General features: G+C 46.8%; 1 protein-coding gene across 10 annotated transcripts; it reads left to right on the forward strand.

Moving 5' to 3' along the window:
- The first annotated feature begins 3,250 nt into the window (after positions 1 to 3,250).
- Znf532 (zinc finger protein 532) lies at positions 3,251 to 112,077 on the forward strand. Of its 10 annotated transcripts, none has more exons than XM_029471793.2 (11): positions 3,716 to 3,993; positions 5,747 to 5,856; positions 9,276 to 9,439; positions 46,504 to 48,854; positions 61,756 to 61,937; positions 67,073 to 67,249; positions 74,315 to 74,477; positions 79,116 to 79,397; positions 106,282 to 106,394; positions 108,729 to 108,897; positions 110,106 to 112,077. In XM_029471793.2, the coding sequence occupies exons 4-11, from the start codon at positions 46,518 to 46,520 to the stop codon at positions 110,598 to 110,600; spliced, it is 3,918 nt and encodes a 1,305-aa protein (XP_029327653.1). In that variant the 5' UTR covers positions 3,716 to 3,993; positions 5,747 to 5,856; positions 9,276 to 9,439; positions 46,504 to 46,517; the 3' UTR covers positions 110,601 to 112,077. The 10 variants fall into 10 exon arrangements, with proteins under 10 accessions (XP_029327651.1, XP_085689736.1, XP_029327653.1 ...); XM_085833609.1 differs by lacking the exon at positions 3,716 to 3,993 and adding an exon at positions 5,137 to 5,172 and having other exon boundaries at positions 5,789 to 5,856; XM_029471791.2 differs by lacking the exons at positions 3,716 to 3,993; positions 9,276 to 9,439 and adding an exon at positions 3,251 to 3,352.
- Positions 112,078 to 120,608: the final 8,531 nt, after the last annotated feature.

Here is a 120,608-nt window from a genome sequence, read left to right on the forward strand (position 1 = left end):
ATGGGTTCTTGTTAAGAGAGTCAGATGCAAAGGGCCGGAGAAACGTTTATAGTTCTCAACAGAGTTCTTTCTGTCACTGTTTCTGAACAGAATTCTTAACTGTTTCCCTAACTCCGTATGTCTGGCTCTCTGATTCTTCAAGGTTCAGCTCGTAGACATCACCCACTCTCTCTTGTCCCCTTCCCCTTCTTCCTCCTTGAATGAGGGCAGCTTTCTATTATTTATTTACCAGACAGGCAGAGTTAAGAACTAATGTATGGAGTCACTCTTCCATTCCTCGGGGCTAGGAAGCTATTCAAACCCTCAGGAGCTCCCTAAGTGCTGCCCATTGGGAAGGAGTCACCCCTACCCCTCTTTCAGGCCCTCTAGTAAAAAAAGGCCTTTGCAGGGTCTGAACTGAAGCTCCGGAAAGGGAAGGAGGTGTTCCCACGGAAAGCCTGAAATCACTAACAAAGAGTAAGCCTGAGGTCTGTTTCTCAGTCCAGTTATGGCCGATAACAATGAAAAACTGGTAATGACTTCATTTCGGGGTATGCTTTTCAAAATATATATGAAAGAGAAAAGTCCCCATTCCATCAAGTTTGCTGCTCTTTCGACGTGACCATCTCTGCAACTGCACATCTGCTATGAATCTTTAGATTCTAGGGTCAAATATTGTAACGATTCCTATAAAAACAGGCTAATAAATGTTACATGTTAAAGCCTCTACAAGCTACCCAAACCTAGGCCTATCTTGCTTTTGAGCTTTAAAAAAAAAAAGTGCAGCTCAAAACCTTCAGCAGCAATTGAGGAGTTTGTCTGCGAGGCCTTTGATGGTGAGATAAAGAAGGGGCTTTTCTCTAGCCCTCCTCCCTGCAGGAACACACCTTTTGTGTGTGCTCTGCTTAACAAAGGAATTTCCCAATTTCCAAGTGGAAGGAGGGAAAGTAGAGAGACTACAGGCTTTTACAGATCTGGCTTCCAACCACAAAAGATTAAAGAAAGCAAAAAAAAAAAAAAAAAAAAAAAATGAAGCCGGGACTCTCAGATACGCTGGAGGAGACACCAAGACATTCAGTGTTGAGCAATGAAAACATCAATAACGAAATCCCAAAGGGATTGGCATTCCTTTAGTTTCTATTTGGCTTGAGAAGGCTATGTTTTCTTTGTCTTGCCCTTATCTACTGGACTCAGATAATAGGTTTACTCCATTCTTGCAGTCACATGACTGTTTATTGTTGTTCAAAGCGGAATGGTATACAGGTAGTCTTACACCCAGAGCATGTTAGAATCCACTTTTTTTTTTAGTGCTTGTTTTGGTAGTGGGGTTGTGCTCCCAACCCCCAACTCAGAGCAGTGGAATTCAATGATTTTGCAAAATGGGTTCAAATGGGTGCTTTGTTTTTTAACTATCGGTTTATCTGGCTGAGAGCTTTCTCTGAAGCCCTCATTGTAAAAAAAGAGAAAGGAGAGAATTTGCTAGAAATGGTTATCTTTTACTTTTTTTGGTTGTTTGTGGCTTAAAAGCAGATGCAGTGTTAGCTCCTGTCTTTTGTGCAAACCATGAGCCTGGGCTATGAAACCAAATCCCCCAGCCAAGGCTTGACCACAACACCAGGCTTTGATGGAGCCCTGCTCACAAAGCCTTTGGCATTACAAATTCATGGGGCAGTTGCACAGCTGGATTCCTAGGATAAGCAAGTTAGACTTTGGTTTAAGGGGCACAGCTCTTGTAACCATTTAAAGGCCACTTCCCGAAGCTTTCAGTGGTGTGGTAGGGAGTGGGGGAGGGGCAAGAGAGCCGTTTCCTAAAGATTTCAAACCAGCTCACGATCTTCCTAGGGCATCTGCATGATCCAATTCCATATACTGTAACAGGGCATTAGCCTATCAGGACCTCAGATTAGCAGGTCCTGCCTGTCTTCCCTCCAATGCACATAATATTTTTGACATGCATATTAACAATGGCCTACCTTCAGACGAAGGAAAAGGCTTCCTTTCAAATGAAATCAAGCCCAAGTAAGGTTGAAACTCAACACACAGTGTGTTGGGTGGCATTGTTCTCTGGCTCCAAGCAGATGAGAGTTTCAATTTCATCATTTTGTAACACTGACAAACTGTGATGCTGGGGTTGGCACAGTCAGCAGACAGAATAGGTCTTCCTAACCCTGTGTGTCGAGGCACTGGGACTTTTGTGCACTGTGGCACAAGCGCAGGTTGAAACTAAAGAACTCTCTCCTGTGAGGCAGTCTAAGGCGTTTGCATGAAAAAAAAAAAGTCTTTAAAGAGCAAAAGATCTTTTTCCATTGCACATCCCACCTCTGCCCCATGGCAGAGGACAATGGCTTCCTTCACGGAAGTTAATGCAAGAGAATTCTGAGACTTAACAGAAAAACTTCTCTGTACACTCTGCAGACCTTCACCAGTCTGGTCTAAAATGAAAGCCACAGGAACACTTCTGCCCGGATTCTTCAGTGCTACTCCAGGAATTGTATTGTCTTCAGAGTGCAAGCAAAGAGGAGGGAGGGAGGGCGCTTTTTAGGAGGTAATGGTGGAAGGTGTCCCCCCCACCCCCAGGTCCCTCCATTTTGTCCTACTTCCAGTCAGCACCATTAGCTCGACATGGAGGTTTCTCTTGTTCTTAAAACAATAACAGCAGTAGCAGCAGCAGCAAAAAACCCAACCCCTTTCAGTGGCTTGCTTGTCTGTGCACAAGATGGGCACCAGGACACAGGGCTGGAAAACAGCATATTTCATCTGGCATGGAAACGCAGTGTCTCCCTCTCAGATAGGTTCCGATTATCTCCCTTCTTGGCCTTTGGCTGGGTTTCTGTCCGTATCTCTTTTGCCCGTGTTCTCTAAGCCATGACCACCTGCTGTATGTACAACGTGTGCCTGTTCCATTTGTTCACTATCTTCCCGTATAGAAGGTAAAGACCCAGCTATTACATCGTGTTTACTCAATATCATTCCCCCCCAGTTTTTTTTTTAAAAAAACAACAACCACCCTACATGAACCAAACATGCCATGCTTCAATCTGGCCCCAGTGGCTTTTTCTCTGAAAGCAAAACGTGTGTCTTTTACACCAGGGCTTTCTCCCCACCCCAGGGGTGTCTTCCATTCTTTTGTGGCTCAGTTTAAGGCGAAAAGGGCTCCAAACCACTAACTAACAGAAGGGAGCCCTTTCTTCCACCTCCTGGGAGAATCTCAGATTGAATTTATCTGAAGATAGCGTGCTCTCTTCTTACTTATTGCCACCATTACGAGGAGGACAGCACAACCACCACCTTGGCTTCAAGATCCTGGGTAGAGAGGCTCACGGGCATTTTTTTTTCAACCATCTTTGGCGAGGCCTTGCATCCTTCCACTCCAGTAAGTCGCGGCTTGGGGCCATGGAAAAGGACTGGGTGAGAGTCTCAAGTGTCGTTTGAAAAGACAGCAAAGCAGCCCCCCGCTCGGCCCCGTCCCCAGCACCGCCACCAGCACCTCCGGGCCGGGTCGGGCCGTGCGCCCGCAGCCTTCCAACCCGGGCCGGCGAGGCGCCACGGGCCGGCAGGGGCGTCGCGGCCGCGGGCTTCGCGCTCCGCAGCCCGGCTTGGGCTCCCTTCCCCCACGGCGCCCCCTCCCCCTCGCCGCGCTCCCTTTTGTTCGCTCGCCGCCCGGGCGGCCCGAGCGCTAGGCCCCGGCGTGGCCCGGGCCGAGCCACCGCCACCGCCGCCGCCGCCGCCGCGCGGCCTAGAGCCCGCGCCCGGGGGAGCGGGGCCGGCGGTCTGGGCGCACCGCGAGGCCGCGGCGGCGAGGAGCCCTAGGGCGGCGAGGCCCCGCTCCGCTCTTGCACACAGACCCCAGCGGCGGGGAGGCGCGACACGCCCGTAGCATGGAAGCCGCCGCCGCCGCTCGCACTGCAGCGGGCGCAGCAGCAGCAGCCGCCGGCGGCGCGCGGAGCAGAGGTCGCCCGAGCCACGGCCGGGACACCCAGGCTTGAGCGCTGCGGAGGCCCGCCCGGCCAGGGGGTGGGTGTGCGCCTGGGACAGGGGGCCGCGAGGGTGCGGGCGGACGCGGGCGGGAGGGGGCATTTGGGCCCCTCGTGCCACCCCGCGGGTCACGGCGAGCGCGCGAGGCTCAGGCCCCTTGGCCTGAGTGCGGCGGCCTGTCCCACCCTGGCTTTGGGGACAGGCGGCCTTCGCGCCCCAGCCAGCGCCTTGAGGGGGGGCCGAGGCAGGGCCGCTGTGGCTAGGCCCCACCAGCTCCAGTGGGGGCCACGTGAGCGCGGGCTCGCCTCCCCCTCCAGAGCTGGTTGTGCACAGATGATTTTCCCAAGGCCTGGGTGCCCCCTCTTCCCTTACTGTCCCTTGACTTGTCCCCTAACGCCCCACAACCTCACCAGTGTGCTACCCAAAGGTGAAGGGATTTTGGACTTCTCCCCCCCCCCCCCCAGGTGCTTGAAAGAAGAGAAGGTTGGAGGAGGAGGAGACTGGGGGGGCTGCTGCTGGTGGTGGTGGTGACAGGGCTGGGAGAGAGAGGAGAAGGACGGAAGGGAGGAGGGGGCTGGGTGGGGTGGGGGGTGACAGGCAGAGAGGAGCCTGGTCAACAAGCCAGCACCACTCTGCTAGGAGGCCAGGCCGGCTCCTGCAGCCGACGCATCCTGGGTGAGGAGACACACATAAGATTGCTTTCTTGGGGGCTCTTTTGTCAGCCACCAACACAGGGAACACACACTGACACACACGTACACAAAGATCTGAGCCAGGTTGTGGGAGGTAAGTGGGGACAAGAGAAGGAGGGGGAAATCAGAGTCTGCGGTGGGCTTCGGGGTGGAGGGGAAGAGGGATATGAGCCCTGAGGGGCTGTGGGGGGGCTCGTGTGGTGAGCATTTCCAGGGTCCTGTGCTTGTGTGGAGGGGGCACACACACACACCACAATGACCTTTCCCTCTTCAGGAAGCCCTAAAAGGGAGAGGCAACCCCCAGCAAGCTCCCACCCTGTGCTGATTCTCAGGGACTTGTTGGCAACTCAGCGAGGGTTGCCATAGCTTTTTTATGTAGGGTGACCAGAACCGGCTGAAACTGGTTTGAGGCAGATCAGCTCCTGAACACAATGCAGTCACTGAGCTACCACAGTGGGATAGCAGCTTCCTCCCTTCATGGCAGCCAAAAGCAGAGACGCTTGCAGGAAGCTACCATCCCAACACAGTATGTAAATGCACACGTAGACACCACACAGCATTGGTACGTGACTAATGGAGCCCTAAAAGAGCCTGTGTAGAGATGATTGTGGGGGGGAAGGTGCACGTTTGCAGGCTCTGAGATTTCTTGGGCTTTTCCTGCCTTTTTTTTTTTTTTTTTCCTTTTGCTTAAGGGATGGACAAGGAGCTGAGATTTATAGCCCTTATTAAAGAAAAAAAAAGTATGTGCCTTATTAGGGTGGGGACACTTGGTTTGTACAATCTCTCTTTCTCTTTCTCTCTCTCCTTTTCTCTGTGTTTTTATGGAAACAAAACCAGAATGAACTGATGGGTTTGTAAGGGTAGTTTGTTGCTGGAGAATGCTACTGTGCAGGCTTTTTTTTTTTTTTTTTTTTCCTCTCTCTCTCTTGCAGGCTGTGTTCTGTTTTGGGCTTTTCCTTTTAGAAGCTACTAAGAGGGTGTTGGGGATACTTGGGACTGTTATGAAGGCCAAAAGGTAACAATCTTGTTTGAGGAAGTGAGCATACATGCGTTCCAGGGATGCTGTCAGCCATCCATGCTGTCTCTCTTTTTCCTTGTAGGCCTGGTGACTGGGGCTGCTTTTAACCCTTTCCTATTTGCAGAGAATGCAACTGTGTGACAGTAACTGAACACTGGGCCAAAGTCTTTTCAAAAGGTCAAGGTTCACAAGGTGAGATAATGCTATTTTTAGCATGAATTTAAATATTAATTTGCACATCTCTTCCGACACAGGCTGACAGTGGATTGGTACCCTGGAGATGAGTGGGCTTCAGAGTGGAGACCAAATACCTTTCCTCTTATCCATGTTTGATGGGGTTCCAGTGCCTTTTTTTGTTTTTTTTTTTTTTTTGATGGCGTTGCTATCCAGTCGAGATCTGAATACCTTCATTAAATCGCATGTGCCTGGGTGATTTGGAGGAGCCAGGCCTGGAAAGGCATGTTTAGAGGGTGGGAGGCGGCTGGGCCTTGTGGAGAAGGCACTGTTTTTGCATAGAAGCTGTCCACATTTCGTGTTTTCACCACAGTTGTGAGAAAAGGAAGGGCTTCACCAAATCGAAGCAGGCCAGCCAGCTTTTTAGGGTGTGAGGAGCCTGGAGGTAGAGTCGGCTTTTGTTCATCGGTCACCTCTCCCTTCCCCTTGCTCCCGTGTTGACCTGAAAGGTTTCTCAGGCAAGTGGTGGAATGTCTTTTTATTGATTTCGGGGGCTGTCGACGGAGTGTTCACCATTGGATTCTTTGTGGCATACATTTTAATGTGGGGATACTAGAAGGACTAAGAGAAGCCCAGGTCTCTCTGGTTTCATCTGTGCAAGAATGACTGTCAGCTTCTAGTTGTACTGTAGTGGGTGGTGGGAAATGTCTAATGCTTTGCTGAGAAATTGGGTTGGTTAAAAAAGAAAGAAAGAAAGAAAAAAAAAGAGTAAACGAGAGCTGGGGAAGAGAGGAGAGGAGAATGCAGAGGAGGGCAGCAAATTAGTGAAGAACAAAGGCGGTGGCAGCTTCCAGGAGAACACTAAAACGTTGCCTTGGGGTTCCTTGTGCAAAGAACTCCAACTTCCCCAAACAGGAAACCAGCCGCACCAGAGTCTGGTCCAGTCTGGTCTCAGCAACAGACCTGGTTCTGCCTTTCTGCTGGTTTTGGTAAAAAAGCACAGTCAAGAGGAGCCCATGGGAGACCTGATTGCAAATACATTTTCTCCCTTTGAAGTGCGTATCGGGTTCCTCTCCGGGCTCAGCTGAATAGACTTATTCAGAAACGCGGGAGGATCTTAGCCTTGGTGGAGTTATGTGCTGGCAGTCAGTCGGTGGGCAGTCTGTCTGCAGTAAAGGGTGTTAAGTATGCAGGGGTTTTATTGTTGGGATGGTTTCTCTCCCCCCCCCCCCCAACTGGGCTGCAGAGAGTTGCCTGTGTGCTAGCATTGGCAAAAAAAGGGGGGAGACTAGAGTGCATGGTTAGCTTGGAATATTTTATAAAGTATTTAATAGAGATAAATGCGATCTCAGACGGATATGCCAGCACAGAGCTTCCAGAACGGAACAGGTTCTTTGCAAATCAGACTGCTAAAATTGGTTTTCAGTTCTACCTCATGTTCGACTGCCAGGGGTTTGTTGCAGATGACTGTGGGAGAAATATTGCTTGCGGACCATACTCGAATCTGCACTCCACGGGGTGCCAACTAAAACTCAGAAGGCTAATGTGATAAACCATCATTAGCTTAAGACAATACACTGGGCTGTCATTTAGTCCTTCATTCCGGTCTTTCCAGGGGCAGGGGGTTTGATTTAACTTTCACAGCTAGCCTCTTGCAGTGACCATTTCTCGAGAATGTGTTTCGAAAGCCCCTTTTAGGTACTGTGTGTCGTGGAATGTTCTGGTCTGATGTACTCTCTTGTTGGTTTTAGCTTTGTTCTTTCCCCTCCTCCAACCCCCCCCCCCCAGAAGGTTCTCCCGAAAATAGCATTTGTTTTACATTTAGGCCAGTCTTTCCAGCTGCAAATGCCGCTGGAGGCCGGGGAGCTGGTTCTCCCAGGCAGCAATCATGAGCTCATCTTGGATTGGACTTGGCCTCAGGTGTTGATCTCATGCTGGGCTGTAACTAGGTAGCAGGCCTGCCTCTCCAGGGAGAGGGACCCAGAGACACAGAGCTGTCTGGAGAAGAAGCAAGGGCATGCTCCTTCCTGGGAGAGCCAGGAAGGAACACCATGGCTTCCATGCTAGAGCCACAGCTGGCGCCTGCTCGCTCTTTCCTGAGGCGGTCTCTGAGGAGGACCTTCGGGCCTTCCCTGTCTGCAGCAGGAATGTGCGGGTTTGGCCAGAGTACACTGGAAAGAAAGTGTAACTGGGTGGTGAACACTTGCTTGTTTTCATCCTTTGCCTGAAATTGAGTCATACTTTCCATGCTAAGGAACACTCAATCCAAGGTTTCTTTCTTTTACAGCTCGGTCTAACCTGGTTCAGGGCTTCATTCTGTGTTCATAGTCTCTCTCACTTTCCTTCCCTCCCACCCTCTCCTCTTTTCTCTCAAACACCTCTACCCACCTTGGAGTCAGGCCGTCCTCAAACGTCATCCTTCTACCTGGCTCTGAGTGCCACCATGCCAGCCCAGCTCATTTTTAAGGACAGGCATGGAAGGAGGTAGATCACATTTAAGTGGATTTTTTTTTTTTTTCCTCTTAACACTTGCTAGGTTGAGTTACCATGTTAAGACTTGGTCCCTGCTGCCTTTTCTTTGAAATCCTTTTGTCAGCCTCTGTGTTGCATGGATTTTGAGTAACCTCGCCCATGTCATTGGCTAGAGCTGAGCCTTAAGTACTGCTGCAGAAGTTACCCTGATGTGGAATTTCTAAAAGGTACAAGGTGCTGAACAGAGAGCTGAAGGACAGTTGGGGAAACTCCTTCCTCAGCTGCCTCTTCCCACCCCGCCCCGATCTCCCCCTCACTTCTCAGACTGTCAGAATTAAGACAGCAGTCCTCACAGGCACAGCAGCCCTGAAGTCCATATGTTGGTGTTAAGTATGTTTTAGAGATCACGAGTCTCAAGGTATGGATAAAGGGGTTCAAATGTTTAATTTACACCCAGGGACATATGGTGGACAGTTGCTTAGGTTTTGACATGTGTCTAGAGCCACGTATAAGTTGATAGAATCCGTGCAAAATCATACTGAGACTTCTTGCTGCCTCTTTGAGGCAAACTCTCCCCTCACCTAAGTCCCTGGCAGCTGCAGTCCTATGGTTGGCTATTCTATTCTTCTCTGGCTAAATTTTTTTGGGCATTCCCAAACAATGGCTTCTTCCACTTGGCAAGATGTGCCTGAAGCATCTTTATTGCTTTGCATACTGTTGACTCTTGGTCCTTTTTAGTGGTGAGTACTATTCCACCGTCTGGATATACCATAGTTTGTTCACCCCTACTCTGGTTGAAGAACAGGCCAGTTTCAGGTGACTGTGGACAAAACCTACCTCAGACCTGTACAGATTTTTGTATCAGCATCTTTTTATTTGATTGTTTGTAAATACTAGGCATTGTTTGCTCATACGTATGAGCTTGAAGTTTAAATGAAGTAAATTCAGCTCACTGTATCATACAGAAGGAGAATCGACCTTGGCAGCTGCAGCCAGACCTTCCCAGAAGAACTGGGGCCCACGAGGACATGGAGAGATGATCGTGATAAAGGAACTCTAATGGGATGACATGCTTTATCACCCTGAACTAATCGGAATTAGCCAAAATGGAAACAAAAAGCTGCAAGTGGTAAAACAGCCTTTTATTTCTTCCGGCAATTATTTTTAATCTCAAGCCTAGTCTGGCAGAGCCATTTGTTTGCAGTTCAGTGAAACACTACACAATAATAGAATTTAAATGTTGGAAAGTGATACATGGAAGATCTCTGGTGAAATCTCTGTGTCTATAGATAGCTTCTTCAAAAATTTGTATCTGTATAATATATATATATATATATAATACACACACACACACACACACACACACACACACACACACACCTTTGAGGTCATCAGATACCTGGAAAGGCGGTGACCGTGTTTTGACACAGTCATGGCAGTGGAGGAGTGGAGAGATTTGAAAGCAAGTCCTTTTTTTTCTTTTGCAATAGAGTCTCCCTTCTGTAGCCCACACTGTCCTGGAACTCATTATGTAACTGAGGCTGGCTGTAACCCACTGTTACATTTGCTCCCCTCTCCATTTTGGTTAAAATGAGTTCAGGAAGGAGGAAGGGGCAGCTAAGGATGAAGTCAGTCCATCCATCCCTCTGTAGGTCGGGAAGGATGGGGAGGGGTACTGGAGGGGAGCCCAGGAATCTACAAGCAATGCAAATGTGAGATTCCGCCTGCAGCTACCTGAGGCTTCATTGTTTTTTGAGCTGTAGGCATCTTTCAAAGTTCTGGGAATGCTGAGGGAAGAGGAAACCAGGGAGCCAAGAGTAGGAAGTAGCCCACAGAGCTCTCATAGAAATGGGACTGGCCACCTACTGTTACTGTCTGGGAGGAGCCCGGAAGTAGAGGCTTTGCAGTTGACCCTGGAGAGTCCTTGAGTGTGTGAGGCTTCCTATCACTGCCCCAAGGCACACAGGTTCTTCTTGAACCTTGGCTCCCTGGCGGGACTGATGAGAATCTTTCTGGACAGTTCTGGTGACTCTGGATGCGTGTATTAGCAGAAAGGTTTAGTCTTCCCAAAAGTCTTGTGGGAATACCTTGGAAATAGAATGGAAGCTATGGAGACTGGAGGCAGGGAGATCCAGTGGGGACTTCTCCCCCCCCCCCCCCAATACAGCAGTGGAGGGGAGAGAAGGAGAGAATCTAAGGCTTTACAGTGAAACTGTTACATTCCCTCCCACTGTTGTAGGAATGGAGTGGAGGGTGGTTCCGCAGGCCAGGCCACGCCACGCCACATGTGGGGAGTGATGGAGCTGGAAGGCTCAAGGAGGGTCTTGGAGGGGACGCATAGGCTACTTGGCAGCTTGTTCTTTCTATTTGAAGATGGCCAGGTCAGAAGGCAGAAGAGATGGGGAAAGAGTGCTTTTGAAGAGCTGTAATCTGCTGAATTCAGATTTGGACACAGTTGCCTGGGACCAGGCCTTCTGCCTCTTTAGCTCTTTGGGTGTGGCTGACTGGGCTAGAGGTCAGATTGGCCGCATGGCAGCATCAGTTCTCATTAGAGAAACCAGCTAATAGATAATGGGGTGTTCCATCAGCTTCAGCCTTTTTTGAGATGCAGATTCATTTTGGAGGCTGATTCTTAGGGCCAGTAACGGACATTGGTTTTTATCTGTGTGATTTTTGGTAGAAAGATCTGAACGCTATGATAAGAGTGTTAAAAAGCTTCATAGATTGGATCATTCATAATCCACTGCTTTTAAAAGGACTCATGGCTGGATACAGTTGAGATATGATTTGTAATTTTTGCCATATTTTTTTTCTTTCTTCCAGCTAATCCAAATAGAACATCAGGTAGTTCATAGCAGATGAGGATCCAGAGCCCAGCATCTGGTGGTCATCTAAGAGTCTTCCACCATGGCTTTCTAGATGGATTCTAGACTTTCATGTTTTGGTGGTATATAATTCTGCTCACATTTGGAATTTGTATCAGATGAATCTGAAAACACGAGTTAAATTGAGTTTCCCATGGGGACGCAGATGAGCTGGACGCTAACAGTCCTGACTGTTTTATGCAGTAGGTCCAGGAGGGTAGGTGGGAATGGCGAGGGTCAATGTGTGCTTAGCTCTGGGTGGTGAGGCTGCAGGACTGGTTAGATGACCTTGTCAAATTCTGAAGTGTCCTATTTGCGTGATCCTCTGTGGTATACTAGCCGTAGGACCTGGAACTAGTTCCTAACCCCATACCGGTCTTTTCTAGGACTTGTCCTGAGCATGGTCCTGTCCATTACAACAGAGTGCATGCAATAAGCCCTTTCCCAAATTGTGCTTTTATTTAGTGTTCCCTGGTGTTTGAGGAAAATGGCATTGCTTTGAACTAGGTATCGAAGAGTCGTGTTTCTGTGCTCTTCCCTCATTTGCAAGTAGTCAGTTAATTTTGACCATAAAAATACAAAGAATATGTATAGTCTGTTTGTGTCTGGGACTTCAACTACAGCTGCCTAATATCTGGTTAAAAATGGTTGAACATAGGAATAGGGACCTCTCCATTTGGTTGGAGTTAAGCCTTGTGTCTCACCTCCCTTCATCCGTGGGACAGCTCAGCTACCTCATTGACTCTGGTCAAGATGAACTTAAACAACAAAGCTCGTATACAAAGCTGTGCAGCCTTGCTGGGTCTGGTGTCTCATGCCTTGAGTCCAAGCACTTGGGAGGGAGAGGCAGACTAATCACTGAGTTCTAGACCAGCCAAGGCTATGCCCTTGAGGCCCTGTCTCTAACAAAAATGGCAGCTTAACAATGACGGTTTTTGTTGGCTCTTCACATCTAGCATCTCTTCACATGTTTGTATGATAGCATCCACATGTTCATGCCTGCACAGGAACCATCAATAGAAGATGTACCTGGAAATTGGGCCTCGCATGCCTGCCTGTCACTCTCAGCACTCAGGGTCATCCTCTGGTTCATACAGAGTTCAAGGGTAGCCTAGACTACTTAGAGGAGATGTGAAATAATTTCTCATTAATCTTTTTCATTGGTTACATAGTGAGTGAGTACCACTGTGGTTAAATGCCCTCAGACAGTAGGCACACAATTGCCACATCACATGATCTGGTGTTCAGGTTCAGTTTACCCTGACCTTTTCCTCTCATGAATACGGCTCACAGGGAATTTAAAACTGCATGTGGCTTTCGTATGTTTCTATTGGGCAGGGTGCTCTGGAATGTTGGGCAGACATCTACCAAAAGTCACTTAGTGGTGTCACTCCCGGTGCCCTCTGTCCTTTGTGTTTATTTAGTGTCCCTTTGGTTGGAAAACAGTGAGTACAATGACTGTATTGGTGTCCCCTTGTTAGAGAACCTGCCCTTTTCTCTCCCAGGTGTTCCTAATTTATCTCTTGGCTACAGGTTTTGCACAGCTACGCCTCAGTGTGAGCTCCAGGAAAGAAAGCACTGCTTGTTGTAGCTTACTGGGTGTGTGCTTCATGCCCTAGGAAGGTGAACATGCCTGTGAAGACTCAGGGACCATTCCTGCCTGGTGTGATGGCACATGCCTTCCTAGGACTTGGGTGGCAGATGGATTTCTGTGAATTTGAGGCCAGCCTGGTCTACTCAGTAAGTTCCAGGACAGCCAGAACACAGCGAGAACCTGTGTCAGAAAAATCAACCAACCAACCAACAACAACAACAACAACAACAAAATAACAACAACACAAAACAAAACAAGAAAGGTTTCATGTACCATTCCTGAGTGATGGATAGTAGATTTGAACCAGGGTCAAGTTGTCATAAACTGAACATCCCCACCTCCTCCCCAGCATGCACTGCTTCCTCCCGTGTTTGTATGTAGCATCTCTTCTTGCTTGTGCTGTTCTGTGCCTGTCATCCAGGGTTGGGTGCCTGTCTAGACGTCTGCAGTCTCTTCTCTCTTTAACTGATGGACAGATCATGAGGATCTTGTTACAGTGTTTGAACTGCTTGACTGAGCCCAGGCCCTGTGCTCTCCTGGCGTTCACTATGGGGACTGAGCTACACCCTCAGCCTCTTCTGCTCTTGTGTCCTTGTGACTGAACTGTAGTGCATCCTGTCTCATCCTCCTGCTTGTTAAAATTATAGCTGTGAGCCACCACTCCCAGCTTCCCCTTAACCCTTTAGCACCTGTAGTCTCATAAGGCAGATAATGGTCAGAAGGGATGTCAGGCCTTAGGTCACAGTGCATGGGCAATGCCTCACAGTTTAGTAGGCTCAGTGATTTGGGATCTAGTGAGAGATAGGAATTCAGATTCTATAATCTGTCACCATTTCTATCTCTCTACGTGACAAGGAGCTGGAGTGACTGATGGCTTGTAAGAGTGAGTTATAAGGCAGCCACCTCACTGCAGCTTTGGAAGATGGCTGACACTCCTTATCTAGCACATGGTAAAAGTCTACCAGCAGGGCATCATGGGAATCAGCTCTTCTGGGAAGATCACAGTGGAGTCCCAGCCAGCCAGGAAATTGAACTGTGTACAGGACGGAGCTGATATACTGAGTGAGTGTAAGAGGCTGGATCGGTAGATTTCTTACACTGGTACACGGATGAACTCTGAGATAGCAATACAGTTGAGTCTGATGAGGTAGTTTACGCCATCTCTACAAAAGCCTGCCTTAACACATAAATCGTAGTTTATATCACGTTGGATACTTGGCCACCATTTATGAAATATGAACCTGGAACATTGACAGTGAGTTATTAGTTTGTTGACTGAACCTGTCATCTGGCAGTTTAGCTCATAATCTTGCTTCTTGCATGGTAGGAATAGGACTGCTGTGGGGTCGCAGATTGCTGCAATGGGGCTGGACTGTGGTTTGGTGGAATGGGCCCAGGCTGGGCGGCCCTGGAGAAAGGAGAGGAATTGTGAGTGTCAGGAGCTGCCGAGTTCAGAATGTAGCTGGAGCAAATTAAGCCTGGCTTGGAGTTTGCCAAGAATCAGGGTGAGCTAGGAGCCAAAGACCAGAAGTCAGCCCACAGAGGGCATCAGAGGGCCCAGCAGAGAGAAGGACACAGGGCAGGGAACCGAGCAAGAACGTGGGGAAAGCAGAACGATGGTTACAGCATAGTGCAAAATGGTAGGGACTGGTTGAATGACACATGCTAATAGAGGCTCTGGGGCCAGGAACTGAGCAAGCATGCGAGTGAGGCTCTTAGGAAGGACCTGCAACCTCCATGTAGATAGTGACAGAGGACACTGGTGTGGCAGAAGTTGTGGTCAAAAACGTGGGATCCCACATCCGGCCCAGAGCTCTGGCCACTGGGTGTGGACAGGGAGTGGTAATAGTTTCTTGTAGGGGGTTTCAGGGAAAACACTGAAATACCTGATTAATTTGCTGTTTGTGTGCTCTAGGGGTCACATGACAAAGACAGAGCCTCAAGCTAGCTACAGGTTCATAGTGAGACTGTCTGAAAACAAACAAAACCCCACGGTGGTAAAATTGAATTTCTTTTTAATTGGTAAAACTTCTGAATTGCTCTTTTGGGTTCTAAAGTGAAGGATGCCAAGGAAGAAAGGGTTCTAGAACAGATAAGCTTGGGTGGAGTTGTGAGGAAGATCAGGGATGCAGTTTGACAACAAGGAAGGGTGATCCAGAGAGAAGTGATGGAGGTGCAGCATGGCTTCCAGAAGACACCATGTACAGCAGTCACCGAGCATGGCGTCTGCCCAGAGGACGGGTTTGCTAAGCAGTGCTGAAACACTGGCTGAGCTGACTTCATCATGCTGGGAAGGTGCAGCTAAGAAAACCAGTTGGGGACACATGGTTTCCGAGTTGTTAGGCAACAGTGCTCAGCTGCTCTCAAGTGTGGGTGTCTTCCTGTTGCATTCTTAAGGAATTGAGGCTCAACAGCCTCATGAGTGAGAATGCGTTGGCACCAGACTGGCTGTTCTGACCGGAGCTCAACTTCTGACCTTCGTTTTTTTTTTTTTTCATTTGGAACTCGAGTCTATATTAAGCTGGGTGTGATGGCTCAATGCCTGTAACCACAGCAGTCCAAAGGGTGAGGGAGAATGTCAGGAGTTCGAGGCCGGCGTGGACTATGGAGAGCTCCAGGCCATCCATGCTGTCCGGGGTTAGAGTGTGAAACTCCATCCCAAAACAAAACCAAAAACCACAACTACCTATAGAACCTATAGAACTACCTATAGAACTACCTATAGAACTACCTATAGAACTCAGAAGAGTCTGTCATCTCTTCCTCAAGTTCAGGAGGGCAGCTGAGATGGCCCAGAGGGTAAAGGCACTTGTCACCAGACTATTAGAGTTCATCCAGTCCCTGGGACACAAGTGATGGGCGGGACTGACACCCACAGCTCTTCTGCCTTCACATGTGCCCCACATATACAGTAAATACATAATAGTAACATCAGTGATGATAGCAGTACTGGGTAAGAAGTGTTTGTGACATTTGCTCCACAAATGCAAAATGCATGGCTCATTTGTGTGACTCACTGGAGGACATCATTAAATCTATGTTTAGGGTCTTGCACAGGCATGCCGGTATACATTTTAAGGGCCTCTCGCCCTTTTTTGGGACAGGGTTCCTTCTGGCTGGACTTGAACTCAGAGACCCGTCTGCCTCTCGTGTGCTGAGATCACCCACCACATGCTTCAGGCCTTCTCATATAGTCATTTTGTATGTGTATGCTTGGCGTGTAGGCGCTGACAGTATCTGGTAAGGTCACGTCTGATGGGAGCTCGGCACTTGGCATGATAGTGGTGGGACTGTGCTGGTTTTACTGAGACAGGTCAGAGTTAAGCATGCTCCTCTAATCCTAAGTGTTAGGATATCCTTGGCCCCAGCTGAGTTTCAAATGGAACTGTAGGGTCTTTGGTTACACTGGGCTCCAGTTTCAGGTCATTGAGGGTAGGAAAATTCTTCCTCTGTTTTACTTCTTAGAAGACTGGGCCAAAGTGAATATTTGTTAAGGGGGCTTAAGGACAATCTTTGTCACCCTGTGGATTGCTGGGAATTCTGGTGGTATCTGCCTTGGTATTGTCTGTTGGGAGTGTCACCATTGTGGCTTAGTTTGTTCTAGGACTGACTCTCTCCGAGCCCCCCCCCCCCCCCCCCCCCCCCCGTTAGAACCCCAACACTGACCTCTTGTTTTTATTTCTTTGTTTTCCAGTGAGGATATTACTACATAGCTCTGGCTAGCCTTGAACTCCTCCTGATGCTTCTGCCTAATTTCAGGTCCCCTAGCCTGGCCACTGTGAGTTGCTTTGATATTGCAGTAACATTGCACATTTAGGGAAGGGCTGTGTTCTAGGTACTGTAGTGAGTGCTTACTTGGTTTCTTTGGTTGTTGTTGTTTAGATTTAGACTTATTTTACGAGTGTGGCTGTTTGCCTGCATGTAAGTGCGTTGTGGGTCTGCAGACAGAGGCCGAGGAGAGTGTCAGGATTCCTTGGGACTAGAGTTCTCCGTGGTGGTGAGCTGCTATGTCACTGCTGGGAACTGAACCCGAGGCTTCTGCAAGAGCAGCCAGTGCTCCCACCTGCTGAGTCATCTCTCCAAACCCACTCACGTCCTTTAGTTAACCCTCAAATAACTCTTAAAATTGAGAATAAATTTTACTAATTTTTGAGAACTTCCTATAATATACTTTGATCATATTTAATCCCACTCCTCCTAGATTCAACACCTATTCCTCCAAACATACATAATGACTCGTAAGAGCTGATATCTCTGTTTTACATTTGTAGACTTTTTTCCCCCCTGAGTCTTAAGTGTAGCTTAGGCCAGCCTTGAACTTACAATGATCCTCCTGCCTTAGCATCTCAAGTGCTTTGATCATGAGCATACTACATCTGGCTTCAGAAGTGAGATGGTGTAGCTCAGTGGGAGGGGACCTGCAAATCCCTTGCCTGGCCCTGGGTTTGCCCTCGGCACTGCGATCCTATACTATGCCCCGTTGTTAGCGTCTCTCACTTGTCCTCCTTTACCATGCACACCTGAGGCTTACAGCACAGATGTCCTGCTTTTGGCAGTACTTAAGAGAGCCAGCCAAGTGACAGGTTTATTTGTATTTTATTGATTTATCTTTTTCTTTATTTTAAAAAAAAAAGACTTATGACTACACTAGCTGTCTTCAGACACACTGGAAGAGGGAATCAGATCCCATTACAGATGGTTGTGAGCTACCGTGTGGTTGCTGGGAATTGAACTTAGGACCTCTGGAAGAGCAGTTAGTGCTTTTAAGCACTGAGCCATCTCTCCAGCCCTAAATGTATCTTTTTAAGATTTGCTTTTATTGTTGTTGTTGTTGGTTTTTTTTTTTAAAGATTTATTTATTTATTTTATGTATGTGCGTACAAGATCACTCTCTTCAGACGCGCCAGAAGAGGGCGTCAGGTCTCATTACAGATGGTTGTGAGCTACCGTGTGGTTGCTGGGAATTGAACTCAGGACCTCTGGGAAAAGCAGTCAGTGCTGTTAACCGCTGAGCCATCTCTCTCCAGCCCCCGTTTTTATTGTTTTAAATTATGTGCGTTTGTCTGTGCACCTGAGTGCAGGTGCCCTTAAAGGCCAGAGGCATTGAATCCCTGGAGCTGGAGTTTTAGGTGGTTGTGAGCCATCCGACATGGTACAGGAATTGAACTTGGGTCCTCTGCATTCTTAACCACTGAATGGTCTCTCCAGCCCCATTATGCGTTCCTATTTGAAGCTGTGGTTACTTGTTTGTTCCTGAGGTCCCCGCGTGCCTGGAGGGAAAAGCGTGACATGGTTAGAAAAATGGGAAGGCGCCACTTCCATCTCAGTCTGAATCTAGAACTTCCTCTAGTTCCCTGTAAGCAACTCCCAGAGAGAAGCAGAGTTTAAGCCTTACTTCTGGTATCTGCAAAGTTGCTTAAGCCCAGGAACCCCTGCGGGCTTGCTTCCTGCCCTGGGTACTATGGTGGGAAAATCATAGGATCAGAGGACTCACTCAGAGAGAGGTGGAGAGGTGGAGATGGGGATAGGGATGGAGGCAGACTCTGTGTGTAACCAAACATTCTCCTACATACTTTAAAAAGCATTTATTTTTATGTGCATGGGTGTTTGGCCTGCATAAATGCATGTACATCACATGCTTGTAGTGCCTAGAGAGGCCAGAAATAGATAGGCATCAGAACTGGAGCTGCCATGTGGTTGCTGGGAATTGAACCCCGATCCTCTAAGAGCAGTCGGTGCTCTTAACCACTGAGCCATCTTTAGCCCCTCTGCTAATTCCCTGATGCTAGATCTTGCTCTTCCTCTGTTGAGTGGAGCGTTTGAGTAACCAGTGGCCTCTGGCAGCGTGAACATTGTCCTAAGCTGGTGGCTGCCTGTGGTGAAGTTTAGGGAGAGATGACCTGCTTCTGATTAATACTGGGTTTTATCTGTCTCCCCGTCAGTGTATCAGCCGCTGTTGAGGTGCTGTAAATAATCCTCCTCCTCTGCCCATCTCCGTGTCTGTTTTCCGGTTACTTCAGGAAGTGGGCGGCACATGTTGGAATTGGGATGCTCTCAGTAATACTTACAGATGAAAGCATTGTATTTTGTAATTTAAAAAAAAAATGGTTTTAGTGCTTTGGCATCCAGTGAGAATTGCCCCATAGTTAAACATTAGGGCTGGTTTTTGATGATGAGAACCATTTTGTAACTTTTTGGATCGTCATCTGTCCACTCCTCCTCTTGGGAGGAGGGAGGAACATGGCAGAGAGGGACAGTGGCTTGCTGTTTGTCTCTGCTAACACAGTCTGTCTGTGCTGTGGATGACTCGGGGAAGCAGGTTTATCAAGAGCTTAGGTTTTGGTGTTGGTGGGAGACGTCCCGTGATACCTGCGAAGTGTTGCTGTTTGTGCGCAGTGAGATTTCTTAGCCTCAGCATTGCTGGCAATACTGACTTCCCTTGTTGTGAGCTGCTGCTCCGCACATGTCCATGGTAGGATGTTTAGCAGCATACTTGTTTAGCCAAGTGCTGGTGGTTAATTTCCACGCTTTTCTCTCCTTTGTTAAGACATCCAGAATGTCGATGCACGAATGATCTCAGTAGAAAATCACTGACTTTAAATCTTGCAGTGAGAACAGTAGTTCAAACATTTTTAAAAGAATTGTTATTTGTGTGTGTGTGCGCGTGTGCATGTGTGTGTACGTACATGTATGTTTGCATGCATGGATTGTGTGTGGGTGCACGCGTGCTTGTATGTGTATGTGTATGCTATGATGTATGTGTCAAGGCCCGCAGACAACTCTGGGAAGTCAGTTTTCTCCTGCCGCCTTTGTGTGGTAGTGGGGATTGACCTCAGGTCTTCTAGGGTTGCATAGCAAGCACTTTACCCACTGAGCCATCTCAGAATCCCTGTTAAAAGCTTGAGTGGTAAAAATTTCATCAATTCCATTCTCTGTTGAGAGAAGCCAGTAGGTCTGACCTTTTGTGAATTATCAACTTGCCAGAGAAGTCTACAGTTTCTGTGCGCCCCCTTCCTCCTCATCCTCCCATCCCTTCTCTCCCCAGCTTTCCCCTCTCCTTTTCCTTCTCTTCCCCCTTCTGGTCTCTTTTCTTTGAGACTATTGCCCCAGAGTGGCCTTGAACCTGAGGCAGTCCTGCTGACCCCCACCTTCTAACTGGCACAGTGACAGGTTTGCACCCACACAAGTGTGTACAAGCACTTCTCCCCCAACACACACAGGCAGGGCTTTGCTTGTAACTTAGACTGGCCTGGGGTTCAGATCCTCTTGCTTCATCCTCTCATGCTAGGATTACAGGTGTGTGCCATTGCTACACCAAGCTTTTTGTGGTGTGTGTATATGTTTGTATATGTAATGTCTGCGTGTATGTATATGTACACCACTCTGTAGGTGTTGGGAACCAAACCCTGGTCCTCTGCAGGAGCAGCACATGTTCTTTTTTTTTTTTTTTTTGGTTTTTCAAGACAGGGTCTCTCTGTTCTCTCTGTGTAGCACTGGCTGTCCTGGAACTCACTTTGTAGACCAGGCTGGCCTCGAACTCAGAAATCCACCTGCCTCTGCCTCCCGAGTGCTGGGATTAAAGGCATGCGCCCACCACGCCAGGTGCAGCACATGTTCTTAACCACTGAGTTATCTCTTCAGCCTCAGAATTCTTCCATAGTTAACAATAACAACAGAAATTTAAATAACATCTTCATGTCTTTATTTTATGTGCATGTGCTACCGTGTGAATGTTGCGACCAAAGGACAGTTTGTGGGGACTAGGCCTTCCTGTGTGGTTCCTGAGCCCAGGTTGGTGATGGCAGATGCCTGGGTTGTTACCAGCTGATCTGTCTCACTGGCCCTGTTGTTCATATTTTTTAATGTTGGAAATCTCAAAAATGTGTGTGAATATTTTAAATTTGAGAATTAAAAATTAAGTTGGAAAAGCAGATGAGGAGAAACAGCAGTGAGCAGTCTGGGAGCATCCGAGGACCAGAGGCTTCCTGGCAGGCCCGGGACTTAGATGCAGACATGTGGAAGGAAGGTCCGGTCTGCTTAGGTGACCAGGGAAAGAGATACTTTGAAGCTCTCATTTTTGTACTCAAAATATCACTTCTAATTTAGGAAATCTATATTTTACCTCAGAGTAGAACTGTGGAGAAGCCACTAAAAAGCATGGCATTTATAGACCTAGAGGAAGACATCTGGAGTCTGGTGTGCCTCCTCCTGACCAGGGAAGGTGTGCTGACTCCTGACCAGGGTGCGCTGTTGGTACTTTTTACTTAGTTATGAAATGCTGGAACTCACTAAATTGGCTTTATTTGAAGCTAGTCATGGCGGCACCTTTAATCCCTGCACTCGGGAGGCAGAGGCAGGCTGATCTCTTGAGTTCAAGGCCAGCCTGGTCTACAACTCGTACAGGACAATCAGGACTATTACATAGAGAAACCCTGTCTCAGAAAACCATAAAAGAAGAAAAAAAAGGTTTTATTAACTCAAGGCAGTTCATATCTGGTATGAAGACACGTAGGAAAGTTTTATTACTTGAGTGTGGAGCCACTTGACTAACCCCCTTGTGGAGAGTCTGAACGGACCTGGTGACCAGCACTTGGGAAGCTGAGGCAGAAAGATGGCGGGCGGGAAGTTCAAGGTTAAGAGATGGCTCAGCTGATGAGCTTAAGGCCCTGAGTGTGGATCCCTGTCATCCACATTAGAGACTGAAATTACCAGGCGGCCCTGTCGTGCAAGCCCCAGTGCTGGGAGGCAGCCAGGAAGGGTCCCTGGGCCTCAGCAGCCCGCCTGCCGCCTAGTTGCATTAGTGAGCTCCAGGTTCAGTGAGTCTGTCTCAAAAAACCAGGTGGAGAGTGTGATTGATTGATTGAAGAAGATACTTGACACGGACCTCTCACACACTCGTGCCCATGCGCACGCACCCCCCACCCCCAAGCAGTACACCCAAGCACCCATGTACACGCAGTCCTAACGAATTTTCCTGGTTTGCTCATGGAAACAGGTCTAGCCTAGATCCTTTCAGTGTTCTCAGACTTGTGGAGGAACACGCAGGGTGTGCTGTCCGTGGACACAGAGCCTGTGCAAGGTACATCCAGCAGAAGCCGTGCCTGCAGGAGAGGGGAAGTCCCATCTGGTTCCTTTATGGAGTGAGAGATTTGGAGATGTTCAGTTCCTTTTATATGAATGAGCTCTCTGTTTTGTTTTGAATCTGGGTCTTGAACTCATGACAGTTCTCCTGCCTTACACCTGAAAGCCACCGCAGCTAGCCCATTTCTTTTTTTTTTTAATAAGGAATGTGAAGGAATTTAGCACTTAGACCCAAATGCTTAAAATGGCTCTGGTGGGGCTGGGTGTGGCGCTGCATGCCTTTAATGCTAGCAGAGACAGGCCAGTCTTTGAGTTTGAGGTCATCCTGGTTTACATAGAGAGAGAGTACCAGGCTAGTCAGAACTACTTAGTTAGATCATGTCTCAAAAAACTGAACAAAAGCTGGTTAAGATGAAGCTCAGCGGTAGAGCATGTGATTAGTTTAACTCTCAACACCACTGAAGTAAAGTGGCTAAGATACTAAAGGTTGCTGGGCACTGTGGCTCCCCCCCCCTTTAATGCCAGCACTTGGGAGGCAGAGGCAGGCCCGCCCACCTGGTCTACCTAGTGAATTCCGGGACATCCAAAGCTGCATAATGGGACCGTTTCTCAAAAAGAATCAAAGCAAGGGAAGAGTTAAGGAAAAAAAAAAAAAGTCAATGTTATTTGTAGTTTACTTATGTAGCTTCTTATGTTTTTATTTTTCTTCTTGTTTTACTGATGGAATTTACATTTTTTAAGTGTTTTTCAATGTTACAAGTAACTCTGTTCCACAAATATTTCTCTAGAGATGTTCTCCATTTAAACACTGCCCTGTACCACACGGTCCGATCAGTGGCTTGTCATCCTGATGTGTCGGGGAGGGTCCTTGCTGCCCATTTTCCTTTGGACATAACTAAGAAAAGAATATTTTTTTTTCCCCCTTCGTTCCTGGATTTTAAGACTTTATTGGTTCTAGAAGCTGCCAGGGGAGAAACTGCCTTGTTGTAATCTCCTTACCTGAGGGTTTTCTTTAATTAGCTAATGAACTCTGAGCCTGGGCAAGCCCTGCCCTGTGCGCTTCTTACTGTCTTATGCCAGCTAAGTGCAGATGTGGTCTTTCAGGTAAGGTAGGTAGTTCATGGAGGCAGGACAAATGGCCTTGGGAGAACACAGTTCTTGGTACCCATAGCTGGGCTATGTATCATATACCACAGTGTGCTAGTGAGGAGCCCGGGAATTCTACTCTGCTTCCATGTTGTAGTTTAATATTAATACGTTATTGTCCCGAGTGGTACCCCCACCTACTGGGGATCAAACCTAGGATCATGTGTGTAGTAGGATCACAAAAGAAAGGCTCTGCCACTTATCTGTATCTCCACAGCATATCCTCTCTCCCTCTCTCTCCTCTTCTCCCTCTCTCTCTTTCCCTTTCTCTCTCTCTAATTTTTAAGACAGGAGTTTCATTAAGTTGTATAGGTTGGCCTTGAACTCACTCACTAGCCCAGGCTGGCCTCACACTTGTGATTATGTACCTGCTGGGTGGCTGGACTTCAGGCCCAGCTGTAAATGCCACCACCTCTCCCTTCTTCAGGAGGATCAGTAGAACAGTCAACTGCAGAGCTGTCCCCAGCGCCTACCCCTCACCCCTCACCCTCACGCTGGAAACCCTGCGTGCTGCATTTGAGTTTTCTTGCTGACTCTTCCCTGTAAAGTGTTAACCTGAGGGTAATCGTGCCCTTTAAATTCACTGTTTCCTACAGGAAAACACTGGCTAGGTATTTTTGGACACTGCTTCTTCAGTGAGTAGATATTGCCTGTTCAAGAACCTTTGTCTCACAGCAAGTCAGCACAGTTCTATTTCGGAATGGAGCAGTCAAAGAAAAGATGTCAGCAAGATGCTGACTGACCCTGCCGCTCTTGTGCTCCGAAGGGAAGGGAAACTGCAGTGTGTCAGACCTGCCATCTTCTACGTGGGCTATGCCAACCTCCTGCAGCCATCAGCTTGGGCTGGCCTGGTCAAGATTGGTCAGGATTGCAGCTCTGGTTACCAGGCCTCTCTGGTGTTAGAGAGCTGTCTGGGGGACCTCTGTGGTTGTACCACTTCCTGAGGAAGTGACTGAGGCTCCAAGTCTCTGTGAAGCTTGATCCTTGGGTTCCCCTGGTGTCTAAGTAGAAGTAATATGCAAATAGCTTTCTTTGAAGCTGGTTTGGAAGGCCTTCTTCAAAGCCTCTGGTTGGGTCAGTGCTTGGCTTTTAATTGCCTCTGACTGCTCTGCCCTTCTGCTTTCAGACAATGGGAAGAATGGGACTTTGTGTCTTTCTGTAAAGGAGTTGTCAGGATTATGCTCTGATATAAATGTTGAAAATGTAATATTTCAAAAGAAATCAACTAAATTGACTAATAGCACACAGCCTGACTAATAGCACACAGCTGCCAGAGAATATTCTCTGTAGGCAGAGTCAGGGTGAAGCCACAGGTCGGCTCATTAGGGGAAGCCTGTCTGTGCCTTTGAGGGGCTACAAATTCAAGGCAAAAATTAAATCAGTATACTCAGGTGGGTGAGTCTTTAGTGATCACTACTACATAATTTCTGATTCTTAAAATTATGTGAAAGTAACCATTTTGACTGAGAGTCTCCTTCTCTTACTCAGTGTATGGAGGATCCTATCCTGCCTGCCTCATTTTTCCTGTCTTTCTCAAGCATGTTGGACAGACATGTTTCGTGGGTTACATGTCTGACTTGAAAGTTGTGAGGGTCGCTGGGTAGAGGTAGGTACATTCAACCTTGGCTGCCACAGGGAGAGTGGACCGCAACCCGGCCAGTTCATGGAGATATAGCCTCAGCGTTTATGTTGACCTGTGCATTTTCCTTAAGGCAGATTGTTCTAGACGTGAGGCAGGAGTATAAGGAAGGCAGGCTGCTACCTAAATGCAGTATCTGTGCCTGCCTAACTTCAGCGCGCATGCCGATCCAAGCATTTGCCATTCTTCTGCCTAAGGGCAGCTTCTCTGTTTATGAACCCAGTTTATTCCTGGCTCTTTAGAAGTCTGTTGTAAACTTCTACTATTGACTATTTGTATATACGTGTGTAGGTCCACACATGCCAAACTGCATGTGTATGGAGACCAAAGGACAATTGGACAGTTTTCTCTCTTGTCACACCATATGGGTCTTAGGGATTGAGCTGAGGTCATTATGCTTGGTGGCAAGGACTTTCACCCGTTGAGCTTCCATGAAGCCCTGTTCCCGGCTCTTTTTGCAGAGAGGGTGGTTATTCACCCCTTGTGCCTTCCAGTTGCTTGGTTTTGACTTTCATATCAGCAGGTCTCTAGGTCTCCAGTTCTGATTTTGAGAAATTTAATATACAAGCAAGGTGGGGGGGGGGGGGTGTGCTGCTGGAAAGATGGCTCGGTGATTAAGAGCACTGACTGCTCTTCCAAAGGTCCGGAGTTCAAATCCCAAATCCCAGCAACCACATGGTGGCTCACAACCATCCGTAATGAGATCTGACGCCCTCTTCTCGTGTGTCTGAAGACAACTACAGTGTACTTACATATAATAAATAAATAAATCTTAAAAAAAAAAAAAAGACTACTGTGTTGGGCTCTGTTTGGACACGGGTATCTTAGAAAACTAGCTGCCGTTCCCCCTCCACTTTTCTGCTGCCACTGAAGCCCAGTTTTCCTGTCAAGCTTGTCTTGACTTGGAAGTAGTTCATTATTTACTTTAGGACATTTCCCTCTGGCTAAGATCCTTGAGGAGAGAGAAAGTGCAGAAATGTCAGGCTCTCCTTCCCACAGGCCACCCTCTTCACTGAATTACAGATTATCCGGCCCATTGGGATGGCTTTCCTCATGGTGTGCCTGAGACATGGTAGGCAGACGTGCTGTGATTTGTTTGTTTGTTCATTTGGTGTTGGGCTGTAAACTCAGCCTCATGCATGCTAGGCACATGCCCTGCCATCAGGCTACTTTCTTAGTCTTGAATTAAGGGTGAGCAAATTATTTTAATGTATTCATTTTTCTAATCTTTCATTTTATCATGTGAGTTAGAAATATGAACCTGAGCCGGGTGTGGTGGCGCACGCATTTAATCCCAGGGAGGTGGAGGCAGGCTTATTTCTGAGTTTGAGGAAAGCCTGGTCTACAAAGTGAGTTCCAGGACAGCCAGGGCTATACAGAGAAACTCTGTCTTGAAAAAAACCAAAAAAAAAAAAAAAAAGAACCTGGATTTAATTTATTTTATTTTATGTATATGAGTACTCTGTAGCTGTACAGATGATTGTGAGCCTTCATGTGGTTGTTGGGAATTGAATTTTTAGGACCTCTGCTTGCTCTAGTCAACCCTGCTGGCTCCGGTCAACTCTGCTTACTCTGGCCCAATGATTTATTTATTATTATACATAAATACACTGTAGCTGTCTAAAGACTCAACAGAAAAGGGTGTCAGATCTCATTACAGGTGGTTATGAGCCACCAAGTGGTTGCTGGGATTTGAACTCAGGACCTTTGGAAGAGCAGTCAGTGCTCTTACCTCTTGACCTCTGGACATCTGGACAGCCCTGAACCTGGATTTTAAAGCCAGTGTGTGAAACTCAGCATTGCTTGCCAAAGGGTTTTGTTTTTTTGTTTTTTGTTTTTGTTTTTGTTTTTTTGCAATGTTCTTATTTGTGAAAGAGTTCTCAGGAGAGGTTTCTTGGGTTCCTTGTATTATCATTAATGTCCCTTTTAAAAGTCTCAGCATCACTTTGATAAGTGCTTTTGGATAACTGCAGCCTTTGTATGGACATGGAAGAGCGTGCATGGTGTGGCAGAAGCATGCTGGTACAGTCTGTGCCTGTGACACCTTGCTGAGATGTAAGGTAGTGTGAAAGTAACTGTAATTCAGCCCTCGAGGCTGAGCTGGGAGGCTGGGACACAGGAGAGTGGCCACAGGACAGCCGTGCTCATGGGTGAGGTGGTGGGAACGGCGCAGGATTGCCTGAGCTGCAGTAGAATGAAGACGAGGGATTTGGGTCCAGCCACAAGCAGATGAGATGATGTGTGGCTTGTGGTTTCTGTTGTGCCCCTGCATGCACGTCCTCGGAAGGAGTGTGCGCGTCAAAATCTGCAAGTCATGCAGCTTGCCAGCCCAGCACTGATTTGTGCTTCCCAGGGGGGAAGAAGATTCTAGGAGCTGCTTCAGACACCAGTAACTGTTTCTCTGTTACTAAGTTCATGATTAGGTTTGGAAATAAGGAAATTGGGACCCTGCATCCAGCTTTGGGCTCCAGTGCTCATTACTTAACAAAATGACCTTGCGGGCCGGGCGTGGTGGCGCACGCCTTTAATCCCAGCACTTGGGAGGCAGAGGCAGGCGGATTTCTGAGTTCGAGGCCAGCCTGGTCTACAAAGTGAGTTCTAGGACAGCCAGGGCTATACAGAGAAACCCTGTCTCGAAAAACCAAAAAAAAAAAAAAAAAAAAACCAAAAAAAACCCCCAAAAAAACCAAAATGACCTTGCTTGAAGACCCAACCTGCTACCTGTGAGGTGGTGGCCTTGATATTTTGTGTTATCTTCTAAAGTTTGCCTTGGGCTGTTGGTGGCATAAACCGGAGATAGCTGGGATTCCATGGAAGAGTGGCGCCTGCTTTTACCTAACCATAGATCTCTTGGGTGATTCCTCCAGGAACACCAAGGAAATGTTGGTTGGGTTGATTGTGTTGGGAGTGGGATACAGGGACCCTTTAAGACTCCAATCGTGGAGGAAGAGAGCGCCGTGAAGTGTCTGTCCCCAGCGTCTGCCTTGTGCACTGCTGTCTGTTCTGGCCTCCTTGCCTCGTGCTCCCACTGTTATTCATTTTATTTTTTCTTAGAGACATGCTTACTGTGTAGGCCTGGCTGGCCTTTGCCCTGTGGCTTCGTGAGGGCTACAGGTGTTCACCACCATTCCTGTCTGACCCTCATGCACAGAAGTAGACAGACGTGATTTTCATCTTGCCATCGGAATCGAAAACAGTTCCTCTGTCCAGGAGTTTAACTAGTGAGCGATGTGCACGTTCTTGCTGCTCCAGCCAGCTTTCCCTTGCTGGGTCTTGGTGTCAGGGTATAGCTTGCCTGGTGTGTGTGTGTGCCGTCCTTCTCATGCAGATGCCCAGCGTCCACTCCCGATGCAGTATTAATCTTCCCTTACTTTCTTACTGGAAGCCAACTCCTTGTGTGTTTTCAGACATTTTTTTATGGACAGAACAGGCCTACTGGCTGTTGTTTTGTTTTGTTTTCCCAATTTAACTGTGTTGAATCTCACTTGGGGCATTTTAGGAACAGACATATACACCAAGGTTTTGGTAACCCCTCGAATCCAGGAGCTTGTGGTGTTTTCCATGTTATAAAACTCAGGGTCAGAGAAAGACATGAGCGTGAAAGGTCAAGGACATTACTCCAGCCTTCCTTCTCTGTCTGCATGGTATGAGGCCACTGGTTTATCTACCCATGCCAGTCACAGAAGGTATTGGGGTCCCACCTCTGAGCAGTAGCCAGGTCTTCTCGTAGAGACCCAGCTGCCTCTGCCACACTGCACTTGACTTCAAACTAACATGCCTATTTCTGGAAGGTGGTATTCCCCATTTCTTGTCAAGTCTTTGTTGCTGTGATGAATCACCATGGCCAGAAGCAAGCTGGGGAGGAAAGGGTTTATTTGGCTTATGCTTCCACATAGCTGCTCATCACTGAAAGAAGACAGGATAGAACTCAGGCAGGGCAGGGACCTGGAGGCAGGAGCTGATGCAGAGGCCATGAAGGGGTGCTGCTTACTGGCTTGCTCCTCGTGGCTTGCTCAGCCTGCTTTCTTATGGAGCCATCTGTGCCTGCTTATTCGTAGTCAGAACGTCCATGCTGCTGGTATTTTAGCCTGGGGTAAAATTTATTTAGAAATACATTAGCATGTATTTCTAAAGTCTTTTTTGATTCCCCAGCACCACAAAGGAAAGCAGGCTGCATGCTTCCCAGGTCAGCGCTCTGTGGTGAGTCCATGTCCCCAGCCCTTAGAGCCTGCAGTTTTAATTCTGTGTAGCGTGGCCTCCTCCTCCCTCTCCTGTTTCCTGTGTCAGTGCTGGGCTTTTCGTGGGTTTTTTGGCATAGGATTTCACCATGGAGTATAACTGGGTTTGTGCTTTCAGTCTTCCTGCCTCAGCCTTCCCTGTGTATCACCATGGTAGCAAAGCAAGGCCTCTCTAGGCAGATGCCCTTTTCTTTATTCTTTTGTGCTGTGGTAGATGGAGCCCAGTTTCTTCCTCTTGTTAGGCAAATGAGATGCCACTAAGCTGTGTCTCTAGCTTGGTGTGTTTACTTTTTCTTTTCCTTTTATTTTACTGTGTAGCTCTGCCTGCTTGGAATTTACTATGTAGACCAGGCTGGCCTCAGACTTAGAGCACTCACCTCTCTCTCTGCCTCCTGAGTACTGAGGAGTGTGCCAGTTTGCATGGCATACGCCTTTTTTTGTTTTTTTACTTTTAAATTTCTGCTATGCTGAGGATGGAACCCAGAGCCGTTAGGAAGTTGACAAGTGCTGTATTGCTGAGATAAATCCCCAGACCGATTAAAAAAAAATGTGGTCAGATATACTTAATATTCATTATATTTAACTGTTTGTAAGAATATAGTTCCGTGTCATGATACAAGTTACTCACAGTAACCCTTTTGGTCACATTGACAAACTGAAGCAAACAGACCACGACTCCCCCCTCTTCTTTCCCCAGCCTCCTTGGGTGTCCCTGTCACCCCAAAAGCACAGGACTACCACCTGTATCTGGAATCAGAAAGTAGGGAAGGAAATAGGGTTGTGGTATAAACTGTATCCACTCACCTACCCGTCCACCCACCCGCGCCATTTGATCCAATATGGGAATATAGCTTTACACACTGCTTCCCAGGCCTGCCTTCTGTTTCTCACTGATTTCACTGTAAACCACCTAGAGTTCTTTTAAAGGTATTTAATGACCAACAGCAATGCATGCTTTATAGCAGTATTAGTCAGTTGACAGGACCTGGGCCAAGTCACCTTCAGTCAGGCAGAAGGTGGTGTGTCACAGGCTCTGGACAGGTGGGCAGGCTGACACGCTGATCAGATGATGGTGATGAAAGGCAGAAGTCGGGGGAAGAGACCCCGGTGCTCCGGCTGCCTGGCCAGGTGCAGGCCTGAAAGGATGCCGACTGGCCTTTGTTCTGGGATCAAGGCTTAGGTTGTAAGCCCTTTTCTCTTTCCTTTCTGTTTTTCCCCCCAGGGCTTGAGCAGATTCACAAAAATTTCTCCAGGGTGGATTTTCCCTTTGATTTGGGCTTGGTCTAAAAGGAGAACCTTATTAACATTTCATTATGCGGGCTTTAGATTTGGTAAGTTACGGCAGAGTGTTCCTGTCCTGAGCTTGAATTAAATCATTTTTAAGCTAGCAGTTTTTTCTAGGTTGGAAATAATCTAAAAACACTTAGATCTTTGTAGCTTTCTCCCTTCTCATCACCTCCCCTTTATTAACAAAACTCACTGTTACCCAGTTTAATGGGTTTAAGTGCTTTGAGGTTGAGAGGGTAAATATGTCTAATAATCTTTCCCACATATTGATGAAATTTAATATTGCAGCCTAAAATCTCTATTTCTGAGGTGTCGGGTACTTAACAGTGTCTGACAGCAGACTCTGTTTTACTTCCTTGTGAGAGCTCTAAGTCATCATCGCTGACTCAGGTGCTCAGAGGATTATGGGACGGAATTACTCACAGGCTAGATTTACATTAATGCCTGGGAAAAACAAGAGTTTTGGATGAACGGCTGAACAGCAGTGGTTTTTACATATGAATTTAAGCCTGTTAGGTATTGTTTTCAATACTTTTTTGGGGGGATTAGGAATAATGTTCTTGTGGATATTAAAAAATGAATGACGCTCCATTCATCATGGTAGTTAATTTGAAATCTTTTTGTCTGATCTTTTGTTATTGACGTGTATACTTCTGTTTAAACTTGATTTTTATGTCCATGTGATAAGTCTGGACTGAAGAGGAGAAGACCCGGGTCCTCACACATCTGCTGTCTCTCAGTGGCCGTGCGTGTCCTAATAAGAGACCTTCTTTCTCTTCCCGCCCTGGTGCACTAAGTGAGAATCATAGGAACAGCGGTGGATAACAGAAGTCTCCCTGCCGGCCTGGTCTTCTTACCATCTGGGGCAAGAGCACAAAGGGGGACCAGATGGCTAAATATTTAAACGCTGTAATTAAATATTTAAAACAGACACTTAAATATTTAAAAGGTATATACCATATGTCTAAATATTTAAAAGGTTTAAATCAGGCTCTGTTTGGCTGGGCCTGGTGTCCACCAAGGGACTGGGGTCTCCTTCCCAGGCAGCTCCGTCCATGCTGGTGTCTGATCACTGCTGGCCTTAGGCTTAGACAGCTTGCCTGGATTCCTAGGAGCTGGACTGACAGAGGGATCAGCAGGACTGTGACAGGACCCGGAGACCAGTGGGCTCTGAGCAGAACCAGCCTTCCAGGGAGCCTGGAGCTAGAGTCTCATCAAGGGCAGCTTTTGTGTGTTTTCCACACCTTGCACTCCACTGCCAGCTGTCATCTTCACAGAAGCAAGTTTAGAAGCTCAGTTAGCTGGGCTTCCTGACCTGCAGAGCAGGCCTGCATGCCTGTCTTCTTCCCTTTTTCTCTCTTGAAAAAAAAAATTCCTTCCATGCCATCTTTCTTTCCTGACAGATTTTACTCTGTAGTCCTCCCTGCCTGGTCTGGATTTTACTCTGTAGTCCTCCCTGCCTGGTCTGGATTTTACTCTGTAGTCCTCCCTGCCTGGTCTGGAACTTGCTGTGTAAACTGGGCCCCCCTGGACCGGACTGCATTTCTGCCTCCCAGGTGCCAAGACCACAGTAGGCATGTGCCACCACTTGTGGTCCTTGATGCCCATTTTTTCCTCTGGTAGTTGAGGACAGAGGCTATGGTCTGTGTACACGGGCCTCCCTTCACCTGGCATTTACTGAACTAATTTCTAAAACTAAACAAAGCTGGGTGTCGTGGCACATGCCTTTAATTGTAGCACTTGGGAGGCAGAGACATAGATCTCTGTAAGTCTGGGCAAGCCTGGTCTACATACTGAGTTCTAGGTCAGCTACATAATGAGACTCAAAACAAAACAAGATACCCCTCCCCCCCCCCAAATCCACAAAGAAACCAAAATTGAACAAATGAAAGGTAAAATTTGCCATGTGTTTTCTGGGCTATCAGATTGGGCAGATAAAGAGTGCAAGACACCCACATGACTGAGAGGACACACTTACTATGAAGACTGTGTCTGACATGGTCATGTTGCTGGGCCTCTAACCTTTTCTCTGGTGGCCCCATGGTGACCTTTTCAGGTGGCTCCTTGGGCTGTACTTTGTACTCTCTGGGATTCCCTAAGTGAGGTTAGCTGAATTAAACTCTTGATTTTTATGTCTGTTTTTGTCAGTGTTATTTACTTTGCCATTGCTGTGGTAAAACATCCTGACCAAGGCAGCTTATAAAAGGAAGGGTTTATTTTGGGCTTATAGCTCCAGAAGATAAGAGTCTATCACCTTCACAGTGGGGAAGCATTTTAGCAGGCAGGCTGGGCCTGGAAGCTGAGAGCTAAGGATTCAAACAGGAAGCAGAGAGAAAGAACTCAAAGCCTTGAGTCCTTTAAGCTCTCAGAGCTTCCATTTCTTCCAACCAGGCCACACGCCCTAAACCTTCCCAAATAATGCCACCAGCTAGGGACTCAAGGATTCACATGCCAGTGCTTATGGAGGCCATTTCATTCAAACCACTGAGTCTGTTTTACTCTGAGAGAGATCCTTGCTTCTCTGAAGGACCTCCCCCCCCCCATTTTTTCTTTTATTCGGTTATGAGTTATTGTTTCCTTCATGGCTTCCTTTCCCCCAGGGGTACTGCTGTGTGCGGTATTAATCCATGTTGTGGAGAATCTGTCCTCTTGTTCTTCCTACCTTTTGCTTTTCATGTATTTCCTTCTAAGTCTCCCTAGAGGCTCCCTCCCTCCTGTTGATGAGCCTCAGGGATCTGGAAACCTACCTGGAGCTACACCTACAGGGAGGGGCTGCCTTGGGGAATGGGGTGGGGGCTGCTCTGTGGTTCCCCAGGAGCTGGGCCCTCTTACCCAGAGAACCTACTGCCTCACCAGAGCTGTTTTCTAGGATCTGCCATAGCTTTGGCTTTCCTAGAGGAAATGAATGGTTATTATCTAGTAGAACCTCCTGGCATTGGTGACCTAAGGATGTCTTCTTGTCTTCTCTCTGCTTGGGTGCAGGAATGGGCTGCTCAGTGCCATCTAGCCCAGCTCTGAGCCCTGTCACTTCTCCCATGGTTTCATTTCTTCTGTTGGCTCTGAGGCCTTGGGGTTTCTATCTGGGAGACGAAGGACTCGGCATCCTTCACCTCTGCAGCCTTCCTGAGCTCTGGCCGACCGTCCGTCCGCCCGCCTGCCCATCCGTCCATCCGTCATGAACCTTGTCCTCAGTCCTGTGAGAGCAGCTGCCGATCCCTGACCTTTCCCCAGATCTCATCTGTGACTCACCTGCTCAGGACTCCATTTTTATTGCCGTGTTCTTCAGCACCTAGAATATACTTCAGTAACACCTGCTGAGACTTGGCTCACACACTAGTCAACACCTTTAAATGTGGGTGTTGGGAATGAAATCCTAGGCGCCCTGGGAGAGAGAGCAACCAGACTTCATAACCACAGCCGTCTCTCCAGTCTGGGGCCTTTCGCTTTTTATTTTTTATTTTTATTTTTTTAAAGTCAGGGACTCTGTGTAGCTCCATTTGTCCTGGGACTTGGCTATAGAGACCTGCATAGCCTCAGATTCACAGAGATCAATCACCCTGCCCCTTTCTTCTGAAGTGCTGGGATTAAAGCCCTCTACCACCATACCTGGCTTCCTTAAATCTTTTGAGGCAAGGTCCTCATGTTGTATCAGCTGACCTTGAACTCACTGTGTTTTTAGTCGAGGCTGCTATGAAATCTCAATCCACATGTCTCTCCCCATTGCAGTACAGACACACATAGCACAGCGATGCCAGCGTTCGATGTGACTGCTTATTTCCAAGGCCTTTGCCTACCTTTCTTGGGATGGAATGTCATGATTTAACTTTCCTCTACCTAGCGTTCTGGGGTCCTAAGTCTTTTTAGCATCCATATTGCTCAAGAGGTAACCGAAGCGCATGCTTTCTCTGGATTCCTTTGTTTTAACCTCACGTCCTTTGCGTTCCCAGAGCCATCCAATCTCAAGTCTCCGGGCTTTGACTTCTTCCAGCTTGGCCAATTTTGATGACCTTGACAGTTTTGAGGACTGGTCAGGGATTTTGTGAATGTTCCTTGTTGGCATTTCTGATGCTTAAGCTAGACTGTGCTTCTGGGAGGTGATGTGCTCACTGTGGACACACTTGTGACCGTGACTTGTCCTATTTAATGTTGTCCTATTTAATGTACACCTTGCAAGGTAGTGTTGACAGATGTTTCCACTGTAAATTCCACCCCCCAGCCTCAGTTCTATACTGGGCTCTTTGGAAGGAAGTTATTTAAAAATTTTCCACAAATGGGTTTCATTAATTATGGATTTTTTTGTTTAGTTTTTTGTTTTGTTTTGTTTTGTCTTGTCTTTGAGACAGGGTCTCACTGGGTAGCCCTGGCTGGTCTGGAACTTGGTTTGTAGACCAGGCTGGCCTTGAACTCATAGCTATGATGCCTCTGCCTCCGGACTTCAGTATTAAAGGTATGCGCCGCTACGCCTGCCGTTTTGTTTTTACTTTTTAGTGTCCTAAGTGTAGAAGCTAGGCTTGTTTCACAGATTTGTTGCTCTGCACAGAAGATAAGTTAACTTAAACGATTATTGTTTGTGAGCCTGGTGTGTACTGGGGTGCGGGTCGGAGACTACAGAGAACAGCTTAGGAGTCAGCTCTCTCTTCCACTGTGGGATCAAGGAGTCGCACACAAGTCAGCTGCCAGGCTTGCTCATTGTGCCTTTTGACCTTTTGACCTTTCGACCTTTCGACCTTTCAACCTGTCTTGTTCCTTTTTACATCTCTCATTTTACTTCTTCAGTCATTTACATCCTGTGGACTCATGGCTCCTTACTGCATTCGTGGGCTGCAGTCCACTATTGCTTTGTCATCCAGTGTGGTCCAAGTCCCCAGTGGGGTTTTTTGTATTTGGGAGGTGGTGGTTGGATTAAGTACCTTTTAAAATGTATTTTGCCCTCATATATGTCTCTGTACCACATGGGTGCCTGTTGCTGCAGCTTGAGGGTTGTTTGTGTGTTTGGAAGGGCTACGGCTCTGTAAATTTGTGACAAGCATGGTTTAGGGGCTGCAGAGATTAGAGCTCTGCAGTGCCTGCTCTCAGTGTCTTTATTCGCTTCCCTGGTTTGCTTGGCAGCCTGGCCCTTTGTGTTCCAGCCTTGCTCTCTGGTCTGTGCCAAGACTCCCGTGGACGCTCCCCTGGCCCTCAGTTCCAGTTTCCCCATATGAAGGCATGTCTCTGCAGCCTCCTTCCTTCTTTTGCTAAAGCCAGATAGATATCTGACCGGGCATCACATCATGGTCTAGAATGTGGCCTTGGGTCTTTCTGTGGTCGTGGGATGGATAAAAAGAGGAGCAGCCTTTTTGGAGCACCTGACCATTGGTCCTTATTGTTTGAGTTTTATGTCTCCTATCTTTTTTGTATGTGTTTGATCATCACAGATTCCATCAAAGACCCTTAGTCCATCCCTTTTTAGAAGGTACAACGTTACTCCTGTTGCTTGCTTTTACTTGATGTGTATGATGTTTGTCTGTGTGTGTATTGTGCACCATGTCTGTGCCTGGTGCCTGTGTAAGTCAGGCTGGATCCTCTGACTGGAGTTACAGACAGTTTGTAGCTGCCATGCCAGAGCAGCCTATTTGTAACCTCTGCACTGTCCTTTTTAGCCCCCTCGCTGTTTGTTTATTTACTTGTTTAGGGACAGAGTCTTGCTCGGAGGCCCAGGTTAGCTTTGAGCTTTCACTCTGCCTCAGCCTCCTTAGTTCTGGGGTTACAGTGTGAGCTCTCATGTCCAGCTTACCCAAAAGCCTTAAAAACAAACAAACAAAACTTTATGTTTTAAAAAATGTTGGTGAGGAAGTCAAGGAGCAAGAGGGTCCTGGGATGGTATCGTACTGGAAGGATAATTTGCCTACCCCAGCCTGCTGTCTTAGTAGCTGCAGCATTCAGTGTTCAGTCCCCATCCTAGGGTTTGTCCATAGATTCCCGGCATCTGACTACTGGTATAGGCCTGGGGAGCTTTGTTGAGCCACACAGTGAGCACACAGGAAAGGCCTCCTCACCCTTGCTCCCTGTAGCGAGGAAGCCGATGCAAAGAGGGAGCTTCTGGAAGAATTCCACTGACTTCCGAACTCAGTGCTTCTGTGCAGGCACACTGGGGCTGGAGGCCTGAGGACAGTCTGCAGGGTTTGGGCCTCTCTCCCACCATGTGGGTAAGGGCTGGGCAATGGGCTCAGGTCCTCAGGCTTGCAGGGCTTTGCCCACTGAGCCATCTCGCCAGCCCACGTTTAAACAAATAATAATACAGAAATCGAAATTTAAGGCATCCTTTGTGGCCTTTGGCATTAGCAAATTAGTGTTTGTAAGTTGGGGTTCAGTGTGCACTGAAAATAACCAGCATGCGCTGATGGCAGCGGACATTTCTGTAGCCTTTTTGCATTTGTACTTAAGGGTCTGTCTGTCTGTCTGATAGTGCAGTCCTCACAGGGAGAGTTATAATGCTCAGGGGCATAATAGAGGCTCTGAGTTGAAGCTGATGGACTCAGAAAAATTGAGCATTGTTCTGTAGATCTCAGTGCCCTTGTGAAAACCTCAATGTCCCGCAGAAGCAGAGCCATGTATGTTGCTCCTGAGAGCCTGCCCAAGGCTCACTGCTAGCCCAGAGACGGCAAATGTCTCTGGTGAAGCACAAGTAGGGCATGAGGGAGGCCCAGGTTTTGGGTCCACAGAGCTGCTGATGTGAGCGAGAGAGCGTGGTGTAATGTTAAACTGGCAGTGGGCAGGATGGCTCTCCGGTAGAACTAGGGCCAGGCATAGAAAGGTGTGAGCGCCTGTGTCGCTGAACCAGGAGAGGTGGCCAAGAGACTGAACAGACCCTGGGTGGGAGAAGAGGAAGCTTCCAGGAAGTTAGGGAAAGCTAAGCAGGCCCTGGCAGTGGTGTGAGGCTACAAGAGGAAGGCGTTACTTGAAGGTGGTAGTCTATAGAAAGGCTGTAAGCAGCCAGAAAGCTCAGGGGCAGTAATAACACGGACAGGGGAACAGGGAATGGGAATGTGAGCATGCGCGTACACACACTGTATCTAGTATTCAAGCTTTTCCAGTGGCATTGGAGGTTACGCTAGCCCCACCTCACCCCCAATGCTAGGGGCTGCTCTACCCCCAGCCCTTTTCTAAACTGTGAGACACTTGTTTGCAGTAGCTCTGTGTTGTAAATTGAGTATCCCTATCTCAGATATTTGGCATCAGACGTGTTTCAGACCCTGGGACCCGTGGGTTCTATGATACTCACATGAACTGTGCTTGTTTGAACACCCAGGTTTGCTTGCTTCACTGTAATGAAATAAATACATGAGAGACTTGACAATAGGAATAGGGCTTCCTTTGCCCCCTGGTTAAAGAGGTTTTTATGTCCATGGCCATATTACTTTGGGTCTTCGATGAGAAAGGGCCTCATGGCAGGAGGCTTGGGGGTTGGGAGAGAGGCTATCAGTGTCCTCAGTGACACACCTCAATGACCTAGATCTCCAGCTAGTCCCTCCTCCTGGGGGTTCCATCACCTCTAAATAGTACCTCTAGCCATCCAGCCTGGGTGAATCCTTCAACACATCCTGACGTCTCTATTACTACATGGAGACGAATCCTCCAACACTTGCAGTCTTATCTTAAAATCCCCAAATTGTTCTGGGCAGTGGAGGTGCATGTCTTTAATCCCATCCCAGTATTTGGGGGAGAGGAGGGCAGAGGCAGGCTGACTTCTATGAGTTCCTGGCCATACTGAGCGAGTTCCAGCACAGCCAGGGCTACACAGAGGAAGCCCTGTCTCAAACAAAACAAAACAGCCCTGAATTGTAGAAATCCAGAAAACCTTTCAGTGTATGTATGATGCTCAAAAGGTTTGGGGTTGAGAGCATTTCAGATTTCGAGTTTACAGTTTAGGATGTAGAAATTATGTTCTGTGATAGAATGTATTTGCTCATACCTGTCAAGAAGCGAATTGTGATGCTGTTTTGATGGTTGCTGTGGCTGGGGCTGAGAAGTGACTAGGATCCCCTGGGTATGTCTTTGGGAGAATTTCCAGAGGCCTAAGCAAGGGGTTGTCCATCCTGAGTGGGGGCAGCAGCATCTTGTGCTGGGAATCAGAGGTGTAATGAGAAGAGGAAGGCAAGAGGGTCCTTCAGTGCAGCCTCTCTCCTCTCTGCTGCCCAGACACTGCCAGGTAAGTAGCCCCTCCCACTCTGCTTCCCCAGAGACCCGTAATGAATGAGGCCACCATCGTGGGCTGAAACACTGTGCGGAAGTCAATCTTTTCTGTCTCTGTCACAGTGATATAAAGTCTGCTGCTGAACCCAGGTATGCTCAGGGAGGTGTTAGGAGGCCACCCTAGTCAGCAGCAGGTTATAGTGTGTAGTGCAGCCAGATCACACAGCTTGGGGGTTCCCGTTTGAGATAGGGTCTTGCTTTGTAGACCAGGCTGGCCTTGGGTTTGCAGTCCTGCTTCAGATCCATGCAAGCTGGGATTTTGTTTTTTTACTATTTAATGTTTAAATACTTTTTACATACAGAAAAGTTGTAAAAACAGAGTTTCTATTGTACCGTTTACTCAATTTTCCCTAAAATGTCTTGTATTAATTATAATACACCTAGTAACAGCAGAAGAATGCCATTGTATAGTCCTGCCAGCTGTACTTTAGTCTTTAGTCAGATGTCACTAATTTTCCACCAACCAGAGGCCAGCACCTATGCTGGTGAGTTGTCCCCTCCTGCTCACTCTTCCTTTGTCTCTCTTTTCTCTCTCTCTCTCTCTCTCTCTCTCTCTCTCTCTCTCTCTCTCTCTCCCTCTTCCTACTCTCCCCCTCTCTCTCTTTCTTTTTTTCTTTCTTGTTTTTGAGACAGGGTTTTTCTGTATAGCTCTGGCTGTCCTGCAACTCTGCTGGCCTCCAACTCACAGGCCTTTGCCTCCCTTGTGCTGGGATTAAGTGAGTGTGTCATGCCCGCTCCTACTCAGTCTCAGTCCTGATTTTTTTTTTTTTTTTTTAAATTTGCAGGGTATACTATATATAGTTGTTTGGGTTCTGACAGATGTATAGAAGTCAGATTCCATTATTGTGTTTGTGATATTAAACAATTTTGTCCTTCCCTCCTTCTCTAAATTCTCTTACACTGGGTTTTCTGGAGAGTGCGTTGCCAAGGGCTGGGAAGTTGTGGGATTTACCTGTGTGGAGGTTGAGCCATAGAGGCAGCATGACAGGGACACAGGAGACAAGGGGACAAGTCCCAAGTTGTCAGGTAAGGCTGGGAGCTCTCTGCCAGCTGGTCTGGTGATAGAGAAGGGACAAGGTTCACTGGAGGACTGACCAGCAAGACCAAGCCCAAAGGGACAGACACCCTCTGACTTTTGACTAGAGGCAGGAAGTGTCTGGGGAGGGTTTTTGCTTGGTGACTTATTTGAGTAGAAACAGTAGAAAGACTGGGGTAGAGTTGGGAAAGGGAAAGATTAGAAACACCCTTTATTTCAAGGCAGGATGAGTTAATAAAGAAGATAGAAAGGATGTAACATTCCTGTCCCTGGAGTGTCACCCAGCAGCTAGAAAAGGCACAGGAGCTGCCTTTGTCTGTGTTTCCATTTGGGCCACAGCACCAGTGGAGGAGGGGAGAGCCCCTTAGAAAATGGGCCCGGCATTGGTGACCCCTGGGGGCGGGGCTAAGGTTTGTATGGGCCTTTGCTTCTGTGGAAGGTATTTTCTTTGCTGTTGCTGAAGAATGGGTGGGGTGGGGCTTGTATGTGGAGCTTGTTTGTGAGGGAATTAACACAGGGCAGGGAAGGGCTTGGAATGGGCGTGTGCCTGCTTCCCAAGGCCATGGTGAGCTAACAGCTTCAGTGAGCAGCCCTGCTGTATGCTTCCAGAAGCAATTTTAAGATTATGGCTGTTAGGTTTAAGTCAGCAACATTGTGCCTAAGGAAGAGAGCACAGTGCCTGGGCAGCTGGCACCATGCGCTTCCCCAGGTAGTGGGAGAAGCAGATGGTCGGCCACACTGAGTTGGTATTGGGGATGGAGAGAAGATTAACTGTCAGGGCTGAAGTCAGATAGAAGCAAGAGATTGGTTGGAGTGAAAAGTGTCATATCTTTCTTCTTTTGGTTAAAGACATGCCATGTGGTTATCCCTGAAAATCTTAAAGTAAAGAGAAGTTGGAGGTGAAGGGGGAGAAGGGAAGGACAGACAGAATGCAGATGTACTGTTCAGGTTGGGGAGCAATTAGGTAAATTTGGAACCTTGCAAATATAAGCAACATTTTACATCTGAAGGAGAGAGAGCGATAAGGCCTCTCTCCTATGTTAAGTCAGTTAGTCTAGTTTAGATGCTTTGGAAATTCAGTGGTATAAAGAAACGTCCTGAGCACACACTGCTGCAAGCAGTGACAGGGACGTACTGCCCGTGTGTGTACGGTTGTTATAAGGGGTTTGCAGAACCCTGTGGCTGCTCAGTAGTCAGCGTGTTTTTCTTAAAACACCACCACTGGCCGGGCGTGGTGGCGCACGCCTTTAATCCCAGCACTCGGGAGGCAGAGGCAGGCGGATTTCTGAGTTCGAGGCCAGCCTGGTCTACAAAGTGAGCTCCAGGACAGCCAGAGCTATAAAGAGAAACCCTGTCTCAAAAGCCAAAAAAAAAAAAAAAAAAAAAAAAAAAAAAAAAAAAAAAAAACCACCACCACTGTTACAGCTTATGGGTGTTCACCAAGTTTTATTCACGGGAATGTCATTTTCTTCATGATGTGGGTGATCAATCTCATGTGTCTTTCCTGGTCAGGCTAACTTGTTCTCAGGAGCACACGTCAGGGCACACAGGTGGAGGTCAGAGGACAACCTGCAGGGGCTGCTTTTCTTCTGCCGGGTTGGTCCAGGGACCGAGCTCACTGAGTCACTTCTAGCTCGTCTCACGTTTATATAAAGGTAGAAACGTGGCTGGATTTAGGCCTACATCTTTCCTCGCGGAGCTAGTGGAATTTTCAGTTTAGGGATAGGATATTCTGAGCTCTTTGATGTTGGTGTGTCCTCTTGCTGCTCCCTCCCCACCCCCTGCACATGCGCTTCTCTTTGCTCTTTCTTCCCTTTGATTCATTTATTTTTGAGATAGGGCCTCACGCTATATCCCTGGTGGCCCGGAACTCACGGACATCCATTTGCTTCTGCCTTACAAGTTCTGAGATGAAGGGAGTGAGTAAATTGCTTTGTTTTGAACCTGGGATCTCTTGTACTTGGCTGGCTGGCCTTGATCTGAACTAAGTTTTCTGAGTGACAGGATTGTAAGTTTGTACTGTGTGCTCTTTGAGCACTTTTCCTAGGTGGGAATTGTAAAGCAACTTTTATTACAGATGAAATCTTTTTTTTTTTTATTGAGCAGCTTTTTATGGTAAAGTATAAGAAGTATGATTAAGGGATAAATAGGTTTTCTGAAGTGTTTCTTTTGACTTGATGGCTCTCAGCTTGTACCAGCAAAGATGGGAGATGTTCCTGTCATTCTGAAGGCTTCGTTTAGTAGGAAAGGAAGCATGTTGCCTGTCACAGGAAAAAGTAGATGGCTACTGGGCAGACGTTAAGTTCTTCCTCTTTTTAAAATGTAAACCAGCCTACCATTTTTATCCTGGCAATATATACATTAAGTTCACTGCTATTAGTAAACTACGGGAATTCATGAGTGACCGTTACCCTTTTTTTTTGATTGTTTTTTATTTGTTTTTTGAGACGGGGTTTCACTTTGTGATTGGCTGTCTTGAAACTCACTATGTAGACTAGGCTGGCCTCAAGCTCACAGATACCCACAGGCCTCTGCCTCCTGGTTGCTAAGATTAAAGGCACGAACCCCCATGATCATTGGTTATTTTAAGGAAGAAACATTTTATAAGGTAGAAGTGGAATGCAAAGTTTTATAATTGGTGCATTCTGTTTGAGAACACGAACCGTTGAGAGCCAGGAAGCTAACGTGAGACAGCTCTCTGGGAACTCAAACTTTTTATTTCAGATTTGTAAACTGTATGTCTATGAGTGTTTGCCTGTGTGTATGTGTACTGTGTGCATGCCTGGTGCCCGTGGAGGTCAGAAGAGGACGTAGGATCCCTTGGAACTGAGCCACCGATGTGCACACTGGGAACCAAAGGCTCAGCTTTCTTTGCAAGAGCAGCTAGTGCTCCTAACCCAAGCCGTTTCTTTAGCTCCTATATTAACATTTAAAAAAGTGAATAGGGCTGGTAAGATGGCTCAGTGGGTAAGGGCACCCGATTGCTCTTCCAAAGGTCCAGAGTTCAAATCCCAGCAACCACATGGTGGCTCACAACCATCTGTAACGAGATCTGGCGCCCAGAAGAGGTTCTGGAGTGTCTGAAGACAGCTACAGTGTACTTACATATAATAAATAAATAAATCTTTTTTTAAAAAAAAGTGAATAGTAATATTTTACAAAAAGTTAATATTTAAAAAGTTTTTTTTTTTTAATGTATATTTAGGTGTTTGGCCTGCATGTGTGTCTGCGGGGCTGGGGCCTGGGTCAGAAGCCTTGGAACTAAAGTTATAGACAGTTTTGAGCACGATTTAGGTGCTGGGAGTTGAACCTGGGTTCTCTAGAAGGGCAGCCAGTGCGCTTAACCTTGAGCCATCTCTCCAGCCCTTCCTACATTAACTTTTAAAGAAAGCCAACGGCTGTGAGGGTGAGTAAAGGCAACCCTGTTTAATCCGACAGCGAGAGTTTGAGTCCCAGGATGTGTGCTGCGAGGGGGAACTGACAAGTTATCTGCTGGTTTCCATAAATACTATGTCATACTCCTATGCATGCGGGTGTGTAGGCACACACACATGTACACACACACACACAAACACATATACATACACACACAAGTAAATGTAATAGTTAAAAAGGTTGAGATTCTAAAAGAAAATAATCTTTTTAAAGATTTATTTATTAATATACATAATTACACTATAGTTGACTTCAGATGCACCAGAAGAGAGAGTCAGATCTTATTACGGATGGTTGTGACCCACCATGTGGTTGCTGGGATTTGAACTCAGGACCTTTGGAAGAACAGTCAATGCTCTTACCCGCTGAGCTATCTTACCAGCCCAAGAAAATAATCTTAAGCAAGAATATTTCTAAGATGGTAATGCTTAGGTCTTGGGGTGGAAAATGAAGGAATCTGCAATAGACTTCCCTCTTTGTAATCAGAGGCACAAGTAATTTCCCCTCAGAGCGGCCATTTGCTTTTGTCTTCCAATGTGTAGGAAAGGTCACGGTAACAGGACAAGTGATTGTGGGTATGAAAAACATTTCTATCAACCAGAAAAGAGGTGTGAAGTTACAGAGTGGTATTTATTACATTAATTATACAACCCAGAGCGGTGAGTCTGCCACCGCAGGGCTCTCGGGTTTCAGGGGGTGATGTGCTGTCAGTTGTACCGCGTTGCTTTGCGTTTTTAGCTTAGCGTCAGTCTTTCTGAAGGTGAACTGCTAACTCACCTCTAAATCTGAAAAGTGCTCTACTGGTCTTCTTGTTCCCATGCTGTTCCCAAGAAGAGAGGGTGAACTATATGTAGCTAGAGCAGGATGCAGGGAGTTGGGCGTGGCTAGGTTCCAGTGCCACCGGACTTCTCTGCCCCTCAGGGAAGTGTGTTGCAGGCTGACTCCACAGTTCTTTCTAAGCTGTCTGAATTTAACCTTGTTTGAGTCTGGCATGAAGGACCGCATGGGGACGTGGGGGCGATAAGCTGTGGATGACAAGATGGTCTAGTCCTGTGGAGTGTGTGAGGCAGGGAGTGTCACGGCTAAGCACACCTGCCAGCAGCTCTTCTGAGCCAGTCACACAGGTTTGGTTTCTTGTGCTTTTTCTGTCCTTGGCCTTTCACCCAGTGAGTATTTGAATTACTTCCTGCTGTTGTTGTTTCTGAATTGATTGCCCCCTGATAGATAGTATGTAACTGTGAAGTCTTTTGATTATGTCATCATTAAGAAAGGGTGAGACACAAATCTCGTGTCCCTGTGAGGAAAGCCTAGAGCTCTTAGGGTCCAGCTAATACTGGGGCTGAGTAAACCTAGGTCTTAGCTTTTGGATCTTTCAAAGACTCGCCTTTCAAGTATGGTGTTGGGTGAAAGAGCTGGTTTATGATTCTGGAAGCAAGCAGAGCATGCTACCACGGAACTGCCTAGTTCGCAGCGCTAGCCGCAGCTCCTTCAGCAGCAGTACAGCTTTATTATGGGTGTTTGGTTCGCAGCAGCTATGCGATGCGATGCTTGAGGGTGGATAGAGGTGGTGACATTCTGGTGGTGTTGTGAAGTGCGAGGATTCTTTTTTTTTTTTAAAGATTTATTTATTTATTTATTATTATATGTAAGTACACAGTAGCTGTCTTCAGACACACCAGAAGAGGGCGTCAGATCTCATTACAGATGGTTGTGAGCCACCATGTGGTTGCTGGGATTTGAACTCTGGACCTTCGGAAGAGCAGTCGGGTGCTCTTACCCAATGAGCCAGCTCACCAGCCCGCGAGGATTCTTTTATGTAACTGCAATAGCCGGTAGATTATTTCTCAGTCCCTCCATTTTATAGTTTGAATGCTCAATACCAGTTTTAAAAAGAAAGTCACAAACACAGACTTTGCCCCGCGAATGATCTCTTAGAGACCCTTTAATGCCAGCCTCATTTTGGGATTGTGTCTTATTTCTTGGGTGCAGCCTTTCAGGTTGGAAGAGGCTTGACACTATGCCATTCCTTGTCTGGTCCAGCAGTAGAAAATATAGTGACCATAGTTTGCCTGAAGGTCGGGAGACGCAGGAGAAAAGTCCCCACCACTGTCCCAGTTGTGCGTGTGACTCGGATGGTGGATGTTTCTGCACCTGTTGAACTGGTGTTTGTCTCAACCTCAACAGCAGATTTCCCCACAGTCTTAGCGGATTACGTCTGTCGGCAGAGTGGTAATATAGCGAGTCTTTTCCACTATGCTGCATGTGGGGCCTGTATAGTGTCTTGTTCGTCTGCTCTCATCTGGTTGCGTTTTACCTTGCTCTAAAGGTTGTTGCTCTCATCAGGAATGCATGACCTTTTACAGGTTGCAGAAAAATATTAAATAGTTGAACAAAATGTGGAAGTCAAAGACAAACAGCACAGGGAGTCCTGAGGAGTGGATAGTCCAGAGCTGTCTACCTATGAGTCCTCTGGGTGGCTGACCTCAGCAAGGTTCCCAGTCAGCCTCAGTGCCGTGCCCCTTTACCTCCTCTCTGCCTGCTTCTGCCCTCTCCCCTCTATTTTCCTTCTCTTCTTGGCTGCTTGCCTTCACTACTGAAGGATGCACCAAGTCCAAACTAAAATCTCTTACTTCCTTACTTCCTGGGGGCTGCTGGTGAGTGGCGGAGCTGAGCCCAGACATGCTCTGGTATAGATCTTATCTGTGATGCCTGCTGTGGGACTTGTTCATTCTTTAGCATTTGTGATGTGAACAGGACGGCACATTGCCTGTCCTCAGGATGGGGTGCACACAGTGACTATACCAGGAAATAGGGGTGTTCTAAAGAAAGACTCGCCCTGAGTGGACCTGCATAGCTTTCATTTCTGATAATGACTTGACGTTATTTTCCTACAACTCCGTCCTACTCCAGAGTCAGTCATCAGCCAACCAGCCTACCTACCTTTCCTCCCTTCCTCCCTTCCTCCTTTCCTCCCTTCCTCCTTTCCTTCCTTCCTTCCTTCCTTCCTTCCTTCCTTCCTTCCTTCCTTCCAGACAGGGTTTCTTTGTGTAGCCCTGGCCATCCTGGAACTCACACTGCAGACCAGGCTAGCCTCAAACTCAGAGATTCTCCTGCTTCTGCCTCCTTAGTGCTGGGATTAAAGGTGTGAGCTACCACATTTGGCTGTTTCTTTTTCAACACAACAGGGAGGCCTAGAATTAAAAATGGACAGGATTGCTTCCTTAGGGATTAAAAGGAAAAAGATCCCAGCTGACTTCAGTGGAGACCTTGTGGTCGGTGTGAATGGCCAATTCATTCTTCTGTGGATGGATTTTGAAATCTGTAGTTGTTTTTATTGTAATCGTCTGTTAGTGTAGCATCCCAAATCTGATGGTAACTGAAATGATCAGCTTGTGCTACTGAGTTAAATGTTGTCAAGATGGATATACTTGGAGAAGTAGCTTTCATGAAAACACTGTGGTGGGCATCTTTGTCGATGCTTCAGTGGGTGCTGAAGTGATTATTACTGTTACTCCGCTAGTGTGAACGCTACGGTAGGGCTGACATCATTATTGGTGCTCAGTGTTTAGAGTGAACACCACAGAAGGGCTGACTTCATTATCAGTGCTAATTGCTGGATTTTTTTCCCCTTCCTCTAACAGAACTGATCAAATTCATGACCATGGGGGATATGAAGACCCCAGACTTTGATGACCTCTTGGCAGCATTTGACATACCAGATATGGTCGATCCTAAAGCAGCGATTGAGTCCGGACACGATGACCATGAAAGCCACATTAAGCAGAATGCTCACGTGGATGACGACTCTCACACTCCATCATCCTCAGACGTTGGCGTCAGTGTGATTGTGAAGAATGTCCGCAACATCGACTCCTCTGAGGGGGTGGAAAAAGATGGCCACAATCCCACAGGCAATGGTTTGCATAATGGGTTCCTCACGGCATCCTCTCTTGACAGCTATGGTAAGGATGGAGCCAAGTCCTTAAAAGGAGACACACCTGCCTCAGAGGTGACTCTTAAGGACCCGGCATTCAGCCAGTTCAGCCCTATCTCCAGCGCTGAGGAGTTTGAGGATGATGAGAAGATAGAGGTGGACGACCCGCCTGATAAGGAGGAGGCGCGGGCCAGTTTCAGATCGAATGTGCTGACGGGCTCAGCACCCCAGCAGGACTTCGACAAACTGAAGGCACTTGGAGGGGAAAACTCCAGCAAGACTGGAGTCTCTACGTCGGGCCACACGGATAAAAACAAGGTCAAGAGGGAGGCAGAAAGCAATTCTATAACCCTGAGTGTTTATGAGCCATTTAAGGTCAGAAAAGCAGAGGATAAGTTGAAGGAGAACTCTGAGAAGATGCTTGAGAACAGGGTCCTCGACGGGAAGCAGAGCTCCGAGAAGAGCGAGTCCAGCATTGCTGCTGCCACATCTTCCAAAACGAAGCCCTCCTCCAAGCTCTCCTCGTGCATAGCGGCCATTGCGGCACTCAGCGCTAAAAAGGCTGCGTCCGACTCCTGCAAAGAGCCTGTGGCCAACTCCAGGGAAGCCTCTCCGTTACCAAAAGAAGTGAATGACAGTCCCAAAGCTGCCGACAAGTCTCCCGAGTCCCAGAATCTCATCGATGGCACCAAGAAGACCTCCCTGAAGCCATCAGATAGTCCCAGGAGCGTATCCAGTGAGAACAGCAGCAAAGGCTCACCATCCTCTCCTGTGGGCTCTACCCCAGCCATCCCCAAAGTCCGCATCAAGACCATCAAGACATCTTCTGGGGAGATCAAGAGGACTGTGACCAGAGTACTGCCAGAAGTGGACCTGGACTCTGGAAAGAAGCCTTCTGAGCAGGCAGCGTCTGTGATGGCGTCTGTGACATCACTCCTGTCATCTTCAGCATCAGCCACGGTCCTCTCCTCCCCGCCCAGGGCACCTCTGCAGACCGCCATGGTTACAAGTGCAGTTTCCTCTGCAGAGCTGACTCCCAAACAGGTCACCATCAAGCCCGTGGCTACAGCTTTTCTTCCCGTGTCTGCCGTCAAGACTGCAGGGTCTCAAGTCATCAATCTGAAGCTCGCTAACAACACAACGGTGAAAGCCACGGTCATATCTGCCGCCTCTGTTCAGAGTGCCAGCAGCGCCATCATCAAAGCTGCCAATGCCATCCAGCAGCAAACCGTTGTGGTGCCGGCATCCAGCCTGGCCAATGCCAAACTCGTGCCAAAGACTGTGCACCTTGCCAACCTTAACCTTCTGCCTCAGGGTGCCCAGGCCACCTCTGAACTCCGCCAAGTGCTCACCAAACCTCAGCAGCAAATAAAGCAGGCAATAATCAATGCAGCGACCTCGCAGCCACCTAAGAAGGTGTCTCGGGTCCAGGTGGTGTCGTCCTTGCAGAGTTCTGTGGTGGAAGCTTTCAACAAGGTGCTGAGTAGCGTCAACCCAGTCCCGGTTTACACCCCCAACCTCAGTCCTCCTGCCAACGCAGGGATCACGTTACCGATGCGCGGGTACAAGTGCTTGGAGTGCGGGGACGCCTTCGCCCTGGAAAAGAGCCTGAGCCAGCACTACGACAGGCGTAGCGTGCGCATCGAAGTGACGTGCAACCACTGTACCAAGAACCTTGTTTTTTACAACAAATGCAGCCTCCTTTCTCATGCTCGGGGGCATAAGGAGAAAGGCGTGGTGATGCAGTGCTCCCACCTGATCCTAAAGCCGGTCCCGGCAGACCAGATGATAGTTCCTCCATCCAGCAATACTACTGCTTCCACTCTGCAGAGCTCTGTGGGAGCTGCCACACACACTGTCACAAAAGTCCAGCCTGGCATAGCCGGGGCAGTTATCTCAGCTCCGGCAAGCACACCCATGAGCCCAGCCATGCCCCTAGACGAAGACCCCTCCAAGCTCTGTAGACACAGTCTCAAGTGTTTGGAGTGTAATGAAGTCTTCCAGGATGAGACGTCCCTGGCCACACATTTCCAGCACGCTGCAGACACCAGTGGACAAGTAGAGTATCATTTACATTTCGGTGTTTCGGTGACGAGGCTGGAGCCACGAGTGCTTTGACAGATAGATGTCTTGAATTACGGTGGAGAGGGGTGTGTGTGCGCGTGTGTGTGCGTGCGTGTGTGCGCGAGTGTGTGCAGGTAAGCACAGGAAAGGGTGCAGTGCTGAAATCCAAGGGTAATTCTTCAGCCAGATAGGAAACTGTGTGCTCTGGTTGTTTTATGTTAGGTAATTGTGCAGGCATTGGAAGTCTGATTCTTAGCAGTGCATTCAGTGTCCTCCCAGCAGATGAAGCGTTTAGCTTGGATTACATTGGCACAGTATCTGAGGCTTTCAGTTTTGGAATTTTGACAATTACTGGTATTCATAGCAGTAAAATGACTTAAACATCCACTGGGTACTACTTAAAGGCACTCTACTTAGAGACTGCGGTTCAAAGTGTGTTTAATGGTCATGGTGATTTTAACTACAAATTGCAAACCATCTGGCTCAATAAACCTTTGTGTCTGTGACTTTTTTGAGGTGAAGTACAGGTTGCTGTTGGTGAAAGACATCTTGTAATTTGTATCAATTCATTATCTCTCTCCTTTACTTTCTCCATGAAGCAACATTTGGCTAATCCATAGCATGCATAACAAGCATTCCTAACATGCTGAGTGAGATAATTCCCAGCTAGAGAGAACGTGGGGTTTGTGTGTATGTGTATACGCATATACACACACATATACATTTTGTTGGGTGAAAACACTTGTGTGGTTCAAGAGTGAGGGGCCTAGGATTGAGCCTCCGCCTGAGGGTCTCAACCTCGTTGGCATGAAGACCCAGTGGTAGGCGAGCTTCCCTCTGTTTCCTCAGTATTTTGTTATCTAGGAGCTTTGTGTTGTGGTCAGAAGCCTGATACTGTCTGTAGTTTTTCAAAGCCAACTACTGACTTAAACCATGTGTAGGATTTTGAGTTTGGGGGAATGAAAGATGATACCTGTCCTGTTGTTTGCTTTTTCGTTTTGTTTTGTTTTTTCCTTGTGTTTTCTGTCTAGTTGCAGTGGAGTTTTAACCACATTTTTGCAGGTTTGGGTGTTTCGTGTATCTAGGGAGAGGATGGGTTGCCATGGCAGCGCTGGGTCTCAGAGCAGGTCCTGGTGATGATCGGTAGCTAAGTCCTGTCCATGCACACAGCCCTGACCTTGTCACCCGTTTCCCTAGGGCAGGCTTCCTCCTTCTCCTGAAATGCAGAGCCCCAAAGCCACTTCCTGAGTTGTTTGTGCCGTTGTGTGTCAGTGAACAGTGTGGGTGGTGGGCTGGCTCCTGCAGGGCCCAGACTCTGCACTGTTACGGTTGTGGATGTGTAGTGTGGCTGCCCTCAGCTGTGCGGTTTCTCTGGGACCTGGAAGGATATGAGGAGAGCAGTGCCCTTGCTTCCCAGCCTTTGTTCTCAGCTGAAAATTCTCAGGACCGACACGTGGTAGGGTCAGGTGGTGAAGCTCGGTGCGGACATGTCTCCTAGTACTTGGTGGTTTTTTTAAACCTGATTTTGCTGGGACAAGTAAAACCTGATTATCTGGGATCCAAAGGAATGACTCATGGCAGATAGATGTACATCGAGTAAAACATATATACGCCCTTCCTCTACTTAGGCCCAAGCCACCCACCCAGATCCCTCAAGAGCTGTTCGTTCAGTAAGCTTGTGCCAGCTGTGTAGCCAGCTCTTCAGGGCTGGTGTCCTAGCAGCGCCCTGTGTGACTTTCTCTCCTGGCACCCATTTCCCTGTCTCGTTGCCATCATGGTCCAGGAGCCCTCACGTACAGTCTCGGCTGTGCACAGATAGCTGGCTCACCTGGTCCAGGAGAGACCATGATTCTCCCTCAGCAGCTTGGGCCTGTAAGGGAAAGACTCTCCCTCCGGGCTCTTCTTTGAGCCACTTTGATACTTTTCTGCACCAGGAAAAGCGATATAGCTTCAAAACGCAGTGGGAGCTTGGGTGGCCGTCCACCACTGACTGCTACCACAGCAGCGGGAGGCGGGGCTACAGTATTCGAGAAGGGATCATAATTCTTATCCATGGAGAGCTTGCCAACCACATGAATTTTAGCCAGTGTCAGTTCAGGAAACACCTACCTGTCACAACAGTGTCCTTTCTGAGAGTGATACTCAATTCTATTTTATTTTCTCAGAAAATGGGGAGGTTGAACCAGGGTAGCTGTAGTACCAAGGGCTTTGCCATGCCTGCTTCCTGCTTTCTGCTGTGTCCAAGGATTTAAAGCCAACTTTTATTTTCCGCCTTCACCTTCTTGGCTACTCACTGATGAGTTGAGAAACAGGTTTACTTCGCAGCTGTGAAAGCTCCCTGGTCCTCATGTCCTAGCATGCTCTCTGAGGCAGGTTCCAATGCTATGAAAGCCTGAGTTTTTGGCTCTTGGCTTCCCCTGGGTGGGTCCCAGTGTCAGGTCCCCTGTCTGCATGTTAGTCTTAGTTAGGGTCATCCACAGTAGATTTCTGGAGTGACCCTGCTGTCTCTGTTAGCTTCAGAAGGTTTGAAAGTGTCCTTGGGGCCCCTAGACCAGCTGGGGCCGTACTCTGCGTGGTAGCTCTCAGTTTGTTTTAGCTGGGCCCAGAGAAGCGGGCAGTATGGTAGCAGAATCCTATTTCTTTTCTTATTTTGAGGTAATTGTAGGTCTGTGTAAGAAATCTGAGATGTTCTATGCAAACCCTTCATTTAGTACCCCCAATGATGACAGTCCATAGAAACAAAAAATAATATCACAGCCAAAACATTGACACCAACGTGGTCAGGTACGCAATGATTTCACCCCCGTGTGAATCACTCTCAGTGGCGCCCTGCTGGGTCTTAACCAGCCCTGGCACTGCTGCCTGCCTGCATGTCTGTACACTGGCCATACTTAGGGATGTTAAGATAAGGAAACCATGCAGTATGTAAGTGCATTGGCTTTTTTCACTCAGTACAGCTCCCTGGAAATGCATCGAATGCCCGGATCAGTACAGATGCTGACTCACGGCGGATGATGTTATGTTCTCAGTAAACCCATCACTAGTTGACAGTATAAGAAAATGCCCAAGATCGGGGCTGGAGAGATGGCTCAGCTGTGAAGAGCAATGGCTGCTCTTCCAGAGGACCTGGGTTCAATTCCCAGCATCTACATAGCAGCTCACAACTGTGTGTAACTCCAGTCCCAGGGGATCTGACCTCCTCATTCCAATACACATAAAATACAATTAAATAAATTATTTAAAAAGAGAAAAGAAACGAAAAGGCCAAGACAAGCACACCATATCCTAGCTTTGAAACACAGCACACTGAAGTGTTACTTGCTCACTTTGGGGACTGCGGGACTCTTGTGGCTGACTGCCCCGTACTGAAGAGATTGCAGCCTGTATGGGGACGATCGGGATTGAGGATTTACGTCAGAATATTCTGAGCTAATCACAACTAGTTTAGGACCCTCTGGAGTCTGTTCTGTTTTATTGCTGTGTAGTACTGCAGGCATATGGTTGTGCCATAGTTCTGGGTTTTGTTTTATTACAAAAGTGTTGGCTGGAGAGGTAGAAGAGCACTCTCTGCCCTTGGTAGGACCCTGGTTTGCTTCTCACCCGGGCGGCCTTCACAATTGTCTATAACTCCAGTTCCAGGGCATCTGATGCCCTCTTCTGACCTCTCTGGGTACTGCATGCATGTGTTGCTCATACACACATGCAGGCAGAACACATTCAAATGAAGTGTTTTAAGAAATGTGTGTGTGCTCATGGGCATCTGTACATGTGTCCATGCACGTGTGTGTGCTTGTGTGTGTCATCAAGGGGTTGATGTCTGGTGTTTTCCTTTATTGCTCTCCACCTTACTGTTTAAAATATTCATAGACATTTATTTGTTTTATATGTAGGAGTGCTTTGTGCACCCCATACATGCCTGGTGCCCGTGCGGATGCTAGGGATTGAGCCTGTGTTCTCTGCAAGAGCAACGAGTGCTCTTAACTTCTGGTCCACCTCTCCAGGCCCATCTACATTAGATTTTGTTTTTGTTTGTTTTCATTTCTGAGTCAGGGTCTCTGTCCGTAGCCCTGCCTGTCCAGAGATTTGCTATGTAGACCATCATGAATTCACAGAGATGCACCTGCCTCTGCCTTCTGAATGTGAGGGTTAAAAACACGTGTCACCTGCCAGGCCCCCCCCCAAGGTCTTTAGGTTTGTGTTTCACGTTTGTGCCTGTGATCCATTTTGAACTTTTGTAGGAGCCCGGCCAGGCCGCTCATCTTTTAGCCAGTGCATGGCCACTGTCTTTCCTTCTGGGAATGGTGTGCACCCTTGTCAGATTGTCACTGGCGTATTTGTGGGGTGTCTACTGGTCTTTGTGTCTGTCCCTCTCTCCACACACCCAGCCTTGAAGCTCATGATATATAGCATCCGCAGTAGAGTAGACAGTTCTTCCCCAGGGTTCCTGCCACGGTCCCACTCACCTGCCTCCCAGAAGAAGTAGGAATACCTACCAGGAAACCATGCCAGCTCCGCCCGTGATAGAAATTATGTTAAAGCTGTGAAGTGCTCTGAAGGGAGTGTTGGCATCTGTATGTGCTGAGTCCTAGTCCCCAGGCACAGCCTGGCCCCACATATTCAGATCTCTAGTTAGCTTCTGTTTTCCAGCATGTATGGTCTGTTCATGTTTTGATAGATTTTGGTTGCTTGATTGAATGAATGTTTGTGGTATGGGGGATGAAACACAGAGCTCACAATATGCTAACCTGAATCCCCACCTGAAATTTATTATTTTAAAACAATTAGAATCGTGCTGTGCGTTAAGTCCATTGATAGTATATAGAGAAATCAGTGTTGTTATTTTTATTTATTTATTTATTTATTTTGGTTTTTCAAGACAGGGTTTCTCTGTGTAGCCCTGGCTGTCCTGGAACTCACTTTGTAGACCAGGCTGGCCTTGAACTCAGAAATCCGCCTGCCTCTGCCTCCCGAGTGCTGGGATTAAAGGCGTGCGCCACCAACGCCCGGCCAGTGTTGTTATTTATTGTGTATCCTGCCATTCTCTTGAGCTTACTGGTTTCAGAGTTTGGGGGTTCAGCTACTGATTTCCCAGGTATGGGGATAGCCACACTCTAGGGGAGTTGTGCCTGGTCAGGCTGCATGACCCTTTGGCTGTGCTGTGAATGCTGCTTTGCTGAGGCCCTCCTGCATCTACATTCATGTAGGTTTCTTGTCTCCTTGTCCTTACCTGGGATAGTTTACTAAGAGCTTTGTAGAGGGAGCTGAGAAGTGTTTCTTCTTCCCCTGTGTGCCCTATGGGAATGAGTAGGATTGGACTTAGTGTCTCTCTAACTGCTATGGTAGGTGCTCCAGAGAAGCCGTCTGGGCTTGGGCACTTTCCGTGCTCATTGGAATTGGGCTGGTGAAGGGAGGGGCTCATTTTTTGGTCCCCCTGCTTCTCTCTTGGCTATATCTGGACAGGGTCTTTGGGCTCATACAGTTTCAGGAGGTGGGATTTGGCATGGGCTGGTGGCCACAGTATTTCTGAGGGCCTGGTACTGGGCTAAGTCTCTGCCCTGCCCCTGTTGCAGCTTTCCTGTTCTTTGGGCACCAAAGAGCAGGCTTTGGGGTAGGGGTGGGGTTGTCTGCCTTCATTTCTGCATCTCTGGCTTCCTCAGCTCCAATCTGGGCTATATGAGGTAAAAGCCAACGTGGATGCCTCCAGCCTGTCCTGGCCTCTGGTCTCTGGCTATGCTGGCTTCTTGTTGTCCTTTCTGAGCTTGGATGTTTTCAGTCTTAGCACCTTGGTGTCCAGCTGTCCCTGTGGAAGGACAGGGAAGGATACCTGGGCTCCAGTTTTCTGCAAGAGGAAGTTGCTCTCCACTTTGCCTGGCTTTGTTGTTGGCTTAAGACAAGATGATGCTCTGGGGTCCAGGCTGGCTTTGAACTTAGGACCCTGTGCTGGAATTCACACCTGCACTCTAACTTGTTTTTATTTTTATTTAATTTTTAAAAGATTTATGTATATGAATACACTGTTGCTGCATTCAGACACAGCAAAAGAGAGCACCAGATCCCATTACAGATGGCTGTGAGCCACCACGTGGTTGCTGAGAATTGAACTCAGGGCCTCTGGAAGAGCAGCCAGTGTTCTTAAGCCATCTGTCCAGCCCCTACCTTTTTTTTTTTTTTTTTTTTTGAGACAGAGTCCCTCTATTGTGTAGCTCTGGCTATCTTGGAACTTGCTATGTAGAAGAGATTGGCCTCAAACTCACAGGGACTGTGCACCTGCTTAGTGCTGGCATTAAAAGTGCTTCAGGCTCTTAGTCCTATCTTCGAGGTGAGATCTGCTCCACAGGAGCTCCTGTGGGTGAGATTAGGTTTCTGTTGGGGCTCTTTTTAAAAATCAATTGTTTTTTGATTAGCACACAAAGAAATAACTTCCCTGTGGCTTTCTGTGGACATCTTTCTGTTGAGTTTTCATGTGCCCCATCCTTGTTCTCCTTCCTGCCCCACTTCCTCCTGGCAGATACTTCCTTCTTCCACATTGTGCATGTAGTAAGGATTTCTCTTTGACAGGTCATTCTCTACCCGGTGGGTGTCAGCTTCTTTCCCCTCAACCCCATCTTCCAGAGAGCTGGCTTCTTCTTTTCCCTCTCATGGCCGGTGATCGGCCCTCAGCCATCTCCTATAGCTCAGCCTGGCTCCCTCATTTTCATTCTCTCCAGTGCTGGGGATGGGACCAGAGCCTCCTTCCTGTTAGTTAGACAGTCTCCCTTCCAGGGTGCCGCACTCATAGCCACAGGCGCCCTTTTTACCTTTCCTCCTCCTCCTCTTCTTCTTCTTCTTCCTCTTCCTCTTCTTCTCCCTCTCCCCCCGCAGCCCCCTCATATTTTCAGAACAGACCTTTGTTTCCCTGTGTTTCTCTGAGCTTAGCAAGTCTTTCTTCCTGAGAATTTTGTTGTGGCTGGGTGGGCCACGGCTCCCTCTACACTCCCACGTATCGCATTCAGCCTTCAGAGACTGTGCCCTTGACATTTGCTGAACCTGTCTCTGCTGGTCTCTTGTCCTTCCCATGTTTTATGAATGACCTGTAGGAAACCTCCAGTTACCCCAGAGCAGCAGAACACCTCTTTTTCAGGAGCAGGTGCCATGCTCAGCCATGCCTGGTCATCTCTGTGGAAAGAGCTGTCTTGCTGTAGAGGTCGCACGCAGACCACTGCTCATACCTGTGTCTGAGTCACGGGGTTTTGTCATGTGTGGCGGGTGATGTGGTCCAGGGTTCCCAGCATATATGCTTGGGTGGGTTCTGCAGTCGAGGGAGAGGATCGGCTCTTCCTTGCAGCATGGGATGGAGCAGTGTAATGAAAACAGAGCTGTGGGCAGGTGACACACATTCACACATGCACTCAAATGCACACTCAAGATGCACGCTTGTGCTCACACACACTGTCAGGCACACCCTTGCACTCCACAGCACTCACAAACACAGGCTGCAGTTTGGGGCTCCCCTTTCACACCTGCTCGGGCGCCTCGAGCAAGGCAGTGAGTGCATAGAGGCCAGGGAAGCAATCTGCCGGAGAAGTGTGCAGGAACTGATGTCTGCAGGTTTACAAGTTGATGCTGAGATGCACCGGATGCCGTGCTTCACCTCCTGGTAAAGCGTGACGACATTTAGCCAAATGCAGGCTGCTTGCTCTGGTAGCCCAGTCCCAGTTTTGGGAAGGTGGAGTCCAGCAAGAGAACTCTGGGGCTGACTGACCAGTCCAGTCCAGCTCACTCACCCTGGGAGTGAGCCCCAAGTCCCAGGGAAAGCCTCTGTCTTAGACAGAAGCTGGGGAAGGGGTTAGGAAGATGCCTCGTGTCAACCTGGGCCCGTCCCAAATGTGTGCACGTTTAGGTTTAAATAAGTTCTTAGTTGGAAAGCATGCTTCCATAGGTCTCACACTACTGTAAAATCAGACTGTAACAGGCTCTTGGACACTTTCTTATTTTGTAATTGGAAAAACAAATGTCCAGCTAGTGGCAGAGCTGGGCAATGGCTTTCTTTGCCAGCTCATTGCTTCTCCTTCATTTTGTCCCTTTCCTGGGGTGTAAGACTTGACGGTTGGGGACCCGAGGAACTCAGAGTGTGGCCTTGGGCTTGTTTTGGCATTGGCCTCAGAAATGCAGCAGAACATATGGAAGGCATGTCTGCTTGCTCCTCACTTAGAGGCTGATTCCTCATTTCAGTCTCAAGAACTTTGTGGGCAGCTAAAGTAGTCTTTTTAATAGTTAAAATTATCTTATGTGCATGATGTCTGTGGAGCACATGCGTGCTTGCTGTCCACAGAGGTCAGAGCATAGCATCCCTGGAACTGGGATTATTAATGGCTGTAACTCAGCATGGGTGCTGGATCTTCTACAAGAGCAGCTGGGGCCTGTTTAAACTGTTGAGTCACCTCTCCAGTCCTTCTAAGCAATTAACAAATATATTTTTTATTTTTTTGGAGCTGGTGAGATGGCTCAGCAATAAATGTACCTGCTACACCAAGCTTGAGGACCTGAGTTCAATCCCTGGAGCCTGCATACAGGAAGGAGAGACCAAACCTGCAAATTGTTCTCAGAGCTCCACATGGATGCTGGGATGCTGTGACACATGTGTGCTCATATTTTTAACTCTGTGCATGTGTGTGCCTCTTTGCGTGTGTGTGTGTGTTCGAGTATGTGCAGGCAGGTGTAGCAGGCCAGAGCCCCTGGAGCTGGAGGTATAGTCAGTTGTGAGCTGCCCAATATATGTGATGGGATCTGGTCCTCAGAATGAGCAGTGCGCACTTTTAACTACTGAGCCATCTCGAGTCTCCTTTGTGGCCTCTAAATCTGGCATGCTGTATATTAAATTCTTTTGAGCTCTCTCTGTCCCGTTTGCATTTCTAGACAAACTGTTCTCAAGCATTTTCTTCTAGAAGTCCTAGAGCATCCTTCCCCTGTCATCATCAGAAGATGAAGTTTCCTTGCTTGCCTTTACTCTTCTTTCCTCCCCACCCCCCAGCCCCGTGTTGCAGAGTCAGCCCAAGGCTAAGATGCACTAGGCAGGTGCATCACTGCCAAGTTGTACCCACAGCCTTTGGGCTTTATTATTTTAGAGAGACTCTGCTCTTACCCAGGCTGATCTTGCCCAAATGCAGGGGTTACAGATGTGGGCCACTGGCTTTCAGACGAAGACTTTTTTTTTGGCACTGCTCTCCTAAGTGCTAATTCTGTCTTGCCCCAGTTTACACGGTAGTGTTGCTGCCGCTCACTCAGGGAACCTGTATTCTCTCGAAGTAATCTTCTAAGTATGTGTGTCTGCCGTGTGTGTGTCTGTCTGTGGCTTACCTCAGTTAGCCAGTTCTCGTTAGGAGTTCCGCTTGTGGCAGGTGATTTGGGAACAGCGGCTCACTAGCTCTGGGAAGAGAGGTACACACACAATCAGTGTGTGTGGTGCATGCTTTGAGTCATCCCCATTTAAATGAGATCTGGAAATAAAGTGCTCTCTCTCTGAGCTAACTGTGAAGCTGCAACCCAGGAAAGAAACTGCTCTGCTTGGCCAGGAGACCATTTCTCACTGTAGACGCAGTGTGTGGAACTGTAGTAAAGGGCAGCGGTAATTGACTTTGCATCTGCCTCCCCCCGCCACCCCCCCCTCCCCCCCAGCTTCGGTGTCCTGGCTTCTGCATCCTGTGTGTTGCAGGCCTGAGCTCTAAGTTTACCTGGGAGGGGATGCTCTGGGCCATGGTCTCTAGACTTTCTCACCCTTCCCCTGTTACTCTTCCCTGGCTGTATTGCTCCCTAAAAGAACAAATTGAAACATAGAAGTGTTTTCCTTGTTGCTCAGGTAATTCCTCACGTATGCAAAGTGGGTGCTGAGCCTCACAGTCCAACCTCTTAAGGGACATCAGGCCTCGCCCCTCCTCCATCATGTGCTCAATTTCAGGCTCCTGGCCGCTGGCCCACCAGGCTCAGGGGTACTGTGACCTTTCAGCCAGCTTTCTAGTTCCACTTTACTGTTGACAAGTAACATTAGTTTTTTTTTTTTAAATTCCCTGAGCAAATGAGGCTACTCCCAGAGAAGAAAGTCGCTTTGCCCAAGCATCACAAACACACAAACAGTGTGTGTTCTGAGGACAGTAAGCTTAATTTTCAGAGACATAAATCCACATATGTATTTCTTCTGATTTCTTCTCTTGCAGGCCACGCACTGCTGAGCTAAACTGCTGGTTCTCCTACTGAGTTGACGAGCAGCCTCAGTCTGTGCCAATTAAGGGAAAATTTCTTTGACTTTAAACCAAAAGGAAGGGAAAGTCAGATTCGGTTAAACCACAAAGAAGCCACATGCTCTCCTGTGCTCAGTGTGTCCCCTAAGCCCAGAGGACACGCATTTTGCCCTGTATTCATCCCAGAAGGGCTAGTGGAATCAATCGCTCTCCCCTTTGGTGCCGTGGAAGCCCACTTCCACTCTCTGCAGCAAGGACAGTTATGCAACCTGAGGCTGAGTAGTTAAGTAGACAGTGTCCTAAGTTCAGAAACATGGGTAGAATGCAGACATCGAGGGGAGTGCTTCCGAATGGAATGGAGGCGAGGCACGCAACAGTGACCAAGAGAGGATCGCAGGAGTAAGTGTGGGGTCTGCACACTGGTGTGTGTGCGTCTGTATACAATGTAGGGAAGATCCCTGTGCCCCCTCTGGGATCAGTGTCCACACCCTCCCAGCCTAAGAGCTGCAGGACTCACGTGCTTGGCTGAGGCTGGACTCCTTCCTTCCGGCTCTGATATGGGTGGGGAGCCTCAGCTGCTGACTGTGCATAGTTGGGAGAGAGGGAGTTGAGGTAATGGTGACGCCAGTGATGTCGATAGAACAAGTTATGTATTTGATATGTATTGTAACAAGCCACTGTTTGTTATTAAATCGTGACGGATGATAATGTAAGTGTTTGGCTTTAATGGAACACATGGCCCTTGCTCTTTGAGATTTTCTTTTCTTTTGTCATTGTACTATTATAAAAGTAGTGTAATCACATTGCTTTAGATAGGGGAGAAGCCAGGGGGGAAGAGAGACTGACTTCTCATCTTAACACAAGCGGGTCATCTTTGGCATTCTGTTTTATTATTTAAGCTTTTCAACTTAATGTTTTGTGCTTGTTCAGCTCCTGTGACCCCATTCCGCTCTTTCCACCACCACCAGAGCCTGGCGGACTCCTGCTGTTTGCACTTTGTAGCACTTAGGGCTCGTTTCTTAACGTCCTTAAGCCTTATCTCCTCTTCTGTAAAATGGAAGTATTACTGACTTCATAGATTATGAGAAATAAATGATATGATGTATTAATATTTAAATCTATATAAAGTTCCTAATGTATTGAAAGGACTTAATTCACTGCTTGGCTCATGGTGAAATGCAGCCAGTCCATGTCTATATGTATATTTATATCTACGTACATACGTGAGATGTGCATTCAGCTATGGGTGTGTGCATATGTGTATGTGTAGACATATATGTATAATGGTTTTTGACTTCTTTTAGAAATGAAAGCATGAGTTTTATTTTCAAGTAAGTGCGCCTCCTGGGACGCCTGGGATAATGGCTTGGGATGGAAGGAAGCTAGAAGACCCGCAGTCAACAAAGCAAGTGACTGCGATGCCTGCCTCCCGCTAGCAGGCTCGTATCCAGTGCTGCTGTCCACTGGCTTCCCTTGTTGTGGCAAGTGCTAACCTTTGAAGAATGTGTTCCCAGGAGTGGCATCTGTTAACGACACTAACCTCATCAATGCTGCCTGTACTGCTCTTACTTTGTGATTATAATAAACATTTTATGGGATAAAACTTGTATTTTAGTCCTTTCAGGAGAAAAGCCAAGAAATAACTTTCAAGTGAGTTTTGTTTAATTCTTAATAGAAGTCACTTCAAAGCCTAAACTTAAATTTTTGGGCTTCATTCAAAATAACCATGAAGAATTAAAAGATATTTTTTAAATTGCTGTCAGTCTGAAGGTATTTTTAATTTGACCTTAGTGCAAATGGTCCATCTCAGAATGCAAGCAGCATTTGCTATGGAACAGATGTCTGAGGAGTGTGTGCATTTCATTCTCTTGAACTTGCTTCCAATATGGTAGTCAGTTTATACTGACTAAATATTTTTATTTATGTTTTAAATATGTTTAAAATAGGCTATTTAGTTTTTTTGATAATTCGTGAAGTATTTTTCCTTGAAGGTGATTTCAATCTTTATTTTAATACAGTCAGATTTTAAGCTTTGTAAAATTTCTTATGCTCTGCAAACTTCAGTTTAATGTCCAAATTTATGTTATTTGGGCTTGGGTGCTTTGATTTCAATTATAAATCATATTATCACCAGCTCATCCATTCAAAGGCCAACTTAGGTATAAGAAGAAGATCAGCTCCTAAGCCATTCTTTTTGTGTTCCTGAATTTAAGATTTAAATAATTGAAGTGACTGGGGAAGAAGAAGAAGAAATTGGATTAACTGGGGTTAATTTCTTTTTTCCCGAGGCAAGTTCTGGATTGTGGGGATTGCAGCTCCTGTTGGGCCTGTGAGCTCGGTAGCGTGCGACAGAGTATCTGTGAGCACAGTTTACATGAAGACCTTGTTTAACCCTTTGCTCTGGGACAAAAATGCAAAAGAGACAGAACTGGAAACATTAAAGCCGTGTTTTCTTCATCTCACCCTTTGGCAGGAGCCTGCCTCCGTAGTAATTCTCATTTTTGTTTTACAGGGTGACAGTAGCACGTAACCTTCATGTTAGCTCTTCCCTCGGGCATGGGAGTCCTTTCTAGCAGTGTTTAGGATGAGCCTCGTAACTAACTGTACTGCTTAACTAAGGTGATTTGCATACCAGCCGTGCCTAGCAGGACCAATCGTGTCTCCCCCTTTGGTTTATTTAGAAGACTTGCACTGTCTGCCAGATGCTGCTTCCTAACCAGTGCAGCTATGCGTCACACCAGAGAATCCATCAGCACAAATCTCCCTACACCTGCCCCGAGTGCGGGGCCATCTGCAGGTCGGTGCACTTCCAGAACCACATCACCAAGAACTGTCTGCACTACACGCGGAGAGTTGGTTTTCGGTCAGTATGCCCTTCCCTGATACCTGCGCTGCGATTTTTGACGGGCCTGTGCACATGCGTAATAATTCTCAGGGTTAACCTGGCGATAACTACAGCTCACAGATCCTCACAGATCCTGGTAGTTGAGTTGATCCATTTGAATCCTTTAATGCCCCGTTGGCCTTGCCAGTCCGTACAGATGAGGATAAGGGGCAAGGTAGATGCATGCTTGGAGCTTGGGCATGACCAGCAAACAGCCTTTGCATCCTTTATTGTCATTGTCCTCACGTATCCTCTGCAGGAGTACAGTGCGTTTCTGTATCTCTTACTGTTTCTTTCCTAACAGATACAGGCATGATGGATTGTGGTAACCACACAGAAGGGCCCGGTGGATAACCTTTTCTGATATCCATCTTTGGAGTTTCCCCTTGAAACTCCCCTCGTGCCTCCTGCCCCACAGTTCCAGCCTCTTTGTCTTTACACTGACCCTGGAGATTCCCAGATGTGTGTTTTTGACATCTGCTGACTTTCATGTTACTTTAGCCAGTGTCAGGTGATGATCTACTTTGCTCTCAGACTTTGTTTCTTAAATACAATCCCATCCCACTTACCTTGATCTCATGAAAATCCCTCAAGGGACGGTCTTGGGTGACATAATGTCTTTGTTCCGGCGGAGGTGTCACGGTGGCACCGGCTTATCTTACTGTTTGGTTAGACTGTTAATGTGCAGTGGTTTTTGCTCAGTCCTAATTCTGTCGCCCATTTTATAAAGATTGGTGTGGTTTGATGACGTGACTTTAGTTTGGTTTATGTTTGGAGATCACCAATTCCTGGGTGGCTCTGCCAAGTTTTCTTTCTTTGCCATCTTCTTCCTCTTTAAGATTTATTTCTTTTTGTTTCATGGGTGTAGGTGTTTTGCCTGCATGTATGGTCACCATATGTGTGTATTGCCTGATGCGGTCAGAAGAGGAGCTCAGATCTCTTAAACCTAGAGTTACAGATGGTTGTGAGCTGCCATGGGGGTGCCCGGAATTGAACTCGGGTTTTTTTTGAAGAACAGCCAGTGCTCTTTAACTGCTGAGCCATCTCTCCAGCCCCCCTCTGCTTAGTTTTCCAACCATCTTTAATCTTACGCCTCCACATTTGTGGTGCACAAATGCTTTATGGATTGAGATCTAACCTGGACTGAGAGGAAACCTTTAGTGTAGAAAACAAGAAGCCAGGGTTTGTTTGTTTTTTCCTTTGTGCTAGATTTGCTTGTTATGACTTGTGAGAAATTCCTCTGTCCTCTGTGGTACCCAGTAGCCAGGGGGGCGGGGCAGGGGGGGGAGATGACCTGCCTCCGACCCCCTGGGATGTGACAGTTGAACAGGATGGTCCACAGACCCACACAGCGCTCCTTTGGTTTTTACCACATGCTTGGGAACTGTGAGCGGATTCCGGGCACAGCCGTGGAAGCAGCTGCGTGCGGCTCACTCGCCGCTGGTCTCTGCCACCAGCCGAGTGCTGTTTGTTCCCAGATTTCCGCAGTGAAACAGGCTAAATCAGAATGAATAGAGGATGGCCTTCTGTGCTCTGAGTTATTCCTGGTATCTTTCCTAAAGCAGAGATCTCACATGTAGACTGATCGCTGCACCTGACTGTGGAAAGTGTTCTGTCCTTCATTTGTCCCAGGCTGATTTAAGTTGGGTGCTTTCAATTTTACATTTCAAAATTTGACATTTTTATTAACTCTAGATTTCCCCCACTGGACTGGAAGGTATTCAAACTAGGAAAACAAGTTAGAGGGTTTGTGTCTTTGCTCTTGATGCAGTGTCCTACTAGGAACCCCTGGCTGATTTGGAACTAGCTAAGTAGACTAGGCTGGCCTCATGCCGCATCTTACTCTCCAGAGCTGGATTATCAGTAAGTGTCCCGGGCCCACCTGCCATGTTTGTTTGTTGGGGAGTTTAGTTCATGTTGACTCCTCCTACCCTCCTTCTCTCTGTCTGTCTGTCTCTGTGTGTTTCTCTGTCTCTTTCTCTCTCTCTCTCTCTCTGTCTCTGTCTCTTCCTTTGTTTCTGAGATCCTTTCTTTGTGTAGCCCTGGCTGTCCTAGACCTCGGTCCGTAGACTTCCAGCCTTGAACTCAGACATCCTCTTGCTTCTTCCTTCTGAGTGCTTGGTTTAAAGGCCTGTGCCACTACTGCCTGGCTTATGTTGACTTCTTAAGAAAAAAAAATATAAATAAAAGCTTAAAACATTTCCCTGCCCTTTCCTGCCACCCCACCCCACCTTTGTTGACGAAGGGTCTTATATTGTAGCCCAAGCTGCCTTGAAATAGTTTAGCCTGGGCCTAAAACCCAGTGCTTCCATGTCCAGTCCTCGTACTGTTTTAAGTAATGAAGTGGTTGCTGTTTCTTGACTGGGCGTGGCAGCGTGGTCCTGCCTTGTTTCCCGCCCCACCTCCTCGTCTCTGTATGTTCTTTTTAGAGATTTCCTTTAGGCCCCCAGCCCTGCCTCTGTTCCTTCTGAGGGGGAGCTTATCTCTTTGGTCCTATTGTGTCTGTCTCTTAAATACTGACCAGCCATGTCTGGATTCTGCTTAACGTGTAGTAAATGTCAGTTACAAATAAAAGTCAAGTATTCTTCTGAATTTTCCTGTCTCCTGATACATGCAGTTAGGAAGAGATTATTATAGGGTTGTATATTGTTTTTGTTTTTTAATGTTGTTCCAACTTTTTATTTTTATTTTTTAAAGATTTATGTATATGAGCACACTGCAGCTGTCTTCAGTCACACCAGAAGAGGGCATCAGATCCCATTACAGATGGTTGTGAGCCACCATGAGGTTGCTGGGATTTGAACTCAGGGCCTTTGGAAGAACAGTCAGTGCTCTTAACCACTGAGCCATCTCTCCAGGCCCCAGGGTTGTATATTGTAAACATTTTTTTTAATCAAAAAATAGTAGGAGAGCTAGGTATGGTGGCACATGCCTGCCATCCCAGAACTTGTGAGGCCGATGCTTTGGTAGCGTTGTGATACGCAAGGGGTATCTGAAATCCTCACTTGTAGGCCTCTGGTGCCCTGGACCTAGCCTGCCCTTTCTCTTCCCCCTGTTTCCCTTGGCCTCGTGGTTCCTTTTAGACCGGCCGAGTCCTTGCCACTTCTGCTGCCAACTCAGAACCACATTTTACGCTGCTTCTGCCCAGGGAGCTTTCTCCTGTGCCAAGTGGCTCTGGAGCGCAGCGCACACTTCCTGGCTCCTTTGTGTCTTGCTCTTTGGCTTCCAATGCAACCTAGCCCTATGTTTGGTGAGAAGATGCGTGTGCCTGTGGTAAGGTCGACCCTGGGCAGCATTCGGGCGGCACTGGACAGGTGTACTCATCAGCCCCAGCCTCAGATTCTAGCCTCTCTGTCTGTGGTCACACACTCCTGGATGTGCCTGATTTCATCTGTGGGTCTCCTCACCAAGGCCAAGAATTGAGTTCTTGTAGTAAGTACCCTGACCCCTGTAGTCGATAGCTTCTAGGGGAAGGTGGGACTAAGCTGCTCTGTTCAGTTCTTATTTTACAAACAAGTATCTGCAGACAGGAGCATGCACCTGTTCGGGACAATCTGTAAGGTGACCCAGAAGGAGTTCAGTATGCTGGGTTGGCTTCTGTGTTGACAGCAGTGCTCCTGATAAGACACTGGGGCGTCCTATTATTCTCTTGTTCTCAGTGTTTTAGTGAATTCTTGCACACTGTGCCCTAAGACGGTGAAACTGCCTGGCAGTAGTGGTGCACGCCTTTAATTCCAGCACGTGGGAGGCAGAGGCAGGCAGATCTCTGAGTTTGAGGGCAGCTTTCCTAGGATAGCCAGAGTCACACAGAGAAACCCTGTCTCAAAACCAACCAACCACTTACCCACCCACCCACTCAACCAACCAACCATCTAACCACCCACCCAACCAACCAAACAAGAAAACTCCAAAATCCAAAAACGAAACTGAGACTACCCTGCAATTTTGTAGAAAACAAAGCCTTCTGTGCTCTGCGCTGTAGAACATGCCCTCTGTGTAGCGTTACAGGAGATACCTCCATGGGTCCATGTGCCTCTAAGCCTGGAAGGGTAGAAGTGTCTGGCATGGTGTCCCAGAGGGCATGCCCTGTCAGCAGATTTCTTTCTTAGGTGACTTGCATATATGTGACTAGGAACATGTTTGTCCAGTCACACAAGAGGCATGTTCTCTCAGATGGTTCCCAAGAGCTGCGGTGAACATTCTTAAGTTTCCATATGGGAAGCAAGAAGAGTCCATGATCAAATGGAGGTGTTACCAGTATTGCTGAGAGTCGGTGTTTAGAGATGAGTGGGTTGAGGGGTGGGGTGGGTAGAGACGAGTGGGTTGGGTGGGTAGGTATCATGGTTTCAAACTTTGTTTTTGTGGGGTTAGATTTTAGCAGGGAGTGAGCTGATTCTCTTACTCAGAGACTCAGAAGCTTGCACGCAGCCTGTTCTTTCCGAGATGCTCACTCTTCAGAAGATGGAATTTAAAGACCAAATATGATGAACACAGTCAGATTTGTTTTCCTGCAGACAAAACCTAGGGGCTGACTTTTACCACCCTTTGGGTCACCATGCAGTGCAGGTAGAAGATACATTGACCACACCAGTGTGTACCAGGAGACTGTAGGTCATACCCTTTCCGTGTACCCCTCTTTGTCCCTCTGTTGAGGGTATGTAGGTGCAGATTTGAAGGCCTCCGTCATTGGCAAGGTCTTTTGTATGGCACTAAGACAGGTGGTAACGGCAGGCTCTACAATCAGTCCAGTACACGATGTCCTTCCCTAATCCAGGATCCCCACGATCTTGCTGGGTCCCCTGGTCCTGATCTGGCCCTCGTGGTCCATTAGCCTCACTACGTACACACACACACACACACACACACACACACACACACACTTACTTCTTCAAAATGTTAAAGATGCTCCAAACATTGACCATTTGTACTTTGTGATCTACACTCTTAACCACACAGAACTGTCTTCATTATGTTGCAAGCAGAAAAAGGCAAAGTACCTTCCAAAAGCCAGGAGAAACCTCTGCGGGCTGTGAGCTATGTTCATGTCTGACACAGTGACATTCACTCTCGGTGTTCGGTGGTCTGTGCTAATGACAGTGTTGTTTCTCTAACAGATGTGTACATTGCAATGTTGTGTACTCTGATGTGGCTGCACTGAAGTCTCACATTCAAGGCTCTCACTGTGAAGTCTTCTACAAGTGCCCTATCTGTCCAATGGCGTTTAAGTCTGCCCCAAGCACACATTCCCACGCCTACACGCAGCATCCTGGCGTCAAGATAGGAGAACCAAAGTAAGTCACCCCACGGCTGAGTTTACTCCACTGCTCTAGTGCTCATTTAGAGGAGGTTGTCATTGTAGCAAATACAATTTAAAACCTGGACATTTGTCGGCTATGTTAATTGGGATGTGTGAAGTTCTGCTCGTAGCTCAGCAAGTCAGCCTAGCTTTTCCAGGGAAAGTCAGCATCGCTTAGCAAATGAACACGCGCCCAGTTTTATTCTTCGCTTTAGTTTTTTTTTTTTTAAAGATTTATTTATTTATTATATGTAAGTACACTGTAGCTGACTTCAGACACACCAGAAGAGGGAGTGAGATCTCATTACGAATGGTTGTGAGCCACCATGTGGTTGCTGGGAATTGAATTCAGGACCTTTGGAAGAGCAGTCAGTGCTCTTAACCTCTGAGCCATCTCTCTCCAGCCCCCACCCATTTTATTCTTAAGATGATTTTTTTTTTTAGCAAGTAAGTTTTAGGAAAAAATTAAAATATAAAACCAGAAATCCCAAACTGTGTCACGTTCCATATTTCCGTAGTCTGTTTATGGTAGCATACGCCTTTCCCAGCAACATTCAAAAGGCTAAGTCAGCTGGAGACACTAGTAACTGAATTTAACTGTATAGCTAGGGCAGGTCATTGATTAGTGGAAGTAAATTTGATTTTACTTAATGTTTTTGCTTTAGGGCTGTTGAACAGACAGGTCTACCTGCCTGTCTGCTGCAAGGGCCAGTCAGTGGAGGGCAAGGGAGGAGGAGGAGTGGGCACAGAGGCAGGACTGTGTTACACCATCTGCCAGTTGGGTAGCCTGGGACCTTTATCTGTGTCAATCTCTCCTATAAGTGCCAGGTCAGCCGTGCCCTGTGGTCTGAGAGATTGGAAGGAGGCGGAGTGGTTGAAGTTTGTAGCCCGAGGTGCCTGTGTGGGCTGTGCAGGAACTCCATGCGCAATGGCTCACTCCCTCATTGTGTGAGGAACCTGTGAACACACTGTGTGCTTGGTGGTGGTCGTTTTATTTCTGGGCTCATTATGGCTGTGTGAAGTGTGCTAACTGGGAGGTTACATTAGCTGTGCCAGTATTTTGGTGCAATTTTGTGTGTAACTTCATTATTGAAGATCCACAAGGGAAAGAGATGTAGATAATGCAATATAATATCCGTACTTCTTTATATCACACACACACACATATATATATAATGTCCAGGTTTTGTTTTGTAGGTTTGGGGAAAATATGATTATATATATATACAAATGACTGTTTAGTAAAACACTGTTAAAATCTATTTATTCAAATAGGTCTTGATCTTTAAAGGAGGCAAATGACAAATTAGGGGGTTCACATCGGAAGGGACGTTCTCTTCCAGGGACAGGGATTGATGAGATTAGTGAACCTGTCTCCAGCGTTTACTCTGAGAAAACTTGTGCAAACTAACACATCCTTTTCCTCACGATGAATATAGCTACTGGTTCTTCATTCAAATAAGTCAAATATTCTGTCTGGACCGTAGGTATAAACTGGAAACAGAGGATAGTAGCTTAAGATGAGTTAAAGCACTATTGCTCAAGTTTGAGCACAGTAGGTCTAAAATTTTTATAGTTTTACTTTAAGGGAGTTTTTTTACAGAAAGCAGTATTCCCCTGCTCTTTATTCACAATTTAAATTTTTATAATTTCTGTTAATCAAGATCAGCTACGGACCGAAATTATTAAGTGCAAAATTCTAGAATTAAGCTATTTGTAGGTTCTAAATTATACCCTGTTCTAGATCACAGGGCCCCTTCCTGCCTTGCTTCATCACCACATGAACACCCTTTGTCCAGCATGTCTATGCTCTGTATGCCACCTGCCTGGCAGCCTTAGTAGGCAGCTTGGCGAGGGTGGTGCCATCACTGCCCACGAGAAGCAGTAAACCACTTCCTTCAATGAAAGAAGCTACAGTCCTAGGCCTTGGAAGAGAACTCCATATGCTAAAGTCTGTGATTAGAGCAAATGAGCAAAGGTTCTCCCCAGAAACAGTGGACAAGGAAAGTGAAGTCAGTGCTAATTACCTGTCACCTCAGCGAGGAGACGTAGGTAAGAGTGCGTGCTGCCGAGATGGAGAAGCTGTCTGATGAGAGCGTACAGCGAGCGTCTCTGTGGTTCTGATCACTTTGGGCTATTAGAACAGATTCCCCCTAGGAAGAAGGAAACTGCATAGGAAAATATTATCTTGATTTTCTTTTTCTTTTCACCCTGTTGGGGACAGGATTGAACTGCCTGGCTCAGGTTAACCTCCAGCTCACTGTCCTCCTACCACGGACCCCGCAGTACTAGATTATAGGTGTGTGACCCCACTCTGAGCCAGCTTCCTTTTTATATAGTCTTTAATTTGTTTTATTTTGTTTTTTACTCTCAGGTTTCTTTAATAAGCAAACACCTAAACACAGGCATAAGCTGCTGTGTTTTAAATTGCAAAATAAAAATGGCATACTGGTGAAATGAAAGGCAGAAGGCCCAGCCCAATGCAGCTGTGTGTCAGCAGCCTTAGCTTGTGTTCGTCCTGTCCTTGGTCCTCCGCTCTTGGCTGAGGCCAGCCCTGCCCTCAGCTGCCTCTCCAGTGAGTTCTGCTTATTGCCCTCCTTGCTACTTTCGCCCATCCAAGCTAATGTGAAACTACTTATCCTGTGGCCGTTTGGGGTCACTTGGAATTAGTTAAAAGCAAGCCAGTGGCCTTGCAATCAGAGCATCTTCAGGGGCTGACCCTCGAAGTAGTGCTTGGAGGGCTGTGGTTATGCAACGGATTCAGAGTTACCCAAATGACTTCTTCAGTTTCTCACCACTCAGTATCCGTTTCTGTACCGAGGATGCAGATGTGTGAGCATAGACCAGAAGTCCTGCAGTTTCAGCACCTCAACTTGCAAAATACCGTGTCCCAGATACACCGTAAGCGCTTTGTTTCTTATTTTCTAGGATGTGGGTGCGCATATTTCCCCTGCTATCTAAAAGGGCACTTTGAAACCTCTTTAATGATTGCTGGATACTTTATGTTACTTTGAGCATGCATTCGTCAGGCTGAAATGATAGTTCCTAAGTTGGGAGCTGTATAAGGGACAGAATTGAGGCGAGCGCCTGAGAAATAAAGCCTACAGTGTTGCTGTATCAGCATGGTCGGGGGACCCCCTAGGTCTCTGGGGAAAGACCTTGGCATTGGGGTTAATTCATTAATACATCAAACAAATGACCTCACGACTCTGATCCAGATGAAGGTAGTGTCCGTCAGCTGGCCAGGGTTATGAGAACCAGTTCCATTGTAGAGAGCAGTGCTTCCTGCCTGCTGGGATTTAATCAGTAGCTCCCATTAGCAGTTCCAGGGCTCCAAGCCCCCTGTTTATTTGTTTTTGTTTCCCACACATGTCCAGCAGGGTCTGGAGAACTGGGGCTGCAGCACACTTTGGTACCCCCCTTACCCCACCCTCAGTGTTCTGGCTGCCTAGGTGCTCACGTCACACCCAGGGTTTAGAAGTGTTTTTCCAGTCCTTCCCAGTGCTGAATTACCCTCTCCCCAGCATGCACACAGCACCGTGGACCCCAGGTCTCACCAGCTTGCTTATCTCTGCCTTTGCATGGAGGGTTTTCCCTCCCACCCCCAGTTTGGGAAACCTCCCCCTTTCTCTTGCCACAGACTGTTTCCCCCTCCCCCCAGGCTTTTCCGCTGTCGTCAGGCGGTTTGCTCCGTGTTCATGATTTGTCCCTTCAAACCGTAGTGTGAGTGTGTGGGCCTCTTGTTATTTGCTGATTCTAGCACAGCAGCAGTGACTGCTGCTTTGAATGGTTCTTACTCCACAGAAATGGTGGCAGTACTGAGAACTGGGTACTGAGACCGTTCTGGGAACCCTTTCTCCAGAATCCCTGGGTTTGCACGGCCTGGTCCCTTCTGGCTTGCTCACATCTCAGTCTGCCTTGCATCCTTGGGAGACACGGGACAGCACAGCCTGGTACTCAGTATGTTCTTCCCTTTCTGGAAGCACACTCATAAAAGTCATCACACACAGCCCCTATTCAGGATGTCTGTGCTGATCACCATGCCAGCTGGTTCCGAGCGTGGCTTCCGAGCTTGCCAGCTGCACAGACCGTGTCCAGGCTCCTGACCAGGGTGTGCCTTTTGGGTTTATGGCCTTGTCTCTGTCCTTCCTCCAGAACAGTTGAACACCACCTGCCCACCCCCCACCCCACCCCCCACCCCACCCCCCACCCCCCATGTTCCAGAGGAAGCAGCTTTCATTCTTGGGTGGCCTCCTCGTCTGACCCTGCTTTCTCAGAGTCAGCCGAGGCTCTCATCACAGAACGAGGCCACACAACTTCTCAGTGGGTCACAATGGGCACTCGGCCAGTGACCGCCTCTCCTGATAGTGATCCTGTCACCTTTTTGAGCTTGATTGGCTTCTGCCATATTTCTGCAAGAGGTTCAGGGCCGACTCTTCTCCTCTGTGCGCTTTTTGAGTTGAGATCTTGCTATGTTGCCAGGGTAGCCTGGAACTCAGCTCTTTCTGTGGGATTGTAGAAACTCCCCACCGCTCCTGGCTCATTAGTGTTTCACGGGGAGGCTCTTTGATAATATACCAACAACTCAGTCATCCGCTTCCTCAGAAAGATGCTAAGTAACCCTGCCATGCGATTTTGTATCTTCCCCCCAAGAAGAAAATGAGAGCCATACCTGTTGTGATTTTTTTAAGTGTGTGTGTGTTTGTGTGTGTGTGTTCACACACATGTATGCAGGAAGTCAGAGATTTCCTAGAGCTGGAGCTATAGGCAGTTGTGAGCAACTTGACATGGGGCCCTGCTGGGACCGAACTTGGACTCCTCTGCAAATGCATACTTGTACCCATGCCATAGCTACATCCCAAGGCTTTCTTTTTTCAAATGCTTGCATCTTAACTATAGGGAATCCATAAAATAAACATAAGCAGAGCAGTAGAGCAAGCACATTATATATATATATATATATATATATATATATATATATATATATACACACACACACACACACACACACACATATAATCATCCCTAGAGACAATGGTAATTCTAAGCTTTCTAATTCTTTACCATTTGAGAAATGTGATCATGGGACTAGAGAGATGCCTCTACAGTTAAGAACACTTCCTGCTCTTCCAGAGGACCTGAGTTCAGCACTCATGTCTGGGTCTCCCATTGGCATGTAATTCTAGCTGTCAGGGATCTAACACCTTCTTCTGACCTCCAAGGACACCCACATATATGTGTCATATATGTTTGCATGTGGCACACACATAAAATATAACCAATCAGTAGTAAGAAGGAATGTATACATATCATAATTAATATACTGCCTTGTTTCAATTTTCCTGAAATCTTTATAAGCACTTTTTTTCAAAAATATTCTCTACGTGATGGTTTGTTTCATTGGACACTGAGGCTCTTCACATTAAGCAGTTCCAAACAGTAAGGGGATAGCTAGCATCCTTGGACACCTGACGCTGTGATGGTGAAGTATCACAGGGGACCAGCACTGGGCTGCGTGAGGAAAGCCTGGCAGGAATGAGCTGGACTTTTCTTGTCCATCTGTAGTGAAGGTGAAAAGTGCTGCTTTGGCAAGACCTTAGAAAAAACGCGTGGTCTTCTGGTTTCATTTCACAGTCCTCTGTGAGAAAGGAGAGTTAAAGCTGTAGCCATAAAAGAAATTATTTATATTACCACCACCACCATCGTCATCATTAATATAGAGTCTTTTTATTTAGCCCTGACCAGGGTGATATTTGCTATAAACTGGGCTGGCCTTGAACTCATAGCAACTCCTTCTGCATCACTTTTCAAGTGTTGGGAGTATAGGCATCCACCAGCATGCTGGGCTGAATTACAGGTCTGTGACAGCATTGTCCAGGAGAGTTTGAAGCTGTGCGAGGAGCTCTCATGAGAACACACTGGAGAAATCCAGACGGGCTCATGGGCCTCCCTTCTCTGACTTTGCTCACACTTGACACTCCCAGCGACAACCCCCCCACCCCCACCCCCACCCCCGCCGTTCTCTTTAGCCAGTAGTTCCCCTTCGTTTCTCAGTTTCTCCTAGACTCTTCATGCCTGTTCCACAGTCTTTCAAAGGAGCCAGGTTTTCATAGGACCTCCAGGATGACCTGGAGCAGTAAGGAAGGGGTGTGTGCCCCAGCTGCACACAGCGGGGGGTGTTGCACACGCCCCAATCCCACCAAACACCCGCACTGGAGCTTTGAGCTTCAGGAAAGATCTAACTGGGTAGAAGAGATTTGCTTAGAAGGTTCTAAGTTGGTAAATATTAAGTTAAGGAGGTGGATTGAGATGATGCATTGGGTATGGAAATGGTGTCTACTGTGTGGGTACCGTAAACCATTTTTAAGAAGCATTGAGGTTTCCTATGGTGTGTGTGTGTGTTTATCTCTGTGATTGTGCATTGGCGTACATATTTCTGCGTTAAATTTGGTATAGAAAGGATGATATTCAAGAGAAAAATGGCTAATTTTAAATGTAAACTCAGAATATGCAAGTATTAGAGTTTGGGTGTCTTTAGTTCTTTAATCAAATTATTTTTCTAGTTAGGGTACCATCATTGAGCTGTATTGCTTTGTTTGACCTCACCTAAAGAAACAAAAACCACTCCACATTCTTTCTTGGGTTAGGATGCACTGTTCAGTTGAATTGTCCTTTTCAATCTTTATTTTCAAAGAGAGGAAGGAGGGAGGAGGGTGGAGAGAGAGACAGAGACACACACAGAGAGAGATAGAGAGAAATTGATGGTTTGATTTTGATGTTTCTTGCTGTGTGTTACAGTACCAGTAGGCTTTGTACAAACATGCCCATCGCAGCATGGTTAAGCTTTCTAAACAAATGTTGCTGAGTGTGTCTTAGAACCAAAGACTTACCTGCTGTGATTGAGCAATGTCGGTTGTCTTAAAGCTTGCCTCACAGCTAAAATGTTCTCGTGTGTCTCCTGTCAATGACTTCTACCCCCGAGTTCCTTAGATGCTAAGTAGTGGCTTTGACGTGAGCCGAGGCTGACTGACTGTATCTCGCTGCGCTTCTTCTGTTCTAGAATAATCTATAAGTGTTCCATGTGCGACACTGTGTTCACTCTGCAAACCTTGCTGTATCGCCACTTTGACCAGCACACTGACAACCAGAAGGTGTCTGTTTTCAAGTGTCCAGACTGTTCTCTTTTATATGCCCAGAAGCAACTTATGATGGACCATATCAAGGTGTGTGTGCGCGTCTCTCCTCCCGTCTAAGTGAACCGCAGATTCATGCATGGTTGTAGGCCCTGGCCGAGCTGCAGATTTCTGTAGAGCATGCTGCTACATTGAGGGGAAGAGATGGATACCGGCCCATTGCCACATGTTGTCTTCATGTTCAGTTGGCTTTGGGGTGCTGTGTATCCAGGAGTCTTGCTCTGTCTCCCCAAGACTGCTGAAAAGGAACAGGCGTGCATGCTCTGGTTTAAATAAAGTTATTAGGGCTCTCTGTATGTACATGAAACTGATGACTGTGAAGTTTTCTCTAAAATATGAGGTTTATTTTTGTTTAATTATGTCTGTTTGGGTATGTGCATGGGGTTCAAATGCCCTTAGAGGCAGAGGTCAGACTCTCCTGGAGCTGGAACAGGCTGTCATAATCTGTGACGTGGGCACTGGGAAATGAACCCGGGTCTTCTGCAAGTTCAATATGTGCCCTTAACTGCTGAACTATCTCTTTAGCTTTTGTAGTTGTCTGTTCTGAGAATTCTGTCATACAGGATGAAGAAATAGGAGTTTTGATGAGTTATACTAATTTATATAAATATTGATACATTCAGAAAAATTGGTTCCCCCCTTTGAAATTATATAAGCTTTTAACTTTTTATTGTATTTGATACCCTTTAGTTTTTCGTTTTTGTTTTTTGGCTTTTTTCTCCCTATGAAAATAGCATATAATTCAGGTATGATGGCAGATATTAAGTTGGAGGCAGAGGCAGGAGGATCTCTGAGTTGAAGGCCAGCCTGGTTTACATGGCAAGTTCTAGGTTAGCCAGGGCCGCATAGTTATACCTTATCTCATTAAATTTATATTCTGTGTATGAGGTTTTGCCTGTGTGATGTATGTGCACTGTAGCCTGGTTCCTTCTGAGGTCAGAAGAGGGCATCTGTTCCCCTGTAAGTGGATTCTCTTGCAGAGAGTAATAAGTGTTCTTAGCCACTGAGTTAGTTGATGGTAAACATTTAGGGTCGACTGGGTGTTGAACCTGCTGTAGTATTTGGTATTCATTTGGATTCTCTTCTTTCCACCCCCTCAGGAGGCACCAAGCTCCTCTGTCAGCCTCAAAGGCTCATGTAATTACAGGTTGCTTGCTTTTCCTGAGGTAGGGCCTTACGATGACAGGCTAGGTTACCTACTATGGAAACCAAACCATGGTGGCCTTGATTTTCCCGAAATCTTCCTGCTCCTGCCTCCTCGTGGCGAGTGCTGCTGCCAGAGAGCTATGGCTTCTTACTTTTCCCTGTGAAAGGGAGGCAGCCTCGCTGGAGGTTGCCTCTCGAAGGACTGCTGAGAGTTGGTTTCTGGAACTTAATCTTGGCACCAGCAAGTGGTTAGTGTACTCCGGGGTGTGGGTCTCCTTGTAATCGTGAACATGGATGGATGGAGGACGGAGGACCTGACCCCGAGCCGCAGGCCTGGATTGGTTTTAGTCACCTGAACTAACCGGCCTGTGTGATAAGAAGGCAATGGGACTGGTTTTATTTTAAATAAATCCTATTGTCCTTAAACTCCTGTTATTATGCTTGGTAGGTAAGAATAAATACCTTTTTTTTTGGTTTTTCGAGACAGGGTTTCTCTGTGTAGCCCCGGCTGTCCTGGAACTCATTCTGTAGACCAGGCTGGCCTCGAACTCAGAAATCCGCCTGCCTCTGCCTCCCGAGTGCTGAGATTAAAGGCATACCTACCATGCCCGGCTTAAATACAATTTTTTAGAGGCATGTTTATGTTTAAAGTGATGCATCTCTTGTTTCAAATTTAGCTTGTCTAATACCTGTAATGCCCCTCTGATATATAGTCATGAAGCAGAACTGGAATGGGGGTGTGTTAGGGAGGTGGTCTTGCTCTCTCTCTCCCCCTCCTTCCCTCCCTCCCTCATTCTTTTCTGTTCTCACACTCATTAATTCTGTCAGTCTGTCTGACTCTCAGTCTCTCTGTCTGTCTCTCTCCCCTCTTGCTCTCTTCTGTTCTCTTTCACATTCATCCACTCATATTCTCTCTCTCTTTCTCTCTCTCTCTCTGCGTGTGTGTGTCAGGTGGCCCATTTTTAGTTGATTCACATTAATAATATCTCTGTTCTTCCAGAATCCGTGCTCATTTACTTTGTAGGAGGTCCTTACACAACATACCGACATTCACATTTAGGCGAACGTTTCATTTATGCTCATCTGAGTGAGCTGTTACAAGAGCTAAGGGAAAATCAGTCCTGAAAGAATTAAGTTGTATTACTATTTTTTTTTTAGATGGTTCTAAGGATTTCATGTGCTAGGTACATTTGCATTCCTTTCATTAAAAAGACAGCTGGCTTTCGCCTTGCTTTTACTCGAGTGTGTATGCCTGCATTTAGCACGGACTCCAGTGCTCTGCCTTGTCTTGACAGAACCCTCACTTCTTTTCCATGATTTCTGTCCCCAAAGTTACTTTGTGTCCCTGCCCCCTCTTCCATTTACATAGAAGCTTATGGAAAGTTTAAGGATTGAGGCTCCTTCACGTGCATTTTAAATATTAAGAAACATTAAAAACTCGGGTTGAAGAGAGAGTGTAGTTATTAAAATGGATGGATGACGGCCTGGTCATTCCATGGACACATGTCAAGCTTGCACGCACACATTCACGTACACATGCATGCATGCATAATTGCACACACACACACACACACACAAGTGTAAGCAGACAAGTTGTGTACTGAGGCACAAACTAGGTACCTTCTGTGCACATAGAAGTCTGGCATGTACATGGAAAATAAATAGGTGTGACGGTAAGGAAATTGTCCACCTTGCTTCCCCCTGATCAGACATTGCTCTCAACTCCATGGGTGGGCCTGTTGACTCTTGTGTCCTTTCCTGGCGAGAATACCATACAACTCACCTTTCTTCCTGGGCAGGACTGTGTGGAAGAAGGCCACTAATGCTGGTGTTGTTTAGAAAGCATCCCAGGGGAGGGGAGGTACAGAATGATGTCATCTTGACAACTCAGGGAGGGTGGGGCACCAAGCCTTCCATAGAGTTAGTCTCTGTGACCGTGGGAACCCTGATGTCAGAGGTCCTGAACAGATAAGCTATGTCTCAAGGCACAGGCTTGCTGCCTTTAGTACAGAGCCAACAAAAATGACAGTGAGCCAGTCTTTAGAATCAACTGCATTAATTAGATCTGGTGGTACAGGCCCAAACCTCAGCTACTGGAGTCATAAGTTCAAAGCTTGCTTGAGCAAGCCAGCCTCAGCAACCTGATGAGACTGTCTCAAAATAAAAGGTGGGAAGGAAGCCGCATATGTCCTATGGAATGCTTGCCAGGAATGCGCTCAGCCCCACACTCAAGGCTTAGAATGGGAGGAACAAAAAGGGTCTCATTTTACTGACTTTATCCCACCCACATTCAGAATCCTATAGGTTCAGGATAGCTGTTTGTTGGCTTCTGTATTAGTGATAATAAACAACTACTCGATTTTAAAAGAGTTTTTGAGTACCTACTGGGTACATTCAGAGAAACTGTACACTCCTAGTAAAGGGGAGTTGGGAGGTGAGAATTACCCCCAAGCCCTGATGGTACTTGTACCCAAAGTTTCCAAAAATATGCAAAGCAGCATGTCTTGCTGGATCATGGGCCTTGATACTTCTGCACATGAGCCTACTTAAACAGTTCTGCAAGTGGGAAATGGTCTCCCACAGGGAGGGAAGAGCCAGTATGTTTCAGGACAGGGGCCTGCCTTCAGACAGCGTTAAATGGTGCTGATGGGTAAGCTTTAGAGAGGTATGTGGAACTATGGTCAGTATGATGGCTCAGTGTTAAGGCACCCGCTGACCTGAGTTTGATCTCCAGGGCCACCCTGAGCGGTGGAATGAGACACCTCACTCCCGCTAGACACCTGGCCTCACATGCACCTGCACTGTGGCATGTGCACATCCACACACACAATCACAGCACACGCACACAACATAGGTAAATGTTAAAAATGGAACTAAAACACATAGCAGAGCCGTCATGAAAGTTATGTATTATTGTGCTTCTTTATAGGGCTAGTGAGATCACTCTCTGGATAAAGGTACCTGCTGCCGTCCTAATGGCCTGGGTCTCCTTCCCAGGACCTACATGGCACAAGGAGGGAACCGACTCCTGCAAGTTACCCTCTGAACTCCACACAAGTTAAAACAGTTAATGTTTCTTTATCTGGCTCCCTCCCTTCCCCCTCCCCCCACTTTATTTTTGAGAGGGAGTCTCACTATATCACCCTAGACTGCATAGAACTTGTTACATGGACTAGACTGGCCTCAAATTTACAGCCATCTGCCTGCCTTAGTGGATTTAAAGGTGTTTGCTACCATGCTCGGCTCCACTGTTTTTAATTCATCTTGATTTATTTAAAAATTTTTTGTGACAAGAGGGTCACTGTGTAGCCCAGGCTGGCCTGGAACTTTCTGTGGAAGAGATCTTTCTGCCTCTGTCTCCTGAGTGCTAGGATTACAGGTGTGCAGCGCCATGTCTGACTTCTCCCTTATGTGTTTAAAAATGTCTATTTCTAGTTTAGGAGATACTTCTCTGAATGATTGTCAAATTCTGTTGAAACGGTGTGATTTGTGATAGGCGTTTCTTTTCTCTTTACTATGCAGTCTATGCATGGAACATTGAAAAGTATTGAAGGGCCTCCAAACTTGGGTATAAACTTGCCTTTGAGCGTTAAGCCTGCAACTCAGAATTCAGCAAACCACAGCAGAGAGGATGCCAAGTCCGTGAATGGGAAAGAGAAACTGGAAAAGAAGTCTCCATCTCCTGCAAAGAAATCCACAGAACCCAAGAAGATGGCCAGTCTCGGGTGGACGTGTTGGGAGTGTGACCGTCTGTTCACACAGAGGGATGTGTATCTGTCTCACATGAGGAAAGAGCATGGGAAGGTCAGTGAGAGTGACATCCATGCTCCGGCACCAGGAGGGGACGCTGGTGGATGCTGGTGACCCTCTTGCCATTCAGTCTCTGCCAGTAGTTAGGATTAGTGTGACCTCAATGTCCGTGTGCCTCACTTGCTTTATCTGTGGAATGGACATTCCCAACCCCTTCCAGTCCTACCTGCCTTCCCTCGTACACTCAATAGTAGCAGTGACTTGTCGGTCTGTTGATAGCTGAGGATGCTACAGATGGGGCTAAGGCTCATCCGAGTGCTTGTGACCAGCAAGGAAGAGAGGAGGTGCAGAGGCAGCAGTGATGCTGACTGCTGCCAGCCTGGTTCTGCTTCTGTCCTCTGGGTACCCAGGTACCATTGCACACCAGGCTGGGCAGAAGGAATGAAGCATATTTGGGCAGTGGGTTCCACAGAACTTTAGTCTGGCAGTGAGAGCCGGGGAGGAATAGCCTTCTCTGAGATGGTTTTCAGTGACGCAGCTCTCTTTTTAATGACGTTAACAAAGGCTGTATAAACCCTGGGGAGTGGGCAGGGGTTTGGGGGGAACTGTATGTTATTGGTTGGTGTCAAGGTGCTGGGAAGGGTTCATTTGCATGAAGAGGAATCCCAGGTGCTTGCTGGATACATCTTTACCGCACGAGAGAGGAAGTTAATTAAACCTGTGTGATTTAGCCACAGGGCTTCAAGACTACCTCAAGGGTGGCAAAGATGGGGGGTCACACAGACTCCATGCCCTGGGACATGCAGGCTCAGAACTGGGGAGGCGCAGTCCTTACTCCTGCTGCTCTTTTTTTTTTCTTTTTTTAAAAAGATTTATTTATTTATTATATGTAAGTACACTGTAGCTGTCTTCAGACACTCCAGAAGAGGGAGTCAGATCTTGTTACGGATGGTTGTGAGCCACCATGTGGTTGCTGGGATTTGAACTCCTGACCTTCGGAAGAGCAGTCGGGTGTTCTTACCCACTGAGCCATCTCACCAGCCCACTCCTGCTGCTCTTAAGATGAGATTTTCGGGGTATGGATATGTCTTGCCCTCACTCTTGCTCTTTTCGGGGGTCCCCCAGTTGCGTGGCTTTCCTGACTCACCCCCCCCAAGAGTGCGTCTGTTGGCTTTGTGAGTCACCTAGAGTTTGCAGTACAAGGGTGAACTTCATGCCTTACAAGCTCTCAACCTTGACTCCTGAAGTCAGTCAACAAATGGTTGTATCTCTCTCTTTTATGATTTATTTATTTTTACTTTGTGTGTATGTGTGTATGAGCATGCGCACCATGTGTATACAGTGTTCACAGGGACTTAAGAGAGCGTCAGATCCTTTGGAGCTGACAACTTGTTGTGAGCCCTGGGTGCTGGGAATTGAACCTCGGTCCTATGAGAGCACTCAGTACTGTTGAGCTTCTCTCTAGCCCTAGTTTTCTTTTTTTAAGATCATAAATCTACATTACTAAGTGGTAAGAATTTTAAACCACCTTAAAAGGGCCAGTGAGATGGTTCAACAGGTAAAAGCACTTGCTGCCATGTCTGGTGACCTGAGCTCAATCCCAGGACCCACACAGTAGAAGGAGAGAGCAGACAAGTAGCCTTTGGCTGTAACACTCAAGGGCATGTCATATGGACACACATGCGTAGAATGAATAAATGTAAAAAAAAAAAACAACCCTATTAGACTTAATAAATTAAGCACAATTACTTTTATATTACCTATTACTGTATTTGGATACCATATTAGGCTGTGTTCACATTTTCTGATTGTTTGGGATGCAGAATGAATCCATAGGAGGAGTCTCTGAATTTTTATTTTAAATGTGCCATTCAGTTATTGTGAAAATGACACTGTTTGACCGATAGGTTCTCTTTAACGTTACTGGGTTTGGGGTGTGTGTGTGTGTGTGTGTGTGTGTGTGTGTGTGTGTCTGTGGGTAGGTAGGTGCCCTGGCTCTGATGTAGAGGTCAGAGGACAACCTTGTGTGTAGGTACTCCTTCATCTTGTTGGAGACAGAGTCTTTTGTTCACTGCTGCGTCCACTGAGCTGGCTGGACCATGAGTTTCCAGGAGATCATCTGTCTCTGCCTCTGTCTCTCGGCTCACTGTGAGAGTGCTGGGATATGCACTCCTAAGGAGGAGCTTTGCGTGGGTTCTGGGGTCCCAGTTGCAGGTCCTGGTTCTTTCCTGCTTTGAGCCGTCTCCTGAGCCTCAGGTTGAAGTTTTTAGATAAAATTATGTCCTAGGTATTTTTATTTTATGTATATTGGTGTTTTGACTGCATGTGTGTCTGTATGAGAGTGTTGGATCTCCTGGAACAGGAGTTACAGGGAGTTGTGCGGTGCCATGTGGTTGCAGGGAATTGAACTCAGGACCTCTGGAAGAGCAGTCGGTGCTCTTATCTGCTGAGCCATCTCTCCAGCCACTGCACTTTTGTTCTTATATCATATCATGAGGAATATAGCTTGCCACACTTTTGATGATACTAAAATTGATTTGTGGGTTCAAAGGCATAATAGTTTTAAAGAAAAAAAATCTATCATCTTATGGCTTTAACCTTCATCTAGCTTTGTCCTTGTGCAGGAATGATTAGCAACTAGTTTGTACTGGACCTTGAAGAACTTACTATGCGGAGTAGTCGTTGTCACATTTATTACTCCACCTCATTTATTTATACTGTTTATTGAACCAGTTATAAAGCTCATGTGTTTCCTTTTGGCCGCTGAAATGCTATACATTCTTCCCCCATTTCAGGGACTCCGAGCTAAGGCGGCAACTTTTGCATTTGCTTTGATACATTATCTCTTTAGATGAAATGAGAGTTCCTTGTGGGCTGTGTCTGGCTTCATCTAGGTAGCTATGAGTTCTTGTATATTATTCTCCTTGGCAGCAGAGAACATTTTCTAAAGGACAGATCTGACCATGTCTCATCCCTCCCTAAGACACTGTGTTCACCTCTCTTGAGAGAGCCATGTCTTTGTGCTTTCCTGGGTCTGTTCCTCGGGCAGCCCGGACGTCCTTTCAGTGTTCCAGACACTGCCCATTTGCTTCTGAGACTCTTCCAGTCTAGTAGTGTGAGAGACCACACTTCTCTGGTGGCTAACGTCTTATCCTTTAGGTCTCAGCTAGGACAGCACCTCATCTAGAAATTCTTTCTCGGTCCCCTGATAACTAATGATTTCTTTTTCTTGAATGTTTTAGTAGCATCCATTGCTTGTTTCTCCCACTAAATGTCCCCTCTCCATTTTGTCTGTGGGCTCTCTGGTTTGCACTTCATAGTGGGTTGAAAATACTTCTTGCATTAGCATGAGTGAGTTCTACTTTGGAAGGCATCTTGCCCTCTTAGACCTAACCTTCCCTCTGAAGTTATCCATGCTATTGTGACCTCCAAGAGTCCTGTATTATAGTGACCTACAAGGAGTTGTGTGTGAGGAGACAAGCACCCATCAGATGAGCCAAGGCTCCTAAATACTCTGTTCTAATATGGGGACAGACAGTTTGGAAAGGTGTCAGGAGAACACAGTTGTCATTCCTGTCCTGCCAGAAGTATCTGAGTTTGCTAAATTACCTGATAAAATACCACGGTGCATAGAAAGTACCTGTCAGTGTGAAGGTACACTTGATTCTAGACTACAGTTAGCACTCGGAAGTAAATATATGCATGTGTGGGGTATGTTTTCAGTAACCTGGCAGCTGGGCCAGCCACAGAACAGCCAGTGCTTGGGTGTTATTGCTGGTAGAATGGTTATTTTAACATGGTTTTGGGAAAAGATCTAAGGGGTATCCTCGACTGGTATAAAGATATAAAGATTATTATGCTGTATCTGGCTTGTGCGTGTGTGTGTGGTTTTGTGTGTGTGTGTGTGTGTGTGTAGGGGTATGTCTAGGCACACAGATTCTGTGGCTTGTTTGTGAATATCAGAGGACAGCCTTGTAGAATGAGTTTTCTAACTTTACATCATATTTTACTTTTCTATTGCTGTGATAAAATACTCTGACAAAAGCAACTTAAGAGAATAAGGGTATATCCTACCCCATCATGGAATAAGGGTATATCCTACCCCATCATGGAATAAGGGTATATATCCTGCTCCATCCTTGAATAGAGGTATATTCTGGCTCTATCATGGAATAAGGGTATATCCTGCCCCATCATAGAATAAGGGTATATCCTAGCCCCATCATGGCAAGCAAGTCAGGAGGAGCTTGAAGCAGCTGATCACATGATACCATACTTAGGAAGCAGAGGGTGATGAATGCTCAGTTCTGTTCAGCTTCCATTCTTTACTTACAGTCCAGGGTCCTAAGGAGGGAATGGTGCCACCCATAGTGGACAGACAGTCTTTCCACCTTAAGCAATTTGATGAAGATCGTCCCCCTTAGGCATGCCCAGAGGTCCATCTCCCTGGTCTAGAGTCTTTTAAGTTGACAACTAATTCTGACTATTACACTTGGGGTCTGAGGATTGGACTCAGGCAGTCAGGCTTGCACAGTAAATATCTTTACCCACCGAGCCACTTTGCTGCCCCAGGTAGTATATATTAAAAGTTTAATTAAAAACTTAAAGATATACTGAATTACTACCTTATTCATTTAAAAAAATCTTTAAGATATTTTACTTTAAAAAGTATTTTAAAAGGAGAAATAATTAAAAGGAAGAATGTCACAGGAATGCCTCAGGTAGACAACCAGTAGAAAGCCAGTAGAAAGGTGGATCATTTGGTGACGTTGGTAAAACGTCAGTGTGGCTGGATTTAACATACTCTTGGTGATGAAGTCTTTAGCATGTTTGTTGTTATTATTTCTTGGGAGGATGTTGTCTAGGCCACAGTGAGTCTGGGATCTGGGGGGAGGGCTTTGGAATCACTGCTTTCCTTCCATCTTTCTATGAGTCTGGGGGCCCAGCTTGGATCCTCAGGCTTGCACGGCAGACATTGTTACCCACTATGCCATCATCTCTCTGATCCCTGATCATGAGCGCCTGGGGGTGAGTCCTGCTTTGGCTTTGTTATTGCTCAGCTCTTGGCCTTACAATGCAGTGCATCGCAGAGAGTCTCTGAACTCACCAATTGAAGTTGTTCTCTTTACATCAGTGTTTCATGCAGGGGTGGAGGCTTTTGTGTTAGCCACAAGCAAGTACAGGTTTGCAAATTAAATAGTTTTCCAATCAAAGAAGGCCTTTTGTCTTTGGGGTCTGTGATGGTTTGTATATTCTTAGACCAGGGAGTGGCACCATTTGGAGGTGTGACCTTGTTGGAATTGGTGTGACCTGGTTGGAATAAGTGTGCCACTGTCCTCACCCTAGTTGCCTGGAAGTCAGTTTTTCACTAGCAGCCTTTGGATGAAGACGTAGAACTCTCAGCTCTGCCCGCGCTATGCCTGCCTGGATGCTGCCATGCTCCCACCTTGATGATAATGGACTAAACCTCTGAACTTGTAAGCCAGCCCCAAATTAAATGTTGTTTTTATAAGACTTGTCTTGGTCATGGTGTCTGTCACAGCAGTAAAACCCTAAGACAGGGTCTCTGCACTCTTTGCCATAAAATTAGGTGGTTGGCGTCATTTCCCTGATGAGCTCCAAGCTTTAGTCCTTCAGTTTCAGGTGTGTTGTATCTCCTGATGTTTTTTTGTTTGCTCTGTGGGATCCTTCTAGGGACCTCAAATTAATATTTACTAAATGAGATTATGTCTGAGGTCATTCTTATAGATCAACCATTCTGCAGTTATAAGAGTTAATGCTATGTAACACAGAACTTAAGTTATCTACATTTGTTCAAATCTTTATGATTAAAGGATAATCCATGGCCTGATAATACCCCTAGACAAAGGAGCCAATGCTAACTTTTTTTTAATGATTTCTTTCTTTATTTTATGTATATGAGTACACTGTAGCTGTACAGATGGTTGTGAGCCCATGTAGTTGTCAGGATTTGAACTCGGGACCTTCAGAAGAATAGTCAGTGCTTTTTACCACTGAGCTATCTCTCCAGCCCTGCTAACTTGTTGATATGAAGATTCTGAAACAGAGGGGCATGTATGGATCATGAAACTCATGCCATGTGGACATGATTCTGTTCTTTTTAACATGGGAGGAGCCTAGAAGCCTTGGGTCTGCTTTTTTTTTTTTTTCTTAAGATTTATTTATTTATCATATGTAAGAACACTGTAGCTGTCTTCAGACACTCCAGAAGAGGGCATCAGATTTTGTTTCGGATGGTTGTGAGCCACCATGTGGTTGCTGGGATTTGAACTCGGGGCCTTCGGAAGAGCAGTTGGCACTCTTAACCACCGAGCCATCTCGCCAGCCCGAAGCCTTGGGTTTGAATGCTGCAGTCCCACCTACCGGCAGCGTGGTCTTGTAAGACAGCAACCACCCCGCTGCAGTGTCCGTGGCCTGGGGAACGGAAGTGGTACTGCTCACCACACAGGCTCTTTTGAAATTGATGACATGACAACACGTTTTTATTGGACAGAAAGATTTTATAGCTATTATTTCTCAGAAGTCTAGACTAAGTTTTTTACAATTACATTTTATTTGTTTTCTGTGCATGCTGCAGCAGACATGGGGAGGCCAGAAGACACCTCGGAGGAGTCTGCCTACTGTGTGGATTCCAGGGATTGAACCGTGGTCATTAGGATTAGTGGCAGGTGCCTGTGCCCACTGAGCCATCCTGCTCACCTGTCCAGGAAACTGGATCTTGCTGTGCGTCCCAGCTCGAGGTCCTGGGACGATAGGTGTGCAGCATCACATTCACACCGGCTTTAGATTTTTAAAATTTAAATTTTACATAGAAGAATCTTTGTATGATAAATGGCTTCCCCACCCACCCTTTGTTATTTCTGACTAGCCGGTGTTGCCCTCAGTGGGTAGCCAGGGATCGCCCTGAGCTCCTGAGCTTTCTGCCCTGACTTCAGGCTTGCAGGAGCATGGTTAGTGTCTGCAGTACAGAGGACTGACTCAGGCTTAGAGCTGAGCTAAGTCACATCTCTAGCCCTAAACTTTGCTTCACATACTTTATAAATTTATAGCATTTAAAATCTGTCATTTTGAAGTGATTGTAGACTTACAGAAATTGGGTAGAACTTGTGTTTGCTCGTTACTGTCTTGGCCACTGTTAGCATTTTTGTGATTAGAGGACGTGGCAGAAACTTACTTGGACATCCGTCATCAGTGATGAAGGACAATCACCACGTCTCCAGACACCGTCCAGATGTTCTGCAATCATCCATCCCCTTTCTCATTCTGTGCCTGCTCTAGGCCTTGAGTTTGTGCTCACTTGCTTGCTCCACTGCCTGTCTTCATGGCGACTGGTTTAATATGAGATTCTACAACTTGGGCTTGTCTGGTGTGTCCCTTGTGATTTGTCACTTGGTTTTGGTAGACATGTCACAGATCTGATATTGTCCTCAGTGCAGCCGATTAGGACGTGACCTGGTGGCTCTGTGACTCACTCCTGGGTCTGTCAACTCAGAACCCTTAGTTATTTTGGTGACGGTCAAGTTCCTTCATTGTAAATTGCCATTTTCCCATTGCTTTGTGGTGAGACAATTGAAGATGATGTCACTTTCCTGTTTCTCTTTGATTTTGTCCCTTTGCTGTGACTGTCTGTCTTCTTCATGTCAGCAGCAGTGGCCTTGCAAGGCTGGCCTTGTGTGGCTTTGCTCTGTCACTGTGTTTCGTTGGCTCCTGGAGATTCACAAGTAGGAGTAAACTCCATTTTTGTCAAGGGCTGGATGGACTTACACCTAATTATTTTCCTCCCCAATGGTTCTACAGCTCCTGTGTCCTCTGGGCAAGCTTGTCCCAGAATGTCCCCTTTGTCATTGTGTCTCTCCTTCCTGGCTCTGCAGCCAGCCATTCCTTTGCGAGCCTGGTTGTTTCGCAGAGAATGGCAATACCATGTTTTATTTTAATTTAAGAGACTCTTATGTGTGGTTGATCCCTACTGAGCACTAGGAATTGTAACTGGGAAAGTGACAGTTGTGGGTGGAGTAGGAGCTCAGCTCTGTAGTGTGAGGTGGTGATGTCTTGGCCTGTTTGTTGTATGTTCTCAGAATTAGAATGAGAAACTTTGGACAGTATGTCCAGCTATTGGAAGGTAGATGTGTTTGTGTGTGTGTGTGTGTGTGAGTGTCAGACAGACATATACACACACAAAGAGAGAGGGAGAGGGGAGAGAACAGAGATTATTTAGTACAAAGTCCAACAACTTGGACTTGTCTAGTGACTATAGAAGGCATATTCTTTTTAAATCTCTGTGTGTGTCTGTATGTGCATGTGTGTGCACACATGTGGATATGTGGTAAGTTCATGCACGTATGTAAAGGTCAGGGGCAACCTCCAGTGTTGGTCCTCATGTTCGGCCGTCTTTGAGTCAGGACCTCGTGTTTGCTGCTCATTTGCTAGGCTGCTGGTTTGTGAGCTTTCTGGGATTGTCCTGTTTCCACTCTCATCTTGCCCTAGGAGCCCTTGGGATTGCAGATGGGTGCCACCATGCCTGGCTTTCTGTGAGCTCTGGGAATCTGAACTCAGGTCCTCAGACTTGGCAAACATTTCATCTAGCCCTTGGAGGAATTTCTGATAATGATGTTTAGTCAAGTAAGGAACCCACATGCACATGGTTTTAAGGGAAAGTTGGGATTGCTCAACAGTGCAATTAACAACCAGGCTCTCAATAAACCACATTTCTTTTCACACTTGATCTAACCTGTGGAGGGAAACAACTCAGATGAAGTCAGTGTGTCAGCAGGAGAGCTGCAGAAAACAGCGAGTCTGGCACAGGGCTTCCGCTTATAGCCGGTCTCCATGGCAGTGGAGCACATGTGGCCTATTTTAAAGCTTCCAGGTGATTCCAGTGGACAACCAGGGTTTAAAACATCTGAGGTCCTCCATGCAGCATCCCTTGGCCCTATTGCACAAGCACATGTGCTTAACACAGCACCAGGCATCTTTGCTGAATATTCTATTCAGGGAAAGTTGATCCCAAGCACAGAAGCTCACAAAACTCCACCCTGCATTTCTTCTTGATGGTAAACTGGGAGACCCAAGTGCAGGGAAGTAGCACATTTCACAGGAGTCGTCTGAGGCTATCTGATGCGTGATTATAGGTGATCCTAGGATGTCTTCCTGTTGTTCCCTAAGGGTGTAAACCCCAGTTCAGGGCAAAGCTAAAGATATTACCAGCAAATTCTATTTTTGTGTGTATGTGTATGTATGTGTATATAGGCATGTGTGTGCTAGTGTGCATGTGTAGACATCAGAAGACCACTTGTGAGAATCTGTTCTCTCTTTCTTCGTGTGTGGCCCAGGGGCTGAACTCGGAGTATCAGGGTTAGTAGCAAATGCCTTTACCCACTAAGCCATCTGTCAAATGCCAAAGATGTCACCCCTTGCTTTTTCTACAAGGTGTGGATGATTTGTAGTGCCTTCCATTTTTCAGTCTTTCATGGAATAGACTTCCAGATGTAGCTGAAGGAAAGAAAGGGCAGTGGGAGAATGGTAGGCAGGACGCCGGGGCCTGGGCGGAACTGGGGCAGGATGCGCTGGCTTGTGCCTTTGAAAATGATGGTTGTGTTCCCCAGCTTACAGCAGCCATGCCCAGACTTCCTGGGATCCTTTAAACCTTCACGCTTGCACTCGTGTGTGTGTGTGTGTGTGTGTGTGTGTGTGTGCATGTGCACATGTGTGACACACATTTTTAAAAAGCTGTCTGTCCAACATGGGTCTCACTCATGTTTGTAAAAGGGACAGAGCATGATTTCTTTTCCCCAGCTTTATTAATCTGTGGGTTAAATATCATATTTTCCTTTGTCTGTTGCCTTTAACCCTTGATGCTCCCTTTAATGATGACCATTGACTGTGAACAGAAGAAAAATAGCATCTGGCTTGCACATTTTCCTCCCAGATGCTTGCTTGCTTGCTTGCTTTCTTTCTTTCTTTCTTTCTTTTTTTTCTTCTTCTTCTTCTTCTTCTTCTTCTTTAGTGGGTATAGTTGATACTGCTGGCATGAGACCTGAGTTACTTTAATATGTAAATGTGTAACAAAAATAGTTTTGTCTTTTCTTTTTCTCAATTTATCTTTCAGTTGTGAGAATGCCAACTTTCTGCCAAAATCATATCAACTTGACAACAGGTTAAAAATTCAGTTTTTGCTGTCCTTTGATTTAGAATTTGTGATCGCTCGGTGGTTAGGGAAATGCAGTTAAGCTAAGTGCACAGGCTGGCTGGGTTCAGAATGTGGTGTGGTGGCAGGGTATGCCTGGCATACTCCAGGCTGGCACCCATCCCCAACAGCAGGAAGGTCGCCGGCCCAGCCGCCCCAGCTCTGCCCCTGCTTCTGTGGGGCAGCGACTTCCCTCTGGGGTTTATGTTTCCATCAGATTTAAATAGATGATTAAAAACATAAATTGGTTTGTACATTAATGCTTTGCACTAGAAATATGTTTCCCATTTAATGATGGTCTTGTGAAAATTCATTCATTTTTGGCTATAGACCTTGCTATTTCATCAGTATATTTTATTATAATTTTATGTTGAATATTTTACACCTATATGCAGTTTTATGGTTAATATGTTTATAAGAATCGTTATAATTTACATTAATGTATTTTATTGGGGAATCGTTTTATAGAAGTCCTCACTCGTTATTTTAAGGATATAAATGGCTTGCAAAGGTGGCATTGACAATTTTTAGCTTAAAGAGCACAAAATACACCCCCAGTTATTGCTTTTGAGTAGTTATAGGGACAAAACCAACACTTGTCAAGGACCACTCCCACATTTACTCTACCTGGGGACTTGTCACTAGGCTGCCACTGCAGAGGGAGAGCTCAGACCCGCTCCTGCCGCAGAGGTGAGTCTGCTCCGGTGGGTTTCTAGCCACTGCTCCAGAGGCACTGTGCTGGCTGATGGGCTGGGTAAGTCTTAGTGGTGGGTTTTGTTCTCAGGGATGTTGAGTAGCTGCGGATCAGTCAGCAGAGACACCTGTTCTGTCTGGTTTGTAAAGCCCTTCCCTGATTTTGAAGCTTTTAAAGTTAGGATAGAAAGGCACATGTCTCATTCTGTCCTTTCATGTTGGTGCCAGTCCTTTTCCTTCTGCCCTGCATGCCCTCCCGCCTTTGCGGAGCCTGGTCCACAGTCCCGGCTCTCTACCATTGGCCACCGGTTATACTGGCCTCTCTCCTCCTCCCGTTCATTCTTTCCTTTCCCTTCCACTCCCTTACCTCAGGTGTTCTTCCTCTGCTCTCACAGCTACCTTCTAAGAGTGTCATGACCACATACCTTCACATAGACTGAAGTCTGGGACCACCTCTGGGGACACTGGTGATCTTTGTCTTTCCAGGTCTAGCTCATTTTTCTTAACATAGTAATTTTCTATTCCATTAGTTTGGCTGTAAAGTGATTTCATTTTTTTCCTATACAGATGAATAAAATCCCATGTGTATGTGCACCACATGTTCTTAATCTGCTCATCTGTTGGTGGACATCTATGCTGTTTCCATTTCTTAGTAGTTGTGAGTGATTCCGGGAGTAAACACGGATGTGTTAGGATCCCTGTGGTCGGACCTTATATCCTTTATCTTTATGCCTCCAGTGGTCTAGCTAGGTCGTATAGTATTATTAGCTCCGTGTTTAGTTGTCTGCGGAGCCAGCGTGTGGACTTACATAGTCTCTGTATCTATATCCCTATACTTGGCCAGCATTGGTTTCTGTTCCTGATGCCCCCTCGGTGTTCACCTCAGCCTTTCCTAGTCCTTCAGGTGCTGGCAGGCTATGTCATTACTAGTGAGCATGTTTGTAGTGCATGTCACTCTGGGGAGTGACATCCCACTGCGCTCAGCTGGGACCCAAGGCTTTTCTGGGGTTGTTTGCAGTTGTGGGGAATAGCACAGCAGGGTGTCAGTTCCTGGGAAATCTCCTATAGGTTCACATCGTGTTTTAGAACTGCCTGTCTTTCTTAGCAATTGCCCATAAGGATTTGGATGTGTGTGGACTGTGGCCATCCTGCGAGTGGTTTTGAGTAGTTTCTGTAGAAAGGAGCTCTTTCTACAAAAAGTTTAAGAACCATAGAGAAGTGTGCCAGGCAGCCCCAGCCTGGCAGCAGGAGTTCCCTGCCAGCAGGGCCCCTCTGGCATTGCCACCCCTTGATTGTTCTTTCTGATGGTAGGGTTGTAGGTGTTGGGGCTAGTGCTGGGACACTAGACAGCACCTGAGTGCCAGCTTCTCCTTGGTTACTGTGATACTTCATGCTCACTTCTCCCCTCTTGCTTACCTGCTCCTCCTTCCCCAGGACCTCGGCCACAGGAAGTGGGGTCAGTGGGTGGTGGAGAGAGAAGCTCTGCAGGGTAAGCAGCTCTTCATCGACAGAGCTTGGAAAGCTGACCCAGCAGGAAGGCGGGTTGGGAACGTGACTTCAGTTTTAGGATCCAATAAGTGTAATTTTTCTAGTGCTGCAGATGTAACCTAGGGCCTTGAGTTATTTTGGAATTATCAGCCAGAATCTAGAAAGCCCCAAGCTTGTCATATATTATTATACTGCTTCTAAACAAAGTGAAGGATTTGGATAGGGGGTTCTGAGTGCTGAGGCTATAGCTCAATTGTGGAACATTTGCCTGGCTTGCACGGGGCTCTGGGTTCAGTCGCTAGAGCATCCTCATCCCTACCCCCAAGAGAGCGCAGCTGTTAGTTACCCTCGCCCAGAGGAGAAGGTGGGAGACTGAGATCAGGAAATTGAAAGAAACTGAAGTGACAAGACCAGCTTCTGTTTGTATAATACACAGATTATTCCGAGGCATAGAAAATTTAAATAAATTGTTCAAGAAAGATGAAGTTATTTGAAAGCATTGCACAGAGAGGCCTGCGGCTCCTGCTCTGCCTCTTGTTTGTAGCCAGAAGAGCTGTGTGTCAGACAGAGGACTTACGTTGGGATGAACTCTGTCTGGTTAGATGTCTGCTGGAGCCATGAGAGAGGCATTTCCTATAAACTCATGAGAGTTTTTCACAAACAAGGTGGAGTAGAGGTAGACCTATATTTAATGGCATTCATTTGTCCTAGAGAGAAGGACATAGCTTTCTTAGCAGATTATGGCTGTTTCCCCATGACTTGTGTGAGAAATTTTAGCAAAGTTCATTGCATGGGTTATTGAGCATGAAAGCCCAGATCCAAAGTGTAAGTTACAGCACAAAGCAATAAGACAGACACAAAGAGTTCTACTCTGCAAGTCAGTACCTTGTGTTTTAAAAACCGTAGGCGCTGGGATGCCCAGAGCTGGAGTAGTGAGGGGTGTGGAGGGGGTAGGATCCCCAATAGAATTGGTCCCCTGTAATTGGAACCAAGTATAGCAGCCCCTCTGCATCCATGGGAATGGGTTATGGGACAGACTTTGTTTGTTTGTTTGTTTTTAAAAAAGATTTATTTACTTATTTTATTTATAGGAGTACACTGTAGCTGTACAGATAGTTGTGAGCCTTCATGTGGTTGTTGGGAATTGAATTTTTAGGACCTCTGCTCACTCTGGTCAACCCCACTTGCTCCGGCCCAAAGGTTTATTTATTATTATATATAAGCACACTAGTCAGATCTTATTACAGGTGCTTGTGAGCCACCATGTGGTTGCTGGGAATTGAACTCAGGACCTTCAGAAGAGTAATCAGTGTTCTTACCTGCTGAGCCATCTCGCCAGCCCCAGACTCTGTTTCTTTTCCCTTACCAAAATCTAAGGATGCTCCAGGCCCCTAGGCAATGTGATACAGTAGCTGGGTGCTTGACATGCCTCACCTGTGAGTTTCAGATGATCTCAGGACGACCGAAAAGTGGCTACACAGTGAAATAGCATGCAAATGGCTGCTATGCTAACAGTTGCCATACTACTGCTTAGGAATGGTGACAAGAGGAATGTGTCTGCACTTGTTCAGTAGGGGCAGCCACTGCTTTTTGTTGTTGCTGTTTTTTTGTTTGTTTGTTTGTTTTATACGTTCCAAATCTTCAGCTCTGTGCTTGATTGGAGCAGAGTGGTAAACATCCTGTTTGGGAGCCATAGTGAAAGAGCCCATTGCAAAATGCCCTTGGCAGATCCCGGAATGTTCTCTGGCCACCCTACAGCTGCCAGAGCAATTTTATAGGTCCTGGTGCTTCTGTGTGTGTGAGTCATTGCTTAGGCCTGATGTGTGGATCCTGCCTTGTTTTGCATCAGTGACGCAGAACTGCTGCCACATGCCATTGTCTCTGTCATCATTGCTGCTGTAGTTCCTTCACCCAGGGACGTGCTCTGATCTCACCATGGCCACCAGCAAGCTCCACATTTTACTGTGTGTACCTGCGGTGGTAGCCTTGGGAGCCTGAGATCACCTCCCAGACTATGTCTGTGCTCTTGTAGATCACAGTGAAGCCCACCTGTGGATTAGCAAGGACACTCTGTCCATGTGGAAAGAAGCAATCCAGATGTACAGCTAGCGGCTACTCTTTCTGGTATGCTAAGCAGTTGAGGCTGATGTAGACTCTCAATTTGGCCAAAGACTGATACCGTGACCATCTGTCATCCAATTTGGTAACCAGAGATTTGCGTGTTTAATTTTATCTTCCTGCTGGGCAGACTGAGGCTTCAATCAGAAGAGCTGGTTGAAAGGGCCTGAATGTTACTGTGTGGGTTCACTCTGCAGAACCAGACGACCCTGAAGAGAACCCAGCATTAGGTACCAAGTAGCATCTTTGCATATGAGGGTCATACAAAAGCACACACAGCACTCAGAAGAGTCTGCACCCTTTGAGGCCTGAGAGCAGTAACTAGGATGTTTCAACACAGTGAGTAAGATGTTTACAGACATCCAGACTCGCCTGCTGCGTCGCCCACAGGGCTGATGGAGGAACAGGCTTTCCTGTTTATTCTAGTATGCTCTGGAGGTGGAGGATGTCTGGATTCTGGTGCCCAGACAGGCGTCTTGCCATGGGTCAGTACCAGGCAGTTCTTTCTGGTGTAAGGACAATTATTATTAAAAACACCACCCACAGTCAGGCAATGAGTTCATCTCCCTGGCACAGACAAGCCATTTGTTTTTGGTCCTGTCTCCAATTTCCTGGTGACTTCCTTGAGCTTGGGTTTTGTTGTCTGGATGCTGTGCCCCATTTGGGGCTTGTTATATAGCAAGGCTTTGACTCTGCCAGACACATGTACCACTATTTCCCCTGCCACCCAAACCTCACAAGCTTGCCCATGTACTGGAGATGGCTGTCTTCCTGTTGTGTCCCAGGACTGGGGCTCTGCCACAGTTCAGTAGGCTCACATGAGTTTGTGTAAGAAGGCAGCCATCACTCGTCATTTCTTAGGAAACTGTTCCTGTCCTCCTGGCAAGGCAGCTTGTCGGTGTGCAGCACTTAACACACATTTCCACCTGTGGGTTCACTGTGATGGGCATCTGAGCTGTCGTGGGGATGGCAGAGGAAATGACAGCTACTCACTCTACAAGGCTGATTTAATATGGATTTTTTTTTTTTAATTGGCACTCACTAGTCTCTGGGAGGTCATAGATTCCCACTCAGCCCTGCTTCATAAACAGGACAGTTGTAGATGCAGGAGCATGCAGCCTCTGTGTGGGGAGGATGAAGCCTTACTTGGAGGCAGAGGTTCAAGCATTGAGGAAGGTTCAGCCTGACCATGGGAATGTATCCCGGGGTGGTTCAGGGGAGGACAAAGATACCCCATTGGAGCCTCACCTCTTCCACAGGGATCTATGGAGCCATCGCAGGCAGTTCTTGCACAGGGCATGTGACACTGGCCAGGACTCCATCTAGCCGTCCTGGTTCTATACACCCAGCATGATGGCTAATTATACCTATGTGCTTCATAACATAGTTTATTTAGACAGTTGGAAAAGCAGTGTGTGGTGGGGGGTTCAGAGCACTTGAGGGAGTAGCCTTCAATGACCATTTAATGTTCACCTTGGGGACAGTCAACGTTTATTTGCATATTTACTTCTTAATGTTATTAACAGATTTCTTACAAATCGTCTGATTTTAAAGTGGTGGTTGTTTTGAAAAGGAATGTTCATTTTCTCTTGACCTGAATAATTACAAGTACACATAGACATTTTAAAAGGCTGTTAGATAATTTCTAATTAAAAAGGATAAAAAACTGTTTATGAAAGATTATAAGGCGGATGGACGGTGGAGAATGTGCAACCTGGCGTGCCCAAGGCCCTGGGTTCAGTGTAGCACCACACAAGCCAGCCTTGGTGGCACATGCCTGTAATCCCAGTTTGAATTGGAGGAAGTATGGTCAGGAGTTGAGGATCATGTAGCTACATTGTGTGTTTAAGGTATGGTTGGTCTATAAAAGATCCTGACTTGAAGGAAAGAAAGAAGGGAAGGAAGAAAGGCAGGCAGTTTCTCTAAGTTTTCCCAGTGGTTCCTCTCTGAAGGTGGATTCTCTGAGAACAGACAGCTCATATTCTCCATCTGTAGGCAGACATTTTAGAAACAAAAGAGAATTCAGAGTTAGGACCAACCCCTGTGTAGAGGGGTAATGAGGCCAAGAATGGGCAGATGATTGGCAGTGGAGAGACTTCACAGTCATATGGCATTAGCAAATATTGAGAGCTCAGAAGGCGCACGGTGCATGCCTGGGGCCCCATCCCTTCCTTCAGTGTTCACCTGAAGGAGCCTCGTGAGAACGTGTTTGTCCTGAATACCATGGGAGGGCTTCCCGAGGGGTTTGTGAGGAAGGACCCCTGACACAGCAGAGAAGGGACTTGTTTAAAGTCTGTAAGAGTGACCAGAAGCCCTTCTGTTTCATCAGGGAACCTAGGTATGCGTTGGGGCCTGGGACTTCCCTGGAATTGCGTCCTCCTCCCGGGCAACCGTCTTGTATTGTCCTGAGCTTGGATGCTGAGGGCCAGCCTGCTTCCGTGCTTTCTGTTCTGCACTTGGCCTCTTGTTATTGCGTCTTATCACCATAATACATTGTAATTTTATAGTTGTACAGTGACTCCAACAGCAGGTTTTATGTTTATTTTGTTGGTGTGTGCGCACGTGTGTGTGTATATATAGTTCTGGGTTCTTTGTGACCCATTTCAAAGGTGCCACTTCCATAATCTAGATCACGTTCAAAGATACACTTAGCCTGGGAACCAATTTAGAATGTATTACATGAAACAGTAAAAAGCATTCCCCTTGTGTTGTAAGTCACAGCCTGGGTTACTTAAAATCTCATGTCTGCGGCCCTTGCTAAGTAGGTTTGCTTCTGCAGGATTCTCTCTGTTAATGTGAGACGATGGTCTAAGACAGGAAAGTTCGTTCCACATTCTAATGCTCTGTGGAAACCCACTTCAGCATTCGTATCTCAGTGCTGCGCTCAGACCGAGTGCAGAGCTAACCGGTCACAGTGGGAACGTTATGGCCTCAAAAGCCTCACGTGCCCGAGACAGCTTGGCTAACCTGCAGTCTGCATTCACACTGTCTCAGAGGTTTCTCCAGAACTGCCATTTCAGCTTGTGGAAACCTGGGTAACGGGATTAATTTTAACACTCTAATTATATTTCTCTGAGCTTCCATGTGCGGGCAGATCATGCTGTGTGCACGAAACACACGATCTTGGCCTATTCTTGGAAATGATGGAATTGGAACAGAGATCACATCAGTTCCCGAGGTGATAATGGGCTTCCAGTGATGGTTTAAGGGTTTATAGCCGAGGTCTAAATGTTCTGGAAAGGATGCCCGTCGTTGTCTGTGGAAAGGGTCCTCTGCCCAGGGAGCAAGGGTGACTGGGGCCAGTGGGCTTATTTTTTTTATTTTTCGCTAACTGTAACTGGAGTTAACATTATGTAGCTGGACCCAACAAGAAGGAAACGTTAAGACCCACACAACATTGGTTTTCACGTGTCCAGACGTCAACCTTAATACTAAGCAGTACTTGTATGCTGCCTCACTGAGGTATGCTTACAGTTAATGAAGTGAATTAAAAAATTAACTACTAAGGTGTCGTTTATGTAAATCTCAGTGCCTATCTTATAAAAAACTTGTTTTATAGAAAACATTATTTTTAGGAATATACTAGATTGTACCGGTTGGGTTGAGTATCCCTTGTCCAAAATGTTGAGGGCCAGAGCATGTTCCAGACTTAGGGTTTTATTTGGAGTATTTACACTGACTTTGCTGGTTGATTTTCATAGTGGGCATGCTCAGTCTTTTTCTTTCCCTCTATAGCATGTCTGCATTCCGGAGCTGTGTAAGCAGGGCACTCACATGTTTGAGTTACTCACGGGAATGTGTAACTTGCAAGCAGGTCTCTTCTGTATGTACCACTTCTGTTTAGGAAACATTTGCCACATTGCAGTGTATCTGCTGTGAACAGTATAAGTCATGAAAACTGAAAACCAAGGGAGGAATCACAGACAGAATGAGAGGAAGTGTTCCCTGAGGGCTGCTTTGAATTCAGATTCCAGCCGGGAGTTTGCTTATAGAGGCCCTGTGAGCACAGTGAACACTACCATCCCGTCCCTATATGGCACGCATTTCAGAAGAAAGCCTTCCCAGAGCATTTTCTGAAGGATACGTGGGAGAAGCTTGAATGTGAACCAAGCAGCTTTGAGAGCTTGTGGATGTGGCATAGACTGACAGGAAAGCTAGTGGCAGTCAGCTGGGATGATAGTGGGACCATGAGGGGCAGGTCCCAAGGCCTTTTGCTCTTCAGAGCTGCTCAGAGAGGAGAGCCCAGCTGTGCATATCCAGTGGTTTGCCCCTTAGCAGTGCAGTCTCTAGAGGTGAGGAGAGAAGAGACCTGGAAGACCCTACAGCTCAGAGATGACTGCTATTAATCTAGAAAGGTTTCAGATGGGCCTCTGGGAACATGTGCAAAGGAAAGGGAAGGGGCTATCACTGTCTCCAGTAGCTGATGTGAAGCTCAGTCTTTGTCTGTTGTAAGAAGAGGTGTACACTGCAGTGCTCCTGCACTGAGTTCATCTATTTGGTCCCTCTGTTCCAATGGTGATGGTGTCCATGCATACAATTCAAGGGCCTACAACCTTACCCACTCTCTTTGCATCTTCTACTTTCCCAGGCATTTGTGAAATCATAAAGCAGGCTATGTATGTTATCTCTTACTGTAACGGCAGAGCAAGAATCCTAACTTCTTGGCTTATCCTGCCATCTCTGTCTTGGACAGGGCTCTGAGCCCTGGCTCTTGTTTTGTAGACCAGGCTGGCCTTAAACTCACAGAGATCCACCTGCCTCTGCCTCCCGAGTATGCTACCAAGCCCAGCTTCACAACAGATAAATTCAGCAAACCCAGGCCATGCCATCTGTATCCTTCCGCAGAGCTCCTCCACAGACAGCTGGTGGAGTTAGCACTCAGCAAGTCCCATCTCCCAGTACACAGCAAGCCACCGTGTCCTCATCACTTGCAAAGGACGGACAGTGCATGGGGGCTGGCTCTGTGGCAGATGTTCCTGGAGAGCACTGGAGGCTAGCTGGTCACAGCCTCCATTGTGGTTATTCATCAGGGTGTCAGAGATGGGCTGAGATCCTGGTGTGACCCCCATTACTGGAAGGGCCCCTTGTTGCTAGAGTGCCAGGTGTGGAGGTATGCTGAAGAGCAGCAGGGGACACCATCTGCTGAGCTGCCTGGGGCCCGATTCTTATCGCCCTTCTGAGGCTTGTCTTGCCCTTGTTCCTGATTGGTGCAGGCTGCCTGCGTCCAGGGCCTTGTTGGTTGTCCTCTGGTACTGGATTCTGCTCTTAGGATGCTGGGCAGGCAACTTGTAAGCCATTCTTTTTCCCCCTTACTTTGTTCATTCATTACAGTATCCCTTTACAGCCGCTCTTCTCAAAGAAGAGCCTCTCTCTTCTTAAGCTCTGCCCTTCTACCTAGGCCTGACTCCTCCATTCCCTCAGTGCTGACCTGTGGAGGTCTCCGGTGGCTTTCTTGTCTGCGCTTTCTCGTGATGGCAGTGGCCTGCCTTGGAGGATGGAGGATGCTGTTTTCTCCCGGTTCCCTTCTTTATCGACCCTGCCTGCTCAGTCCTTCCCATCCAGCTCTAAATGGTGATGTGTCTTCACCCTCAGAAGGTTCTTTTTAAAAGACACACTTGTTTTGTGTGGACACAAGTGTGGAGGTCAGAGAACTACTTGTGGGAGTCTGCTCTCCTTCCACTGCGTAGGTTCTGGAAATGGAACTCAGATTACTAGGCCTGGCTGCAAGCACCATTGCTTACTAAAGCCTCACACAGACCCTCAGGAGAGTCTTAGTCAACGATCCTAGGTCTGCATCTCTGATACGGCTTGCTCTCCTGTCCCAGAGTTGACCGACACCTGCTTCACATCTGTGTAGACCTTCAAGGGCCTTTCATAGTGTACCTAAAATATAACTTTTAACCCCCTCCCCGCAAGACATCAGGCAAATCTTCCACCACAGAACCGTACCCTGATTCCCAAGTGTGACTTGAGTCCCTCCTGTCCCCAACTCTACTTTCTCTGGACCTTCCTTAGTTAGTAACTAGGAATTCTTTTCTGCTGGGCGCCCATGCTAACGCATATGGAAGGGCGCTTAACTTGCCCCCTCGATGCTGTCACCTACATTCAGCCTATCCACCAAGGCTCCCAGCAGCTCTTCACCTTTGAGAACTCTGCCAGATCTAGCCATCTTCCCACCCTTCCCTCAAGCCCAGGGCCCGTGTCTCTTCCTTGGAGTCATGGAGGATGGCTCTTCATATTTCACACTCTGCAGAATGACCCATTTATCATAGGTTCTCCATGTGACTCTCTACTTCAAAAAGTGTCTTGTCACATGCGTGGTAATCTCCAGCCCTCACCATGGAGCCCAGACCTTCTTCTGTGCTCTCCCTTCTCCCTCCTCTCACTCTCTAGAAGACTACATAAAGGACCTGACTGGGCAGTTCATGGATGGTCAAAGAGTATAGGGTTGGCCGGTCAGCCTTCCTGAGACTTATGGCACTGACCACCCGTGGCACTGGAGAGCAGGGGTCATCCTGGAGATGGGTACAGAAGCACTCATGGGTGTTGATGGATCTGAGGATGTTTTGTCAAGGAGTATCAGAGAGCCTTGATATTTTCATGGCTTTTAAGCTCCATAGGCAGTGTTTAGGACTAAGTGGTTAACTACAGAGCCATTTATCTATACTTCTCAGGAAGCTGAAATAATATAGTGGTGAATAGAACATCAGTTCTGGCCTGCTTATGCAATGAATCCTCCAAAGTTTCTCTCAACACATACTGTATATATTACAAGTAAAAATACCCGGTTTTATAAATATAGGTAAAAATGAATATCTATATTCAGAAAAGAAGTGTTATAAAATAAAGCTTTAGATTTGACCAGTGTTCGATGGATGAGGTTAAAAGCAATCATTAGTCTATTTTGAAGTCAGCATTTATTTTTAACTTTTACATTTAGTAGGGTGTCCGTGTGTGTCCGTGTGTGTGTGTGTGTGTGTGTGTGTGTGTGTGCCATGGTGTGGGAGTGGACAACTTGTGGAAGTTGGTTCTCTCCATTTCAAACTCAGCTCATTAGGCTTGGCAGCAGAAACATTTACCCACTGCCTTGTTACATCTATCTATCTATCTATCTATCTATCTATCTATCTATCTATCTATCTATCTATCTATCTATCTATCATCTCTCTCTCTCTCTCTCTCTCTCTCTCTATCTATCTATCTATGAATGAGACAGGCTCTCAGAATCATGGGGATGGGTGTTTCACTTGGGGATTGGAGGAGGGACAGTGTGAGCTTCAGCTGACCTGGAGGGTCTGCTCCCTCTGTCTAACCCAATCAGCCTCCTGTTTATCAGCTCACCCAGCGTCCCGCAGTCTCTGTGCAGGAGTCTGCCATGTTCATATCCCTTCTGACCTCTGAACACTAAGCCGTGCTTGCTCTGTTCCCAGCCCCTCATCCCAGCCGTCGCCTGGGATTACTCGGTAGGCTTACTGGTATGTTTCCAGTGCACACATGTAGATTATTGGAATAGTTCATGTGTGCTGAGCATTTCTAAAAAAAACAAGGCTCCGTGATGAGTAACTGGCAGCTTTGGTTCCCAGAGAGCATTTGGAGGATAAAAACAGCAAAGCATTCCTTTAAGAAAACCCAAAACATTAGAGGTTAGATACGCCTAATGTTTTCAGTAGCTTTATTCATCATGCTCTGCAAACTGGCAATCTTGATGTCCATCAATTGGTAAGTGGGCCAGTGAACTAGAATATAGCTATATAAGTGGAACATTTATACAACTAGGGTACTGCTATAAGAGTTGAGCATTTCTCTGAAGTGAAAAGGAAAATAAAGGAGAATTAGCCATGCGTTTGTTCTGGGAGCCTGTTACACTGTGGGGTGGCCCACTTGCATGACAGGTACACAAAGCAAAATGAGAGGCATAGAGAAGAGGGTGTGGCTGCTGACAGGGCTGAACACGAAGGGCCCGTGTTCCACAGAAGAGCATTGAGTGTTTCTAACCACTGAGCCACTGCTCCACACTTTTCTTTGCCTTGCATAACCCCTCTTTTGTCTCCCACATGCTGGGATTAGAAGTGTGAGCTGTGGTGCTCAGCACTATACAGAATATAAAATGCACTCGTGTAAAATTGTACCTTGGTAAACCTTACATTTTTTTTGAGGCAGTCGATCATAGAAGGCTTGCTTTGCGTGTACAATGTATTCACATGGCTCACAGAATCTAAGCATGAAGGAGCACAGCAGGGTCTCACTCCTACCCCCGAGCCCCTAAAATCTATAGCCATCCCATCTCCATGGGACACTTTCCCGTTCCCTGTCTTGTTCCCTGTGGTCAGCTGCAGTATGAAATCACTACATGGAAAATTCCAAATGTGAACAGCTCGTAAGTAGCATGGTGAATGCTTGCCGTGTCCCACCCGGGAGCTGAATCGTCGCTCTGTCTAGTGTGCCCTCTGTACCTGGTGTCCACCGTGAGTCACTGGGTGCCACCAGCTGCCTTGGTGATCACCACAGTGCCGATGTTAACTGACTTTCACTTTAGTAGTGCTGGTCTCGGCCCATGGGTAGGGTGCTGGTCTCGGCCCGTGGGTAGGGTGCTGCCAATTCAGATGAGCCAAAGAAAGACTTTGTAAATGCATGAGCTCTTTGAGACTTGGACACATTCATAGAACTTTTAGGAGCACACATAACTGTTGTTTTATTAGTTCATTTCTTACTGTGCTTAACTTGTAAATTTAATAAGGAGGAAACGCACAGCTTGCCCTAGTGTACTGTGGTTTGCTGTAAGCTTTCAACCTTGTAATGGGTTTGTGGGGCTAATTAAGTTCACTTTCCGCTTTTGGAGAGTTCATTGTAAGTTAAAGGTCGACTTCCTGTATAGAAAAGAGCAGCGCCCACACAGGCTTCAGTGCTGTCTGAGCATTCAGGCATCCTTCTGGAGACTTCAAACGTCCCCAGTAACAAAGTGTAGGGAGTCAGGGCTGTGCAGGGAAGACCCACCATGTTCCTGGACCAGATCCTAAGTAGACAGGTTCAGAGTTTAGAAGTTACCTTATGAGGGCTGCTGCTGGGGCATGCTTCCTTTCATGGAAAGCATTCCGATGGAGTTGAAGGTGTGTGTCAGACAGTGTGGCTTGGGAACAGCTGGGCGCCATTTAATCAGTTGGCATGCTGCTATTTCCTGATGGCTGTCAAGGGGGCTTCTTGAACATTGGTGGAGCATGGGCCTTGCCTTGTTCTCATTAAATTGTAAACCCTCAGGTTCATTTAATCTTGAAAGGCGTTTTGATCATTGCCTGTGCTAATGGCAATGCGATGCATGTTACAAGAGGAGCCCTCGGGAAATAGTGGTGTGGCTGTCTCCAGAGATCAGCCTGTTCCACCACACCCAGTTTAAGTGGTGCTAAGGAGAGTTTGTGCACATGGAGCGAGCACTCTGCCAACTGAGCCAAAGCTCCAGCCCTGTCTGTCATCTTGAAATGCAGTTCAGTTTTGTGTTTTCCCAACCTTGCAGGTTGCTAGCTCTGTGAAAATGGACTCAGGACAAAGCTGAGTCTCACCTACTGTCCCCTGAGGGCATCCCCACTGGCATTTCCTTATTAGGAGTTAATACAAAAAACATTAAACCCATCACCATAGAAAGTCCAGTCTCAGGCCGTCCAGTCTCCCTTTCCCTGTGTCCTCTTGCGGTGCTGTCATGTGTTATATTCTCTGAGTCTGCTGTTTGGCAGAGCTGACTTTCTTTTAGAAAGCAGGCTTATGTCTTAACTTCAAGTTGATCTGATATATACAAGATTAATAGGGAATTAGGGTCTTTGGGTTTTTTTTTTTTTTTTTTTAAAGATTTATTTATTTATTATATGTAAGTACACTGTAGCTGTCTTCAGACATTCCAGAAGAGGGCGCCAGATCTCGATGCGGATGGTTGTGAGCCACCATGTGGTTGCTGGGATTTGAACTCTGGACCTTCGGAAGAGCAGTCGGGTGCTCTTACCCACTGAGCCATCTCACCAGCCCGGGTTTTTTTTTTAAATATTGTTATTGAAACAACTATTTGTTGATGATTCTGTGCTGAAAGCTTTATTCTGAAGTGGGTATTTGTTCCCTCTTGTTTGGCTACATAGTGGAGTAGGGGTTACTAATGGTTTGCTCTGTGTAATCAGAAATTGCCTATAATCCTCGAACTTGATAGAGTGAGGCAGGAGACTCATGCATCCGAGTCCAGTCTAGACAACATACTTGTCTTAAAAGAAAATAAAAATTATGGGGGGGAAATTAGGAAATGTCACTTACTTTTCTGTTGCTGTGACAAAACACGAGGACCAAGTCAACTTATAAAACATGTAATTGGGCTCATGGTTCAGAGGGTTCAGATTCATGATAGCAGGCAACAGGAACAGCTTAGACTTCACATCTCCATCCATAACTGGGGGCTTAGAAATGCATACTGGGAATGGAGCCCGAAACCTCAAAGCCCGCCCCCAGTGATGGCCATGATTTCTAGTCCTTACCGAACAGTTCCACCAATTAGGGACCAAGTATTTTCAAAAATGGCCTGTGGGGCCATTCTCATTCAGACCACCACATCTCTCTATCCCCATCAAATATTGATACTTTTAGTGTTAACATGGAGATGAGAATTCTTTCCTTCACCTTTGTTTGGGTTCAGAGGTCTTCTCAACACCCACCAAACCATTTTGCTTTATTTAGAAAATTGAGTGTGGCATTGAACATTTTTAACCCCAACACTTGGGAGGCTGAAACAGGAGGATCGCCATGAGTTTAAGGCCAGCCTAAGCCAGATAGCTTGTTTTATAAACAAACCAAACCTATTTCCCACTGTGCTGATGTAACCGAGGATATACAGGGCGAATTTCCCAGTGTTTCCTTAGCAATCTGTGAGGAAGGCACTCTTGTATGCTGGTGGCTTTATTATTGGCTAATAAGCCAAGTATCTGCATGGGACTCACACCACTGTGCTTCATAGACACCGGGTGCCAACCCGCTTTGATTCTATAGAGCCGGACTCTCACCTGTTAAATGGGTTTGATGTTTACATATGTCAGATGACTATGTTTAAGAAAGTGTCTATCCATCGTTTGTACTGTCACTAGAAATAAATGTCTCTTGCATAAGAACTGATCCTACACTGACTTAAGGAAGGCTAAGCCAAATTTGGCTCCATGCTGGAGAACGACAGCTCTCCTGTAATATGGCAGTGTTTGATTTTGGGCTGCTTGATAGATGTCATGCCCAAGACTCTTTTAAAGCTAAACCTCCATTTGCTTCAAGGGTCCTGTGCAGAGGGACATCTGACTGGCACAACCGTGACTCGCACCACAGTGGGAAACTTTTATGTATATAGTACTTGGGATTTAACTGGGGCCTCGTGCATTAGGTAAACACTCGACCACTGTCCTATAGCCCCAGCCTGGGAACTTAACTATAAAGAGTTATTTTTGCCAGCAGCTTTAAAGTATTTTTATCCCTTATGATATCTCATATGAAAGTGCCCTTCAAAGTGCTGTGTTCCCAAGATAATCACATGCATCTTACAAAACCAGGGTCTTCTAGAAAAACTTCCCTTATAGAACTGAGTAGTCATCACTGACGAGCAAAGGTTTTAAACGTTTAAAAGCAGCCAGCAGTTTGACATGGCACACTGAAAAGGGGACAATCCCATTCACAACAGAGCAAGTGATGGTTTTCCTTCGTAGCTATTGAAATGGTTGCCACCTACTTTTAAAACAGTAATTTTTCTTAAATAATATTTATATTCTATAACAAATACCTGGGTATTTGGGTTAGATTAAAAAAGTGTAAGTAATTAGGGTGTGAAAAATTCCACCCTCCTAAAATGAGCTTCTTCCTAGATGATCCACTGTTGCACTGTATTGCAATTTGAGATTTTATTTAAATGTGTATGAGTGTTTTGCCTGAATGTATGTCTGTGTATCATGTGTGTGCAGTACCATAGAGGCTGGAAGAGGGTGTCCAATTACCTGGAACTGCAGTCATACAGTCGTGAGCTGCCCTGTGGGTGCTGGGAATTGAATCCTGGTCCTTTTAACTATTCAGTGGGACTGAATCACTTCTCTCCAGCCCTATAGAACTTTATAGTTTTGTTAGTTTTTATGATATTGTAGGGCTGCCATAACTCAGTGGTAAAGCAGTTACTTAGCATGCCCATGGTCAGCATTGATAACCAATTTTAAATGCCAGTTTAAATATGTCAGGTGATCCAGGCCCAGTGATGCCCACCTTTATCCTAGCGCCTGGAATCAGAGGCAGGTGGACATCGGTGAGTTCGAGCCTGGTCTACAGAGTGAGTTCCAGGACAGCCAGGGCTACATAGTGAGACCCTGTGTGAAAAACCTATCCGTTAATCAGGTGACTTTTGCCTCCACGGTCTTAAGGGTCCCTCTCTTCTCTCCCGCACAGCAAATGAAGAAGCACCCCTGCCGCCAGTGTGACAAGTCTTTCAGCTCCTCCCACAGCCTGTGCCGCCACAATCGCATCAAGCACAAAGGCATCCGGAAAGTTTACGCCTGCTCGTAAGTCTCTCAGTCTGCTATGCGCACACGCAGAAGGGATTGCGACCCAGAAAGCTTCTCGGGCTTTGCCTTTATTCCTGAATCCTGCTCTGCTCTGGTGTCTCGTGTGTATCCCACTTCTGTGTGTGTGTTGCCCTCATCGCACGTAAAGCAGGAGAGCGGTGTTTTACACACAGACACGCGCGCGCGCGCGCACACACACACACACACACAGAGTTTGTCTTCGGGTGTGGCGGGCTTTTCAGGCACACAGTAGATGAGATGGCTCTCACTTAGTGACTGGGCCATGTGACCATGTAGATTTGGGGTTGATCCACAGTGGAATTCTCTCGCCCAGACCGTGGCCATCTGGCTGCAGCCTGTCCCCTAAGTTAGACGCGTTCACTGTTGGCTGGGCTCAGATGTGAGGGACTGAAGGGGCCAACGTAAACTCACTCACCAGCAGTTGGTCATAAACTGTCTCTTGTATGAGATGACCAGGCTGTGGTTGATTGTTAGCAGGAAATCTGTCTCGCTCACTCAACTCACACGTGTAAAGTAACTTGATAGGAGAGAGCACTGCTCCTAAGAAAACCGGGGACTGGAGAGATGGTTCAGCATTTAGGAGCACTTGTTCTTGCAGAAAGACTTGAGTTCAATTTCTAGCACCTAGGAATGCAGGAGTGCTACATGGTAACCCACAACCATTGTAGCTTCATTCCAGGGAACCCAGTACTTCTCTCTGACCTCCACAGGCACCAAGTATGCATTTGGTGCACATACGTACATGCCCACAAAACACTGACACAAAAAAGATAAACTGAACAAACTAACTGGGGTGTGTGTGTGTGTGCAAGCACAGAGCCATCATGGAACGCAATGATTGTGGTCAGAGCCAGGCCTTGTGGGCCTCTTGCTGAGGACATACATGAGGTACGAGGGTTTGCTGTGCCTTGGGCAGTTAGAGGAAGTTTTCTAGGTAGGAAGTGAAAGTGTGGAGCCATGTGTGAAGTGACAGCATCCCATAAAGTCTGTGTCAACACAGTAAGAGCATCATAAGTCACATGACATCCACATGGAGAAGATGGAGAAACCTGACGTGGGCCTTCCATGACAGTCCACCTAAGGGTCAAAGGGAAGAGCTAATTCCACAGGGTTGTCTCTGGCCCTACATATGTACCATGGTGCCCCTGCACACGCATGCACACACGCACACACACTCAGAGGAAAAGAGAACAAATCGTTTATGCTTGAGAACAGTTCTTGCTGCCACTCGACAGAGGAAGGGCCTCTAACATGAAGTCAACAACATTTGGGGGCTGTCATTAGGAAATCCCCAAATGCCTTTTGAAGGTAACAAATGTGGTTCTAAAGATGTGGGATGCTGGCATCCTTCACAGTGCAGTGAGTTTCATGTTTGTTTGGGATTTGGGGGGACGTGCATTTAGAGACAGAGTCTCACTCTTTAGTCCAGGTTAGTCTCAAACTATAATTCTTCTGTCCTGTCTTCCTGCTTTAGAACAGGCATGTGCCAGCCTGTGGTCTCAGTGCTGTCTCTTACATCTAACATAGAGTATCCATAGTCAGTATGGCCATTAACCAGTTTAAAGCTTGCTTTTGGACTGTATTTAGAAGAATGCAGGCAGTGGTGGCGCACGCCTTTAATCCCAGCACTCGGGAGGCAGAGGCAGGAGGATTTTTGAGTTCGAGGCCAGCCTGGTCTACAGAGTGAGTTCCAGGATAGCCAGGGCTACACAGAGAAACCCCATCTCTAATAACCAAAAAAAAAAAAAAAAAAAGGGAGACTAGTAATAGTAAATTAAAGAATGAAAATCATCTTTGTAGTATACAAAACTTTAAGTAATTTACCTCTCATGGATATCTTCATTTTAATCTCATGAATGAATAAGCATTTCCAGGTACAAACACAAGTTGCATTTGTGCTTTGAGGAATCTAGGCTAACATTTCATCGTGACTTACAGAGGGGAGAGGGGACAGGGATCCAGAAGGGGCCATCTGCAGCCCGGGGAATCTCTAGTGTAAATTCCTAGGGCTGCACTGTGCCACTGTGAAGAAAACAGAAAATCCAGTATTCTTCAGTTTTGTTTATTTTTTTATTTTTAAGATTGAAGCCATCTAGAATTGCAAATTAAATAATGCTTTAGCCAAACCTATGCAGAAATTTGTCCTTTTAATCAGTACCTTTTACCAAAGCCTAGGGATAGGACCTTTTCCCAGTAGGGAGTGGGAGTCACAGCACTGCTTGTTTTATTTGGAGGCCCCAGTGTCAGCTCTGCCTCCCTGAGCCTCTGCAGTGAGCAGCCATAGTTCCACTCTCTGTCTTGTGCTCACAGGCACTGCCCAGACTCCCGGCGGACCTTCACCAAGCGACTGATGCTGGAGAGGCACATACAGCTGATGCACGGGATCAAGGACCCTGACGTGAAAGAGCTGAGTGATGACGCTGGTGATGTTACCAACGAGGAGGAGGAGGAGGAGGCGGAGATAAAGGAGGACGACAAGGTCAGACATCTCAACTCTGCTCTTTCACTGTCACCTGTGCTGACGAGGGTCCCCTGTTCAACTCTCAACAGCATTTAGTGTAGTTGCAGCTTAAGTCAGATCTTGTCAGGTACTACAGTAATCCCTTGTAGCCCTTCCCGGCTCCCAGCTGCTCCTGGAAGATAACCTCTCAAAGGATCTCTTAATCTACCTCATAAAATTATATATTTGACTTAGGGAAATTGTCCATTAAAGAAGTGTATTAAGCACATGCTAGTGACTGGCTGCGTCAGGAGTGGCAGGTGTGCAGAGTGACTCTCTGGAATGGTAGAAGATCAGATCCCACACTCAAGCCATATTCTTCTCTTTATGGGTAGTGAGCCTCTGTCAGCTGATGGTGTGTATATGCAGGAGCCCACGCACACAGCATTGGGTGTTCTGCTTGCTGTTAAAGTTACAGAAAGCACCAAACAGCAGTTTTTCCTAGCTTTGGTGGCAGGATCAGTCTAGAAGAGGCTGACACAGTTTCTCAAGACACACATTAACAGCGGTCATTGAGTGTGCACTTCCTTGGGACAGAGTCAGGTGGGTGTGGCATTAGGACAGGTCTTCCCCACAGCAGAGGTAGCTGCAAGGGCAGGCCATAAGAGCGGTGCCCTAGTACAGAAGATGCAGAAGTGGGAGCCTTTGGGATTTAGAAAGCTTGGGAAAAGGAAGAAGGCAGCTCCAGAGGGGACATGTGACAGGGAGGACTGGGACAGTTGCTGGGGCAGGAGCCAGTGCTGGGTCCTTGCGGTCTCTTCCTCAACCCCTCTAGTCGTAATAAAACCCTGTGTCCCTCATCCTCTCCCGTGAGGTGCTCCCCTCTGTCTTCCTTGGCCTAAGTGTCCGAAAAGCACACAGGCCTTGCTCCCTCCTGGGCCTATATCCTCAGCTTCTGGTTGTCAGAAGGAGGCCCGCTTATCCAGCCATTACGGTCCTTCCCCGTGTTTTCCTACTCGAGCCCTTCCCACACCCTTGCTTTGTCTCCCCTGCATCCCGAGGTCACGAAGGCACTGCTGTGCACACGGACACGGAAATGCTTCCTATTTGTGGGGTGAATTCACACCGTTAAGGCCTCCAACCCTACCCCATCCAGTATGTGCTTTCTTGTCCGGCATAGAACCCACCATCTTCAGTTGTATCTTTTTGTTTGTTTGTTTGTTTTGGTTCCCCCCCACACAACAAAGGTTCCCAGTCCCAAGCGGAAGTTGGAGGAGCCGGTTTTAGAGTTCAGGCCTCCCAGAGGAGCCATCACTCAGCCACTGAAGAAACTGAAAATCAATGTCTTTAAGGTCCACAAGTGTGCCGTGTGTGGCTTCACCACCGAGAACCTGCTGCAGTTCCATGAACACATCCCGCAGCACAGGTCGGACGGCTCCTCCCACCAGTGCCGGGAGTGCGGCCTGTGCTACACGTCCCACGGCTCCCTGGCCAGGCACCTCTTCATCGTGCACAAGCTGAAGGAGCCTCAGCCGGTGTCCAAGCAGAACGGGGCTGGGGAAGACAGCCAGCAGGAGAACAAGCCCAACCCTGAGGACGAGGCCGCTGAGGGGGCAGCATCAGACAGGAAGTGCAAAGTGTGCGCCAAGACTTTCGAAACGGAAGCTGCCTTAAACACACACATGCGGACACACGGCATGGCCTTCATCAAATCCAAAAGAATGAGTTCAGCTGAAAAATAGCCACAGAACTTCCGGGAGGACATCCCCTATCCACATAGGAATGGAGAATAAGACGTTTTTGTTACCAAAAGTTGGCAGTATGACAGAGTTACCAGTACTGTCTAGGCTGTCGCCACAGACTCGCTGTCCTGCCCTCTCACCTCTGCAGATGTGTCCCTTCCCACACATGTTAAAGGCAGTATTTGAGTTTTAAAGAGTTTGTATATATTTAAATAACGTTTTATACTCTTTGTTACATGTTTGTATCAGTATTTGGTGGAAAATGTTTTGAGGTTTCTTTGTGTGTGTGTGTGTGTGTGTGTGTGTTATTAGGATTCTCTTTTTTTTTTGTACTGTTTCTTTAAAATGGAGTTCTTAGTAACAGCGGCAGTTCCTGAATTTGAACCAACCATTTTGTATGTTACAAATTTGAATGAGTTCAATAATTACAGGCTATCATGCCTTTTTTAGTGTTTTTAATTTTTAGAACTCGCCACATAAATTATAAGTGATTGTGGGTCTCACAACACTAGCAACTTTCAAGTGTCTTAGCACCACACGCAGCGTGCCTGCTCCTAGCAACCGAGGGCTCCAAGGACAACATCACCCAGGTGAGGATGTGGCCTGAGCCACCCCAGACGGCGTCAGCCTTCCAGGCCCTACCTCTGTCCACAGTGGACAAAAGAGGTCAGGAGTTCAGTAGGGTGTCCTTCAGTCCATCTGGGAGAGTGAGGAAGAAGAGATTCATAAAGTGGAGATAATGGAGCTGGCAAGTTTTCTGGGTGAGTTCACAAGGCTGACTTACAGGGCACGAGGAGACAGGCTAGGAAAAGGGTAGCCTGTGGTCAGAGTGGAGAGTCATAGTTAGACCTGTAGCTCTCTATTGTCAGGTTTTGTCATAGAACTCACCAACTATTCCGAAGACATATACTTCAAGGGTATCAAGTATATCTCTGGTTCTTGACAGGGACAAAAGGGCAGGGTTGACTTAACCCTTTGCTGTCTACACAGTTGGGGGTTCCTGTTCTGGGTGCTACTGCCAAATGTTCTGGTACTTAAGTGTCGAGACGCCCAGCCTCACCACCGACCTAGCACTGCAGCAGCCTGTACTCTGCAACTGGCCATAGATGAGCCACCAGGCTTCTAGAGTCGTCTCAGCACCCTCTCAAGGTCACCTGACTGGAGCACTGCCGATGACGTGCTCTTGTTCACATCCCTGTATAGTTCTCTGGGAAAGCTATATATATATATTTTGGTTATTGTTTTGTGTTTTCCGTTACATTTTATATCTTGTATTTATCGCCCGATATGTTTTGTACTTTTGTTTTCCTGAAACAAAGAAATCCATGTGTGTGTATATAGAGACTTGCATGCTAGACTGTAGTCAACTGTTCGGTTCCTTGAAAAGTCTTGCTGCTGTTGGGTGTGCACCTTACACCTCTGCAACTGTATTCAACCCATTTCACATGTAAATAAATGAGGAACGTCTGGCCCTTGAGCTTCTTCAAGAGAGTTATTGGTGGGTCTCTGACATCATACAGTCGGGGGAGTGACTCACTGGGGGACAGGCTGCAGAATACTGCAGGCTTCTTTCCCCCTCTGAAGAATGGCTTCTGGTTCCCATCGGCGACCAGCTCGTCGCTACTCTGCCGCTCTCTGTTGACGACATGGGTACAATCCAGGGGTGTGAGATATTCCTCGGCTTGAAGTGTAGTTGCTGTTACGTGTCACATCCTCGCCCACTTGTGTCCACTGCACTTTCACACGTTCCTGCATTTGAACCTTGCAATAAGCCTGCGTGGCGGACACGCAGGTCCGTGCAGCCGTACAGTTGAGGAGGCTGCGCCCAGGTTCAGCTCTTCGCCCGGTCCCTCATAGCTGGTAAGTGGCTTTGCATATTAGAACCCAAATATTTTGCTCTCAATCTTGCCCTTTGTGGTTATGTACATATTGACAAATATTCATTTATTCAACAAATAAAAGTTATGTGCAAAAAAAAAAAAATAACATAGTCAAACTTTTGTTCGGGGAAACTATGGCTTTTTAGGAGTTTTTTTTTTTACTTACATGTGTCTGTGTGAGCGTAGCACACAGTTTGAGTGTGGGTGCTGCAGAGAGACCAGAGCTGTCAGGTCTGGGAAGCCTGAGTCACAGGTGGCTGCAAACCAGTTACCCAGCATGTCGCTGGCCAGCAAATGCAGGTTCTCTGCAGGAGCAATACAAGCTCTGGAGCACTGAAAACCGTCTCTCCAGGCTTTTATTTACACTACAGCTTTTATTAGATAACCTGAAAGTATTTTTCCTTTCAAAATTAGCAAGATCTCTTGATAACACGAAGACCTAAGACCTGTTAAATGTTTGGTTTTGAAGGGTTACAAGAACAACGGCTCTTTAAAATGCCGAGAGGTTCAAAACAGAAATCAGAACCCAGGTCACAAAACTGGCATTCAAGTGCTGTCCCCTGCAGGAAAGCCTGGCCAGTCAGCACCTCCCAGAAGAACTGGTGACCTAAAGGACAGATCTTGAGGACATTTGCCAGGATACAGCAGCGATTAGAAGCTTGTGGCAGCCAGTGAAGAAGTCAAGAAGGATAGAATGAGGGGGCCCAAGGTTGGTTTTGTAGACATTCCAGGTAGAGGACCAGAGTCCTGGAAAAGCCAGACAGGAGCATGCCTGACCATGAGTCAAGTGATGCGCATGCAAGTTAACACAGCACTGAGCCAGGATCCCGGTGCTGGCACTTAGCCCCCGTCCAGCGCTCAGTAGTCCCTGGTGCTAAGTGTGGGTATTTGAGAGAGAAGACAGAGCAGAGCAAATGAATGTCCGAGGAGTTGTTTTCCTTATTTCCAGTGTTCTCTGTGAGTTGGCTGAGGGAGGTATGGCTCCCTAGCCCCTCACCCCATTTTCTCACTGGCCCAGGAACTGAAAGGGATACGTTGGCCCAGAAGTAACAGTAGGAGAAAGCAGCGTGTTCCCTAACTCAGTGACCAGAACCAGTCCTGTGGTCCCTGGTGTGTCAGGAAGAACTTTCTTCCCAGGACGGCCATGACAGGAATCGTTGCCGGAACTATGTGCTAGCACAGCGTAAGGCCTGGATGCAGTGGGGGTCGCCACCGCAGGGCAGAGGCTTCTGATGTGATCCCGTGTTCTGAATTAGGAAAGAGTGTCATGCAATGAAACACAGGAAAAGAAAGTGCATTTGAAAGTTCAAGCCTAGATTTCAAGCTGGAGATTTAGATTAAATACTAAGAAAAGAGTTTGACTTTTAGATACACATTGAAGACGGGGGTGTGTCTCTAGCTGGGCAACTTTGTGTTAGCAGGGCTAGGAACAGCAATGCCCAGGGGAGACTAGCAGCCCATGATAACTGACCAAAGGGGAAGTGTAGGCTCAGTCCACAAGGCCACGATCTCAGCAGACTCCTCCCTCCACGGCGTGAAGTCTGAAGACTGACTGTATCCCTACCTCCTACCGTGGATTTCAACAGGATCTCTGAGCTTGTTTGAGTCCCATCTCCAGGTCTGACCAACAGTGAGATTTCTACTGGACAACTTGGGCAGCGAGTATGAACATAAAATGTTATCAATAGACTCATTCTGTGAGCACTTAAACGCCCACATTGGGGAGGGGAAATGAAGAAAATATGCTGAAGAATTCACTAGGACTTGTAGGTCTCCTAACCCAGGAAGGTGGTCTGACAGTACACAGTGCACTAGGCCCCTGGGGTTTCTGGTGCTCTGATGCATACAGAGATGGCTACAGATGGTAGCTCTGAACCTTAGATCTTCTGGGAAAACCTTGGCCCCTCTTCAAGCACAGTTCTGCTCTCCTTAAATGGTTCCTTTGACCTTCTCTTCTCCCCAGCTACCCCCAACTATGAATCTCACATCAGTACCAAGTCAATCATAAACATATGAGTGTGGTTACATAACCTATAGACGTACAAAACATGAATAGGGATTCAAGGCCACCACAAGAGAAAACCACTAGACCACAAAGGAAGACTGCAAGCGGAAGATACTGAAGGAGAACCCTCAAGCCAGAAAACAAATGAGCCCCAGTAACCTCAAGTTCTTAACTACCACTGCTGTTCTGTGTACAGACGATGTTACCCAGTGAAGCAGCTGAGTGGCTTTTTAATAGAAGCTTAACTGTAGGCTACCTGCAGGAGAATCACCACTATAGGCACACAAGGGCTGCAGGAGAGAGGGTTGGGGATACTTAGTCCAAACAGAGCAAGCGAAAAACTAAAGAGACAAAAAGACATTCTGTAAGGAAAAAGCCAATTCATCAACAGATGGTGCCAGTTGTAAATACACCCAACACTAAGCCCCTATGTATATTAATAAGGTGTTAATAGTTTTGGAGGGAAAGATACTGTACTACAAATGTAGCAGGGGACTTTAATGCCCACAGTCAAGAAGGGCCATCCCTAGACCAATCTATTGGGGAAACATTGGACTTTGGACCAAATGGACCTAAAAAAGGTATCGACAATACATTCCATCCAGCATCAACACATGTGCAGGAGACATTCTCCAGGACAGTTACTCTATTAGCTACAGAACAAGTCTGAACAAGTTTGGAAGGACTGAGAACAGCAGGTGTCTTTCCTGGCTATAACCCGTGAAGATAGTCACAGAAGCCTTGACATAGCCAGTTAGAAATTAAAAAGGAGACTAGGGAGTTGGCTAGGTGAAAAGGAAAACAATGGAAACTTGCGGGCTGCAGTAAGAGGGAGGAAAATGTAGAGCGATACATGATTCTCTCCTCTTCCGAGGAACTTGTAGACTAGCCAGTTGTAATTCTATAGTTAGCGTTACCCTGAAAACACTCATTCTAAATACATGGGCCTTGGTCCATGTGGCTTGGACGTGGGGCTAAATCTGGAACGTGGTTACTGTCAGTTTTCCCTGTGTGTTCTCTTTTCATGTCTATTTTAACCCTCTCCGAAGTCCTAATGGGTTCTGGCAATTACGTTAGTATGTACTCATACTAAACCTCACACTGCTAACTCCAGAACGTGGAAGGCCCTATCTCAAATAAAACCTTCAACCTCTCCATATATTGTGTGATGGAACGTGTATAACAGCTCTCAATTTTCTTTTTTTTTTTTTTTTTTTTTTTTTGTTTTTCGAGACAGGGTTTCTCTGTGTAGCCCTGGCTGTCCTGGCACTCACTTTGTAGACCGGGCTGGCCTCGAACTCAGAAATCCGCCTGCCTCTGCCTCCCGAGTGCTGGAATTAAAGGCGTGCGCCACCACCCCTGGCTCAATTTTCTTCTGAGCATCTGCTCACTGATATTCTCTCTCTTCTTTGGAAAGGCAGATCTGAGGTGTCTGACTTCCATCTTGTAAATTTTCAAGTGAATTTCCCAGGAGGATACAGCGTGACAGACAAGGCTTAACTTTCGTGATAGTTTAAAATCATAATTTAGCTTTATGATCATTTACATTTATATGTATGGGTTTGCACTATGAATGCAGTGCCAGTGGGGACCAGAAGACGACACAGGATCCCCAGGAGCTGAAGTCATATGTGTCCGTGAGCCCCCTAATGTGGGTGCTGAGGCTCAAACTCAGGTCCTCTGCAAGAGCAGAATGCGCTCTTAACCGCCGAGCCAGCACCCCAGTTCCGGGATGGTTTAACTTTAAGAAAATTCAGAAAGAGATCCTACAAAGCTGTGTGCTGCAACAGGGCTGTTGAGGAACTCGGGCTAGCCAAGTGCAGATCCACCTTCAGGCATGAGAAGACTAAGCAATTCTGGGCAGACAGCCATGGAACAGGGTCCCTCAGTAGCAAGCATGGCTCGAGGAAGCCATATCTATCCATCATATCTATCCATCGGCAGAAGGAAGGTGCAGAAGAGGACATAGGCTGGAGGCTGCCTGTTTGCTCTCCAGCGTGGATAGTGAGTGTCCTTCCAGGTAGGCAGAGGATGGAACAAGATATCAGATCACCAGCTTTGTCCTGGAATTACATCCTCCATGCCCCATGTGGACATTTTTATTTATTTATTTTTAAACTTGAAGTAGAACAGTACTTCCCAGAAACGCATTCTTGACCAGCTTCCAAATTCAGTTTGCAAGGGTAGCTCTGAGTCAGGACGTGACCCTGTTGATACCACTCGCTCGAGATGTTTAAAGGAACCTTAGAGGAAGGCTATTCAGCTTGCTGTTTCTGCAGCACGACTGCCTATTCTGGAGATTTTCTCACAGTTGCACGGTGCACTGCCATGTCACGTCCGTCTCTAAACACAAGAACAGCCACCATGATTGCAAGACTATGTCAGAAAATACCGTATGTAGAGTTCCCCATGATAGACATTCCTCTCAGTTCCAGAAATCCTAGGCTTAGTTCAAGCTATTCTCGCCTCTTCATGTCATGTCAGTTATTATTTAATGAGACCAGTTATTTCTGAGAGGATCGTGTGACTGAGAACAGGACAGGCACAGGCCTCCTGGTTGGATGGGACAATGTGAGGTTGACAAGGATCAATGAGGCAGAGCTGTGCTAGGAACCTGCTGTAGTATGGATCTTGGCAGGCGGCAGATGAGAACTACTCCTTTGGAGGCCAGAAGATCACTCACCTGCTTCACCCTCATTCTCCCACTTTGACTCTCCTGTAAAAACAGGGGCATTTAAAGTGTATTCACACTGGTGGCTGTGGCTGTGGTCAGAGAGAACGAGGCTGGCTGCCTTTAAGCTGAGGTTGGAGAGATGGCTCTGTGGTTAAGAGTGTGGGGACTTGAGTTTGGCTCCCAGCACCATATGTTGGGTGACTTCTGTACACCAGCTCCAGCGGGGAGGGTGGGGTGGGGGGTGGGGACCTGATACCCTCTCCTGCACTCCCATGCACATAATCACCCACAGACACAAACACACACACTTTTTGAAAGTAAAAATAACACCGGGCAGTGGTGATGCACACCTTTAATCCCAGCACTTATAGGGGCAGAGGCAGGTGGATTTCTGAGTTCGAGGCCAGCCTGTTCTACAGAGCGAGTTCCAGGACAGCCAGGGCTACACAGAAAAACCCTGTCTCAAACAAACAAACAAACAAACAAACAAACAAAAGAGGCCCATAAAACTTTTAAACAATTTCTTCATAAAATTAAAAAAAATATATAAAGTAAAAATAAATTCTTAAAGGGATCTTTGGAGCCAACATGGATGCCCGTATTGTGGGACACTGAAGTTTAAACTCTGCTGCCCTCTGAGTAAGACGCCCACCATCCAACATACTGATGCTGGCTATTTTAGAAGAAACTCATCAGGGTAATTGGAAGTGAAGTTGATCCCATCTCCTTCCCCCACATCCTGTCCCTGGAAGAGCCTCATCCCCCACTGCTTCCTCCCCCTGATTCTTTGCATACAGTGCTCATGTTCCCATCTCAGCCTGGCCCTTGCTGAGCCCTCCTCTGCAATTCTCTCCCTCAGTTATTTTCAGGAAAGCTTTCCATATCTTTCTGCATAGCTCTGCTACAAGAGCCTTCTCTATTTCCCTTGCTAAACCGCTGCCAGATGGTGGATGTATTGCACGCTTGAAATCCCAGCGCTTGAGACAGGAAGATCATGGATATGAGGCTAGTCGGGGTCATTTAGCAAGAACTTGTTTTGAAGAATGAATTCATAACTGAATGAATGAATGAATGAATGATGCTGGTACATCAACCTCCCCCTTCGTGCTGGGTTACTCCCCCTCCCCTTCCCTACCCCTGTCACCCCTGCCTGATGCTAGTTATCTATTTGCTGTGTGTCATACTCTGCGTGAGCTTTCTCAGCTTTTCCACGGCTCTGCTCTCTCCCAAATCCAAAGACCCATCTTTTCTCATGTCCCCATCCCAGTGTGGTAGAGACCAGCTACACTGTCTCTATCACATTGACACATACTTTAGGCAGCTGATGCTTGCCGCGACAGGAAATGATGAGGGCCCGCTGGCAGGAAAGGAAGGCAATATTTGCTTTCCTGTCCTATTTCTGGGCCCAGCCCCGTGTCTTGCATAATTCAGGGGCCTAAAATATCCCTGTGAAATGACTGAGTTCCCTTAAACTTCCACTACTCATAATTTTATTTTATTTTAATTTTTTTAGGAGTTGGGACAGACATCCGAAGGATCTTAAACTTTTAGTTATCCAAAAGTAAGGTTTTTGTTTGTTTGTCGAGACTGTTTCCTGTAGCTAGGCTGACCTCGAACATCTGATCCACCAACCTCTACCTCTTCAGGGCTGGGATTCCAGACATATACCATCCTGCCTGATCTATATGGTGCTGGGGCCTCATGTATGCAAGACAAGCACTCTCCTAACTGAGCTATCTATAACCTCAGCTCTTCTCATCCTGATTTTTGAGTAACCATTTTATGAGTAATGTCAGGGTTCAAAGACATTTCTGTTTAATCATTCATCAATATTCAAATTAGCTAAGCCTCTTCTTCTTCTTTTTTTTTTCCTCCCAATTCCCTCTTCACCTTTTCATGTAGGGATACAGAACCTGGTATTGAACTTAGGACATCATTCTTCCATGGAGGGCAAGCAGTCTGTCATGGTCCCAGCCCTCTACACACTTAAAAACAACAACAAACATTAGGGAGGTGGGCAGCAAAATAAAACCAGTTGTCACGGACAACTAACTGTCCTATAATGCGTATGACTGAAGAGTTTAAGTATTTGTGTGTCCAGAGCACTAATGTAATTCTACAAACACCTGTGGGAGGCTGGCCATTTTGTGATGTTCACAGATGGCAAATGTCAGCCAGCCTCTGATGGGCCTGGATCCCAGCTACTTGGGAGAACCAGAAAGGTGGACTGCCATCCAAGAGCTGTGTAGGCTACATGGTGAGATCAAGAGAGTCAAGGCAACTTGGTAAGACCCTGCCTCAATATGAAAAGTAAAAAGAGGGCCTACTAGCAGAGCGCTTGCCCAACAGGCATGATACCCTAGGTACAACCCCCAGACCCAGGCCCAAACAGAATTTTAAATATTGTACCAGCATCTGACAGAGCTGGAGGGTAAACCTTATCATGTGGAGTAGTGAGCGTGCAAAGCCAGGGGTTGGTACAGAGAATGGCTGTTCTCCTGCCCTATTCTTACCTGGGGGGAAGCTCGGGAGTGTTTCCTAGAGGAGTCAACAGTGACTTAAAGATTAAGTAGAAACTGACCCTGAGAGGTTCAGAGGGTGACGTGCTTACCCTGAAGTCTAGCAGCCCGAGTCTGACCCTTGGATCCCACATAAAGGTGAAAGGAGAGAACAGGCTCCATCAAGGTTGCTGTTGACCTCTGCATGTGTGCACACTGAATACCACACACACACACACACACACACACACACACACACACACCTCTTTTATTTTATTTTTCAGAGTCTCACTATATACCATATATACTAGGCTGGCCTCAAACTCACAGATCCACCTGCATCTGCCTCCCGAGTGCTAGGCGCACTCCTTTAATCCCAGCACTTGGGAGGCAGAGGCAGGCGGATTTCTGAGTTCAAGGTCAGCCTGGTCTACAGAGGGAGGAGTTCCAGGATAGCCAGGGCTATACAGAGAAACCCTGTCTTGAAAAACCAACCAACATATATATCTATATATATATCTATATATATATATATCATCATGTCCAGGCATAAACACTATACTTAAATATATATATGTATATATATACACACACACACACACACACACACACACACACACACACACACACACACGGGAGCCTTCTGGGAGGCTGCTAAGAATTCTCCAGATAGGGTGTCCTGAGAGACCAAAGGAATCAAAGGGACACTGCGGAGAGTGTGTGCCTATATATACGTGTACACATGTGTGCATTCTTTCTAGGCAAGACCAGAAGCCTAAGGTACTAGAAGATGCTCTAAGCATTAGCAGAACATGTAACCGAGTCACTGTTACCCACAGGATGTATTTCTGCTGCATAAACGAGGTGTACGGATGTGTGGCCCTTGGAGTGAAGACGCGGCCGTTACTATTTAAAGACAGCCTTTCTGCAGTGAGACTGTTTACCTTGTGA

Source organism: Mus caroli, unplaced genomic scaffold, assembly GCF_978045245.1.
Source record: "Mus caroli unplaced genomic scaffold, Mus_caroli_1 scaffold_19, whole genome shotgun sequence".
In the NCBI taxonomy this organism is placed as follows: Eukaryota; Metazoa; Chordata; class Mammalia; order Rodentia; family Muridae; genus Mus; species Mus caroli.

Excerpts from the sequence above, each read along its gene's own strand:
- Znf532 (XM_029471791.2), top strand. The coding sequence starts at position 46,518 with ATGACCATGGGGGATATGAAGACCCCAGACTTTGATGACCTCTTGGCA. Across the intron at positions 48,855-61,755 it reads CTGCAGACACCAGTGGACAA|AAGACTTGCACTGTCTGCCA; the intron begins GTAGAGTATCAT and ends TGGTTTATTTAG. Across the intron at positions 79,398-106,281 it reads TGAGGAAAGAGCATGGGAAG|CAAATGAAGAAGCACCCCTG; the intron begins GTCAGTGAGAGT and ends TCTCCCGCACAG.